General features: G+C 48.4%; 4 protein-coding genes and 1 pseudogene across 13 annotated transcripts in view; 1 reads left to right on the forward strand and 4 right to left on the reverse strand.

Moving 5' to 3' along the window:
• Positions 1-4,799: 4,799 nt before the first annotated feature.
• On the reverse strand, positions 4,800-15,662 carry TUG1 (taurine up-regulated 1). The gene is made up of 6 exons (XM_060310132.1): positions 15,641-15,662; positions 15,141-15,411; positions 14,913-15,040; positions 12,317-14,704; positions 10,233-10,946; positions 4,800-8,547 (listed from the first exon to the last, which is right to left on the reverse strand). Exons 1-4 carry the CDS (start codon positions 15,660-15,662, stop codon positions 14,244-14,246), a joined length of 882 nt encoding a protein of 293 aa, XP_060166115.1. The 3' UTR covers positions 4,800-8,547; positions 10,233-10,946; positions 12,317-14,243.
• Positions 14,975-56,569, forward strand: MORC2 (MORC family CW-type zinc finger 2). 6 transcript variants are annotated; one of them, XM_060311145.2, is made up of 28 exons: positions 14,975-16,252; positions 20,218-20,257; positions 24,880-24,933; positions 27,123-27,157; positions 32,844-32,912; positions 33,424-33,514; positions 36,681-36,789; positions 40,373-40,532; positions 40,637-40,748; positions 41,207-41,332; positions 41,872-41,951; positions 42,558-42,640; positions 43,187-43,272; positions 44,411-44,551; positions 44,646-44,800; positions 44,894-45,022; positions 45,525-45,630; positions 45,925-46,057; positions 47,190-47,264; positions 47,350-47,730; positions 48,282-48,413; positions 48,840-48,894; positions 49,299-49,440; positions 49,543-49,770; positions 49,862-49,955; positions 53,357-53,545; positions 53,637-53,729; positions 54,303-54,785. In XM_060311145.2, the coding sequence occupies exons 2-28, from the start codon at positions 20,241-20,243 to the stop codon at positions 54,402-54,404; spliced, it is 3,177 nt and encodes a 1,058-aa protein (XP_060167128.1). In that variant the 5' UTR covers positions 14,975-16,252; positions 20,218-20,240; the 3' UTR covers positions 54,405-54,785. The 6 variants fall into 6 exon arrangements, with proteins under 6 accessions (XP_060167128.1, XP_060167127.1, XP_030716679.1 ...); XM_060311144.2 differs by lacking the exon at positions 20,218-20,257; XM_030860819.3 differs by lacking the exons at positions 20,218-20,257; positions 54,303-54,785 and adding an exon at positions 54,823-56,569 and having other exon boundaries at positions 14,976-16,252.
• On the reverse strand, positions 17,260-17,506 carry LOC115855484 (small ribosomal subunit protein eS27-like; annotated as a pseudogene).
• A 13,180-nt stretch (positions 56,570-69,749) lies between the features above and the next one.
• The window catches only part of OSBP2 (oxysterol binding protein 2), a 147,212-nt gene continuing 75,105 nt past the window's right edge, over positions 69,750-141,856 (reverse strand). For 4 of the 5 annotated variants that reach the window (XM_060311008.1, XM_060311011.1, XM_060311010.1 and 1 more), the window contains 12 exons: positions 102,718-102,974; positions 88,832-89,024; positions 88,162-88,279; positions 84,849-84,897; positions 84,457-84,603; positions 83,326-83,571; positions 80,861-80,981; positions 80,506-80,609; positions 80,338-80,433; positions 80,068-80,252; positions 71,436-71,662; positions 69,750-71,173 (listed from right to left, as the gene is read on the reverse strand). In XM_060311008.1, the coding sequence (XP_060166991.1) occupies positions 71,028-71,173; positions 71,436-71,662; positions 80,068-80,252; positions 80,338-80,433; positions 80,506-80,609; positions 80,861-80,981; positions 83,326-83,571; positions 84,457-84,603; positions 84,849-84,897; positions 88,162-88,279; positions 88,832-89,024; positions 102,718-102,974 (1,889 nt within the window). In that variant the 3' untranslated portion in view covers positions 69,750-71,027. The remainder of the gene's footprint in view (positions 71,174-71,435; positions 71,663-80,067; positions 80,253-80,337; positions 80,434-80,505; positions 80,610-80,860; positions 80,982-83,325; positions 83,572-84,456; positions 84,604-84,848; positions 84,898-88,161; positions 88,280-88,831; positions 89,025-102,717; positions 102,975-141,856) is intronic. The other variant, XM_030860826.2, reaches the window with a different exon arrangement.
• SLC35E4 (solute carrier family 35 member E4) overlaps positions 102,844-141,856 on the reverse strand; it is a 151,630-nt gene continuing 112,617 nt past the window's right edge. Inside the window, exon 5 of the transcript XR_009566504.1 lies at positions 102,844-102,974. The gene's annotated coding sequence lies outside the window, so the exon portion shown is untranslated. The remainder of the gene's footprint in view (positions 102,975-141,856) is intronic.

Raw genomic sequence — 141,856 nt, forward strand, 5'->3', positions numbered from 1 at the left:
CCCACCCACAATGTATGAAAGTTTTCATTTACCCTAATTCTTGCCAGTACCAAAGGTCATTACTCTTCTGATACGTCATTGCTGTCTGATTGATAGTTGACCAATGGTATCTTGTTGCTTTGATTTACATCTTACTGACCACATGTACACATGATCTTCTTTCATATGCTTATTGAAAAGCAGAAAAGCATAATGGTTTAAAGACTCTGGAGTCATTCCATCTGAGTTTGTGTCCTGGCTCAAGATGTGTGACCACCTATTGTATGACTTGGGCAAGTTACTTCATTCCTCTGAGCCCGTTTCCTTAGCTGAAAAACAGGGATATTATCTATTTCATAGGGTAAGTTGTGAGGATTAAAAGACATAATACTTGTAAAGTACCCGAAACTCTATCCAGCACATATCAAGTACTAAATAAATGGTTAGTGACTATTACTGTTGATCTTTTAGATTTCTTACCTATTGGGTGTTCTCTACTGGTGTGATTGTTTTGTAGTGATCAGTTTGTGGGAACTCTTTGTATATTAGCCATATTAATCTCAATCTGTCACTTATGTTGGAAATATTTCCTCCATCTATCATGCGTCTTTTATAGATACAAGATTTGTTTTCCCAAAATTTCTGTTTATGTAGTCAAATATGTCTGTAATTTCCTTTAGAGTTTATAGGTTTCCTGTTTTGCTTATGATCTCCCATCACAATATTATAAAAATAGTCTCCTAAAAATTCTTCAAGTATTTCATTTTAACATTTAAATTTGTAGTTCTTCTGGTATTTTGTGTGTGTGTGTGTGTGTGTGTGTGTGTGTGTGTGTATGATGTGAGGTAGGGATTTGATTGTTCTCCATGCACCTTACTGGAGCTCTATTTATGTAGTAGTTACACGTCAGATTTAATTTAGAAACTTCATGAAAAGAGAAATTTGGAAGAAAATATAGTATTTATAGCAGTAAGTAATTGGGTAGTTCTAAATATTAATGGATTTTTTTTTTCTCTTAATGGACTCTTCCCCTTCTTTTTTCACATGAAATATTACAGGAAACTCCAACATACAAAATTGGCTATTACTGTTTGACATGGTGAAAGATAACAAAGTAACAAAGTTGAGTAAGATAATGAAGAGCCTTGTAAACAAGGATAAAGTTTTATAATAAAAGTTTAGATTTTATTCTGAAATAATGGGGGGAACAATTAAAAGATTTTAGACAGAGGAGTGACACAATCAGCTCTGCAAAGAATGGACTGAAGTATGACGGGCATCACACAAGTCCTAGCAACAGATACTGTTCCCTTGGACAAGGGTGACAGAAATGGAGATGGTTTTGGGGTATATTTACATGACACACCAAGAGAATTTAATGACTAATAGAGATGTCTGGGGTGAGAAAGAAGAGAGGGAAATGTCAAGAATAACGCCCATGTTCTGGTTTGAGAAACAGGGTGGAGGATAGTGCCATTTATCAAGAAAAGGAAACAGTGGAAGAAGAGCAGATTTTGAGGGGAAAATGGTGGGGTTAGTGTAAGTTATCTGTGTTAATTAAGTGGGGGAATATCCAGATAACAGGTGGTCATTCAGATCTGGAGCTCAGGATATATGCCTGGGCTTAAGATAGGAATCTGGAAGTTATCAACATACAGTTGGAAACCACAAAGCCATGGAACTGGATGAGATTTTTCAGAGCATCTATAGGGCAAGAAGGCCTAAGACATAGGAGGGATACTGATTCAGTTGGGGTGCTCTGACTGTAAGCAAAAAAAAATCAACTCTGGCTACTGGGCCTCTGCATATGGTTGTACAGGGGATACCTTGTGCAGCCGTAAGTAATTTATTGGAAGGATATGAGGAAGTTCACAAAAATTAGAGAAGCTTAACATTCAAGAAAATCAGGAACCTGGGCAACTGAGGAAATCTCAGTAACAGGAACTTACACGCCTCTTATGTATTACCTTCTGGCAGCATGAGAGAGGGCTAGCTTTCTGAAGGAAAGGTGAGGTGCTACTCTCAAAAAAGGGGGAAAAATAGAGTAGGTAAATGCAGCTGTCTGCTGTTCTATCCCTTGGCTGCCCAGTACATGCATTCTTTAAGAACAATTTTATAAATGACTCCATTCAACATACTGTAGAAAATGAATTCATCTTCTCCCCAGGGGAGATAACCTAAAATAATTTCCAGTGTCAAGTCTAGATTTCTGGGTGATAGTCATTCTTCTCTAGATCTTAACCCCCTGTCTTGACAATCTACAACTTATGGATTTACTGTTGGATTTACCAACACACCCATATATATTAGTCTGGGGACACTGCCAGCAGAATAGCTCAGTTCCAATGGAGGGGAAGTCTGACTGGGCTAACTTGGATCATGCTCAAACTTCAGCCAGGAAATATGAGCGGTAAAGTACTGAAATGGAGAGAAAGGAGAGGGATAAAAAGGTAAGCTAGGAAATATGGGTAGAGGCTATATAGATCTTATTTCCACAAGTCACAGGGCTGGAGCTGGTAGTTGTCCCTTGGTATGCATGGGGGACTGGTTTTAGGACCCCAGTGGACACCGAAATCTGAGGATGCTTAAGTCCCTTATATAAAATGGCATACCACAGTTGGCCCCCTCTATCTGTGGGTTCCACATCCCCAGATTCAGCTATGGATTTTGATCCACGTTGGTTGAATCCAGGTGCAGAACCTGTGGTTATGGAGAGCCGACTGTGCTTATCTCTTTCTCCTTCACTATACACTATATGTCTTCTTTAGCCAAAGGTATTTGACTAATGGGAACACCCAAACTTTTATTCCTAAAGTATTTGGGGGTTGAAATTTTCCAAGTCTTTTGAATCTTCCCAGATATCAGTGCTCCATAAGTCAGTCTCTTTTCTGATTGCCTTAATTTTCACAAAAGATCTTACCAATGCAGCAAATTCAATCAGCATCATAATTCTGCAACTTGTGGAATCAATCTCCAAGTTCTATTGCAATAATTTACAATTATACATTCCTAACTCAATGGTCTTGGCCTTCCTTATCCACTTCAAATTGTCCTATTGTCAACAGCTAACTGGTTATCCAAATGTTGCCTCAATAGGTACATGATTCCAAATGACAAGGGGGAGCATCTTTACTAGCTGTTTTGCCATTGCAAATTGCTCATTGTCCTCCTACCCCCACACAGAGGAAGTGTTCCTGCTGCCTTTCAGTCTCAGTGCAGTAATCAATTCCAGATCCCCCATGTTCCTGAGGGTTTGACGCCTACTATTTAACTGTTAAAGCAACAGAAACCAGTCATTTGGTTGCAAGCAAGAGAAACCCACTTTGGCTGACAAATAAAAAGGGAACACAACGAAGATATATGGTGGTCTGAGAAACAAAGGAAAATCTGGATAACTAGGCCTTGACAACAGAAACTAGGGCACCTTTGGGGATGTCATTGCATGAACTCTTATATGGTTTCCTTGGGACACTACCATCAGAAGGACTCAGCTCCTATAATTTTGTGTCACCTCTCTCAAGACTCAAAGTCCTGGTGGGAGGGGAATTTAGACTGTACAAGCTTGGATCATACAATCCAACCTGTCAGCCAGGGAGCATGATGCAAGAATACTGTCATTTATGGTATTCCCACAGAATGGGAAGGAGTAGCATTCCAAAGGAAAAGTGGAGATCTATCACTAAAAAAATGGGGAAATGATTTTGGGGGGGAGACAAAAATCAATGGATGTCTGCTATGCCAATATTTAAATGAGAAGAACTAAACCTACAATGGAGCAACAGCCAGGAAGGTAGGAAGAAAATTACACTTGAAGAGTATGCCAAGATGCTGGTGGCAGTTGTTTGTGCTGCTGAAAGTTCAGATATGATGTTTATGTAATGGACTTAACAATAAAAGGCCACTATTGACCTTGACTGCAGCGAGATCAGAATACTCAAAGATTTCAAAGAAAATGAGACTTTTTCCTTCTCTCTGCCTAGTGTGAACCTGCAGTAGAGGTCTTAAAGAGATTAATGTTGGTTGAGAACTGGAAAAATCTTTCATGAACACTGAAACTATAAAGTTCATAAGCCAAATATGCTCAGACATTAAAAATTAAGGAAAAATTACTGAGCTCTGAAAGATGCAACAGTCTATCAGTTTGAGTACTGGATGAATATATTTATCTAAATATTCACAAATATAAAGGCAGGTCTTTAAAATTATTTAACAAAACAGGCTCAGTGTTGAGTAACTTGCCAAGGTCAAACAGTAAGCACTAAATTTAATTTTTAAAACTCTTTATTTTAAAATAAAGTTTAAAATAAAGTTTAATGTGAGTAGTGTAAAATATTCAAATACAGAAATGTATAAAGTCTCATGTAATCTACACTGTTTAAAGAAAGCCATTAATAGATTTTTCTATGCATTATGAACATAAACACATAAATTTTAAAATGAGTTCATAGTACACATTTTTCTAGCAATGGTTTGTTTCACTTAGTGAATCATGGCCATTTTTCCATGCCCATACACAATAAATGTATTTTATTTATTTTAACAGACATGTAGATTTTCTTATATGGCTGAACCATGTATTATGTAATCAATTCTTTGCTGATAGTTTTTCTTTGTATATTTTTCTACCATGTAATTAATTTTTATGCTTCTGTAATAACCTAAACATTGTCAGTTCCTGTTCCATTTTATATTCTGGATTGGAAAATAATTTCAGTGTGGCCTTGACCTGTAGTTTAGCATTTGGATCTGTCAAGTTTTGCTATTGGTAGATAGTAGTAATATTAGGACTCAATTTCAAGTAATAGAAACCCAACTCAAAGTAACTTAAGCAAAGAAGGGCATTTATTGGTTCACATAACTGAAAAGTCCAGGGGATATACTTGCTTCAGGCACGGTTGGATCCAGGGGCACAAACATTGTCATCAGGACTCAAGTCTCTCCAACATTTGGCTCTGCTTTCCTCTGTACTGGCTTCATTCTTTGACTGGCTCATTTGATATGGTGGGCCCTGTTGGTCTGAGCTTTTCATCCTACAGAGCTAAGCAACCTCAGTAGAGCTTCTGAGCTTCTCCTCCACAGTTCACTAAACTCTTAGGGTTGGGTATCACTGGACCAGCTTGAATCAAACGACCATTCCTGAACCAATCACTATGGCCAAGGAGATGGACTGTGCTGATTGATCAGGTCTGAATTACATGTCCACCCATGAAACCTAAGATTAGGTCAGATTGAACCACATGGACTGAAAAGAAGGAGAGGAGGTTCCAAGAAACATCAGGGAGTTGTTGCAAAGGGATGGAATTGATGCTGGTCAATCAAAAACAACTGATGTCAATAGTAAGACCAGATACTGAAAAAGTTTAATCTCTGCTCATAAAATTGTATGGTAACAGCTGGCATTGTTCCTTCCTTGACAATAAATGTATTCTGGAAAAAATCATGAGGAGTAAGTTTGTCTTCTAAAAATCATGAGGAGTAAGTTTGTCTTCTACTCAGGAGGCTTGTAATCCATTTGAATGGAATAATCATGTCCAATAGCACACTCTGGATGATACAATAGAGTTTCAATGTAAGTAAACTCAGTGGTCGTGAGTTTGAGAGCCCAACTGTCTTGCTGACATGAAGCAGGACAACCAGCCTCCCACTGGCAAATAGTTCTGTGACGCTCATCAAGTCAGTGGTAAATTTTAAGCTCAGTGGAAAAGTGTTCTTACGTTCCTTTAAGTCTTTTGCCAGGTTGAACTGGTACATTTCTGTGAGTACCGGCAAATCAGATTCATCTCTGTATTACCGTAGAACAGAGCAATGGACAGTGACTTCAATCTGCTCTGCTCTTTCAGATCTGGTAGAAAGGGTCCCAAGTGCTGAAAATGAGCTAATATATATAGGCATAGAGGCTGACTCTGCAGTTACAAAAAAAAAAAAAAAGCTGCTGGTCAAAGAGTATACAGCATGGTCCTTCCTGTTGTGAACATTAAGTCCTGGTGGGTGAGGTGCAGGCTGCTTCTGTTCAAAACCTCTTGGTGGAACTGGGTATAAGGTAGACCGAGATCAGCTATAGTCTTCTCAAGGACAGCCAGTCTGATTGCAGCAATATGTCAAAAAAGCAGGCAAGGGCTGTGTCAGGTAAATAGGCAAGTAAGGTACTTTCAGCAGGGCCAGCCATATCAATAGCCAGGCTATGATCTAGAAGAACAGGCAGTTTAATATCAAAACTCTGTACATTAGTTTTAACCCTGAGTATTCCAGGGTTAATCCACAGCATTTATTCTGGATACAATTTTCTGATCTTAAAGGGCCAGTCAGGTACAGCAACTTTCATTTTCCTGCTCATCTGCCCAAGAACTTTCAGCTCAGAAGGCTATCTCCTTAATCCAGACTTGAGGTTCTGTTTAGGAGTCTATGCTACATCTGGGAGTGATAGGGTTGGGAGAGCCAGGTTCATCAAGGTTGGCCCTACTTTCTTTGGTAATCAAGTCTCCATCTTCTGTAACTCAGCCCATCTCTGAGAATCATCTTATCAACAAGTCAAGGCCTCAGACTGGTTGAATGGTACTGCTGAAAGATGAGATCTGAGGCATGGAGATAGTAAGATACTAGGTTTGAGTTTTACGCTTTTTCCACCATCAATTCTTATACACAGTGTACATCAGACTCTTGAACAGATGATCATCTTTACCTTTAGTCCCTCATTTTGACAGGATTAAAGGGAATGACTGCCAGTGTAGATCAATGTCTTTTTCGGTCAAGTACAGGAGAAAAAGAAAATCGAGCTGACATTTTGAAGGCAATAGAAAATCTAAGCTTGTAGATAATTTCTTCTTTACAGATAACAGTTGTATATACAAGCAGGCCAGTCATCAGATTTTATTTGTTGAGGGTGAGCAGTATAGAGTAACCAGACTTAGGCCTTGTTTGATGATTTGTAGACTGACTCATAATCACAATTAGTCTAGAGGATAAGAGACAAAAGATATAAAGAAACATTTCCAACATTTAACCAGTGCATTCGTTAAAGTAGCTGAGGACAGCGGGCCCTTAAGTTGACTCTGAAGAAATGAGACTTTTCTCATGGCACAAATCAAAGTCTACTTGTTCTACATGATCTGGTCTGGGAGGAGTTCATGAATCAAATCCCTCCTGAACAGGTAAGTTGTCTTAATACCTGAGAGTATTTCATGACAAGGAATGAAGTCAGCCACTCTGATTCAGTGTAAAACAATAGTACTGAGACAGATGAAATTCCATGAAAACATCCACAAGGACAGGGGACTGTGGTCTTGTGACATTAGGAAGAAGCAGCAGGAAGCTCTTGAGTCTATTGATAAAATCTTTAGCTGCAGGCTTTGGAGATTTCAAGTCAGTCTACATTTCCAGCAAAAGGTAGATGATATGCAATTTGAGATGCCCACCAAGTAAGCTATCATGGCCTGGTCAAAAGGCCTACCTCCGCACATCATTAACATCAACAGCTGATGGTACCAGACATCAAAACACCCATCTTAAAATCTCTCTTGGCTGGAAGAAAATTTTCGAAATGGTCACATTTTAAATCACACAGATGAGAAAGGATGTTCAGAGATTGTCCCTTGTGGATCAGATATTACATGTAGTTAGAGCTGAGCATTCTTAATTTTGGAGGCTAGGCAGATGTGCCAGTGACTGAGGAATTGTTTTAGCGATTTTTCAAAGGTTATTAGCTCATTTATCCTGGAAAGAGCAGTTAAACTGAATAAAAACCAAGAAGTAGTGTAACTGCCACTGGCTGAGTGATAGTGACATAGTCTGAGAAGATGAATAATAACCAGGTACCCTTTTAGGTAATGTTGCCAGTCTTTGAATTCTGCTTTCAGTTTATCGTTATCCCTTGCACATGAAGTAGAGTACCATGGCTGAGGATGGGCGGTCCAATGTACAGTTGCTCTAATATGGCCTCAATGAGACATCAACTTCAGCATCAGCTTCAATACCTGGCACATGACTTCAAGGTCATGTATTTCAAGTACCACTAGAGCATCTGGTGTTTGTGAAAGAAGCTGGGTAAGGGGGTTTGTCAGTGTAGAGTATGTATGAATTGCTCTCTGGCTATATCAAATCCAGGAATCACTGGAAGTCCATCTGTAGGTAGAGGGCTATTACTCTAGGTCCATTTGATACCACTTTCGGCCCATATGACTACTCTGGGGGGCAAAGATATGCCCATCTTCTTGTACTTTTCTGAGTTTGCCCACGGTAGTATTCCTAAGAGTGTTCAGCATCAACTGAACATGGATGGTGTTGGGTAGAGGTACAGAACAGAATGCCATTCAGGTTGAACATACTGTTGTCTAGGGCAGTGGTTTTCAAACTGTGTTCTGAAGAATTCTAGTTGTTGTAAAGAAGTCTCCTTAGGTGTCACCATGGTGGTAAAGTAAGATGCTTGTGGCAGGTTTCAGGGCCCCCACTTCTGCTTCCTCCAGAGCAGCTTCACTTTTACTCTGGGCTTCCATAAAGTTTTCATTCAAAGGGCTTCATGGCCACAAAGCCTTTGGAAAACCAATGATCTAAGAATAAGTTGTTCACAAAATGCTGAAATACAAAAAATAGGTCACAGAAACCAGAAACTGTGTGAGCAAAGCCTGTGGTAAGCCAAGGTGTTTTCCTATTTATTCTTTCCCTAATGTGGGCCACATTACAAAATGAAGTTAACATTCAAGTCTGCTACAAATTCAGATTGTCTGAAATTGGGCTTGTAAGTGACTATCAGAGAACAAGGCTATTGGTTTTAAGTGACAATAGTGCTGGGGGTTTTGCAGTCAGCATACAGCTGCAAAATGCATTCATTTCTTTGTTAATATTATTTCAAAAATTCCCTGGCTGGATGACTTCTCTTCAAGTATTATTAAGATCTCAGTGGGCCACACTCAAATCCTAAGAAAATATCTCCTTCTCACCCCTCCTCCCCCTTTTCTCTATTCTCCTCCTCCCTTCCCTTCCCAGTCTCCTCACCCACCTGAGATGCAATTCCCTTAAACTAGATTTACAGCACAATTCTAAGGACAGAAAAGTATATTGCTGAATGTCATGGAATTCATCTAATTTTGTGGCAGAATTAACTCCCTCATCCCCATCCCATGTATCCCCACAAATCTTCTAGAGGTTCCTTTGACAGAAAATAAAGGTAACTGTCAAGATGTGGGGCTCTCAGATGAGGAAGACATACTAATTCAAGTAGTTATTGACAAGGCATAAAAAGGGGGGGGTTTCAAAGATGCTGTTTATTCCTGGGTCTCCAGGGTAATCTGTTGGCAGTCAGGAAGCACTGGCTATACTGCTTTAGAGCAGTTTTCCCATTCCACTAAAAGGAATGCTGCAAAAATAACTTTCTGTGCTTGATTAAACTTAGGACACACTGGACCAAACAGCTAAATGAGGCTCTTTACAGCAAGCCTTCTGAGATCCTTTAATACACTACACTGCATTATGAATCAGGGAAGGGGACACATTTACAGTATTTTACCACCTTACTGGACTACAGAAGCTCTATGATATATATTATATGTGTATATCAAATATATACATACACACACACATATATATGAACAGTACTGTTCTAAAAAAATTGATGGCTCATTCTATGTAAATATTAGTTTGGGGATAGAGGACCACAGGTAGATCTTGGTGTCCAGGAATATTAGTAAGAATTAAAAAAAAAAAAAAAAAAGACATGATATAAACAGGGATCTCCAATCAACTAGGCCATCTTTGGGAAGACCATGAAGATGGATGAAAGATCCAAAAGCACCTCTGTGTTTCATAATGGGTAATCTTGCTGTCAAATAAACATTTTCTTTGTTGACTGGACAGTCTACCACCATGGAAACAGTCTACTCCTAAACGTCAGAGATGCTGTATTGGAATTCTGGTCTAGGTACAGCTATCACAAGATTACATATATGACATCCTGACTGATTGAGGGCACCAGATCAGGAAGTTGGAAACTTTTCTGGGGTTCCCACTCTCCAGTTATTTTAACACTGGGTAAAACAGAGGCTAAGTTAATTCCAAGGAGAGAACTGGACTAGGAGTCAGAAGGCCTGGCCTCTACCACTTTGTAGCTGTGTCACCTTGGATAACCTTTTAAATTTCCATTTCCTCATTTGCAAAAAGGGATTATAATTTGTGTTATTTGATAATTGAGATTAATGCATGTAAAAGTGCTTTGAAACTGTAAAGTGCTATATAAACATAAGGGATTACCATATAGGTTCTACCTGGATGTATCAAGAGGCCTTTTCTGGAATCTGATTGGAGCTTTGTGAGATGCTGTTAGGTAAAGGGATTCCTTGGTAGAATTTCTTACATTTGTGTGAAAAGTTCTGGTTCCTGAGTAATCCCAAAGAAGATGCTGTGAGTTCACTGTGCCTTTGTTTTAATCCCAATGGGTCAGAATATCTGCTTGCTCATTCAGTAGGTTACTACACATTTGACATGGAAAAAGAATGGGGTCCAGATTAGATACTTCCTGAATTTCAATCATTTAAGATAGTGGGGCATGGTCCAATGTGGTTCTCAAAAAGATGTTGCCATTCTTCAGACAGTGCTGATAACTAAAAATCCCCTGGTCCAAATTTATTATGTGTCTCTGAAGGCTTTAACTGAAGAAACGAAATGCACACTCATGGAACAAACAGCCTTTGTTGTGATAAAATAGCTTCAGCTATTTGGCTTGAGGAGTTTGACTTCACTACAAAGGGCTGTGTTGAATCTCGGTAGAACAGGACAGGAGTGGAGGTGAAGGCCACATCATGATGATTTGCTGGATGCCTCCTGGGTCACAGTGGTCCACTGGAATGATGTCTTCTTCAGTAGTAAGGTGGTAGAATCACCATGGGCAAAAATCCAGGTACCAGATCTGTAGGCTGATGGAATAGCACAAAGGTGGTCAGACGGTCCAGGTGAACACTCGGCAACCAGGAGGCACAGGACTGGAGGGGAGAGGGACAAAACATATAAGATAACAAATGCTTGGAATTACAAAGAAAGGACTCTAACACTGGGATGGGGCTGCTGTCAGCACATCAGCTGCTTGACGGATACTAATTCTTGACAAGCATGGCTTAGAAGCTGACAGATGATAAATGGGGGAAAAAAGCCTTATGATTAACGATCAGTGATGATAAGAACAGAAAGAGTTCTCTGGTAAAGACTGTTTCCTGACTCTTGAGGACAAACTGTCTTGGGAAGCAGCAAATAGGAACTGCCCCAAGTCTCATACTTTGGGGTAGTAATTTGATTGTATTCAGGTTGCTGGGCAGTGGTTGGTGGAGAAAGAAGTGGCTCCAAAGGTGGTATGAGAACTGGATTTAATTTTATATACCAACACCAAAGCAAAGCAAAGGAGATACTGTTGTTCTTCCTTTCCAATGCCTTTCACAAATTGTCTTATGGTCTTGTATTTGTAAAAGCTATCCTTAATTACATTTTCATAAGATTCCATCCTGAGTGCAAGAGAATAAGGTACGCAGGGAATAAGGCCCTGGCCCTTGCACCCCTCTGTAATACCCTATGCAGCAGAGCAGTTTCTCTTTATATTTGAGGGCTCCCTAAGTCTTTTTTTTTTTTTTTGCGGTACGCGGGCCTCTCACTGTTGTGGCCTCTCCCATTGCGAAGCACAGGCTCTGGACATGCAGGCTCAGCGGCCATGGCTCACAGGCCCAGCTGCTCCGTGGCATGTGGGATCTTCCTGGACTGGGGCACGAACCCGTGTCCCCTGCATTGGCAGGCGGACTCCCAACCACCGCGCCACCAGGGAAGCCCCTCCCTAAGTCTTTTTAAAGTTAGAATTAAAAAATAATAAAGTATGAAATAAAGGAAGAGACATGGCCCAAAACTAGTGACTTTTTCCCTAATCAGGAGTAATTAGGTTATCACACAGCAACTAAGCAAACATTTATTGAGTGCTTATTCTGAGATCGCCTGTTCTCTAAATTCCTTCTTTTTACTAATGCTTCATCATATGTGGTAATGTCTGGGCAAAGATTCCCAAGACAAAGCCCTTGCTTTCACGGGGCTTGCTATCTGGAGAGAGCTAATGCATGCAAGAAAGGACTTTATAAGCTACTTGTATACAAATATAGATAAAAGATATATAACAGCACATTATAAAACTTAAAAAAGATCATTTCTGCCTAAAGTTAGGAAATTCATGAAGGAAAGAGCATCTGAGTTGGATACTGAATAAATGGCAGTTTTGATAGGTGAAGAAGCGGAGGAAGGCATTCCAGGGTAGAGAAGAGAGCACAAACAAAAGTGCAGAGATGGTAAAGAATAAGGCATTTTGGAAAATGGCAAGTACCGTAGTTCACTGTGGGTGGAGCATCGCCAGAGTTTGCACTGAGAGTGTGGCGAAAATTCAGGTCTCCGAATTCCCAGTAATAGCGCTGGTGGCAGTGTTTGCTCAGTCATTGTCTCTTTTCTCTAAGCGAGGAAAACAGTCCCCAAATTCAAAAATAAAAAAATCCAGCTCCCAAGTTCCTGTCACATCTTGATAATCTCTTCCAGGTCCCAGATCCAGTTCTTGAAAATCTGGAAATCTGGAGTCCACGCCGTGACTACACCGAAGGACATCTGTTCCAGCGAGAGCAGAACGCTGTAGTGAAACACTTTCAACCTCCTATCCTGGACAGCTCATGTTTTGTCACAGAATTTCAAGCTTTGAGTTCCAGTTGTTTTTTTCCTCCTTTCTCCTGAGGAAAGCATCTTATCACCACAGTCTTAAGATTCTTTTGAGGTACATCCAGATTTAATTACAAAAGAGCTAAAAGACCAACACATCTTTCTCCAAAACAGTCACTCCTCTGGAATTGAGATCCTTTGTCTTTGCCCTCTAGGTAAAGGTAATAGTCAATTGATTTTTTTCCCAGATGTTTGTATTAAATAGCAGAACCGGCTAACACCTAACAAACAAAACACTTAAGTGGGTTTGTGTTTGCTTGCTTAGAACTGTACCACTGGTAAGCACCACTCCACAAATTGAAAATGTTTGAAATCCAAGTGTTCAAACATTTCTATAGTGTTTGCTGGATAATGGCCTGGAATTTGATAAAAGCAGCTGACAATTAACAAAGAAGCAAAAACTGGCATTTTGGCCATCTTAGTAACACACTTGCAAGCAAAGAGAATACAAAGCAGGCCGGAAGCAGGGGGGAAAGGTAGGTTTGAAACACTTGCAATCTACTGATTTTGAGGTTCAGCAGACGTTCTAACAAAACTTTTCAGAGAATGTTAACCTTCAATTAATAAAGACAAACCCCCAAACATCTTCAGGAATTCCATGCCTGGTTCCGTTTGTTCCAGTCAGCCAGCTTGCTAAAAATCCACCTGCACCATTAATTAGCTGGACTTGGCAGCACCATTTAAAAATAAGCCTGCTCACTACCAACCACACAAACTAAGAATATAAAATAGGAGCAAGTAACGGATGGCAGCCATGGTCATGGAAAATGGTCAATGAAACAGAAAGGTAGTCAGGCACCAGAAAATAAAAAGTTGTTGGGCCAAAGATTAAACAGGCTTCTTGATACTAGAGAACACATCCACTCCTACTTTTAGCTGCTTTATATTGGGTGCCACTGTACCATATGCGTCAGCCACCTTTCAGGCAACCCATGGTGAAAAGACTCAGAATAGAAGCCAAGCAGTGGAGTGGTCTAACCCCGAATACCCACTATGCATAGAACAGCTCACATATCCCAGGGATTCAACAGGGGCTTCAAATTGGTTGTGATGGGTCCCGAATGACATCTAGGCCTCAGTTTCCTCCTTGTGGCAAGTGAATTGTGGTTCTTAACTATTCTGGGTCACAGCCCCCTCTGAAAACTTGCTGCCGATGGATCCTCATTCCCCTAAAATACATATTCCCACTAATTTTTGCACACGATTTCAGGGAATTTGGGAATATCCAACTCCAATCCAAGGTTCCCAGGTTCAAAATCCAAGGATTGGACAATTGCTAAGTTTTCTTACAACTCAAAACAAACAAAAAAGCCAACCATTACGAACAATAATCATCCCTTACATTCACCGACGCTTTATAGTTTACAAAGCGCTTTCAACCCCACAAACGTTGATAGAGGAGGAAACTGAGGCGCAGACAAATTACCAAGTGACTTGCCTAAGGTCACTCGGCCAGCTGGTGGCTAGGCCCGGAAGCAAACCCAGCTCTTCCGACTCCGGAGCTTGTCTCTCCACCCCGGAGCTGCCGCCAGAGCTCCCGCCCCTCACTAAGGCGGCATAAGGAGAAAAAGGCAAAGTAGGAAGCCCACCACCAACCATCCCCCGGCCCCCTCCTGCCCGCCCAACTGGGTCCTTGCAGGCCCCGAAGGGTGGCGCCAGGCCTCCAGGCCGGCCCCGGCCACCCCAGCTTCCCCGGCCGCGCCAAATCCCGCCGCCTCCCCGGGAGCGGGGCGGAGCAGCTGCCCGCCACCGCCGACCACCCGGACGACTCCTCGTCGAATCGCAAACGCATAGGCCGCCGCCCGAGTTCTGCGTACAAGAAGAAAGACGCGGCGCGAGCGCCAACGGCCACCGGGCGCGCGCCGCGGCGGCCGGGCCTGCGCCCCAAGAGCTGGATGCCAGAGCAGGAGAAAGAGCCGCCAACCGATCGCTCGATCGACCGCGCGCCCGCTCCTTCGCCCTACCAGACCGGGAAGGGGGGGAGGGCGCGCCAGGGCTTCTTCGAGTTAGGGGCCTGACTCCCCGGCGACGAGACAAGATGGCTCCTCCGGTCCGCGCCGCAGCTGCCGTCCCGGCTGCGTCGCTCGGCCCGCCCCCGGTACTGTTTCTTTAAATGGCGGAGAGGGTCAAGAAAGCAGGAAGAGAGGCGCGCGCACTCACGTGACAGGGGAGTGCCCGGCTAACAAAATCCGGTCACGTGGAGACACGCTACCCACCAATCAGGAGGCTTCGCATCAGGGCGGGGGCGGGAGGAGGGGCGGCTCTGTGATTGGCCGAGTGCGCCGCGGAGGCCTCGGGGGCTTGGGGCGTCGGGGAGTGCGCGAGGCGGCCCGGGTTGTGTGCACTGGCGGAGACAAAGCGGTGGCTGAGGTGGCAGAGGCGGCAGCGGCAGCGGCGGCGGAGCAGCCCTAAACGCCGAAGTTTGTGGTGCTGAGTCCAATCACCATCTCATCCAAAGCGGCGCGCGGGCGGCTGGTTTCGCGGCGGCGGCGGCAGCGGCGGAGGCGGAGGCGGCGGCAGCACATGGTTCCAAGAGCGCGCTGCGGTTGTTGGGTTCCAATTCCGTGGGGAGGGACAAAGGCAGCTGTGAGCGCCGGGCAACGCCCGGTCGGGTGGTGCGCTCGCCACTGTCCTCGATCCGGGCCTTGAAAGCTGGGACTAACTCCTCCGTGAGGAGGAGACCACGGGACCGAGGCCCAGTCAGGGCCTTAGAGGCTGAGGCCGGTGTCTGAGGGAAGTGGGGGAGGGGCGCGGCCCGCCTGAGTTAATTTGGGCGGGTCAATTCTGTGGCTACTTAGTGGGTCATTGTGAGGTAATTTGACCCACTACCCTGACGAAATTGGGGCACACAGCAAGCTAGGTTTGGTCCGGGCTTTGAAAACAGAAATCGGTCTTCAGCGCTTAGGAGATCTTTCAGTTAGGAGGTGGTGAAGCCGGAACTAACGCCATATGCACTTCATCAACATCGTGGTCACCAGTCTGGGGCTAATTTAAGGATCCTGGGATCATTGATGGCGAAGACATGGGTGGTTGTCCAGTTTTATGACTGAAGTTGCTAAATTTCCGGATTGGTAAATTTCCTCACAGGAAATTTAGAGGAACAACAACAAAAAAAGGCTCGAAGAACATGAAGATGGAGCAGTAATTGAAACACCAACTCCAGTATCATCTACTCAAGGACCAACCACATTCCACTCCGTGAACTGTCGCAAATTAACGCTGAAGCTCCTTAAGACTACACGTTTATGACGTAGTTCCAAGATATTACATCATAGTCATTGAGAAGATTAAAAAAAATGTAAAGGAGAAATCGATTTTTGTTTTAGACATCTTTTTGAATATATCTTGGTTAAATACTAGGTAACCTTGTTTAACTAAGGAGCACAGATTTACCAAACCTTTACTGGAAGGAATCCTGAAAAATCTGTTCCATTGTAAGCTTATAGTTCCCAGTTAGTGGGTAAAGAACTGGAGACCTCATTGCACTCATGGCTTTCACAAATTACAGCAGTCTGAATCGAGCTCAGCTAACGTTTGACTATCTACACACAAATTCGTAAGTATCCTATAGGTGCCACTGAGATCACTGATAACTCGTTGCTTGATATTAATATGGAAATCCTTTTCCCAGAAAATTTTGCATTTTTACTTTTTGGGATGTGTCACTGGATGAGTCTTGAACTCTTTATGGAAGAACTGAGATCAGTGAAATGTTTGTTGCTAATCCAGAAGAATATGATCTTCCTTTATTGGATCAAAATTTATTTGATCAAATGCAAGCTAGCTCCTTGAAGTCAGTATATTGAGTTGTTTCATTCAAGTGTTTGATAGGAATCCAACAAGTACTGTTCTTTGGATCGCCAAAAGTTGGACTATTCTAGTATCAACTCCTTCTTCTCTTTGGTGACAACAGCCAAAACAGTTGGCTTCTAACAAGTCTTTTCTTTCTAAGAAGGAAAAAAGAAAAAAAAAAGGAATGAAGACGTTTAAATGGCAACTTGTGAGAAGAAATTTTTTCCCCAGAAAACAGTTGGTTTTATTTTTCTGGGAAATTCATCCTCATCCACTGTAGTTTTTTATGCTAAGCAGGAAGTGATCACTTGGTTAAACCCGTGATTTAAATAGCCTTTCCCCAAAATGTATGCAAATCATTGGACACATACTGTGTTCATAGTTCTTGAGTTTGTGAGGAGATTACCATCACTCCACATTGGTCTGGAATGTTTTAGGGTTAATCCTTATGCCCACTCTTTTGGAAGTGATGCAGTGGGGGGTATAACTATTTAGTCCTTTAGTACATTCATTTGGCACTTTTGAGATGAAGGTAAGTATTTTCTCATTTTGGTACCTGGAGAGGTGGCGAGCAGCTAAATCAATGGCCCAGAGTTCAGAAGAACCACCTTCAGGGTTGAGAACATAGACTTCAGTTATCTAGTAATAGTACAATAACTTAGCCTTTTACGGGAAAGAACCACATATTTGTGATAACGTCTGTAATTTTTTTTTTTAATCCAAAATATGTTTATTGGGATGGTTTCCCATTCATCTTGATTCTGGGGGCTTTTAGTGCCGCTTCCGTCTGAAGGAGCATTCTTCCGTAAGCCTTGCTTTTCCTCCTGTAGGCTGACAGAGGACAGTAGAGTAGCCGACACACAAAACTACTGTTTGTGCATGGCTAAAGATGGTGATTTTTATAGCATCCTGGGCATTTCACGTCCATGAAATAGGAATTGAGGCTCTGCACCAGGTGCTTCGTCTTGTGTTTCCTCTTTTCTGGAGAGGGATGAAGGAGATCCTTTGTGAGAGGCATGATCTTGTGGGGAGGCCATCACTGTTGGAAAGGACGTCTGTAATTTTTTTGTTTGCTGTTTTTCCTATAGAGGAAATCAAAATTTTCTGAGTAGTGAAGCGAGTTGCCAAATGAGAACCTGGTTTTGTTTTGTTTAGGAAGATTCTTACTGAACTAGAGTGTTTAAGTAGGTATTGCAGAGTCACCTAGGTGAATTCTCAAGCTGTGGATAATGAATCTGAAATCCAGCTAGATAAGGTCTCTGATCAAAGGTTATACCCATCTAGCTCATAGTATAGCCAAGGGCAGTATCCTTTAGTATCCTTTTGTGTATTTGAACTGCCACGTTAAGAACAAGTAGTGGAAGGCCACTTAGATGTTCACAGATGCTTGTGTTTGTTAAATTCAGTTGTGAATTTTGGAATGAGGGGCCAAAACACTGATATTCTTGGAAGACCATAACGAGAGTTCAGAAACTAGGTTGTTCCAGCTTCCCCAAAGACTTTATTTGATGATAAAATGATAGTAACAACAGTTAATTGCTTCATGCCAGTCACTTTTAAACATGGTCTAAAGTAATCTTTATAGCAGCCCTACTGGAATAAGGGTTATTCCTATTTTGCATTTGAGGAGACTGAGGCTCAAAGAGATTAAGTTACATGCGAAAGGTTACACAGCTGCTAAGTGGCAGATGTAAGGCACCAAGATTGAAGGCAGTAAGATTTATCTGGCCACATGGTTAGTGCTTTTAACCATTAGGCAAGACCTCCTACTGTAGTCAGTTTTACTTTGTTTCCTTGTCTATACAGCAGAGGGTTTACTTACCACTTTAAAAGTCTTCAATTTTAGTTTATCTCGAACCTTTTATTTGAGGATTCTGGGATATTTCTCTGTATTTCTTTTGCTATTTTATAGTTTGTTAATAGAACAGAGCAAAGGCAAAGAATTGAACCTCAGTTGAGTCACTTGTTTGAAATTGGAGAATTTTCTGGGAATTTGACTTATCGTGTTGAATTGGAACCACTTGCTTGCATAAGCATTTTGAGGGTTGGATGTATCATTTTGGAAGCTCTGGAATTTATTACCTGGATCACACCTTAGAAGTTGTTTACTTCTGAATGTGTCCAGTCCTGCCAGAAGAAAATATGAACCCCCGAACACCTAGATAAGTTTTTGGTTTGTAGCCAATTTCAGGACCTTTCTTTATTGTGACTTGACTGGAAGTTCATTTCTAGAGGAAACAGATTTTTAATTTTCATAAAATGTGACTTGTTAATTGTAATGAAGGTAGATATATCTCCTCTGGGTTAAATGATGCAGTGTTACCTTTGGAGAAGGGAGGACTTGCCTTCTGCTTTATTCTAATTAAAAAAAAAAAAAACGACCATTTTAGGGTGTCTGACATCTACAATATTGCCATATTGAATTGTGAAAAAAGTGACCCTTTATCTCCCATTTAGCAGAGTCCAGGATAGAAATCAGTGTGGTGCAGTAAAAAGAGCATGGGCTTGGGAGCCAGCCGAACTTATGTTTGACTGCTTCCTGGCTGTGCCCTTGGGTAGGTCAACTTATCTGAGCCTCAGTTTCTTCATGTACAAAATGGGGCTAATCTGACAATGTTTATGAGAATTATGTAAAATAATGTTTATAAGGTAATTAGTTCCCATATGGTTCACAGTAAATATTGAATAAATGGTGACAGTTATTTGTTTTATTTATAATATTACCTCATATAAACCAAAAGTTGGTCAGTGTGGTAGCTACTTGCTGTTTGGTGGTAGTCATTAGGCAGATTAATTTTTAGTAAATTCTGGAGCATCTGTTGGAGATGATAAACCCCTGCCTTAAATTAAAAAATTTTTTTTGTGTTAGGTCTACAGTAACTGTTGATGGTTATTCTCTTGATTATATCAGCATTAAGGTTTGAAGCAGGCCTGGGAAATTCTAACATGAAGGTCTTAGGCTAATTTGCTTTAATATTGCATGTTGCTCATATGAAATGATTGAAGTTAGAATTAACTTCAGTCAATGAACTACTAAATGTAGTTTTATGCTGTTACTGCTCTTTGGTGATGGATTTTGTGACTGCTACTAAAATGTTCATGAGTAGTCAAGGGCCAGATACCAGATGTAGCGATGGTAGTGATGTTCCTTTGGCATAAGGGGCGTATCTTAAATCACTCTGTATGCAGTATTGCTAAGTGCTCTGATAGAGCAGGGTGCTTAAGTATAAGATGCCTGTTTTCTATGTCTCTTCGTGTCTGCACATTTAATAACTTATTATCTTGGCCATATATTTTTGGGTTGCTTTCTTGGTATGTGAAGTGAATGTAAAGGAACCTTTCATCTCTAGAGACCATATATCTTATAATTTATAATCCTGTTGAAATGTGGGTTCACACTCTGACTATGTTAAAGCCATTAGAATGTAAAATGGTTGCTCTAGAATTTTTATCTTTATTTTCTAGCAGTTAAGGCAATTAACTCTTAACAGCATATCCAAGAATTCAGCAGAAGCTATCACTGTGTGATGGGGTTATGGATAATCTATGGCTTTAAATTCAGGCTGAATATAAATAGACCATTTTCCTTACATAATGAGTAGATTTACACTTGAATTTGTCACTGGAAATGCTGAGCTGCAAAGTTATTTTGATCGTAGCACAAATGGTATAAAAGCCACAATCAGTTGAAAGTGAAAGAGGTTGTTAAAAATCTTTGTCTTTTTCCAGATGGTTGATCTTTCTTGGATCACATGCAAAGAATCTTTAGGTCTGTGAAGAAAATAATTTCCTTTGATACTTATACAGATATCTCTATCTCAACTGCCAGCTAGCAATGAGTACACCTCTTTGAATGTTATTTGAAAAAAAGGGGAGAGCTTACACAGTTGGTACGTTTTTGGTTCTTATGAATTTAAGAGATACTTAGAACTTTGGCTTTAGCATGTTAGTAGGATCAGTTATTCACTTGGAGGTTTGGAGAAGAATCCGAGTGTTGTCTCTGACCTTACCAACAGTTGTCACAAAAGGCTCCTTTTATGATGTGTCAGCACACATCACAAAAGCACCCCTTAGCTACATTTTAAAGTATCTGTTAACTTATCTGAAATATGTATTGTGGAACAGCATTGATACTGTGCGGAACAACGAAGACATTTGGAATGTTTTCTTTAGATTCTAAATGTACAAGACACTTTTCTAAGCATTGTGTAGAAAGCACTAAAAACTTAGCCAGAAGTGCTCTTTGTGCTTGCCCTTTTGAGATATTACTGAATTCTAAATGTCTTTAATTTTCATGTGAAACAATCAGAAATATGTATTGGTGAGAAGCAATTGCTGTTTCTGTTTTTGATTTCTTTGCCCTGATGGCAAAGGTATCAGAATTAGTTTTCCAGATTATTGATATTCACCATTGTCACTACCAAAGGCCAGATAATCCCAAAGATTTCTACATACAAATTGTAGTCTCATTCTTACTAAGATTGTACTCTTGTTTTTTTTCCAGGAGCTATATTTCTGATATTCCTTGACTTCAAGTACAAATTCTTTTTGAAATGAGAAATATTGCAGTAGAATTTGTTACTTTACATTTTAGCCTTCAAAATTAAAAAGAAAATTTAGGGGGCTTCCCTGGTGGCGCAGTGGTTGAGTCCACCTGCCAATGCAGGGGACACGGGTTCGTGCCCTGGTCCGGGAAGATCCCACATGCGGCAGAGAGGCTGGGCCCGTGAGCCATGGCCGCTGAGCCTGCGCGTCTGGAGCCTGTGCTCCGCAGCGGGAGAGGCCACAACAGTGAGAGGCCCCCTCTCACTGTTTTTTGCGTACCGCAAAAAAAAAAAAATAAAATAAAAAGAAAATTTAGAGTATAGAAAACTAATTCACTTTATAAGTTTCTTAGTCATTGCTTAGTCAGACAGGAAAATGATTGGTTGAAAGCTTGAAAACAAAGATTTACTTTTAACTTATATTACCATCATCAAATCACTTTAATTTTCCAGCTTATTTTCCCTATTTAATTAGTTGAAGTAATCAGAATATTTTTTTGTTTCTTCCATTGATAATTTGAAGAATTTAAGGTGATGATTTTAGAGACAAATTTTTTTTTAATGAGTTTGTCTTTTATTTATTTATTTAAATTAATTAATTTATTTTTGGCTGTGTTGGGTCTTCATTGCTGCCTACAGGCTTTCTCTAGTTGTGGCGAGCTGTGGTTACTCCTGGTTGTGGTGCGCGGGTTTCTCATTGCAGTGGCTTCTCTTGTTGTGGAGCAAGGATTCTAGGCACGTGGGTTTCAGTAGTTGTGGCTTGTGGGCTCTAGAGTGCAGGCTCAGTAGTTGTGGCGCATGGGCTTATTTGCTCCGTGACATGTGGCATCTTCCTGGACCAGGGCTTGAACCCGTGTCCCCTGCATTGGCAGGTGGATTCTGTTTTTTTTTTAATATTTTAAAAATTATTTTAAAATTTATTTATTTTTTAGCATCTTTATTGGAGTATAATTGCTTTACAGTGGTGTTAGTTTCTGCTGTATAACAGAGTGAATCAGCTATACATATACATATATCCCCATATCTCTTCCCTCTTGCGTCTCCCTCCCTCCCACCCTCCCTATCCCACCCCTCTAGGTGGTCACAAAGCACCGAGCTGATCTCCCTGTGCTATGCAGCTGCTTCCCACCAGCTATTGGTTTTACATTTGGTAGTGCATATATGTCTATGCCACTCCCTCAGTTTGTCCCAGCTTACCCTTCCCCCTCCCCGTGTTCTCAAGTCCATTCTCTAGTAGGTCTGTGTCTTTATTCCTGTCCTGCCCCTAGGTTCTTCATGACCTTTTTTTTTTTTTTTTTAGATTCCATATATATGTGTTAGCATACGGTATTTGTTTTTCTCTTTCTAACTGACTTCACTCTGTATGACAGACTTCAGGTGCATCCACCTCACTACAAATAACTCAGTTTCATTTCTTTTAAGGGCTGAGTAATATTCCACCATATATATGTGCCACATCTTCTTTATCCATTCATCTGTCGATGGACACTTAGGTTGCTTCCATGTCCTGGCTGTTGTAAATAGAGCTGCAGTGAACATTGTGGTACATGACTCCTTTTGAATTATGGTTTTCTCAGGGTATATGCCCAGTAGTCGGATTGCTGGGTTGTATGGTAGTGCTATTTTTAGTTTTTAAGGAACCTCCATACTGTTCTCCATAGTGGCTGTATCAATTTACATTCCCACCAACAGTGCAAGAGGGTTCCCTTTTCTCCACACCCTCTCCAGCATTTATTGTTTGTAGATTTTTGGTTGATGGCCATTCTCACTGGTGTGAGGTGATACCTCATTGTAATTTTGATTTGCATTTCTCTAATGATTAATGATGTTGAGCATCCTTTCATGTGTTTGTTGGCAATCTGTATATCTTCTTTGGAGAAATGTCTATGTAGGTCTTCTGCCCAGTTTTGGATTGGGTTGTTTGTTTTTTTGATACTGAGCTGCATGAGCTGCTTGTAAATTTTGGAGATTAATCCTTTGTCAGTGGCTCCATTTGCAAATATTTTCTCCCATTCTGAGGGTTGTCTTTTTGTCTTGTTTATGGTTTCCTTTGCTGTGCAAAAGCTTTTGAGTTTCATTAGGTCCCATTTGTTTATTTTTGTTTTTATTTCCATTTCTGTAGGAAGTGGGTCAAAAAGGATCTTGCTGTGATTTATGTCATAGAGTGTTCTGACAGGTGGATTCTTAACCACTGTGCCACCAGAGAAGCCCTTGGAGACACATTTTTAAAATAAAGATATGGATGTTTCTTGCAGGTGTTTTTCCTTGCAAAATTGTGGGGGGGGGTTTTCATGTAAAATAATTAAGAATTGGATTTTAGTCAGAAGAATTTGAGCTCTGTTAGGGGACTTGGAGATAAATTTTCTACATTTTGTTAATACATCATGGTACTGCCTTTGGATCAGCAGCAGATATATTCACTGATCTCATGGGGAAAAGTTCTTCCTAAAATTCCAAGAACTGGTAGTTTTAATTAAAAATTTGCATTTGTAAAAATTTGAAGATTTATTTGAGGAAAAACCAGTGTTCCTGGACACTTGAAATTTGGGTATTTATTTTATAAACAAGCGTTTTACAATTTGTTTTGAACAATATAGTAAGTGCTCATAGATCCTAGACACTGCTTATTTAGTATTGATATATTTCATTCTCAATTTTTAGAAATTTTCACTTTATCTATTGGCTGAAACTTTACATACAAAAAAATCAACTGGAATAACATGGTTATTTTTGAAAAATTGATGATGGTAATATGTGGGTTAATGCTTTTATATTTTCTTTAATCAAAAGTCAGAGTTTCAGGACTCCCCTGGAGGTCCAGTTGTTAAGTCTCCGTACTTCCACTGCAGGGGGCACAGGTTCCATCCCTGGTCAAGGAACTAGGGTCCCACATGCCACAAGGTGTGGCCAAAGAAGAAATATGTCAGAGTTTCTAGGTGGTTCTAGGTAGACACATCTACTTTTATATCTAACGAGGACTATTATGGGAAACAGCACAAATTAAAGAAGGTATAAATGGAGGAAGAAATGTAAGGAGACATCTTACATATAAACATCATCTTTATTGAGTTCTGAATAACATGGTAATTGTGAACTTATCCCACTCACATTTTGAGCAGCCTCCTAGAGGAGGAGATGACCATTGGCTACCCTCCTTGAAAGGGCTAACTTGAACAAGGGCCCTAGGAGGCCACACCAAGCCCTTATCCTCTTAGGATAAGGAGGAATTGTTTAAGAGTGTCTTGGATTCCTTTCTTTAATGTGGAGAAAGTTTTGTTTTTGGCCAAAATCAGGGAATGTCAAGAAATGGATTATTTTCTTTCTCCCCACTTTCAAATGGAGTATTTTTGCTTATAAATTGCACAAAACTGAATGGGTTTTCACCAGTAAATCACACAAAGGTATTGGTAAAGCTGAATGCTAGCAATTTGTCCTTTGAGAATTCTTAAGAGATATGCAGAAACTGACAGCTGGTTAAGGCAATGAAAAATGAAATATAGGCATTTTTCAGGGTAGAATACGAATAGTGAAAAACACTGTTTTAGAAGTAGTACACATAGGAATCTTTGAATGTTTTAGAGTGGGTTCCTCTACTCAAAATAGTAAGAATAAACATTTTTGAGTAGATAGCAGAACTTGACAGGTTAACACTAGAGGACTACTAGTGAGCTCTGGAAAGACTTGAATTGTGGGGAAATTTAAACTTCAGTAATGTAAATTGATGATGCAAATGACAATTTTAGGTTTTTTTTTCCCAAAAACTTTATTTTATAACCTTGACTTTTTATTAGGAATCATAATTTAATTCCATAATTCTTTTCCTGACTCTCAATATTTATCATTTCAGAACCACTCATGAATTCTTGTTTGGTGCTCTTGCTGAACTAGTTGATAATGCAAGGTATGTAGTCTTCAAGCATACAGTCTCTGCGTGAAAACTTTTTGGGTCGTGTGACCTTTGCTCTCTGAAGACTTGGGAGAAGGGCAATTCTGTTGCAAATGCGACTCATTCCTAAGAAGCCTCTTACCCAAAAAGTATCTTTAATAGCACATTAGTTGATACCTTAATTCATTCATTGCTGTGCTCCAGCCTAAAAATAGTGAATTTATGACCTCCAAAGCTACCTTCCCTTGTGTATTAGAGCAAGATAATTGTAGTGAAAAACAGGGAATTAAGATAAAAATTTAGTTAGCTAATTACTAGGACAGACAAGCTCTGTTTTAATTTGTGCTACCAGGACAGTACACTACCTAATGTCTTTAAAATTATGTCAGAGTTCTGTGTCTTCCCAAAATGTATAATCAGCCCTCTGTATCTGCAAGTTCTGCATCTGTGATTCAATGAACCATGATCGAAAGTATTTGAAAGTTCCAGAAAGTTCCAAAAAAGTAAAACTTGAATTTGTTGCATGCTGGCAACTATTTACATAGCATTTACATTGTATTAGTTATCATAAGTAGCTAGAGATGATTTTAAGTAGACGTGAGGATGTGCATAGGTTATATGCAAGTACTATACTATTTTATATAAGGGAGTTGAGCATCTGCAGATTTTGGTATTCCTGGGTGGTCCTGGAACCAATCCCCTGCAGATACGGAGGAGTGACTGTATTTTATTGTCAGATGACTCAGGTTGATCAAAGCATCTTCCATTGTTAGCAATTGTGCTTAGAAGCGCTAAGCACTTTTATTTAAGAAGCCTATAAATGTTACTGAGCAAGACTGAAAAGTTTGGGTTGGTTCAGAGATAAATAGCAAAGTCCAAATCAGAAGTCTTTTTATAATTATATCACTAAAATATTATCTCAGTCTTGTTTCTGAATGCAAACATAAAATTCAGACACGGCGTTTATTGACCAAGTGTTGATGACTAATGAAGGAAGAAGAGGATAAGAGTTGACAGGAGTACTTTCTAAACAGATCTCCAGTTAATGACATAATAATAATTATGTCTACCTATGTCCATGCTATAAACCTATACTATTATTACTTTTATTGTTATTATTCACTGGACTGCTTATGGAAGTGTGCTGGTTAACAAGTTGTTTAACTAGAAAGCTCCCATTTTCAATGTTTTCAATTGTTTCAATCCTGGTTGACTTATAATTTTTATATTCAATTTAAAAATGTTGTAGCTTAATGGAACTGTGTTTGAATTTCCCACTTGTTAGTTTAGTGAGACTGTAATGTGTTTTGTCAGACTGCTGTTTTGTATATCATACGGTGAACTGGAGATTGTCTGGGAATGTATGTTCCTGCTCATGCACACATTTTGCCAATCTTTTTTATTTTTGAAAATGTTTTTATGTCTTTGAGAATAGGCACATGTAGAGTTGTATGGATTTGAGTGGATTTTTCACATTTAAAACCAATGAAACTCTGTGTCTCATTTTCCTTGTCTACAGTTGGCAGAACTGGACTAGATTACTTTCAAGCCTTTATGGAAGACTTCATTGATAACTGAACTTTTATTTCAGCTGATGGCTGGAGTCTAATGGACTGTCCCAACTTCCTTTCAAGTTTAGGGAGGATCAGATTATGGGCTTATGAATCAGTCTGCTGACTATAGTGTGTATACCATGAGACCTGATTTTTCTTAGGCTTTGTGGCCAGTTGTTGTTTTCTTTTTTCTCAAATCTTGGTGAGAAGAAAAAATGGACAAGTTATTGGAACATTGTTTATGATTGCAATCAAATGAGTGATTGGAGTCATTTCCTAGTGTGTAAAAGAAATGTTCTTTTTTATCCTCTAAAAAAGGATAAAACATTTTTTAGATGTTTTTAAACATCTAAAAAATGTTCTTTTTAGATGTTTCACTGTGAAATTTTTATTAAAAAAGTGTATCTAGGTCCTGTGTATCCTGTGATTATTTTAAATAATTTGGAGCTCCAGAAGTGTTTCATAGACATGTAAGGAAAATTGTGTTACCAAATGTAAAAGTATATCTTTAATGTATATAGAATTTCTTTATGACTTCCTGAAGATAGATTCAAAATAGTACATATCCCCCTCAAAATATTGTGCATCTTGATGGTTGATATTTTCATATTCTCATTTGAATCTTGATTTTTTTTTCTTTTAACTTTGCAGAGATGCTGATGCCACCAGAATCGATATTTATGCAGGTAAGACAGACATCAGTCCTTTCTTCTAATGCCCAGTTCCCGAAAGCATTTATTGCTGTGCCTAAGAAGAAATGAGTGGGAAAAAACTGGTTTTTGGAGCGTGGGTAGACAGCCTGATTACTACAGGTCTTAAGGAGAAACAGGGCAGCCCTCGTCAGGCATGTAATAGAAATCAAGAATATTGGTGTAAAGGAACTAACACAGGGTGCCCAGATCTATAGATCTATTTAAATAAATCCGCTAGGAGATTTATGGGGGTGATGGGGAGTGAAATGACCAAGTACCACTGATTGTCCTGATTGGAGTTAGCAGGTGACCAGGTTTGTGGTTCCTGCAGCCAAAGAGAGATCTTGTTGAAGGCCATCTTCTCCCTCTGCAGCCTTGGTGAGGACAAGTCCCAACTTGGAGAGTTGCTGGTGTCAGTTGTATAAAACAGTTGTGTAACCAGGTTGACACTGAGGTCTGCAGAGATGTTCTCAGGCAGAGAAGTTATGTAGGAAGAAGGGCTGCTTTGCTTCGAATTTAAAGATATTGACAGCATCTACTATTTTGCCTAATTGGCTCTGCTCTTTGGCAGCAAGATCCTTTTTTTTTTTTTTATGGAGTGGGTACAACAGTGGAAGAAATCTTAGTCATTATTATTTATTTATTTATTTATTATTTGATAAATAGCTTGCTTTTTGCCTGTTCAGTGTTTGCACCAGCACATTTTTTGGTCGTTTGAATGCTAAAAATCTGGAAGTGGAACAGAGGAAGATGGCTTTTAAATCCAATTTGGGTAGCATTGTCTAGCTTTTGAGAAAACTTGAGTGTTTTTATGGGAATATATGGTTATCAAATAATCCCTCTTTTTCTTCACAGACCTGTTTGATAAATGGGGATAATCACACAATAGGAAGTAATTCTTAGAATTTCCAATGCCATATAATTATAAAGAATCTCCCTAGATACGAATTTCTTATTCCTTTCTTTGGAGCAAAGAAAATATTCAGAACAGCTAAAAGTCAGCTATACTGCTTAAATTCTAAAGCCTTCTGTTCAGAAGGCTCTGCCAAAGTGGTGAAAATAAGACTACTTTTATTTTTAGAAGAAAATAACAAGAAAAGGGGGCATAGCAGCAGAATGTTAGAAGATGGTTACTAAACCCTCAGGCCAGATGGAGGCATCATTCCCAAGCCACAGTATGTCTTACATCTTAGTGTGCTTTAGTGAGGAGTAGTAACCGCTACCTCTGAAAGAAATGGTGGCTGTTTTAATCATTGCACAGATGGCAAAGCACAGAATGGGTCTCCACTCCAAGTGATGTTGAAGGGACAAATCATCATAGCCAAATCTATTTGGAAGAAGCTTTTTTTTTATTTTGGCTGCGCCACGCAGCCTATGGGAGTTTAGTCCCCAGATCAGGGATTGAATCCGAGGCCCCAGCAGTGAGAGCGCCTAACCACTGGACCTCCAGGGAATTACTGGAAGAAGTTTTTTAAAAGAGATCATCCCTGCTCCTTCTTACTACCTTTGGTGGGTGAATTTCAGCAAGGAAATTTAGTGCTTTACCCTTAGAATGCAGCAGAACAAACAGTTGGATTTCACTTTAAATGAAAAGGGCCCAGTGTGCATTCATTCTGTGCTCAGTGTTACTGCTGTTGTGTTTTGGGAGGAGTCGAGAGAGCATGAGATGGGGCCTTTGCTAAATTCTCATTAGACAGCTTAGTCACTAATTGGAGAGACAGCACTCTACAGAGGATTAGAGAACAATAACTTGATCTTGAGGGAACTGTCAAGGTAGTTAAAGATTAAATGGTGTGATAGAAGCGCTAAGCACTATAGCATTTTGGAGAAAGACTTGATTTACTCTCAAGTACCTTGAGATTGGGAATCTTGACTGAGGTGCCCCTAACTTCACACTTTTCTACTTCAGTGCCGTATTAACACATTCAACAGGAGGAATAAAAGCAACCTCATTTTACAAGTAGAATAATAGAATTAGTAATATAAAGTTTTTGTTCTTACTATATTGGGGAAAGTATCTTCCTGTCTCCCATTCTGAAACTAGATTGATAACTGAACTCGGAAATCTCCCCCAACATCAGATGTGGTTTGAATTCGCCACACATTCACATTGTAATTTAAAGAAGGGTGAGAAAGGAATCAGACTCCCGTACCCAAAGCATTCCTGTTAGGTGGGGCCAGACCATAACGTGCCTGTCAGAAGTAGAGTGTATTTTTATTGATCTTCTGGACTTCCTTGGATAGGGACTGCCATGCCTCAAAGAAAGATCCCTTTTGTGATGCCAGGTCAATGGTTAGTAAATGGAAAATTAGAGCAAATGTAGCTGAAACAAATACTGCTCAAACACATTGCAAAGTACGAGGAACTTGAGTGTTGTTCTGTTACAGCCTCCGCTGAGGACAACATCATTTTGTCGCCTCTGACTTTTGACTTATAGCTCCATTTCACATCTCCTTTCCAGCTTCTTTCTTTTTCCTGTTCTCCCCAATGGGAGTTGGATGGAGGAACGTTGGGCTAACTTGGAGAGGCCAGACTTGGTCATGTTGGGGGAAACTTAGATGTGCAGCCTTCCACACTGGGTCTGTGATTGTACATAGCTGCACCCAGGGCCTGAAGCACAACTGCAAAGAAGGTAGTTTGGCTTTGCCCTCCTTGTCTTGCTTCTGAGATGTATGTTGGAACGGGGAGCAGACAACCTCCAGCTGCCTAGACTCCCTTCTGTCCAGAACTCCCCCATCTTCATAAAAATCCTTTGCTTAGAGGCTTTAGATAGCACTCAATTGACTGACTAAAGTGAATAGAATGTGCTAGGAATGTATCTCTAACTGCTGGAATGTCTGGGGAGATAGGTTCAAGCAGAGAGGCCTTCTAGTTCTTGCTAGCTCTAGCTCTCTGCTTCTCAAAGAGTGGACCAGTGGTGGACAGTATTGGCATCACCTGGGAGCTTGTTAGAAATGCAAATTCTCAGGTACCACCTCCGACCCACACTACTAGACTCTGCAGGGTGGAGCCCCGAATCTGTATTTTAACAGGCTCTTCAGGTGATCCTCATGCACACTGCCTTTGCTCTAGCTGACACTCTTCTCAGTCTCCTTCTGCTTAAACCCTCCTGCTTACTGATCTGCTACAGGAGTAGCTATCCTATGAATTGTAAGCTCCCTGAAGGCAGTGATCACATCCGCATTATTCTCGGCTATTATCTTCATCACAGAGCCAGGCACATTGAATAACTGAGTGATAGGGATAAGCATTTTAGCCAAGTGAAGATGCCATACTGCCTCCTTACAAAGTTGAAGGAGTTACTGCTGTGTCACCTAGTCTCTTTTGGCCCTGAGGCAGTGCCACACGTGACTGTGGACCTGAGCACTGCTAGCTGCTTACTTACTGTTGGTCACTGTGTGGCCAGGAGGACCCTCCATAGGTGGGTCTCTTACTCTCATAAACATATGAAAAAGCTTTAAAGTGAAGTCCTTGGGCAAGAAAGGGATCTCAGACCCACTGTTAAGTGATGATTGTGTGTTAAAACAGCCTGTGTGGACTTCCCTGGTGGCGCAGTGGTTAAGAATCCGCCTGCAAGTGCAGGGCACACGGGTTCAAACTCTGGTCCGGGAAGATCCCACATGCTGTGTGTGGAGCAACTAAGCCCGTGCGCCACAACTACTGAGCCTGTGCTCTAGAGCCCGCGAGCCACAACTACCGAGCCTGTGTGCCACAACTACTGAAGCCCGTGCGCCTTGAGCTCATGCTCCACAATAAGAGAAGCCACTGCAATGAGAAGCCTGCGCACGGCAGCGAAGAGTAACCCCCGCTTGCTGCAACTAGAGAAAGCCCGCGCGCAGCAACGAAGACCCAACGCAGCCAGACATGAATAAATTTTTTTTAAAAAGCATCAAAATTAAAAAAAAAAGAAAACGGCCCGTGAGTCCTGTTCTACCAAACATAAGGACCTAGAAGTAATTCCTAGGTAGTGTTCAAGAAATGCCAGTAATCAATCCTTGGAGGTTTTTCAGATACACTTGGCTTGAACCAATTTCTAGATCCCAAAGCAGAGTCTTCGTGTACATTTTATGGCTAAAGCATACAGCAAATGGCTCTTGGCTAGATTTAGAACACTTTCTTTACCACGCTCTGTTCCTGACCCAGTTTGAGTCTCCATATGACACTTTGCTTCCTCCAGAAGGAAACTTTGAGAAATTTTTGCACCTTTTTTGCCCTTGCTTCTGCTTACTAGATCTCATTTGGGTTCTCCAGACTGATAAAAGGCACTGCCACAGGAAAAATTTTCTTATCTACCAGTAGTACTTCCAAGAAGGTCCTTATTCTCGAACTTTCAGGAAGCACCTGTGATTAATGTTTCAGCAAAGTTCAGCTTCCTGAACATCGAATGATACTTGAAAATCTCTGTGGCTTATAGTACTTCTGAAATAGCATTTTAAATTACATTAACTAGTCCATTTAACAGAGGTGGTTATGACTTACTTGAGTATTTAACTTGAGGGGAGGACAAAGAGCATTTTAAACTGAGGTTCCACTGCTTAGATAGTTGGGTGAAGTTGGTGAACTGCAGCTTGGGGGAGACAAAAATGTCCTCAATTAGGGAATAGACTCCAAGGCAGCCTTGGGCTTATCCCTGTAGTACCTTAAACTGACCTTCTTCCTTTTTAGTACAAATGCTCTCCTGATTCCAAGGCCTGTGCCGTTCCTCCTTTGCCTGCCTAGTCCTCATCACTGGGGTCAAAAGGCACCTTGGAAACTCTAGTGTGGTTCCCTTCCCTGTTTGGGAATCTCTTCTCCAGTGTCTCTGATGTGCTTGGACCCAGACTGCTCTGAGTGACCACTTGCTGCTGTAGAGACAGCTGCTGAAGGAAGGGGTTCTTCTGGCCACTGGAATGGCAGCCTTAGTCTCATACATTTCCTTCCTGTCGGTCAGGATGCCCTGCCACAGCTGCTCTGTCTCTTATTGTCGAAGGACTGTTCCTCTCTCCAGTCGAGCAGGTCCAGTTGGAAACCAGGCAGCTCTCACTATACTCTGTGCCATCTCACTTCTGGGATGGGGAGCTATTTGAAGGACCCATAGCAAGGAGGGGATGTGATGATGAATACTGATGGCCCAGAAACTATGGTTGGCCTGGGGCTAGTCACATACTGACTTAGTAATTCACCTTCTAGATAGCAGCTGCTACCACTGTGTCCATAGCACGTCTGGCTCCATCACTTTATCTGAAGGCTACCCCGAACTTAACCCACAAACGAGGTGCCCTGTTGAATTTGAGCACTGTTGATAAGGTACAGCATGTAGTAGTTGGAGTACTTTAGTGTCCACAGCAGAAGGCAGAGGTGGAAAAAATCCAGGTGCAGAGAGGCAGAAGGATGGTTGAGGTGTGTATGAAATCCGTGCATGTTCAGTGGCCCTGGCTGTGGCTAGATGCTGGACTAGGTATTCTCTGTCCCTTCCTTATACATTCTCTTATGCTTTGTCGTGGACTAGAATGCATTGGAGAGCCTTTGATGGAAATTCCTACCATCAAGGGCCCTGACATTTAACTCACACTAGCTAGGACTGTTAGAAGGAGAAGGCCTTTTTGGACTAAGCTTCACATTGATCCACCTTCCGATCACAAACAGGTTGCCGCCCTCTGGTGGGTAACTGCCCAGTAATGGCAGCTCCTTCTTTTACAGAAAGGCGAGAGGACCTTCGCGGAGGATTTATGCTTTGTTTTTTGGATGATGGAGCAGGAATGGATCCAAGTGAGTGTTGGGCTGATTGCTTCTTTTGGGGAGGAAGTAACCATTTTTACAAAATGCTTATTGTGTTAACTTGTTTTTCTGCCTCACTCTTGTGACTAGAAGGGAGAGGGAGGTCTCTTGCAACATCTCAGGCTTAATTCCACTCACAGATTTGCTGGGTTTTATTCTAGCATGGGAGATAGGATCTGAATGGCAGCCTGAAGTCCGTCAGATTACCTGTCTCTTGACATTGTATTTATCAGCTTGTGTAACATCCTGGAGCTGGAACTGTGGTGGCCTCTCCCAGCCTTATTACCACGTTCTGGTAACAGAACAAGGGCCCAGTGATGGCAGTACTGACAGGCCAGTCAGAGGTTTCCTCCATTTGCCTCATGGTTGTGAATTTCCTTGGACAGAGGTTTTCAGTAGACAGACAGCCCTGCTTGGATTTAACAAGGCTCAGACCTTTGATTTTTGAGAGTCTGGGAAAGAAAAGCAAACTTTTCACTTTGTCTTGTGTCCGCCACTTCAGGTGATGCTGCTAGCGTGATCCAGTTTGGGAAGTCAGCCAAGCGAACGCCTGAGTCCACCCAGATTGGGCAGTACGGGAATGGGTTAAAATCGTAAGTATACTAGAAGCCTGTCCCAGGACTCAAAACAAAATCGAGCAATGCCCTCCTGCTTCTGTCCAATGAAAATGTTCCTCGTCCTTGTCCGTCCATCACTGTAATTCTGGAACAGGAGGAGAGTCCGGAAGGAGTTGTGGTTTGGGGACTTAGCAGCTGATGTCCAGCCTACGTCACAGATCAAAGAGTATGAACATCCAAAATCATTGAGGTGGGAGAAGCTGTAGGTTTCTCTTGGCACTGTGCTCTGGAACAGCACCTCTCCTCCTACTGAAAATTCTTATTTTTACCTTGTGGTTGAAGATGCAAGTGGCTGTTTTGTGGGCTTGGGTTGCTTATGAGATGGTGAGGGGGTCACTCCGTGGTGCCGTGTGTCCCCTGAGCACCTGTCACACTTTGTGCCAGGCACTGGGGATCCAGGGTGAGTTAGTGAGAGACCCAAAACACCCCCCCACAACACCACCAAAGGACCTGGTTGCTACTCACATGTCCTGCCAGGCCCTGTAGCAGGGACCTACCTAATGTCTCCCCATCCCTTGAGACTTCTTTCTCAGCCCTTGGTTCCCACTTGTTTGGCATTTGGAATGTGGTGTTCTGGTTTTGAGTGAAGCCCCAAGAGAAAGATTTCTATTTCTGAAATGCTCACTTCCAGTTGTACATACCTTTGGATGGAATAAGATTTAGTGGGATTGGAGTTTCTACAAATGGAATTCTGAGTCATGTTTCTAGTCTTGCTATGGAAATGTGTTGTTTTATTTGAGGGTGGTGTTTGGTTGGGCAGCAGCATCAGTTGTCCCTCCATGCAACCAGCTTGGATGTATGGGGAAGAGAGAGAGTGCTTCCCATGATGGCAAGGACCTGGTACCTGGATCTCCCACTTGTCTCTCAATAACAAGCACTTACCATGTGCTGGGCACTGTGCTAAAAACTTTACTTGGATGATTTCGTTTAATCCTCACCATAGCCCTGTGAGGTATATGTACTATGATTCTCATCTTCAGATGAGAAAATTGAGGTTTATAGGGGTGATGTGACTTGCCCAAAGGTGTGAAAATGCCCAAGTGTAGAGCTGAGATATGCACCACGTCTTTCTGACTGCAAGGCCGGAGCTGCTGTCCATCTCACTTCAGTCAAACCAAAGTTCAAATCTGACATCAGCCGCTTAATTGCTTCTGTGAGCCTCAGCCTCCTCCTTTGTAAATTGAGATTATAACACATATGAGTAGGTTAAGAATCTATCATTACTGTGAGAGCCCTAGCCTAGTTTCTCCCTTCTTCATCTCTCCTTTGATCTTTCCATGGTAGATTTTGGGCCTGATTTGGTGGGCCTGGGGTAGGGCCCAGGTGATTCTGGTGTGGTGATCTAAGTTTCCAACAACTGAGTTCTCCTAGAGTCAGATGTAAGAAACCCTGACTTCCCTTCTGGATTATAGATAAAACCCCTTCCTGGTTTTATCAGCTCTGTGACTTCAGACAAGCCATTTCACCTTCTCTGAGTATCTGTTTCCTACTGTAGAAAATGGGCTTCTAAATGCTGACATTCTTCCTTACTGAGGAAGCTTCAGGAGCAAATGAAATAAGATTCTGGAAGTGCTTAGAAGACCAGGAAGGAAAGCATACCGAAGTTGAGAGTGTTGCCATCAGCATATTCTGGTAGAACGACTTTTGAGAAGGCGCCATTGAGAAGGAGCCCTCTAGTGTTCAGAGTGAATTCATTTTGAAACCAGTGTAGAAGTTGAAAGAGTTTCAGGAGGAAGTGATTTGTGGTGAGAATAGGGCTGTGAAGCAGAGAAGCCAGCAGAGAAGTGGCGTTTCTGGGTTGTTGCTATTTACCCTCCAAGGTCAGGATCAAAGACAGGGAAGAGGCACAAAGTGAGAGGTTTTGCAAAATTAGGGTAAGAGCAAGCTTTGGCAGAAGGTAAGCTAATTTGCCTCGTTTTGCCACCGGTAAGTTTCAGGGAGGCAGGAGGAGGACTGTGAGATTGTCTGGGGAGGGAGCATTGCCAGCACCTCGGGAACTGGAGGAGGAGAAAAACAACTTGGCAGCCACCGGAGCATCTCTGGATAGTGTCCTGGAGTTTTCCTGAACATTCGGGGAAATGGGGCATGGCGTTCATTTGCATACTTGGCACACTGGCCCAGTTTGTATTTGTATTTACATAGAAGGGAGTAATAAGGCTTCCCGCCGCTGTCACCTCCCTGGGGTATTAGGAGGACTAATGAGGTAATAGCCATAAAGCCAGAAGCTGCTCAGAAGACAGATCAGTGGGTCCTGTTCCCACTGGTGCTTCACACTTTTGCCCTGTTCAGTGTTTCCCGGAAAGGCCTGTCCTTGCCTGCTCCTCAGAAGGATTAACTCAGCCAAATAGAGGAAGGAGCAGTTGATTCTGTTCAGACTTTTGCCTTGTGGAAGTCAGCCTGGAGGCACATTTTTCAGAAACCAGTTGCTTCCTAAAGCAGGGACCTGTGGCTTAATGAGGTGACAAAACAATTCAAGACACAAGATGGTTGTGGTTACAGGACATGAGCCAATTGTAGGCCTCCTTGGAACTGTGTTCAGCAGTGATACTTTGGTTAGCTCTGTGTTTGGCTGAGCCTTGGGGCCATCCTGGTTTTTTGAGGACTTGTGAGCATAGGCAGTGGGCTCTTCCCTTGATGGTGCTGCCGTTTGATGAGTGGATGGGAGGGGAGTTGGTGTCAGTGAAGGAAGGACAGGGTGAGACCTGGATGTGCTCAGTGTGGAAGATGATGTGTGTGTTGGAGGTGTTACTGGAGTGAAACCTGGTGGCTCACAGTTAGGCCACAGCAGCCCTGTGTGGCTGGGAAGAAACCAGAGCACAGGCAGCGACAAGCTGGGGTGAGACTCCCCTGGGGCTGATGCTTGGTGGTGAGAGAACCCTGCATGCTGGGAAAATGTGGTTGAGAAGGTGATGAGGAGAAACTGAGGCCCACGGAAGAGCAGGAGGAGGAGTGTCGGGAGGTGGGGGTCGGGGAGGAGAGGGAGCGAGTGCTGTGGAGCTCAGCTCAGGGTCCTGGGTCCCAGGGAGGCCTTTAGGGGAGCCCTCCAAAGGCAGTCTCATCACGTCCAGAGGGGGGATTTGCTCCTTCTTCAGATGAGCTTTTGAATCCCTAGGAGAATAACCCATTTCTGCTTCCCTTTCAGGGGCTCAATGCGCATTGGGAAGGATTTTATCCTCTTCACCAAGAAGGAAGAGACCATGACCTGTCTCTTCCTGTCGCGTACCTTTCACGAGGAGGAAGGCATTGATGAAGTAGGTCCCATCCTCGTTCTCCCAGTCACCATTCTACTTCCTAGTTCTGCCCAGGCTCTTTTCATAGGTCATTTGCATGCTGGGCTTATTGGCGTTGCAGGATTGCAGCCACATCCCCTGTTAGGGGATTAGCTGGTTGGTTGGATGAACTGGTTGAGGGGTTAAGGCAGGTGTCTTTTTTTTTTTTTTTTTCTGTACGCGGGCTTCTCACTGACGTGGCCTCTCCCACCGTAGAGCACAGGCTCCGGACGCGCAGGCCCAGCGGCCATGGCCCATGGGTCCAGGCGCTCCGCAGCACGCGGGATCCTCCCAGACCGGGGCACGAACCCACGTCCCCTGCATCGGCAGGCGGACTCCCAACCACCACGCCACCAGGGAAGCCCAAGGCAGGTGTCTTAATGGGAGAGGAAGTAAAATCTCACAGCTTCAGAGAAGAGATGTCCCGGTTCTGAGAATGAGGCCTTCAAGTGTCAGGAACCAAGAGTTGGATTTGTAGGTCTCGTAGATCTGCAGCTTGAATTCAGTCCTGGGGTAGGGGTTGTCACTGGGGAGAGCTGTTTTATCAGGGGGAGTATTTGGGGCTTCCCTGACTATGGGTGGAGACCACAGCTGGTGATAATAATAGGAACAGCACTGTCTTTCCCATATGATGGTGATTTTGTGGAATGTGCTGTGAGTGCATTTTCCTTTTGAGGAAATGTGTTACTCTAACCATTTATATCAGAAGCTACAAACAAGTCTGATACCTGCAGGGCCTGGACAGGTAGTGAAGCAGGTGAACACATGGAAAGTCATTTAAGTTTTTCAGTAAGTGGCAGCTGACACACAGCCTCAGCTGATTATTGTTATGCTGGAAGGAAGGCCTAATGACTCTAGAATATTCTGATTTTGAAACCTTTTGGTAATTAACTGTGTAAGTTAAACACATGCACAGCTGATTCTCTTTGGGCCTGGTGGCTCATATCTGCAGAGCTGGTTTGGTGAGGTCTGCGCCCGCTCATGGGAGGATCAGGGAAGGCCTTGGCCTGCCTAGCCTCAGACTGGACTCTTAACTCCTTTCCTGTGTGAGAAATGGAGGCCAGAGCTTGAGAGGGGGCCAAGAGGGTCTGCAGAGAGAAATCCACTCCTGTCACTTAAACAGGTGAAATGCGGTCAGTGTCAGTCTAACTCATCTGTGTTGGTTGGCTGTGAGTAAATTGGTACTGGCCTTGTTTAGATGTGAGCCTAAATCATAGCAAATCAGTTCATGCTGGGAACGAAAGGCTCTTTTTCTGCCGTCTTTACTTCGTGAGCCACTGGGTTTGTTTGCCTTTTTGGTGAGTGAGAGAAGTGCTGCAGCTGGCAAGCACTCCCGGGAAAGGTGGGGCAGGAGGATTTGGCCCCAGCTGGGCTTTTCAGGACTGCTTCCTGGTGGACTGAGGGTGGTGCGAGCAGGGGCTGCGCGTCAATAGAAACGGTCTGTTCCTGGCCTGAGAGCTGGTGGGGGCTGTGGGAAGGGCAGAGGGGCCACCTGACGAGAGGTGGTGGCCTCTGGAGAGCAGAGAGGGTAGGTCGGGCCTGACCTCTGGGCCTTGGGGAGTGTGTGGGACTTTATTAAAAGCATCCAGGAAAGGGAATCTAAGCAATGTATTAGATCCTCTTTGAAATGATCAGTTTGGTTATTGTGTGGTGCCTGGATTGGAAAGATTGGGGTGTTGGTGTCAGAGGCCCTGGCTGTCTACAGGACTCCAGCAGGGAGGTGAGAGAAATAGGAGTGGCCGCAGATTTGGTGTTTAATCAGTTGGAAAGGGGAAATGGGAAGGGGGGGTTGTAGATGGCTGAGGTCCTGGTGTGGTACTTGGGGGTGGGCTGTCTGGAGCTGGGGAAGGATGGAAGAGGGGCAGTTTGGAGGGGAAGCGTGTACGTTTTGTCCTGGACACGCGAAGTTAAGTCTGGGTCTGGAGCTCGGGGGAGGCTTAGACTCCAAGGAATCTTCGTAGTGAATGGGCTCACCTAAAAGAGCGTGTTGGAGAAGAGGGCCTGGGGTCTTAGGCATGCCCACCCACATGTAAAGGCCAAGGAGAAGGGGAAAGCAGCAAAGGAGGCAGGAGCGGCCAGAGGGGTAGGAGGAAAGCCAGGTGAGTGGTGACCCTGAAAGTAAAGGAGGAATATTCCAATGGTGGGTGGGTGTCAAATGAGGTGAGTGCCCAGAGGTTAAAGTAATGCCGTTGTCACCTGGGACTGCTGTGAAGATTGGGAGGTGTAAAGGAGGTACCAATTCTCAGAACACACATGGAATTCAATTCCCCCGGTGAAAAAGCTAGGTTGAAATTTTTTCCTTACTTGGAGCTAGAAGGTCACTGTTTTGGATTGTACTCTAGTGTGAACTCAGCCAAGATTTCAAAATAAGATCACTTTTAGCTGGGTGGGAATGTGTCCAGACCAGCCCCAGGGCTGAATACTGTAGCTTCTTAGAAACCAGTAAAGTGCCTCAGAACTCTTAACAGTTTATCACCACAGAGCTTGTTAAAATACAGAATCCCCTTTTCTGCAGGGTGGGCCAGCCAGCCATTTTGAACCTCTGAGGTGCCTGGAGTGGTTTGCTCTGCAGAGGGAATCCCAGGCTACAGGGCTCCCCGGCACCTGGGAGAGGGGTGGGGGCGTGGGGGAGAGATGCATGTTGATGTCTCCGGGGAAGTGGCGTTTTAGTAGGGTTTTTGAAGAATGAGTAGGATTTTTCTCCCAGCTTTATTGAGGTATAATTGACAAGGGTAGGATTTTCTAGAAGATTACGTAGATGTAAGATTAAATTTTACACATATGGAAGAGTGTATTAAAATCTATGTATATATATATGTATAACTGAATCACTTTGCTGTACAGCAGAAATTAACACAACATTGTAAATCAACTAGACTTCAATAAAATTAAAAAAAATAACCTACGTACAGTTGAGAGTAATTATAAAGCAAATACCCACGTAGCCACCACCGTAGACTGATGCTAGAAGTCCCCATGTGTCCCTCACCAATCATATTCCTTATCGCACCTCTTAAGGAACTGCCTTGGTGATGATCAGTCATTTCCTTGTTTTTCTTTATAATTTTGTCACCTGTGTATGCATTCTTGAATAATAGTTTATTTTTTGCTTATTTATGAATTTTATATAAATGGACTCATACTATAGCGTTTTGTTTTTAGATTTTATTTCTCCTAGGATATATACCTGGGAGTAGAATTGCTGAGTTATAAGTTATGTTTGTGTGTGTCTTTAGATTCACTAGGTCATCACAAATATGTTTTGCTTAGTGGAAATAATAACTTATTACCAGATAGGGAAAATGACCAGGGATATCCCAAGCAGGGAACTGCTCATGCAAAGACCCCCAGGCCATAAGGCAGCATACCCCAGAGGACCTAGCAGTGTGAGGCAGAGTCTTGGGAAGGGGCAGAAGCTAGAGCCACTGGTGCCAGGCTGGGGGGCTTGGGCCTCCCCTTGGGGCAGTGTGGAGCTGCTGTGGGGAGGGAAAAGATGGATGCACATTTGCGGGGGGAAGGCTGTTCTGGGGCTTCCTTCAAGCATCTGCTTGTGCTTCCTCCAAAGGTGATAGTCCCATTGCCCACCTGGAATGCTCGGACCCGGGAACCTGTTACAGACAACGTGGAGAAGTTTGCCATCGAGACGGAACTCATCTATAAGTATTCTCCCTTCCGCAATGAAGAGGAAGTGATGACTCAGTTCATGAAGATTCCTGGGGACAGTGGTAAGTAGGCCTGCGGCCTCTAGCATCAGGGAGCTCCAGAGCCAGGAGCAGTATGGGGATTGGCTGGGGGTGCCTGGTAGAACAACAGGATTTCTATTCCCTAGGAACGCTGGTGATCATCTTCAATCTCAAACTCATGGATAACGGAGAGCCAGAGCTGGACATAATCTCAAATCCAAGAGATATCCAGATGGCAGAGACTTCTCCGGAGGGCACGTGAGTGTGGCTGGGTAGGGAGGAAAAGGGAGGTGACTTGAGGTTGAGAGGGGTGAGCTTGTTCCCTGAATTCCCCAGTTTTAGAGTTGGTAAAGCTGAGAACTCAATGTCTTCCTGCCACAAGGCAGAAGGGATGAATAGAAGGACAGCAGGTCCTCAGCTAATCCAGATCCTTGCCCCAGCTCCTTAACTTGAATGAGAAAGAGACCAAGGCCTAGAGAGGGGAGAGGAATTGCCAGGTCCGTGCTGGGATGGTGGGGCCAGTTTAGGTGTCTGTGCCAGGGACGTGAGAGGAGGTGGGATGTGGTGCCCACACAGAGGAAGCACCCCTCAGGGCAGCAAGAGAAGCCGAGATGGGAGGTGGAAAGGTGGAGAGCCTGCAGAGAGGCTGTCCACCCAGGCCTTCAGTTGGGCTGGTGGTGGGAGGGTGACAGCACCCTCCGTTCTGCTGCCTCCAGGAAGCCAGAGCGCCGCTCCTTCCGCGCCTATGCTGCTGTGCTCTACATTGATCCCCGGATGCGGATCTTCATCCACGGGCACAAGGTGCAGACCAAGAGGCTTTCCTGCTGCCTCTACAAGCCCAGGTAGGGGCCTGCCCACCCTGGCCTGCTGTTTCCTTTGGGCCAAGAATGGGGCCTGGCCATGTGTCTCTGGGGCATCTTTGAAGTGATGGTGGATCAGCGGCTCTGACAGTGTTGACTGCGTTTGGGTCTTTAAGCTGCTTGATTAACTGCAGACAAACTACTGGGTCCTGAGGGAGCGGCAGAGGTGGCTGGTGAGGTTTGTTGAGTGTGCCTTCTGTGAGGTGGAGGGTGCTCAGCCTGACACGGTGAGCTGTCTGAGCCTCTGGTTGCAGGGCCAATGGCCCTTTAGACAGTACACAGGGAAGCAGAGGCCCTGCTCGTTGCTGAGGTTGGTTTCTACTGTGGGATTAATGACACACTCGGAGAGTAGTGAGGTTGCTTTTCAAAGATGGAGCAGGATGGCAGGGGGCAAGTGGAGTAGGGAATTGAGTCTTTTTGCTAAAATAAGCTTGGCTTTGACTCATCGGAGGGCCAAGATAGTTGCTGCCCTGCACCTCTGATGCTCAGGCCCTCTGGTTACTCGCCCCCCGCCCCCCCAGGATGTACAAGTACACATCAAGCCGGTTCAAGACTCGCGCGGAGCAGGAGGTGAAGAAAGCTGAGCACGTGGCACGGATTGGTAATGACCCCCTGGGCAGGAGGGTCGTCTGGGGGATGTTGCTTGCGGCAAAAGCAGGATCCAGGCAAAAGCTCCATGCAACACCCAGGGGTGGGCTTTCCTGAACCACTGGTCCAGTTTCTCTCCCACCTCTCCCTCAGCAATTTTTCTTTCCAGGCTACTCCTTCAGCCATTTACAGGCTGTTATCTAAAGCTTGCCTGCCCAGAGTGAAGAGTCCCACACTGTCCTCTGGCACAAATACTTGTGAAATTGGTTTTCTTGACTCCAGGGCAAAAATCTCAAGGTCTCTCTTGCTGACAAAGCTTCTTGGCTGCTCAAGGAGAGTGGTTGGCTGAGGACTGTTGGTAACTTCCAGCTCCTGCTGAGGGTTTAACTCTGGTTGCCTTGGGCAGTGCTTGACCTGTTCTGATTCATTTGTAAAGTTGGTGTCTGTTTTCCTTGGGGCCTCCTTGACTTTCCAAGCAAGGAGGCTGCTCTCCCAGCTCACCTGTTCCCTGACAGTGTACGAATGTCTCATACGGCAGGGACTGCACTATGGGGTCCAGGAGGGATAGCTAAGAGTTTTGACCTTTTGAATTCTTATCATGGTTTCTTCTGGGTTTCAGCTGAAGAGAAGGCAAGGGAGGCGGAGAGCAAAGCTCGGACATTAGAAGTGCGCCTGGGTGGAGACCTGACACGGGACTCCAGGGTGAGGCCCCAGACCCAGCAGCTCTTCTCCAGCGTTGCTGCCCTTAGGATCCCAGAGCTCGCCTGGCTCTGTCTACCGCCAGTCATGAACCCCTTGCCCTAGAGCTGCAAAATGGGATGTGATGATGTTTCCATAGTCACTATTGAACACACTGTATGGCAGGATCTTGGCAACCATGTGAGGTGGACACTGTTAGTATCCTCAGTTTATAGAAAGAAATGGAAGAGGGTCACTTCCCTCAGGTCACACACAGCAGTAAGGGTCAGCAGTTCTCCACCCCTCCCCTGCGACACACACACCTCTTCAGACTGTTGTTTCAGTTGGGGGTGTTTCCTCCTCTATGTCAGCAAGTCTGGTCAAGTGAAGCACAGCTTTTGTGTTTGTCCCTAGCTAGGGCCCTTTTCTGTGGAAAGGAAGTAAATTTCTAGGTCTGTTTTTGCGTCCATGTGATTTAAAGTGAGAAGTTTCAGATGTGTTGTTAATGATATTACCAGCTGTGGCCCATAGCACTTCCTCTCCTTACTTGGTGCTGGCGTGTGTTTCTAGGTGATGTTGCGACAGGTCCAGAACACGGCCATTACCCTTCGCAGAGAAGCTGATGTCAAGAAGCGGATCAAGGAGGCCAAGCAGCGGTGAGTGCCCAGCTGGCCTTGGGTCTTTTAAAATTATGTAGCTTTTGTATGGATTATTGACAAAGAAAGAGCTTGAGGAATCCCTCTCCACCCCACAAGGTTGCTATTCTGTCACATGCAGATTGCTTTGAGAAAGCCATTAATGTTGTGATTCCCAGACGTTTGTCACATGCCCACCACAGGAGAGGTTACCCAGCTCAGTTCTCCCCTGAGCCAGGACAAGGTGGGCAGAGCCAGCACCTTGAGTTGAACACCAACCTGTCCTCACTGGCAGCGCTCTCACCTTCCCTCCCCGCTCCCTCCCTTCCTTTCTCCCCTTTTCTCTCTCCTCCATTCTCTCCCCACCTTGCCCATCCTTTCCCTCTTCCTTTCCTTTTTCTTTTTTTTTCTTTTCATTTAAAGGATGTATAAAATGCTTGTAGTATACAACTTGTAAAATACAGACTATTTAAGAAATACAGCTGTAAACTCCCTTATACTTCTCCCACCTGGTGATATGTACTCTTAATAATGCTATAGATTGAGTTTGTTCCTTTTAACCTAGACTGGGCATTTGTCCTGGCTCATTACATGATCTCCATGTCCCCCACCATGTCTGGAGCCTCTGCAGGCTCTGGGCCTGAGTCCTTGCTTACTTCTTGGCCTCCTCACCACAGGCCTAGGTTTCGGGTATCTGCCCCGTGAGTCTGTCCACTGATCATCTATCTGCTTTTCAGTTTCCACGATTTTGTTGACATTTATCCCATGATCATTTCTTCTCTCACATGTTTATTGTTCTTGTGAATTTTTGTCTTTTTAAAATTAATTACTGTCACATCAGTGGAATGGTTATGCAGATGACCTTGTGTTTATTCTACTAAATAAGCATCTTAGCAGAGATTTGCAACAGGTTCACAGAATCCCATTCATACTAAATACATCCCCGTTTGATACCAAAAGCTAAAGTCATATGCTTTTAATTAGGGAGCTTAGAGTGACTGCACAGTGAGTATCCTTGTCAAGTCTACAGGTTGCATATTGAATGCAAAGGCAAAACTTAAGTGTCTCAAGTTTCAGCTTAAGCTTAATACATCTTAAACACCATGGTATTTGTGTGTTAATGGGTTGATCTGTTTGAATTTATCTTTTGTCTTCTCAGAGCGCTTAAAGAACCCAAGGAACTGAACTTTGTTTTTGGGGTCAACATCGAACACCGGGACCTGGACGGCATGTTCATCTACAACTGTAGCCGCCTGATCAAGATGTATGAGAAAGTGGGCCCACAGCTGGAAGGGGGCATGTGAGTGCTGCCTGAGGAGAGCTTCAGCCCAGGATGGTTGGCGGGAGAGGTTTGGTCAGTGGGGTGACAGAGCCGTGTCTACCTCCTCCTGCAGGGCATGTGGCGGGGTCGTTGGGGTTGTAGATGTGCCCTACCTGGTCCTGGAGCCTACACACAACAAGCAGGACTTTGCTGATGCCAAGGAGTACCGGCACCTGCTGCGGGCGATGGGGGAGCACCTGGCGCAGTACTGGAAGGACATCGCCATTGGTAATGCCCTTTCGCTTCACCTCCAGCCTTGAGATCCTCTCGCTGCCTCAGGGGGCTGACTCCTCACGCGATGTGTGGGTGCTTGTCTTCCAGCCCAGCGGGGAATCATCAAGTTCTGGGATGAGTTCGGCTACCTCTCTGCCAACTGGAACCAGCCTCCATCCAGTGAGCTGCGTTACAAACGGCGGAGAGCTATGGAAATCCCAACCACCATCCAGTGTGGTGAGTTGGGGGTCGGCACCTCCTCCTGACTCCTTTCCATCATAGTCACCGTGCTGGCCTCCTGAATGCACTGACATTCAGGGACGTATGTCCCACTAGGGATATGAGTCTGTTTGGTGATGGCCCTGTGAGCTCAGTCTTGGGGCTGTGCTGTGCCCACCTGTTCCTTCTAAATGAGGAAGGAGGTCATCTACCCTGCCGGGTCTCACAAGGTTTGGTACCACATCGGTAGAAGTGTGAGTGATGACTGAGTCAGGATTTTGCTGGAGGAGGGAGAGGGGTTGGGGCCGCTGAGGGTCCGTGGTATAAAGTTTCCATCGTTGCTGGAATCACTGTCCCTGAGAAGAGTGACTGTTCTGTAAGGAAGGCAGAGTTGGAGCCAGACTGAGGATCTTTGCATAGAAAGTCGGGGGCATCTCTGCCTTGGGCCTGGCTGGGAGGAGCCTGGTTATTGTTGGTGGGCATGGCTGATGTTTTGTTGGGGGTATGTTCTGTGTCACAGATTTGTGTCTGAAGTGGCGGACCCTCCCCTTCCAGCTGAGTTCTGTGGAAAAAGATTACCCTGACACTTGGGTTTGCTCCATGAACCCTGATCCTGAGCAGGACCGGTGAGCACTTTTTCTAACAAGGAGTTTGTGGGCGTCCCCACCTCCCCCCGTGCTTTTTCCACTCTTCCACTATGCTTCTTGAGGTCAGTGCTCATATCCTTACATCTCTGTCTTGCTGTGTATAATAAATGCCTGGAAATAATAGAAGTGTATCCTGCAATGAGTATTAATTCTGTGCATTTGGGAAGTCTGAGGTTGCTCTGGTGAGAGGGAGCATGGGTTGGCTGAGGAGGAAGGACCCTGCCCTACCTGGAGCTATCTTGCCACACCCTTCCTAGCACTTTCTCTCTACAGGTGTGAGGCTTCTGAACAGAAGCAGAAGGTTCCCCTGGGGACGTTCAGAAAGGATCTGAAGACACAGGAAGAGAAGCAGAAGCAACTGACAGAGAAAATTCGCCAGCAGCAAGAGAAGCTGGAGGCCCTGCAGGTGTGTGGGTCATGGGCAGTGGGCACATGGGCAGGACCCCTCAGTGTCTCCTCTGTTCCCTCAGGCTCAGTTTCATCCTTCTGTCACCCATGAGTGCTGCCCAAGCTTCCCAACCCCAACCTCCAGGCACACTGGTTCTCCAGTATGCCTTGATCATTCTTTAAAAAAAAAAATTTTGTTTATATATTACAAAGAGGTCCGATTCATTTAGAATGTTTTGAAACTCCAGAAAGTACATATCCTGTCTTAGAGGTAACCACCATTAACTGCACATCCTTCCAACTTTTTATGACCTCTACATACACATAAATACATATATTTTTTATTAGAAATAGAGATCATGACTTACTTGTGTCATATCACACACACATACTTTTTTTTATTAGTGCATAACTATTTTCTTGGGCTAGTTTTCCAGAAGTGAATTTGAAAGAGTAAAAGGATTTTTAAAATTCTATGTTTTCTTTAAATAACTATTTCCAAATTATTCTCCAGAAGATGTATTATGTTTTGTTTTTTACTAGCAGTACATTTATTTTTAAATGTTTTTGCAAATTTGATAAGCAAAGATACACATCTTAAATTTGAATTTCATATTTCTAAAATTGAACAACTTTTTCGTGTGTTTCTTTTAGAACTGCTTATTGTTCTCTTATATTACTGTTGTTTTAAATTTTTTTCTTAATTGACTAGTCAGGTTTTTTTAGATATATGTGTGGTATCAACCGTTTATCGTATTTATTACAAAAGCCTTTCCCTTTCTGACTTCTGCACAGGCAGATGCTCTCATTGTATGCATGCCTCCCTGTCTGCCAATTCCCACCTGTCCTTTCCAGCTTTGGCCTTTAGGGATCTCCAACCTTTTTGGCTTGTTTTATAGGAATTTAGTCTACTGACACTTTTCCCCAGTCTCTCAATTGCTGGATTAATCATATAGAATCCTGTAATTTGCTGGTAGTTTAGTGTTTTGAATTTTTGTCTTCTCAGTGAGAATGGGAGGCTTGTAATAGTAGGACTGTGGCCCAGGGGTTCTTTTTTATTTGCCCACTGTCCCAGACTGTGGGGCTCCAAAAAGAGTTTGCTTGAATGTACCAGATACGCAAACGACCTCCTCATCATGTTTACCCTGCAGAAAACCACACCCATCCGCTCCCAAGCTGACCTGAAGAAATTGCCCTTGGAAGTGACCACCAGACCTTCCACTGAGGTAAAGCCCAGGGATAGGGGCAGGGCTTTTCCTCAGGTGTCTCATGCTGGGATCCATGTTGTCACTCTCTCTGGGCCTCTTTCAGGAACCTGCACGTAGACCTCAGCGTCCTCGGTCACCTCCTTTACCTGCTGTGATCAGGAATGCCCCGAGCAGACCCCCTTCCCTGCAGGCTCCCAGACCAGCCAGCCAGCCCCGAAAGGCTCCTATTATTAGCAGTGTCCCAAAGCCTCCTGCCTCGACAGCACGGGAGGAGGCCAGTACTTCCAGGCTGCTCCAGCCTCCTGAGGTGCCCCGAAAGCCTGCCAACACTCCAGTCAAGACTGCATCCCGGCCCGCCCCTCCCGTGCAGCCACCATCACCATCTCTGCTGCCCAACTCCAAGAGCCCTCGGGAGGTCCCTGCCCCCCGAGCCATCAAGACTCCAGTGGTCAAGAAGCCGGAGCCGCCCAGTAAACTCTCCCTGGTGAGATGCTCCTTCTTCTCCAGCCCTGCCTACAGTGGTATAGGAATGGAGGGGGCAGCGTTGACTGCATGGGGGGCAGGGGGGGGTGGAGAAGCCTCAGTGGAGATCAGCCTTCCGTGCTGCCCCTGCAGAGGAGGAGTCTGATAGCTGAAGGCACTCATGGGGGGCACAGAGCTTGCTGGTCCCCTGTCCAGGGAGCTCTTTGGTGCCCCCACCAAGGTTTGGTCCTCCACAGACTTGAGTCGCCTTCACTGGCTTCTCACGCGGTGGGCAGAGGTTGCAATCTGGTGACAGCCTTGGTGGGCTGCAGCAGTGGTTGGCGTGGTTCAGTGGGGAATGAACTGAGAGGCTCCCCTGTGACAGCTCTGAGCAAAGGTCCTCGTGGGCGTAGAGGCCGGGGTTGCTGTGTCCCTAGTACCGTTGGGAGCCCAGCCCTGGCGGGGACTGAGACCCACAGACCCCTTTCTGAATGGCTCCTTTAGGCCAGATGGGATCTTCCAGCACCTGAGGGTCTGCCAGGGTCCCTCATGTTCCCGCTCCTCTTGCTGTAGGCCACTCCTGGTCGGAAGCGGAGTCTTGGGGTCTCTGATGAGGAAGAAGCCGAGGAAGAGGCTGAGAGGAGGAAAGAGAGGTCCAAGCGGGGCAAGTTTGCCGTGAAGGAGGAAAAAAAGGACTTGAATGAGGTAGGTTCTCAGCATTCTCCCTCCCCAGGGTCTCCACCCGCCACCTGCAGTCTGTGACACGAGCCTTTCAGAAGCCTAGTCCATCTCTGAAGGACACTCAGTCACACAGACGACTAGAAACACGGTACCTGGTAGGATCTTGAGTGAGACTGGCTTGTGGCTCTACTCACAGGCTTGAGGTGACACCGACACAGATGTACTTCCGTGTCTGTGACATTCTGCCCCTATGCCTGCTCTCTTGTTTTCTGACGTTTTTGGAGGCAGGTGTGTACGTACTGAGATAATGGTTGAGAGAGTGGCTCTCAGTGAGGCCTGGGGGTTTAAACAGCCGCACAAGACGACATGAGGCGATGGCTTATGACCCTGGGTGGACAGTCTGTTCTTTAGGGGCACTGGCGGTGCCTCTCACAGACTCTGTTCTTGCAGCTCTCAGACAGTGCTGGGGAAGAGGACCCAGCTGACCTCAAGAGCGCTCAGAAAGGTGAGTTTAGGGAGGTGCCCAGAGCCTGTGGGGAAGTGGGAAGGGGGCCCCTTGCCAGCAGCACCGTATTCCGAAGGCCCATGGAGGCTTTCCTGGCTCCTGGCTCTCAAGCAACAGTGGTTTCAAGTCTAATTCTGAGAAGAATGCTGAGGCTAGCACGCCCTCGTGTTTATTTTTAGTATCAGTTCCTTGGTGTTCACCGCTGGCAGTTACCATGCTGCTCTGCGGCACTCTCATGACAGTTGGGGAAGGAGACCAGAGTGGCTGGGCTCCATGTCCCTGGCATAGTGGCGTCAAGCTCCTAGGGGTTCTTGTCCCTGTGAACCTGGGATGACCTTTCTCAAGGTGGCCCTGGCTGGGTCGGGGGCTCTAGTCTAGTTTTCTAACTCCATCTGCACTCTCAGCTAAAGGGCTGCACGTGGAGGTGCGTGTGAACAGGGAGTGGTACACAGGCCGTGTCACAGCCGTGGAGTTGGGCAAGAACGTGGTGCGGTGGAAGGTGAAGTTTGACTATGTGCCCACGGACACGACACCAAGAGACCGCTGGTAATGCCCCTTCTAGGAGGCTGGGTTGACAGAGTTGGGCAGGGGCAGGCAGCCCATCCTGGGAGCCTGGGACACGTGACACAAACACTGGGTCCTCCCTAGGGTGGAGAAAGGCAGTGAGGATGTGCGGTTGATGAAGCCCCCTTCCCCGGAGTATCAGAGCCCGGACACGCAGCAGGAGGGCGGGGAGGAGGAGGAGGAGGCGGCAGTGGCTCAGCAGGCTGTAGCCATGGCAGAACCCTCCACCTCAGACTGCATTCGCATTGAGCCCGACACCACCGCCCCGAGCACCAACCACGAGACCATTGACCTCCTCGTCCAGATCCTTCGGTGCGTTGTCGTCCTGCTCCGGGGTCAGCGCTGGTTCTCCACTAGCTCTGTGCCATTCTGATTTCCAGTCTCCACCTTCTTTCTTGTTTAGGAATTGTTTACGGTACTTCCTGCCTCCGAGTTTCCCCATCTCTAAGAAGGAGCTGAGTGCTATGAATTCAGATGAGCTAATATCGTTTCCTCTGGTGAGTCTGCCCAGCCTTTGGTTTTTGACTCTGCACGCCCCCCTTGGTGCTTGTTGTGATTGTCAGCTCTCAGCTGTGTGCGCCCTTCCCCGCTTGGCCAGCTTCCCTTTCATCTGCTGAGGGAAGGGAAGAGGGGACTTTACATTGTGGAAAAAGAAGCTGCTCAGCCGGAAGACTGGTGTGCAGCTGGTGAGATGCTGGGGTGGAGTGGAATCCTCGCTTAGGGACAGGCCCGGTGTGACTTGTGTGGAGTATGTCCCTTTTCCTCTGTCAAGGCAGGAAACAGTAAAGAGCTTAGGTTCAAAGTGCCGGAAACGTGACTCTCGGAGGTATAGGGAAGCTCCGAGGTATAGGGAAGCTCGTGGTGTGTGGAGATAAGCGTGGGATCTTATTTAGCAAATGCAGATGCAGTGCCTCAGTGCTGGAGCCTCCAAGTGGCTTAAGAGTCAGTAGAGACTGAATTTTTAGCAGGTACCTAGACATGAGGCTGAGAGCAGTAAGTGCTCTGCAAGGTGGGTGGGAGGGCTGGGGCAGCCTCTGGGAGGGGGAGAGAGTGACCAGGGCTAAAGAAAATGTGGGTTTGGGCGAGTGTTTGTAGAAGTGACGGGAAGTGTTTGAGGCAGAGGGACTGTTGTGAACAAAGGCTCAGGGATGCAAGGGCAGGTGGGGGCCAGGGCAGTGGTCTCTGTGGTGAGCACTCAGGGAGAAGGGCCCTCAGAGCCAGGATAGGAGGCATCAGGGGCACCCCCCTGAGGTGCAGTGGCTTAAACTTTGTATGAAATGGAGGCCCAGCTAAAGGTTTGAGCGGATGGAATTGTCGACTTGAACCATGTCTGGGGCAGGGGTCAAGAGGCTTATTCTGTAGAGGCCAGTTAGCAAGTATTTTCAGCTTTATGGGCTGTAAGGTCTCTGTGGCAACTATTCAGCTCTGCCGTTACAGTGTGGAAGCTGCCATAAGACCATATGCAAAGGAATGGACGTGGCTGAGGTCTAGTAATGCTTTGTTTACAAGAACAGGTGGCAGGCTGATTTGGTCACAGGCAGTGAGTAGTCTGTTGACCCTGCCCCTAAGAGGGTAACTCTGGTTCTGGGAAGGAGGGTGGATGGGAGACACAGGGACAGGGAAGCTGGTCTAATGGTAATAGGTCAGGGAGGGGGGATGGGAGCTCTGACAGGTGAAGGGGCCGTGTCAGGGGTCCTTCTTTGACTGAAGGCAGGTGATGGTGAGGAGGCAGAGGTCACGTGCTTCCCTGTCTCTCAGGCCTGTGGGAATTGGAGGTTGATGACAAAGCTGTTAACTGGGAGAGAAGCAGGGTGAGGGTGAGGAAGACGAGTTGTGATTTGACTTGGGCTGGAAGTACCAGCACTTCATTTCTGGTGATGTCCAGTGGATAGGACACTGGAGATTGGGGCTGGCACTTGGGAGGGGCGGGAAGGGCAGGGCTGGAGATGGGGATTGGGAGTCATCCACATCAAGAGGATGTTTCTGCTGTAGGAATAGCTTAAGTTTTCTAGGGAGGAGTTTCTGGAGAGGACAACTGGAATTGAAACTGCAGGATTAATATGTTTAAGATGGCAGGCCCTCGTGGGCAGTTGTATGCTTGATAAAGTTTGCCAGAGAGGAAAACATGGAGTTTTGTCTCCATTCTACTTTAAAAAAGGGAAATGAGGCTAGGAGCTGAAGAAACCCAGGGGCAGAGAGGTGAACAGTCTGTCTTAATAGAGCCCAGATTTGAACCCAGAACAACTTGTTAGGCCAAGGGTCTTGCTCCCCTGCGAGATGAGGGGGCACTGCACCCTGGGGAAGCTAGAAGGTGCAGAACTCATGGCTTCACAGAAAGCTGCTACACCTCAGCGCTTACCCTTGTTCAGGCTGCAGGCATCCTCTGCAGATCCCAGGAACAAACAGCTGATCGGCCTGGTATGTTTGTTGCTTTTGGCTTAAAGTTGTTGCCAAAGTCAGAGTAAAGCCTGGGTGCAGTGGGATCTTTGCAGTGGCCCTGACCGCTCAGACCAAAGCACAGTCAGTAGGAGCATCTGAGCCTAAAATAGTCTGTTGGCTTATGCCTGTAAAGGGAGGTGTACCACTAATGCATCATTTTAATAGCCACCTAAGTGAAATGCCTAAAATAACTCAAACTTTAATTTTTTTTAATGTTCGGGACACAACAAGAGTCTAATGTTCATTGTATCCTTGTCAGTTTGTAAATGACCGTCCTTTTGCTCATCATGCTGGACTAGGAGTTCCAGACCGTCAGGGGTCCTGCAAATACTAGATTAAAAAAAAAAAACATATATATATATATATATATATATATATATATATATACTTTAAAAGTAACGTAACTGCCTGTGAATCTTTAATGGCCTAAAAGTGGAAAAAAAATTAAAATGAATACAAATCATAGTTAGGCTTAAGACATTGTGTATTACATTTTAATACTTTTGGCACCTGCTTGAACATTTATTTTTGCGGTGCCAAGTGATAATTATTTTTTGTGCAGAATTTGAAGTTTCTGTTGCCATCTTGATTTACTGGGATAGTATTCTAGATTGTAAACAATTAAATAGTTCTAACACGTTTTAAAAACAGCAGTTTTTAGCCGTTCAGTGCTAGGTAGTTCATACATCTTCACAGAAGTAAATAAATGCTAGAGTTGGCGAGACTGCAGTTGTTAGCCAGGACCTGCTGGTCATGGGTTTGTGTTCATCAGCATGGCCTCATCATTCACGTTGGTGATTTATGAGTAAATCATAATGTTATAACTTTGAAATTAAACATAAAGAGTTATTACCCAGATTGTTTTTTATACTGAGATTCCATGTAACTTTCATTTGAAACAAGTGTTCTGCTACTTTCTAAAAGTTTGATAAAGCCCCATGTCTAGAGAAAGTGCTAGTTAACATTACTGCCCCACCCCTGGGAAGTTTCAGGTACTCAGGGAAGATGGTGAAAAGCTCTGATGCTGTATAAACATACTACACAAACCTGGAGGAATCTGTTGTTGATAGGTGCTTGATAAAATACTTGTGGAAGAGAACTTTTGATCTTGACATTGTTGGTTGTGACTTGGAAGTGGTTTGCTCAAAGTGCTGTTGTGCACTTAGAAAGGTGAATGGTGAGAATCATCCCTCACATTTACTCACGGCTGGCAGTCTGCCAGAGCACTTTGGTACGTGCTTCATGTGTGATCCTGTCTTCGTCCTCGTGGCAGCCCTGTGAGGTGGACGTCGAGGTCTTTCTTCTCTGGAGCTAGAGAGATCACTTGCTTCTGGGTCCGGCATCCCTTCAGACTGAGCTTCCTTGTGCTGAGCCAGTTGGGGACACCAGTGCCCATCTAGAAGGGCACTGGGGACCCTCGTGAGCTCATGCACTCACCCACCAGCTCCTCTCCCAACAGAAAGAGTACTTCAAGCAGTATGAAGTGGGGCTCCAGAACCTGTGCCATTCCTACCAGAGCCGCGCCGACTCGCGGGCCAAGGCCTCCGAGGAGAGCCTGCGTACCTCCGAGAGAAAGCTCCGCGAGACAGAGGAGAAGCTGCAGAAGCTGAGGACCAACATCGTGGCGCTCCTGCAAAAGGTGCAGGAGGTGAGCCAGGCAGCCCTCTCATTGTAGCGGACCACCTGGTGTCTCGGGGTGGGGGCTTGGGCACCTCCTGCTCCCTTCTCCCCACTCACAGGAATCTGTGGTTCCAACCCTGGCTGCACAGCATCCTGACCAGGAGGGCTGGAGGTGGTGCGGCTGCCTGGGCCTCATCCCAGCCAGACCCACGGTATCAGACTTTTGCCCTTGTTTAGACATTCTGATATACAACCTGGTTTGAGAACCCTCCAAGTCATAAAACAGAAAAACATTCTCAATTTTCCAGATGACGCCCAGATGGGATTAGGTAGCCCAGAAGCAGGGAGCGCCCTGTAGGGTCTCAGCCCTTTATCCAGGCAGTAAACATTGAGGACAACTGCTCTGTGCCTGTCCTGGGGACCTTTGGTGAAGCAGACAGGCAAGATAGGGGTCCTGCTCTCATAGCCCAACAAGTGGAGGAGACAGAACTACTGTTGGCGGGAAGTGCTGTGAAGTAAATATGAGAGAGACAGAAAACAGGGATGCCGCTTTACTAGGGTGTGCAGGGGAAGCCTCTCTGAGGAGGTACTTGAGCTGAGGGCAGAACCAGTCACACAGGAGTGGGATGTGAGAGCTCTGGGGAGAGGGAAGAGCAGGGCCTGAGGCCCAAGGCAGGGAGATGTGGGCGATAGAAGAAGCAGGGCCCTGTACCAGGTGGGAAGTCTCTGGAGGGTGTGGCACTAAGACGTTTGCAATCTAAGACATTTACTCTGGTTGGTTGTAGGAGGGCCTGGAGGGGGCGGAGGTTAGAATCCGGGACTCCAGTGAGGAGGTTCCCACAGTTGTCTGGGTGAGAGATTCTGGCAGCCTGAACCTTGGATGGTGACAGTGAGGAGGGAGAGAAGTGGGCAGATTTGTTGTAACGTCTTGAGGGAAGGGGAGGAAACAAGGGTGATGGTTGTGGTTTGTCTGAGCCCCTGGGTGGAGGGGAGGCGGTGGTGGCCTGTACCAAGATGGAGCAACTCGGGGTGGGTGGTGCCGTTGAGCTGTTGGATGTTTTGAGTCTGAGAAGCCTGCAGCATGGCTAAGGCAAGCCGGGAACTTGGGGTAGAGGCAGGGTAGGAGCAAGAAATCTGGGCGTCATCTGTGCACAGAGGAGGGAGTGGGCGGATGATAAGAAGGGACAAGGCCTGACAGCCAGGGTGGAGGGGCGAGAGGAAGGGGCACGGGCTGCAAAAAGGATGGGGAGGCGGGCCCCCCACCACCTTGTGGCCCCCGGCTGACCCTGCACTGCTCTGTTCCAGGATATAGACATAAACACAGATGACGAGCTGGATGCCTACATCGAGGACCTGATCACCAAGGGGGACTAAGAGGCCTGGAGCCAGAGATCAGCTCCCCTGCCCCTCAAGGCAGAGCTCCTGGGGGTGGAGTTTCATTTATGGGTTGATGGACTTACCTTGGTTTGACTCACATGGGATATTTGTGCTTTTGGAGGGAAAGAGACTCTGATTCTTTGAATCTTCCTCCCTACGTTTATAAATATTTATTTTTTAAAAGAAACAAGATGCTGTGCCTGCTGTGAGACCATACATTTTTTTTGGTGACTCTTGGGCAGAGAACAGAAGCAGGATGCCAAGTCTGAGCTGCTTCTCTTGGCTCCTGGCTCCTCAAGATGTGGTGAATCCAGTGCTGTTTGGAAGTTGGGGAGGCTCCAGGGGCAAGACTGGGGGAGGGGCAGGGCCCCCCAGGCTGGTGCTCCCCCAGGATCTCCAATCCAGGGGATCCCCACAGGGCCATGGTCAGGAGGAGGCTCAGCGCTGAGCAGCTCCCTGTCTCGTGGCTGCTCCTTCAGGTTGGGGATGTGAGTGGTGGCCCAAGTGGTCCGTCTTGGCTGTGGCACCGTCCAGACAGCTTGGGGAAGAAAGATCCTCCTGTTCAACTTCCCCATCCACCACCTAAGTTCTCCCTGCTGGAGAACTAACAGTGGACAATGAGGTTTCCTGCCTCAAAAACTTGAGTGGACAGATCCGACTCTGGTCAGACTGCTGACCCGGGTAACACACTGAATGTTTGAATTCCAAAGGATTCCTTTTACGAAAGGACCATGTGTGTGAAGGAGCCCCTGTGCTGGTTGGTGGCGGCCTCGTCTGTGGGTGTGGCAGGGTCCTAGGGAGCACACCTTCCTCAATGGTCCCGGCCATCTGGAGAGCCTGGCGCTGCTTTTTCTCTTACTGCGTCCCCCCTGTCTGGCCCCACCAGGCCCAGTCAAGGTCCCTGCTTTGGGGCAGATGGGAGGAGGGGGTCACTGAGCCACAGGGACTCCAGAGGTGGCTCTGCAGGAAGCACACCATGTCTTCCTTCCCGCCTGGTCACAGCCTCATACAGCTGTGTCCCTCAACTTCTCAGGGTCAAAGACAAAGGCAAGAGTTGCTGAATTTTCTCTTTAATGGCCATTGGAAAAATTCTGGTTTGATTTCTCCCAACTCTCTTCATCCCCCTTTATTTGGGGACTGGGTTTTCTGAAGGCACAAGAACTATGGTCTTGTGCCACTGGTCTGCAATTCAGACCTCTCGGTGTGTTTCCAGCATCTACCCACCTCTGGTCAGCAGTGGCCACATGCTGCCCTGTGAAGACTCCAGTAGCCTGGGAAGTGCTGGCGAGGGAGGCAGGCCCCATGGGAATCGGAGGTCTTTACCCACTTGTGCACGTGGCCAGAAGCACCTGTGACTTGTGGGTTTGGGACTTCTCCAAACCACATCCCTGGGCAAGGGCTCTTTGGGGGAAATACCACTCAGAGAGGCCCTGACCTCTTCCTCTGAAGATTCGCGAAGAGTCTTAGGGCTTCTTGAGCTGGTGGTTCCTCTCCTGTCCAGCTCGCTCTTTTCATCACAGGCAGCATATGGTCCATTTTTGTCCCCAAACCTGCTGTTTTAATCTAAGTGCAAGCTGGTTCTGCATTTTTACTAGAGGGTAATACTCAAGTTTTTTATTTACATACCTGTAATCGAAATGCAATACTATAAACTTTCACTGGTGAGACTCCTGAACTGTCTGTTTTCTTCTCTTAGTAAAATCCAGCACCTTCCTCCTCTTCATTCTTTCCACCACTGTGGCTTTAAACTGTCTTCAGATTCTTCCTCATCTCCACCACCTTGTCTTATGTCTTCACTCTCCTGGACACCCATAGAAACTGAAATACTGAATTTCTTAAACATTTTAGCTTCAACTTCTGGGCGTTCCCACTTTGCTGTTTAAATCCAACCACAGCTGCGCTGAACGCAGCCTGCTTCCAGGCAGAGCTCCTTCCATTCTGGGTGGGAAGATAAGATGCAGGGGTTCCTCCCCCTTCCTTGTCCTGGATAACTAACCTGCTTGAAATTGTCTAAAACTTGGGAGAAGAAGATGGTCTGGTGGGGCTGTGGCAGGAAGGTCCTGAGTTCAAGGCGGCAAGAAGGTGAATGAGTGCAGCGACCCTTGTTTTTAAGGAGTGGGAGGGATGGGGACTTTCGTGTTTTGTTTTTTTTCTCCAAGTGATACATGCATATGGTAAAAATTCAAACAGTACGAAAGGCTGGACCATGAAAAGCAAGGCTCCCTCCTCCCCACCCCCCCACCCCCCAATGCTCACTTTCCGTGGAAGGAGTATCCGTCCTGAGCACACTACACATCTACTGTCTGTTTCTGCCTGTTTCTCACTTAGTAAATCTTGGGACTTGTTTCTGAAGCGCTCACATGGATCTACTTTATTCTCCTGAACAACCACATAGCATTTCATCGTCTTGGATGTACTGTCATTTAGTGGTCCCATTTATAGAGATTTTGGTTTTTAATGTTTATGAAAAGTGCTGTGATGAGTGTGTGTGGGTATACATGTGTACTTAATCGTTAACTCAGATCTGGGTTTATACAGGGTTAAGATCCAAAGAGAGAAACGGCTGTTAGATGGTGGATGCATTAAAAATTCTAAGATACATTCCAGAAAAGACTTCCCAATTTCAACTCCCACCAACAGTATATTCCTTGCCCCCCACCCCCACTTGCCTGGCTGTAGTCTCTTCCATCTGAACTGTTTACTAATCTGAAAGGTGAAAAGTGATGGATTTTTGAGTTGGTTTGAATTAATTTACGTGAGATTGAACATCTTTGTTGGCCGGTTGTGTTTCTCTCTGGGACACAGCTGTAGTTCTGAGTCTTGGGGTAGGGACTTTGTAAATCAGATGAAAAACAAGGGGCAAGTCCTCAGGGAAATGTTCACCTTATATCACCCCTCAGCCCCTAAGTGTCCCATGGATTTAGCATTACAAACCCCACATCAATACTGTATTACTAGGTCAGGACAAGGGTTTGACATTGTTTACCAAAGGAAGGCATAGGTTAATAGGCTGAGAGAAACTTCTCTGCTTCCTCCTGTGAGTGGCACTGCTTTTTGGCTCCTCTTGTTGGGTCTAGTTCCCCTTGAAAGACATGACTGTCTTTTAGACCCGTGGTTCAAGCAGCACTGGGCAAGCACTCACAGCTCTACAGACCAAACTGTGTTAAGACTGATAGAGCTCAAACTTCTTTCCCTTTTACACAGAACACAAGATTTGGTCTGAGCGGGCCGTGCCTCCACTGGCTGCTCGTCCCCGATGTAAGGCTGTCCTGCATCTGGGCCAGGCTGTAAGGGACCCGCTGGCAGTTGCCTAGATGCCTGAAACATCCTCAAAATTCCACTGGAGGATTCTGCCCTTTGCTGGAGATGGAACCTCTGAGGCTTCCTTTGGAATGGCCACATTGCTCTTGGTTCCTGAGAAGGTGGACAGCCAGCTTGGCCACGGGAGGCAGAGCTACAAAAGAACATGCGTTCTCTGCTGCCATGTTTGAGGCCTCCAACTGTCCTCAGCACTGCTGGGGGCACCCTCTCCATAGTGAGCAAGACACAGACTGGACAGAGGAAGGGCCTGGCGAGGGACAATCCCACTCAGGAATGAGCCCAAATGTTGCCAAGCCTGTTTTTCAGTCTGGCAGTTTTCATGGCAGTAACTTGGAATGTGCCAGGCCCAACTAGGACCCCTGGTGGATCCTGCATAAATTTCCTTTTTTCAGCTCACAAGGCTTCAGACAAATCACTGCCCATCCTGGGTCCCCTTTTCTTCCTCTAAAATAAAGGCGCTGGATGACAGTAGAGGTTTTCTGGCTTACTAAGTTGTAGTTCTCCACCAGAAATTTATCCAGAGGCCCATATAGACGGTTGGAATGGGGCCCCAAAGCCCTTGCTGCCCTGACCCCTTATCTTTGCTTACAAGATTCACTGGCCCCACCTGCTGCCTGTAGGCCTTCCACGACCTACTCATTGGCCCTTGTGGGGTGTTACCCTATGGCCTTTTGGCCTCCGAGGTGAGGAGGGCGGGTCTTCCATCCAGCCATCTTCGGTCCGCAAAGCAGGTTGCCCCTGCTACTTCTTGGGGCTCGGGCTTTCTCAGCTTCCAGCCAGGGCCTGGAGATAGGGAAGCCCATGCCACTGAGGCCAACCTGGACCAGGGACAGGGGAAGGGTCTGACAGACACATCCCTCCTTTCTTGTCTCCTCTGGACTCTGCTGAGATACTTCCACGGGACTCTCTGGGGCCACTTCCTGCCCGAGCAACTGCAGTTCTCGGGAAGCTGTGGGCAGCTCTAACCCACAACTTTGAATTTACGGTCCTTTCTTCCCCACTTCTTACTCTGTTTAAGCTCTGGGTTCTCACTCCCCTACCCAGTTCCCCACCATTTAAGCCAGTCTGGCACTAGCCGGGTTTGGGGGCGCTGCGATGCGAGAACCCCTAATTGTCAGAAGGAAGAGTTTTGAGTTCCTTACGCTAAATCATCAGCTACCATAACACAGCACAAGCCCGGGGACTGGCTGCAAACTCTCACCTGGCCCAGAGGACACGTCCAGGACCCGGCCCTCGGCCCTCTCTCTCCGGAGGCTCTGGGGGTGTCCAACGCTCAGTCCCATCCGGGCGCCTGCCTTCTCCCAGGTCGCCAACGGTTGCGGGAGGCGGAGAGCACCCCTCCCACCCTCCTCCAGACCCTCAAGGCAGGCGCTCAATGGCGCCTGCGCGGTGCAGCGGCCTGGCACGTGTTCTGCGCCCAGCGCATGCGCCTGGGAACGTCACGAGCCTGCCTACGTGCCCGAGCCCGGGTGGGCGGGCGTCCGAGCCTCAGACGGCGTGAGGGTAGGGAGTTGTGAGCAAACCCGGCTGTACGAGGCCCGCCCGGGGCCCCGCTTGGGGACGGAGGCCTCGAGGGTCCCACATCCTAGGGCCAGCGGAGGGAAGGCCTAGGGGATCCAGTGTCCGGCTCAGACCCCAAGCAGAGAAGTGGGGAATTTTTTCCGCTGGAGTCTGCGTATTAAGCCCGGGCACAGGTGAAACCTTTTACCCGGTAGTTTTCCAACTTTTTGTGGTCACTACAGGAGACTTTTTGGTATAGATGTCCTTGATGGTGTGGTGCTTTTACGTCTGCAAGATAGAGGACCTGGGAAGGAAGCTGCATGTGTTTTTTTGTTTTTTGGTTTTTTTTGCGGTACGCGGGCCTCTCACAGCTGTGGCCTCTCGCGTTGCGGAGCACAGGCTCCAGAAGCGCAGGCTCAGCGGCCATGGCTCACGGGCCCAGCCGCTCCGCGGCATGTGGGATCCTCCTGGACCGGGGCACAAACCCGTATCCCCTGCATCGGCAGGCGGACTCTCAACCACTGCGCCACCAGGGAAGCCCGAAGCTGCATGATTTACATTTTGAAATACCCTTTCCAGGTAATTTCCCCTGAAGGTCCAGACCTCTGACTCTCGGGACCTGAGGCCTCTTGCGTTTCACGACCTCGGCTCACAACTTGCTTTTCTGCTGGTTTGTCTGTCCTTGGCCTGGTTTATGGTGTTTCTTGAAAGGTTTTGGGGTTTCCTATCATGTTTAAGAAAGTCCTTCCCCCTCTACTCACCTGCAAACATTCTCTTGCATTTTGTTGCACTGTATTAAAGTTTTTTGTGTCAACCTCCACTCCCTGTGGGAAATATTTTAGTATCTGCGGTTAGGCAGGAGTCAGACTTTGGTTTTGGTTTTTCCAGATGGAAATTCACTTATGCCACCTCCGTTTCTTAAACGAACCACCTAGGTCATTATTTATATTCATTCTATTTGGTTTTGGACCTGTTGGGCTTGAGATGACCCTTACATATGTCAAGGGAGACAGTCTGTTACCAGCTGGACAGGCGATTCCGACGCGAGGGGTGAGGTCCTAGCTGAAACTACTTTGGGGGCGTCATTAGCATCTAGATGGATCAATCTCCCTCGCTGTTTTTCTTATTAAAATAGTTTTCCAGGCTATTCTTAGAATTTCTTCTCTCATGAAATTTAAAATCACGTAATCCAATTCTCTCCCGTCCCTGCCCGCCTCCACAACAAGTTCCATTGGGATTTAAATTATAATTGCATTAAATTTAGATGTAAGTTATGGGAGAGTTGACATTTTTATGATTTTAAATCTCCCTAGACGATACAAAATGGTTTTCCATTTGTTTGACTCCTTTTAGATCTTCCAATAAGATTTTATTTCTTCATATGGGTTATGTAACTTTCTCATTTTATTCCTGTTTTATGTTATTTGTCACTATTGTGAATGGAATTTTCCCCCCATCTCTATTCCTGATTATTAATATATAGAAAAGCAAATTGTTTAATATAATTTATTTTCTATCTTATAAACTCTGGTAGTTTTCAAAATAAACTTGTATTTTTAGATAAAATGTGCAAATTTGCCAGTATGCTAGTTTTAATTGCCGAACCTCTGAAACAGTGTTGAGTAATTAATTATCCAGGTCTTTTTTCTGATGAGGATGGAAATCCACATGTTAGGGTTGAGCAGAATATTGTCTGTTGGTTTTGGTGACTGGTCTTTAAAGTGTGGAAAGAGTTTTTTCTGTTTTTGTTGATGCTGTTGTCTTGTTTTTTAAACTTGGGGCTTCTGGGATGAAGCCGTGGCTGCCAGTCTTGTCTGAGTTGAGCACCAGGGGGCACCAGTTACACAGAATGAAATGTGGGTTGTGAGGCCCCCATCCCCATCTCCCATCGTCAAATGCCTTTCAGCATCTATTGATAAAATCATATGGGGTTTTTCTCCTTTAAGCTACTGTTTTAGCGATTATTCTTATTAGGCATTGAGCAGCTACAAAAGAATACTGTATAAAATATTTATAAGGGGGCTCCCCTGGTGGCGCAGTGGTTGAGAGTCCACCTGCTGATGCAGGGGACACGGGTTCGTGCCCCGGTCCGGGAAGATCCCACATGACGCGGAGCTGGATCGGCTGGACCCGTGAGCCATGGCCGCTGAGCCTGCGCGTCCGGAGCCTGTGCTCCGCAACGGGAGAGGCCACAGCAGTGAGAGGCCTGCGTACCGCAAAAAAAAAAAAAAAAAAAAAAAAAATATATATATATATATATGGTAAGAAAAATATGCAGTGTACATCCATCACCTGGTTTAAGAAAACACATTATTATTAGTTTATAATCCCTGTGTGCCCCTCCTGGGTCCTTTCCCCTTTCTTCCTTGCTCAGCGGTAACCACAAACCTGAATTCTGTGTTTATCTTTTCTTTGCTCTTCTTATACTTCTACCATGTTGGTTTGTATTTCTAAATAATTGCTTTGTTTTGCCTGTTTTTTTTTTTTTTCCCCCAGCACGCGGGCCTCTCACTGCTGTGGCCTCTCCCGTCGCGGAGCACAGGCTCCGTACACGCAGGCTCAGTGGCCATGGCTCACGGGCCCAGCCGCTCCGCGGCATGTGGGATCTTTCCGGACTGGGGCACGAACCCGTGTCCCCTGCATCGGCAGGCGGACTCTCAACCACTGCGCCACCAGGGAAGCCCTGTTTTTGAACTTAAATGGACATAACTTTTTTTAAAAAATACATTATTTATTTAGTTTTGGCTGCGTTGCGTCTTTGTTGTTGCACGCGGGCTTTCTCTAGTTGCGGTGAGTGGGCTTCTCATGGCGATGGCTTGTCTTTGTTGTGGAGCACAGGCTCTAGGCACGCAGGCTTCAATAGTTGTGGCACGCAGGGGCTCAGTAGTTGTGGTTCGCGAGCTCTAGAGCACAGGTTCGGAAGTTGTGGCGCACGGGCTTAGTTGCTCTGTGGCATGTGGAATCTTCCCGGACCAGGGCTCCAACCCGTGTCGCCTGCATTGGCAGGCGGATTCGTTACCACTCTGCCACCAGGAAGTCCCGGACATAACATTTTATTTACTATTCTGCAATTTGTTTTCTTTTCAATATTATGTTCCAGAAATTTACTCATGTTGTTGAGTGTAGCTGTAATTTATTCATCTTCACTAGTGTATCGTAGTGCTGAATATTATACAGTAATAAAAACAAATTACACCTACAATGGAACATACCACAGTTTTAAAAATCCATGTCTCTATGACTGGCATTTGGGTTGTTTCTAGCTTTTTGCTATTACAGTACATCTGTGGACATTCATGTTTATGTCTCCTGTTACATGCATAATCCTTGGAGACTTGCTGCATCATAGGCCATGCCCATTTCAACTTTACTAGATAATGCCAAATTCTTTTCAGAAGCAGTTGTATCAATTTACATGCCCATTGGCACTAAGTGCTTCATTCCTCTACTTCCTCACCTACACTTGATATTGCTAGACTTGATTTGTTTTTTGCCAGTCTGAAGGGTGTGTAGTGTTATCTCATTATGGTTTAATTTGCATTAACCTGATGTCTAATGTGGTTGAGCATCTTTTCATGTCTATTGACTGTTTGAATTTCTTCTTTGATAAAGTGTTTGTTCAATACTTTTTCCCATTTTTCTACTCGTCTTTTTATTGATTTGTATTTTTGTATATTCTAGATACAAGATCCTTGTAAGTTATCTGTGTTGCAAAAATCTTCCACTCTTTGGCATACTTTTTTTTAACTCTCTTTTTATAGTCCTTTGATGAGACATTCTTAATTTTTTTTTAAAATTTTCTTGAATGAGGTCTCTTAGTTGTGGCAGGTGAGCTCCTTAGTTGTGGCAGGCGGGCTCCTTAGTTGTGGCACGTGGGTTCATTAGTTGCAGCTTGTAGGCTCCTTAGCTGTAGCATGTGGGCTCCTTAGTTGTGACACATGGGCTCCTTAGTTGAGGCTCACTGGCTCCTTAGTTGTGGCATGCAAACTCTTAGGTTCAGCATGCATGTGGGATCTAGTTCCCTGAGCAGGGATCGAACATGGGCCCCCGGAGCACAGAATCTTATCCACTGTGCCACCAGGGAAGTCCCTCTTAATTTTAATATAGACTAATTTATCAGTCTTTTACTGTTTGCATTTTTTGTAACTTATTTAAGAAATCCTTCCCTATCCTGAGGTCATGACGATACTGTTTTGTATTGTCTTCTAAAGTGTTTATAGTTTTGTCTTTCACATATAGACTTTTAATCCACCTGAAATTGCCTTTTGTGTATGGTATGAGGTAGAGCTCCAGTTCCTTCCTGATTGTCCTTACACCCCTTATTGAAAAGTCTTACCTTTCTCATTAATCTACAGTGCAACCTCTCTTGTATATCGAATGTTCATATATGTATGAATCTGTTTCTGAATTTTTATTCAGTTACATTTGTTGTTTCTCTATGCCAATACCACACTGATTTATTTATTATAGTTTTACAATAAGTTTTGATATCTAATAGAGCTGGTCTTGCCACTTTTTCTGCTTCAAGAGTGTCTTGACTATTCTTGGTCCTTTGCATTTCCGTATAAATTTTAGAATCATTTTATCAAGCTCCATGAGAAAAGCTATAGGGGTTTCATTGGAATTGATTGTATGTCATCAGTTTGAGAAGAATTGATATCTTTATAAGCCTTCCAAACCATGAAGATGGTATAACTCTCCATTAATTTAGATCTTTCTTTAGTGTCTTTCAAGAAAGTATTGTGATTTTCCCTTCAGAAGTCTTGTATGTCCTTTGTTACTATGTATGTACCTATGGTATATCCTAGGTATCTGATGATTTTTGATGCTACTGTAAATAATAGTTTTTAAAACTTTATTTCCTCACAGTTTGTTGCTAGTAAATAAAAATGTAATTGATTTTTATATATTGATGATTCTATTTTATCTTTAGATTCTTTTGGATTTTCTATGATACATCATCTGGGAGCAATGATAATTTTGCCAGTTCTCATACCTCATATATTTTTCTTGCCTTGTTGCATTGGCTAGGACTGCCAATACAGTGTTGAATGTAAAGGGTAAAAATGGGTATCTTTTGTTCTCTATCTCACAGAGAAAGCTTTTTTCCCCTTTGGTAGATATCATTCATCAGATTAAGGAAGTTTCTTTCTATTCCTATTTTTAAGCATTTTTTTCCTTTTAAATATCATTGATGCATGTTGAATTTTTTCTCAAGTGTTTTCTGCATCCATTGAGATGACCATTCAGTGTTCTCCTTTAATTTGTTAACATGGTGAATTACATTGGTTAGTTTTTCATAGGCTAAACCTTGCACTTCTGGAGTGATTATAATTTTTCTATATTGCTAATTCGTTAATATTTTGTTTTGAATTGTACCAGCATGTGAGTGACACTAGTTTGTGATTTTCCTTTCTTATACTGTCCTTGTTAGGTTTTGGTGACCAGGTTATACTAGCCTCAAGAAATGAGTTGGGGAGTATCCCTCTTGTGATAGTTTCTGTAAGGTTGGTTAGTCCTTGGTCAGTTGTGTCTGGAGTTTTGTGTGTATATGTGTGGGGAGATTTTTTAACTGACTGAATTTTTAAAAGGTTATAATACTATTCAGGTTTTTCTAATTTTTGAGTCAGTTTTAAGTTTTATTTTTCTAGAATTTTATCTCAGTTTTCAAAGATGTTGTTACAGAGTTATTCACAATACCCTTAAAATATCTGTAGCATCTCTATGTCCTCTTTTCATTCCAAATATTGTTTTTTGGGTTCATCCATTTCCTCCTTCCATTTTCCTTATCATTAAAGTTTGTCAGTTTTAGTTTTTCCAAGAATCAACCTCAGCTTTCTTGGTCCTTTCTATTATGTTTGTTTTCTCTTTCATTAATTTCTGATCTTCATTTCCTTATGTGTCCTTTGGGTTTATCCTAATGTTCATTTTCCTACTCAAATTGGATGTTTAGCTCATTATTTAGCCTTTATTCTTTTACAACATGAGCTTTTAGGCTATAAATTTCCTTCTAAGTACAGCTTTATCTATGTCCTATAAGTTTAGGTATATAATATTTTAATTTTTAATTGTATTTTCTGATTTTTGATTTCTTCTTTGATCCATGAGTTATTTTAAAAGCATATATCTTTTTTTTTTTTTTGCGTTACGCGGGCCTCTCACCATTGTGGCCTCTCCTGCTGCAGAGCAGAGGCTCCGGACGTGCAGGCTCAGCAGCTATGGCTCACGGGCCCAGCTGCTCCGTGGCATGTGGGATCCTCCTGGACCAGGGCACGAACCCATGTCCCCTGCATTGGTAGGCGGACTCTCAACCACTGTGCCACCAGGGAAGCCCTAAAAGCATATTTCTTAATGTTCAAACGTGGTTGCTTTTTCTAATTATCTTTTCGTTATTGATTTTGAACTTTCATCGTGATCTGAGAATGTGGTCTGTATGCCAGTCCTTTGAAATTTGCTGAGGCTTGACAACTGGCCCAAGTATGTGGCTAATATTCATAAATGTTCTGTGTGCATTTCAAAAATATGTATTTTGCAGTTATGTGTAATTCCCTGTATGTGCCTGTTACCAGATGTTAATTGTGTTGTTTGAACCCTTGCTGATATTTTTGGTCTGTCTGAGCTCTCATTACTGGGAGAGAGATGTTAAAATCTTCCATTATGATTGTGGATTTATCTATTTCTCCTTCTGATTGTGTCCATTTTACTTTATTTTGAGATATTACTAGGTGCCTGTGAGTTTTAGAACTCTATGAATTTTACGTTTTATCATTATAAAGTGGCTTTTTAAATTTTCTACCCTTGATCATAGCCAAAAGGCCAAGAAGTGATTGCTTTTTTTATTTTCTGAAAGTTGACATCTGGTGATATTTTTTGTCTCAAAGTCTGTCTTGTCTGTGTACTTATGTTTTAGGTGTTTTCTTGTAACTAGCATATAGTGGGATTTTGTTTTTATTTGATATTTTTTGTTCTTACCCAAAGCATTTGTTTAAATTTTGTGTAATTATTGATATATTGGTTAACTTATTTCCATCTTCTTATTTTTAAATTTTTATTCCAGCTTATCTGCATTCCTTTTTCCTCTCCTTTCCTGCTTTCTTTTAGATTGACTGAAAATTTCTCTCCCACATACGGTGTTTTTCCTCAGTTTTTGAAATTTAGTATTCCTATTCCTCTATATGTTTTACATAATATTGGGTTGGCCAAAAAGTTCGTTTGGGTTTTTCAGTAAGATGTGGGAAAATCCGAATGACCAGTCCAATACTTATCAAAGTCTAACTCCATAAGCCATTTAATTTTTTTTAATATTTATTTGTTTGGCTGTGCCAGGTCTTAGTTGCGGCACGTGGGATCTTCGTTGCTGTGTGGAGGATCTTCGTTGCGGCGTGCAGGATCTTCGTTGCGGCATGTGGGATCTTTTGGTTGTGGCAGGCGGCCTCTTAGTTGCGGCATGTGGTCTCTTAGTTGCAGCCTGTGGACTCTTAGTTGTGGCATGCATGTGGGATCTACTTCCCTGCCCAGGGATCAAACCCAGGCCCACTGCATTGGGAGCATGGAGTCTTAGCCACTGGACCACCAGGGAAGTCCCAGTATTGTTTTAATAAGACATTTTGTTAATGTCGTATTTTCCTTTGGTTCCTGAAAGATATTTTCACTAGGAATACTAACATTTTCTCTTCTACTTTGGAGATATCACTTCATTGTCTTCTGACTTTCTTTGGTGGTCAGAAGACAGTGAACTCTCTAATCAATGCTCTTTCAAGGTATCCCCCACCCAAGTTTGGCTCCTTTTAAAATTTTGTTGTTTTAAATGTCTTGCAATTTCACTATATTGTATTTAGCTGTGGATGTCTTTTTATTTACCCTGACAAGGATTTGTTGGAATTGACTCTGTATATTGGTGTTTCTTGTCAAAAGTTAATTTTTTAGTCATTAACTCTTAAAAGATTGCTTCTGTTCCATTTTGATTGGACACATGTGGGATCTTCTCACTTTATCCTCCATGTCTCTTAATTTCATTTTTACACTTTTCACCTCTTTGTGTGTCTGTGTTGCTTTCTGGATAATTTCCACAGATCTCACTTCCATGTCACCAATACTCTCTTCATGTGTAATCTGCTATAAAATTATTCATTGTTTTTAGTGATTTTTTTCAATTTCTGCAAGTTCTTTAGTATTTTTGAATGCTTTTTACTCATTTTCAAGCCACCTTTCTGTTCCTAGAGATATATTAAACATGCTTATTTTATATGTGTCTGTTAATTTTACTATATTGAGTAGTTTTGTTATGTCTGATTCTGCTGTTATTTCTGTCGGCCATTGCTTATGCCAGTGTATGTTGTATTTCCTTGTGTGTTTGGAGATGTTATACTGTGAGCTGCTCGTTTTCCTTTCATCTTCACATCTGGGGTTCCATAAGGTCTGGAATGAAGGGGAGAACCTCTAGAGAGGATTTGTTTCTCTCATGTGACGGGGGACATTGCCAATTTGGGACCGTGCTGTATTCTCTACTAGAGGTTTTATTGGATCATCCTGATAGCATGTATTTGGGCTGTGAAGCCAAGTGAGGGTCTGCTCCTGATTACAAATTCTTAGGGGATTTTTTTTTTTTCTGTTCTGCTTATGACTAACCTTTAAGACAAGCAATTTTCCTTGTATTATTCTTGATTCACCATTATATTGAAGGTATATTGAAGGTATAGCCCTTTGGGGGCCCAGCTTGAGGGAGATTATCTCAAACTGGATGCCCTATATCAGGCAGGTCATTTGAGGCAGTGAAAACTTAGGCTCAGTGGGCTCAGTAAATGCCAGTGAGAAGCAGACTTCAGAGCTCTTATCTCCCCAGGTTTCCACATCCACTTAATTTTTGGCCTGAGGATTCCTTATATCCATTACAGCTCATGGATGCATTTAAGGTGTTTTAAAATTTTATCCAACATGTCTAGTTTTCCACAAAGAAGGATAATCCAGGCATTTAGTCTACCATCCAGAAGAAGTCCCTCTTGAACTAGTTGGTACAATGAATGATTTACAACTAAAAGCTTCCCGATTTTGACCCATTCTTGCATTACTGTGTAAAACCAGCTTGGGCATATGTTTACCAATTTGGGGTATCAGTTTTTTGTATGTGGCTGGATTCTATTTGCTGTTGTCATATTTGGATATATGAAAATTCTATTCTTATATTCCATTCCCTCCCCTGGCAGATCCTCCACTGCCTCCTGGGTCAGGGCTATCCTGGGGTTGCCTCACCCCACACCCTTCTCTCCAGTGAGGGCTGTCCCTCCAGCACCTCGGCAGGGACTCACCAGTGCCTGCCTCCCCACAGATGGGAAAGTTAAGGCCTTGGAAGGAGTTGTACGGTACCAGCCTTGGATCCCACAGCATTGGGGTGTTGGGACAGGTGGCTAGAGCCTGGCTCTGATGCCCCTGTGGTGCCCTGCCCCACTCCATCCTGTCACCTGGAAGTGCTGGCAGTGGGAGGAGGACCCACTGGGCCAGACCAGCCACCCTTGCTCGGGTCCCGGGAGCTAGTGATCCAAGTTGCTTGAGGTCAGGTCATGGTCACTGAGCAACCCTAGACCTCACCAGGGCCAGGGTTCCCTGTGGAGAGTGGTGAGGGCCTTGGCCTGGCCTCAGGCCAAACTGTGACCCTCCAGTAGGTGCCACCTCAGCCCTCTGCAGCTTTCCTGGCCCAGACCCTGTCCCACCAGGTCTTCCATCCCCGCCCCTCCCCATCCAGACCAACCTCCCACTGCCTGCTTCTGGCGCTGAGCAGAATAGCGCCCCACACCCCTCCCCCATGCCACCTGCGGGCTGTCGCCTGCTCTCCCGTGTCAGCCCTGCTCCACCCAGTCACAGACTCAGGAATGGGGCCGTGGAAAACTCCAAGATTTTTTATTACTGGTCAGAAGGTGCTCACTCACAGTTCTGAGAAAAGGAACATTGAACAGCTCTGCCGCAGGCCTCATGGGGCTGCCTGCGTGCCTGCCCACCCGCCCTCCAGTGGGCACCCTAAGGCATTTCACACGTTGGTGTTTTCACTTTTTTTTTTTTTTATATAAAAACAAAACCAGTCCTGGAGTAGAAAGTAAAACCCTGTGATGAACTTTCAGGACCAAATTGAAGTGTGAAAGGTTGAGTAGGAGTTCTGAGGGGCTGGGACAGTGGCCACAGTGGCCCAGGCCCCCCCCCCCCAGTTGGCAGAAGCCACTGGAAGGGAATCTGAGGAGAGGGCAGGGCACAGCTGACAGGAGGGCCAAACTCAGACAGGAGCACCCTGTCGTCATCATTTTTTCACTTCTACATATCATAAAAATTTAAGCAAAATAGCTATTTTATATATATTTATATATCATATATCATATATCATATATATATATATATATATATATGGCAAATAAAGAGTTCAGGGGTGCTGAGATGGGACACCCCAGAGACGGGACTCTGGGTTCTCTGGTGCCCAGGATACCAACCCAGGCTGAGCCGAGGGTTGGTTCTTATTGCTGATTTGGGGCTGGGTTCTGTGGCAGGAGCGCCTGCAGGCCCGGCCTCTGTGGGGCTGGGGAGCAGCCCCAGCATGGCCAGGGCTAGGCAGGGGCTGTTGCCCTCAAATCCACATGGCGGTCCCTCAGTGTCCCCTTCCCCACCATGCGTGGGGCTCTGGCTCCAGAGACAACTGACTTGTGCTCTCCTGGGCCCGGCGGCCCTTGGTTCCCTTCTCTGGGGGGTCCTGGGCTCCTGGGGGGTGGGCAGCTCACATACACATGGCCTTGCTGTTTGAGCTACAAAATGCTCCCGACTCAAAGGGGTCCATCTGGCTTCCCAATGTCTTAAAAAGAAGGGGCTCTTGCCAGGACACTTCTGTGGCAAGAAAGCACACTTAGAAAGTTGTCCACCAAGTGCTGTACTAAAAATATTTACTAAATACCTTGGCTGGAAAGAAATGGAGATCTTTTTTTTTCTAAAAAAGTCAAAAGTGGCTCCCTGGGAGGGGGCCAGTTCCTCCCTGGGGGGCTGGTGACTGGAGCAGCCAAGGGCCCGGGCCAGCCTGCCTGAGGTGTGGAAACTGGAGCTGGGGGGCCTGATGGGGCTCAAGTCCATGATGAAGGGTCACAGGAGACCCGGGGCACCTGGGGGCTGGAAAGAACCCGGGTCAGCACTTCCTCCTTCCAAGGTGGGAGCCCCAAAAAAGTGTTATTAAAAAACATAAGAAGGAAAAGGTGGGGAGGTCAGTTGAGTACTAAATTGAGTGCATTAAATAGAAGGTGGACCAGGCTGTGCAGCCGCCTGTATTTGCAGGAGGGGGGTGGTGCTCAGAAGATGTTGGGGCACATGTGCCAGTCCTGCTTCTCCTTGGCCTCCCAGTAGCCACCCTTGTACACGCAGGCCGTCTCCCCAGTCACCGGGTCCAGCCTCTTCTCAAACCACAGCGGCACGTACACTTCGGCCTCCTTCTCTGCTGGGCGGCACAGTGGGCAGGCGGGCGGGCAGCCTGCCTCCTCCCAGCGCCCCAGAAAACCACTCCCTGTCCCCTCTCCTGCTGGCCCTCCTCCTTGCTCCTGGGGTGCCCCCTTCTCCAGCACCCCTCCCTGCCCCCAGGGAATCCCCTCTCTCCCCCTCAGCTTCTTCCAGTCCCCTCATCTCCTCCCAGTTCCTGGGAGACCCCCATGCCCTCTCCCGCTGGCCTCACTCCCGGGGGCCCCCCTCCCCACTGGCCTCACCTTCCTCTGCACCGCAGCCCCGCGAGCAGGCCTCCAGCCTCCGGCGCCGATTCACGCGCTGCTTCTCCTCCAGCCGCTGCTTCTCCGTGTTGGCCTCATCCCAGTGTCCCTTCTCCATCAGCCGCTGGTCGGGCCGCAAGCGGCTGTCGGTGGGCGCCACGCCCTCCTCGTGCTCGTTGAGGGTCAGGGCCAGCTCCGAGAAGTAGTACATGTTCTCCGCGTTGTCCCTGCGGGGCCCCATGGGGTGAGCTGCCGGGATACACTCGGCCCCCTCTCTGCTTCCCCTCCTGCATGTCCACCCCCTGAACCCCCCAAACCTGGCCTTGTGTCCACCTCGCCCTTTCCTCCCTGCACCTTTCAGGCTCCACCGACCTGCATGTTTTGCCACATTATACCTCTCTGGGAACTTGCCCACCTTGTCCAATTTTTCATATATATCAGCCTGAAGTGTTTCATAATGTCCTCATTATTATTCGTTTAATGTGTGTGTGACAGCAGTGTCTTCTTTCACGTCTGTAATGTTGATGCTGTGCACCTTCTCTCTACCCAGTCATGTCAGAGGTTTGTCCGTTTTCTTCATTGGTGGAAGATGAAACTTTGTTGATCCTATTTTAGGTTTTTCTGCTTTACTGATTTTGCTTGTATAGTCTTCCTTCTACTTTGTTGGGATTTCTTTTGCTGCTCCTTTTCTAACTTCCTGGGATGGATGCTTAGCTCAATATTTTCCCATGTCTCTTCTTTTCTAATATGTGCATTTCAAGGCTACACATTTCACTCCAATTACTGCTTTAGCTGCATTCTACCATTTTTGTTATGTATTATTTTCATTATCATGCAGTTATACTTTCTAATTTTCATTATACTTTCTTTGTCCTATGGATTAGTTGGAAGTACATTTCTTAAGTTTATAAATATATGGTAATTTTTCTAGTCATCTTTGTTTCTAGCACACTCACTTTGGAGTCAGACAGTATACTTCGTATAATTTCATCTCTTTGAAATTTGTTTTATGACCCAGTATATGGTCAGTTTTTGCAAACGTTCCACATGTAATCAAAGAGATTGCATTTTCCACAGTTGTTGAGTGCAATGTTCTACAGCTGTCCTGAAGGTTCTATTGTTCAAACTTGTCCTCCAGACATTTTCTTCTGCTATCCATTACTAAAAGAAGTATGTTAAAATCTCCCACTTTGGTTGTAAACTAGTCCATTTTTCCTTATATTTCTATCAACTTTTGCTGTATACATTTTGGGGCTGTTATTAGGTACAGGGTATATTCAAATTTAAAATCTTCCTGGCAAATTGAACCTTTATCATTTTGTCCCTCTTTGACCTTTTGTTTTAATGTCTGTTTTGTGATATTACTATAGCTGAAGGCAGCTTTTGTTTGGTTAGTATTTCTATGTATACATATCTTTTTCCATCCTTTTATTCCAGTCTTTATTTTATTTAGATGTATTTTTTGTAAACCACATAAAGTTTGATTTTTAAAAATTTGTCTGAAAGCTTATGGGAAGTTAATGTAATTACTAATATGTTGGATTTAAATATCTTATTTCGTTTTTTTCTTTTTATACTGCTTTGATACTGTGAAAGTTTTGTATTAGTCATAATACTTGGTATGTTGGTCCTTACATGGCCTGCTTGTATTTTTTTTCAATCAATTAATTAATTAATTATTTTGGGCTGCATTGGGCCTTTGTTGCTACGCAAGGCTTTCTTTAGTTGCGGGGAGCGGGGGCTACTCTTCGTTGCCGTGCATGGGCTTCTCATTGTGGTGGCTTCTCTTGTTGTGGAGCACTGGCTCTAGGCATGTGGGCTTCACTAGTTGTGGCACACAGGCTTCAGTAGTTGTGGCTCGCAGGCTCTAGAGCACAGGCTCAGTAGTTGTGGCGCATGGGCTTAGTTGCTCAGCGGCATGTGGGATCTTCCTGGGCCAGGGCTCGAACCCATGTCCCCTGCATTGTCAGGTGGATTCTTAACCACTGCGACACGAGGGAAGCCCCGGCCTGCTTGTATTAATGCGACCTTGCCACCTAAACCAAAGGTAGAATCCTGACAAAACCTACATCTGACCATAAGGAAAACTCACCAATCCATCCTCCTCTCAGGTAGCCACTAGCAGGACTCCTGGGTTCATCAGTCCTTTGCTTTCCTTTTAATATAATTTTATTGCATCTTTAAGTAGTCTTAAGTGTGTGTGTATGTCTGTGTGTGTATTCATATACATATATTTTAGATACTTGTATTTAACTGTATAAAAAGAATATGTATGTAACCTTCTCGGACTTGCTTTTTTTAAACTTAATATTATATTACTAAGATTTATCTGTATTGTATGTTGCTGTGGTTCATTTGTTTCAACTACTGTAAATATTGCTCTGTGTGAATATACTAATTATTTCATCCAATAAGTTTGAGTTGTTTTCAAGTTTTGCTTTGAGTAATCTTATTCATGTTTCCTGTTGTACATTTATAGGAGTTTCTCTTGAGTATACACCTAGAAGTGGGATTACTGGGCTGCAGAGTCTGTGATGTTCTTCTTTAGAAGGTAAGGCCACACTGCTTTCCAGCATGGTCATACCAGCTCACGTTCCCACCAGTGATGTATAAGGGATACTGTGGATCCATATCTTCTTCAACACTTGATATTACCAGACTGTTCATTTTTTCAAATCAAATGAAGGTAAAACTGCATCTTATTGTGGTTCTGATTTGCATTTCCCTGATTACCAATGATGTTATCATTTTCGTATGGTGATTGGCCATGTTTCTTCTTGTGTGAAATTCTTGTTCATGACTTGCACTTTCCCATTGGATTGTTTTTGCTTTATTTATTCATTAGAAGGTCTGTTATTCTTTTTGTTCCTATTTATTTATCTGTTTTTGGCTGCGTTGGGTCTTCGTTGCTGTGCACGGGCTTTATCTAGTTGCAGCGAGCAGGGGCTACTGTTTGTTGCAGTGCGTGGGCTTCTCATTCTGCTCATTGCGGTGGCTTCTCTTGTTGCATAGCATGGGCTTTAGGCGCTCGGGCTTCAGTAGTGTGGCACGTGGGCTCAGTAGTTGTGGCGCACGGGCTTAGTTGCTCTGCAGCATGTGGGATCTTCCCGAACCAGGGATTGAAGCCATGTTCCCTGCATTGGCAGGTGGATTCTTAACCACTGAGCCACGAGGGAAGCCCCAGAAAAATTTCTTTTAATGAACAGAAGCATTTTAATATAATTGAATACATCAGTGTTTTTGTCTTATTTAAGATATATTTCCGTAAGTTATAGATGATACTCATCTATATTTTCTACTTAGAGGTTTTTTGTTTGTTTTTAATAGTATGTGGATACAGAAAGACTAGAATTTATTTTTTATTTATTTTTTAAAGGAACATTATTTATTTATTTATTGGCTGCATTGGGTCTTTGTTGCTGCGTGTGGGCTTTCTCTAGTAGCGGCAAGTGGGGGCTACTCTTCATTGCGGTGCACGGGCTTCTCATTGTGGTGGCTTCTCTCGTTGTGGAGCATGGGCTCTAGGCGCACAGGCTTCAGTAGTTGTGGCACATGGGCTCAGTAGTTGTGGCTCGTGGGCTCTAGAGCACAGGCTCAGTAGTTGTGTCTTAGTTGCTCTGCAGCATGTGGGATCTTCCCGGACCAAGGATTGAACCCCTGTCCCCTGTGCTGGCAAGCGGATTCTTAACCATTGCGCCACCAGGGAAGTCCCTCTACTTAGAGTTTAACTTACTGTTTCACAGTAAGTCAAACTTAATACTTACTGTAAGACCTTTATTTGGAGTTGATTTTTGTTATAATAATGTAAGGGAACGATTCACTTAATGTTTTTCTATATGGATAACCATTTTCCCGAGATCCTTTTAGTGGATGGTGCCATCTTTCCATGTGCTATGATACGGGACCTTTGTTATATACCAAAGATATATACACATCCAGGGCATAGTTTCCAGGCTTACTATTCTATTTCACTATAGCTTCAAAATAAGTATCTAATAGGGCAAGTCCTCTTTTTTTTAGAAATATCCTGGCCCTTTATTCTTCAATATAAATTAAGAAATCATAATATCAAGTTCCATGAAAATCACTATTGGGATTTTGTTTGGTTTACCGACTCTTTAGATCATGACATATTAATAGTACTTAGTCTTTCTACCCACGAACGTGGTATCTTTCTCCATTCATTTAGCTCTTCCTTGATATCTCAGCAAAGTTTTATAATTTTCTCTATAGAGGTCTTGTATATATTATAAGATTTGTTACAAGGTCCTTGATATTCTCTGATATGATAATTGGTGTCTTCTCTTAAACTGTATTTTCTAGTTGTTTTCTTTTAGTGTATAGAAATGCAACTGACTTTTGCATATTAATCTTATATTGAGGCACCTAAGATGCCTTTTGTTCAGATCTGTTAATGTAACAAATTTATGGATTTTCTAGTACAGACTCATCCTTGCGTACCCAGGATAAACTCAACATGACTGAAGAATGTTATCTTTTTCATATACTGTTGGATTTTCTGATGTCTTGTTTTGGAATTGTGCTTATCCATGAGTGAAAGAGGGTAGAACTTTTATTTTCCTACTACTCTTTTAGCCTGGTTTGGTATTAGGTATCTTATACTGGCCTCACAGTATAAGAAAGGAAAGTATTTCTTTGTCTATGGTCTGGTAGATTTTCTATAAAATTGAGGTATATGTTTCTTGACAACTTGGTAGAATTCACCTATAAAACTACCTGGGCTTTGTGTTTTCCCTGTGGAAATTTTTAAACTACTGCTTCAGTATCTTTAATTATAGGATTAGTCATGCTTTTTTTTTTTCTTCTAGACTCAGTTCTTGTAAGTTATATTTTTCTAAAAATTTGTCCTTCCAATGAGAATTTTAATAATCTTATACTTTAAATATAATAAACATAATGAAAACATTAATAATATTTATTTCTATATTCTCTCTTGATCAGTCTTGCCAGTAGTTTTCTGTTCGTTTTTTTCCCTCAAAGATCAACTTCTTTTTAAACTTGTTTTTTTTTTAAAATAAATTTATTTTATTTATTTTTGGCTGTGTTGGGTCTTCGTTGCTGTGCACGGGCTTTCTCTAGATGTGGCGAGCGGGGGCTACTCTTCGTTGCAGTGCATGGGCTTCTCATTGCAGTGGCTTCTCTTGCGGAGCACGGCCTCTAGGCGCATGGGCTTCAGTAGTTGTGGCTCACGGGCTCTAGAGCACAGGCTCAGTAGTTGTGGCGCATGGGCTTAGTTGCTCGGCGGCATGTGGGATCTTCCCGGACCAGGGCTCGAACCCGTGTCCCCTGCATTGGCAGGTGGATTCTTAACCACTGCGCCACTAGGAAAGTCCCTCTGCTTTTATTTTTAAGGTATATTTTCTTCTTTCTTTCAGTTTGTATGTTGCACTTTCTCTAATTTCTTAGAATGAAAAAGCTTTAATAAGCTTATATACCTATTTAAGGCAATACATTTCCTTTGAAGCTTTGCCTTTGGTATATCCAGCCAGTTTTGATCTTTTTCTTCTCATTCAGTTCTAGGCATTTTAAAATTTCCATTCTAACTTATTATTTTGTCCATGAATTATTTAGCAACTTAAATTTTTTCCCAAATATGTGGGGACTTTTTGACATCTTGTTCATAACTTCTAATTTGTCTTATCGTAGGCTGTGGTCTGTGTACTACCCTCTGTACATTTGTTGAGGCTTTCTTTAGGGTTTAGTACACGATTGATTTTTGCATAAATTCCACGTATACTTGAGAAAAAGCCTGTTCTCTGTTGCAACCATAAGTATATGTATATCCTGTGTTTTTTTGCTCTCCATCTTGCTGGGTTGCTTTTCCCCATTTGACTCTCAACAAGTGAGAAGGGTGTGTTGAAATCTCTGTCTTCCAGTGTGGTGATGGATTTATCCATTTCTCCCTTTACTCTCAATATGTGTGCTTTGTGTATTTTTGAGGCTCTTTCACTACATGCATAATGTCTGTGTCATGCATACGGTTCATATCTTCTCGAAGAACTCAACGTTTTATCATGTAGCAACTCTTCCATCCCTAATAATGCTTTTGTCCTAAAGTCTGTTTTTACTTTATATTAATATAGCTGTTATAGCTTTTTGGTTAGTATTTTCATGATATGTCTATCTTTTACTTTCAACCTTTGCCCATCATTACGCTTTGGATCTTTCTTAGAAGGTGCATGCATCTGGATTTTTAAAAATCCAGTCAGTTAGTATTGGGTTGGCCAAAAAGATCGTTCAGGTTTTTCCATAAATGGTAGGGAAAACCCGAACAAACTTTTGGGCCAACCCAATATTTTGCTTTTTTAACTAGTGAGTTTCATCTATTTATGTTATTATGCCTGGACTTATTTCTACTGTGTTAACTTGCTGTTTTTATTTGTCTTTTTAATATTTTTTACTGATTTAAAAATCTTCTGTTGGTCTCTACCTTCACATCCCTTGGTGTCCTCTGTCTCCCTAGACTCCATTGTGTTAACATCATCTACACCTTTAATTCTGGACTGTTGTGGGAACATTTTCTGCTTTTCTTTGGTCTTAGTAATTATTTTGAAAATCCCTCCCACACACAACCTTTTATTTCATATAACTACTGTAGCACCTTCTGGATTCTTTCCCTCCCCCTTTTAGACTACTGTTTTCATTGTGGGTTTTTGTGTGGCAAACCTTCTGAGGCTGTTCACCTGAGAACATTTTGTTTTTTTATCACAGCCTCATATTTGAACGATAGCTCAGCTGGACAGAAACTTTTTTTTTTTTAATTTATTTTTGGCTGTGTTGGGCCTTTGTTGCTGCACGCGGGCTTTCTCTAGTTGGGGCGAGCGGGGGCTACTCTTCGTTGCGGTGCATGGGCTTCTCATTGCGGTGGCTTCTCCTGTTGCAGAGCACAGGCTCTAGGCGCGCGGGCTTCAGTAGTTGTGGCACGTGTGCTCAGTAGTTGTGGCTCGCGGGCTCTAGAGCGCAGGCTCAGTAGTTGTGGCGCTCGGGCTTAGTTGCTCCGCGGCATGTGGGATCTTCCCGGACCAGGGTTAGAACCCATGTCCTCTGCTTTGGCAGGCGGATTCTTAACCACTGCGCCACCAGGGAAGCCCTGGACTGAAACTTTTACCTTCTAATTTCATTTTCTTCATTACTTTGAAAATATTATTCCAAAAATCTGATGTCCATCTGATTCTTCATTCTCTACTGAAATCTTTTCTCTCTGGAAGCTATTAGAATTTTCTCCTTGGTGTCCTTAATTTTCAGTATATTGTGGTCTAGGCAGAAGTTTTTCTTTGTTTCCTGTCTCTGGAACTCCAACGGGCCCTTTCAACCCAAGGTCTTTCATCTGTTTGTTTGAGGAAATTTATTTCCATCATTTCTTTAACTATTTCTCTCTCTTTTCTATTTTTCTTTCTTTCCTTTCCTTTCCTTCTGGGATTCCAATTAAACATATTAATTTAGTAGCTACTCTAGGAATTACAATATGCACAGTTCACATAGTCAGAAATTAGTGTGCATCTTGACCCTCCTCTTGGGTAGCACAAGGGCCTTTGAAAAGTTTCCAGTTTTCTGACTTACCTGATTGTGCAGTTGCACTTAATGTTTAGATTTTAAACCCCACAAGACATTATTGTTCTTATTTACTCACTGTTCACATAGGTTTTGTTCCTCATTTCACACATCTTGGTTCTTCTATCTGGGAGCTCTATCCTTAGTGCTGGTCTGCTGGTGGCAAAATGAGTGGCTTGAAAATGTCTATTTCAACTTTACTCTGTAAAGATGTTCTTGCTGGGTGTGTAATTAATTCTCACCTGTCAGTGAGTCTTTCTGCATGTGTAAGATTTCATCTGTCTTCAAGCTCCCGTTATTGCTGATGAGGAGAAGGTTGTCAGTCTGCCGTTCCTCAGAAAGTACATCTTTTTAAAAATCTGGCTGCTTAATATTTTCTCTGATCTAGTTTCAACAGTTTCACTGTATAGATTTAGATGTGGAAAATCTCTGCTGTTTTCTCCTCAGATAAGACTCCTGAGATGGTCTCTTGCTTCTGGACTCTGACCAGAAGCCTGCTGGACCCTGCTCTCAAACTCAACGTGCCCTACACGTCCTGACGCTGCACCCTCCCAGGCTCCGGGGATGCCTGTGGGGCTGCTCCAGGGACTCACTCTGGGTCACCAGGTGGCCAGCCTTCTCTCTCTAGGTGCTTGGCTTTTCCAGGTTTTGTCTGTTTATCTGAAGATTTTGATTATTTCTTCTGACCTATATTCAGTCAATGGGTTCTCTCTATTAAACCTTCCCATGGAGTTCTCAATTTCAGTTACTTTATGTTTCCTTTGTAGAATTTCTGTTTCATTCTCTTTGGAATCAGCTGTGCCACTTTTTATAGTTTCCTGCACTTATTTTCATGTTTGGTTTTCATTCCTTGGACTATGCGGACTTGTCCCATCAATCAGCCTGTGTAAAGTCTCTGCACAGGACGTGCTGCCACCTGATGGTGTCAACGCTTATTTACAGTCGGGTGTCTGGCTCCCCTCAGGCGTGGCCTGAACCCTCCCGTGCCCGCGGCTCGCTTCCTGTCTGGCTTGTCCCCTCCCCGCTCCCTGCCTGTTCTTCGCCCCGCAGCCCCACTCACGGCAGCGGGTACTTCTTCCACATCAGCTTGGCCGGTAGTGTCTGGTACACCGTTTTCTGCTTCCCGTCCAAGCTGGGGCTGCTGGGGCTGCTTTGCACGATCTTGGCGCACTCCATCTGTTCATCCCACGAGCCTGACAGCACGTAGTGGGCCTTGCCCTGGCTGTCACTCACCACTCCTGTCACCTGGGGACATTGGCAGGGCCAGCGTAGGCACACGCCCCTCTCCGGGGTTCCCCCCTGACAGGCTCCGAGAGGTGGCCTTGCTTACCTTCCGGGCCACCTCTTTGGAGAAATAGCTGTAGGGTAAAAACTTTAGCTGGCACCGGTCCTTTGTCTTGTGGTTCACAATCTCGACGTCCCCTGTCTGGTAAGGGAGGGGAGTGGTCAGCGGCCGATCCCTGGGCCACACGGCCCCTCCCCGAGAGCATTCCCTGACCTGGTCGATCCAGAGCTTGCCCACGATGATGTTATGCACAGTCGAGGTGCTTTTCCTCCACACGTAGTGATTCCCGCTGGCCTGGAATTCTAAGTGGATGGCACCTGGAGGCCAGATATAGGGTCAGAGGTCATGGCCTGCCATGCTGGGTCCCAGCCAGCCTGACCCACCATCCCGAGGTCCCAGGGTCCTGAGAACCAGAAGCAGTATTTGTGCAGACTGGGGATAGGGTACAGGTCAGGGGGGCATCCAGGAAGTCTGCAGGGGGACTGACGTCACCCCTGGAGGCACCAAGCTGGCTTCTGGGTTGGCAAACCCTCCCCCTCATCCAGAGTGTCCTTCTGCCCCCGCTCACCTAGCGGCATGATGGAGAGGTATTTCCCCCGGAACTTGCTGGAGATGGTGATCTCCTGCCAGAGGCTCCAGCCGTGTTTGGAGAACACATAGTGTGCGGCCGATGGCGGGTGGTGGCTCACCTGAGACCAGACCCACAGGCCGTGAGCGTCTGCTGGACGTGGCCTGGGCCTGCCCCCAACCGGCCGGGGGACAGCCTGCCCCGTGCCCAGTATGAATGGCTCTGTGGCCCTGGGAACCAGGACACACGGCAGGGCCTAGGCCCCCCAGAAAGGACAGTGCTCCAGTGGGAAAGCACGGGAATGCCCAGGGGAGCAGCCTGGGTGGCACTGGACGGGGGCAGGGCTGGGGCACCCCAACTACTGTGGGCCTGAGCCAGTGGCCGGGGCGTTTTCACGCCTGACTTGGGCTGTGGAATGAGGGTGATGACATTGTGACAAGCTGTGCTGAGGGTGAATAAAGTGAGGGCGTTAGGCTCTACCAGGGGCTTCGGGCCTACTTTCTAGTTAACCTGCCCATCGCCTGCAGGGGCTGCATCTGTTGTGCTGTATTGCACTGAGGAGGCCCAGGATGGGAAGCCTCCCGGCCAGCCCGGCTCCAGAGCTGGAGTCCAGCTGGTGTCCCGTCTCAGCCTGGATGGCGGTGCAGCCTGCTCTGCCCACCCGGTGCCTCCGCCCCATCCTCTCCAGCACTGGGCACCCTGACCACAGTCTCACCACCAGGACACTGCCATCAACTTTTCCTCATCTGTCCCTCCTCATTTCTGTGGCTCCTTTGGTCACAGGGTTAGGGCAAAGCCTCTCCCAGCCTCCCGTCTCGCAGCCTCGCCCCGGAACTGCAGCCGTGGGCTCCAGCCTCCCTGCACCCCTCCGTGCAGACGGCCCAGAGCTCCCGACAGTCCCCATAGGAGGCACCCTCATCCTTCCTACGTCTCAGAGGCACCGGCCAAACCTGCCAGCAACTGGGTGATGAGTGAGCCGTCCCCGAGCCTGCCCGATGCCTGTGGCCAGGGCCCCCACTGAAGCCCACCCATCAGCAAATTCAGGGACGTGACCCCAGAGACCTGGCCCTGGAGCTCAGTGTCAGCACCACCTTCTCGGGCAGACGATCCAGTCGGTCCAGCTGCTCACACCAAATGCTCTAGAGTCATGGCTGGCCTCACTTTCTCATGTTCCCCATCTAAATCCTTAGCAAATCCTGGCTGTTCTTTCTTCAAAACAGCATCCAGAATCTGCCCTTCCCCTACGCCGCCTCCAGCCTCCCCAGCCTCCCTGCTCCACCCTTATCCCTGCGCTGCACTCTCCCCACAGCAGCCAGTGACGGGGGCGGTTCCTCATAAAGCTGCCTCCTCTGCCCTCCCGTGACTCTTCCCACACAGAGAAGAGCCTTCTGCCGCCTGCCTCCTTCTCTCTGACCTCGGCTCCTTCTCTCTCCCTCACTCTGTTGCCAAACCGCTCCCGGGCCTTCCTAAAAGAGTCAGAACCATCCACATCCACAGTACCTGCTCCCCACCCCCCGGCCCACGAGAACAGGCCACTTCCCAGCTGGCTGCACCCTCAACTCCTGAGGGGGTTACTTGTTCAGCAATGTTCAACGAAGAAATGTACTCAGTAGTAGTTCAGGTCAGGAACCCTGGGTCATCCTTGCCGCCTTCCCCAGGCAAATCCCTAGCTCTGCTTTTTAAAGGTGCCTGTGCTCAACCTCCTACCTCCCCTGGTCTGGCCTCCTACAGGCCTGCACAGCAGGCAGAGCACACCTTTAAAACCAGCCACTGGATTGCAAACTGTCTGCTTTCTGAGCTCAACCCCTGGGCCCACAGCAGCGGCTGGCACATGGTAGATACTCAGCGGCAGCCCGACCCGAATCTATCCTGGGCGCCTTCATGTAGCCCCTGCCTGGGTCCTCCTGGCACTCAGTGAAGCACCAACAGAATCGACCCCCTTCAGACAAGGATACCAGAGCTGGGCTGAGGTGCCCGAGGGGCCCAGTTTTGGTTCCACGCCTTGGGGAGACCAGTACCTGCAGGGAAGGCCTGTAGAAGCGATGGAGAGGATGGAGGAGAGCTGAGCTCTGGCCCCTCACACTCACGGCCTCCACCATCACTGACTGCGGCCCCGTGGGGCGCGGGCTGCTCCCTTTCAGCTCAGTGGTGACCCCACGCTCTAGCCCACCCGAATCCCTGATGGTGTCCAGCAAACACCCCTCCCCCACTGCTCCATGCCTTCTGGCCGAGAGAGGCGTCCTCCCCTCCCCCACCAGACCTGACTGTCCTCACCCAGCTCTCCTCCCACGTGGCCCACACTGTCCCCAGGAGGCCTGCTCCGTGGGGCGCCCCTGACCTGTCCCCGCCGCATGAGGCCCAGCTACCTGACCGGACCTTGGCTTGATGGCCCCTTCGGTCAGAGGCCGTGTCCCGTTTGTCTGGCTCTGACCCCCAGGCCTGGCTGAAGCGTGCGCGGGCCTCACCTGCTCGCAGAGGGAGCGCAGGCCCATGTCATCGAGACGGTCCAGCTCGAAGGTCTCACCCAGCATGGGGTTGAAGGGCTTGGCGATGCGGTGCACGGTGGTGGAGTAGGAGGACACGGAGAAGGCCGCCACCAGGCACATCTGCTCCACGGAGCTGGTGCAGTGCACGGCCTTGTCCAGCAGGTGGTGGTACTCCAGGTCCTCCGTCAGCCGCTGGAGCATGGACAGGGGCTCGTTAAAGTTGACCTGCGGGCGGGGTGTCAGGTCGGGGGTCTGCACAGACCGTCCACTGCTCCCAGCACAGACCTGCGGTTGTCGGCACAGCAGCCTTGCTTTTCTCAGATGTTCAGGGACATCACTGCTCAGACCACCTTCACAGAGAGGCTCATCTGAGGACCTGTCTAAAGCCACAGCCCCACTCACTGGCCTGCCTCCCCGCCCTTCCTGCCTGTTTTCTCCATAGCCCTCACCACGTTCTGACCTGCTGCATCTGGCAGAATTCTGTTAAATTTACTGTCAGTCTCCCCTCCTAGGATGTAAATGCCAGGGCAGTGAATCATAGAAATCAGTGAATGAGTGAGTGAATGAATGAATAGGTGAATGAATGGATGAAGTGGGTCTACCTTGTATTCTGAGCTATTATGCAAGTCTTCTGTCCTGGGTCACAGAGGGAAACCAAGTCTGGCCTGGAGCAGCCCCAGCTCCCGCTCCATGGAGATGCCACTGTGATCTAGCAGCACGAGAGCGCCAGCCCTGCCCTTTGCCTGCTGGTGACCTCGCTGGGGTGGGGACCAGGGGCAGCCCAGCATGGAGGAGGAGGGTTCACCTGGCCCCATACACAGCCCAATGTTACCACTCCCCATCTGCCAGGGTGGGAGGCACTTTGAGGGCCCCCTGTCTGATCAATGCAGAGCCCCTTCCTGGCTCCTTACCTCCAAGCGTGAGACCTCTGCCCTGGGGGAATTTCAGCAGTGCGGATAGAACACGATTCAATAACACGTTATATGCTCCTCAAGTGTCATTAAGAAAATGACACCCAGGGCTGCGTATACTTCCAAAGGCCATTACTTCCCATCCATGCACAAGAAAACAGCCCCCAGGGCCCCCCTGGCCGCTCTGCCCGGCCCCTACCGGCATGGGGATCTTGGAGAGCTCCCGGCCGATGCAGTTCTTCATGATGCTCCAAAGATTAAGACTGTAGTTGGGCTTGTCAGGGATGCGGACACGCCTCTTGACTTTGGGGGGGCCCTGGCGCACAAGTGAGGTGCTGTCTAGCACCTACCAGAGAAGCAGAGTGCGCCCGTCAGCAGAGGCCTGGTCGCCTCGGCCCCCAGGCCTCGCCCTCGCTTCTGGCCCAGGGCGGTCTGAGGACCAGGCCCGCGCTGGGACGTTGCTGGCGGGAGGGGAAGGCTCTGCCTGAGCTCAGATGAAGGCACCAGGCACAGGGCCCGCCCCTGGGGGCCCCGAGTTCAAAGTGCTGGCCTCCTCACTTCACCCCCCCTTCGGGGTCCCACCTCACTCACATTGTCTGAGGTCCATTCCACGGAGCCTGTAGTCCCACCCTCGGCTTTTCTGCAGGAAACACAAAAGGGAAGGCAAGTTATTTACAAATTCTGAGGCCTCCTGGGGACCCAGCCCCCTTCTATCCAGTCCCCTCAGTGAGGTCCGAGGGGCAGCTTGCATCTCCAAGGGGAGCGTCTCCAGTTCAGGACTCAGGTGGGGCTGAGGGACCTGGGGCAGCAGTTTGGAGGGGTTCCCACCCACTGGTGCCCTGTGGCAGCAGCCGCCCAGCCAAGTTCTCACCAGGGGTCCCTGCACACAGGCCCCTCCTGGGGACTGGCTGACCAAGACCCAGAGAAGCCAAGGGATGGGCACCTCTGGGAGAGCCCCCGGGAGCCCCGTGGGTCCCCTCTGGCATGGACAAACCCCATTGTGTCCTCACTGTGCTGGTCTGATTACCACATTCGACTTGGGTTCAGGAAGGGAAGGAAGTGGGTCGGATGGATCTCTGTGCCTAGGAATACTTGTGGTGAGATGGTGGCCAGAGCAGCAGGGGGCATTCTGGCTGAGGGGCCCAGGCTCTGAGGGAGCTCCCAGGAGGGGTGACCTGGGCCAGCCTGGTCAGGGGACAGGCACTAGGCAGTTAGGGCCTTGGATGGGAAGAACCCACCCAGGTCCCTGGGGAGAGGGGGAAGGCACTGCAGACAAGGGGGCACCTGGCAGAGTATCTGCCCACTGCCCAGTGCAGCTGCAGCACGAGTTGGGGGGCTGCGTGAGCACTGGGGGCTGTGCCAGGAGCCAGGGGAGCCAATGAAGAGTACTGAGCACAGGGTCACCTGCTTGCTGGTTGGGTGGGAGCAGAGGGGCCTGGGCTGTTGCTGAGGTATGGAAGGAGGCCAGGGCGGGGCATGCGGGAGGCAAGCCCAGGCCCTGGGGGCTCCAGGTATAGGGGAGTGGACAGGGAGCCAGAGGGAACCTGAGCAGGACCCCCCTGGCCTCAGAGCCCAAAGGGTGCCACTACCAGGTGATAATGGAATTTCAGAACAGCTAAGCTGTGCTAATTTTGAGAGCAATATAAGCGATTTTTAAATATTATTGGGAAATGCAGCATTCACAGCAGCACTATTTACAATAGCCAAGACATGGAAGCAGCCTAAGTGTCCACTGACAGAGGAATGGATAAAGAAGATGTGGTACATATATACAATGGAATATTACTCAGCCATGAAAAAGAATGAAATATTGCCATTTGCAGCAACGTGGATGGACCTAGAGATTATCATACTAAGTGAAGTAAGTCAGAGAAAGACAAGTATCATATGATATCACTTATATGTGGAATCTAAAATATGACACAAATGAACTTGTTTATGAAACAGACTCACAGACACAAAAGACAAACTTATGGTTATGAAAGGGGGAAGAGGGATAAATTAGCAGTTTTGGATTAGCAGATATAAACTACTATATATAAAACAGATAACAAGGTCCTATTGTATCGCACAGGGAACTATATTCAATATCCTGTAGTAAACCATAATGGAAAAGAATATATGTATTGGGTTGGCCAAAAAGATGTTACAGAAAAACCTGAACGAACTTTTTGGCAGTGTGTGTGTGTGTGTGTGTATATATATATATATATATGTATGTAAAACTGAATCACTTTGCTGTACACCAGAAACTAACACAACATTGTAAGTCAACTATACTTCAATTAAAAAATTTTTAAAAATATTATTGGCACAGTGGCACAGTGCCAATAATAATAATAATAATAATAATAATAATTTCCTGGTGGCACAGTGGTTAAGAATCCGCCTGCGAGTGCGGGGGACACGGGTTCGATCCCTAGTCCAGGAAGATCCCACATGCCACGGAGCAGCTAAGCCCATGCACCACAACTACTGAAACCTGCATGCCTAGAGCCCGTGCTCCGCAACGAGAAGCCACCGCTATGAGAAGCCTGTGCTACGCAACAAAGAGTAGCCCCAGGCTTCCCTGGTGGCGCAGTGGTTGAGAGTCCGCCTGCCGATGCAGGGGACACGGGTTCGTGCCCTGGTCCGGGAAGATCCCACATGCCGCGGAGCGGCTAGGCCCGTGAGCCATGGCCACTGAGCCTGCACGTCTGGAGCCTGTGCACCGCAACAAGAGACGCCACAACAGTGAGAGGCCCGTGTACCAGGAAAAAAAAAAAAAGAGTAGCCCCCGCTTGACGCAATGCAACCAAAAATGATGATGATAATAAATAAATAAAATAAATAAATATATGTATAAAAAATATGATTGGGAAATGGAAATATACCACTGATAGGACCAGAAACTCCCTGAGGGGTAAGAGGAATCCAAACCATGCCTTTTCCCTGGAAGAAACCAGGACAGGGAAGTGGTGAAACACGCTGGTCCACAGAGGCAAAAAAGGAGCAGGCACAGGTTTTCACCGGCCTCCTCCCGGCCAGGCTGGGCTTCAGGGGGGGTCAGGGAAGGCAGCATGGGGTGGGCAGGCCACAGCATACATGTAGGAGTGAGGCCGCTGAGAAGTATGCAGTTCCTGAGGGCGAGCAGAGGAGCACATGGTCCTGACACACCTTGTTATGAGGGTGTCAGTGGGCAGCACAGGCTGCAGTCAGTTCTTTCCCCTGTGGGGCTCATCGGCCACTTTTATGTCCCCAAACACTGCCATATACACCAACCCTTCTAGGGTCAGGACCTAAGGCAACCCGACAAGAATGAGCAACCCTGGTGACGACTGAGCCCCGAACCATATTAAAATCTGTGCTCAAGCCCCGCATGCTCCCCTGACCACAGCCCTGCCGCCCACCCCATCTCATGTGCTTCCCCCCGCATGTGTCCTGCCAGCTCGGTCCACAAGCACAGGCGCTTCCCGAGGGTCCCAGGGAGTGTGGCAATGTGGCTTTCAGTGCTAGTAACTGTCTCATTTACTATTAATGTGTATTTAGAAAGATCCTGAAAGAGCAAGCTTTTATGAAAAATGAAACAAAGACTTTGAAATAGAAAATAGAAGAGGCTTTCTGTGTCTCCAGTCTGCTCTGGAATGCTGACACAGTGGTGGAGTGGCTGGGAACTTGTGCGGCTCTGGGGCAGGAACTGGATGCAGCCAATGACCTGTTGTCCATTTAAAATGAAATCCCAATACAAACTCTATTTGGGTATTTTTGATTTAAGGAAGAACAGAACCAATCTAAGCAAAAATACCGTCTGGAGCAAGACTTAAAGAAAACCCCAAGTGCGAAGAACAGGTGGAGCACGAGAACAGGCCGGCACGGCTGACCCGGGAGAGGTTCCTTCCAGGTGGCCGCCCAGCCCCGAGCCCACCTGTCCTCCTTGGGCTCAGTGATCACTGTGATGAAGGATGTGGAGTCTTCCATGGCGTCGAAGTACTCGGTATCTTCATCTTCCTCACTGTCCTCGCCTTTGGTGGTTAAGAGGCTTCCTAGAGACATACAGAGCCACTGCCTCAGTTTGTGACTTCAACAGTCGCGCCTGCCCAGGGAGGTCTAGAGCCCACGGCCCCTCCCCACCTCTGTCACCCCGCTGTGGTGCCCGCGCTCCCTTTCCTGGAACGCACTTTCACCCTCTTGCTCAGAGCCTCCCTCCTTCCGGAAGCTTTCCCTGATCTCTAAACATGCTGGTCAGTCTCTCTGTGGCCCAGCTTCCCTTTCTGATGGACCCCCTTCCCAGGGCACCCGTGACCCTGAGCCCCAGGTTAGGTGGGCAGCCACCTGGCACCCAGGCAGCCCTGCCACAGAGGGGACAGTTGGACTCACTGAGCTCTTCTCTGGAGATTGGGAGACTAGACACGGGGAGACTGTGCCCACTGTGAGGGCGTGGGGGATACAGAGGCACACAGGCACCAGAGCCGGCCAAGCGGGCCCAGACGTAGGTGCGTTGAGGGGTATGTAACCTGGGGGGGCTGTGTAAGCTGAGCCAGCTGGCAAAGGGGACACTGACGGTGGACTGGATGGATGGACTGACGCCCACTCACCCTCGCTGAAGCTCTTGGTGGGGTTGGTGGCCCGGCCGGGGGTACTGCGGAAAGCGCGCTCGAGGCTGTTGTGCTGCTTGGCCAGCTGCTCGATGGTCTCCTCCAGATGGACGCGCTGCTCCTGCTCATACTGCAGAGCCCGCTGCCATTTCCGGCTGTGCGTCTCCGCTAGTTCCAGGAAGTCCCTGCAGGCCTGCGAGGGGGCGTGGCCTGTGAGCCAGGCAGGGCAGAGAGGAATGCCCGGGGGTGCCGTGGCCCCTCCCCCTCCCATCGCAGGTGGGTCAGAAACATCTTTGCTGCCCCCTGTGGCTTCCGTGGGGTCATGGGGACCCTGGCTTTCTCTGAACCAGCCTGGCATCTGCCCTGGTCGGTGCCCCACAGTCAAGATGCCATTCGAGAGCACTAAACCCGGTGTTGCTGGTCATGCTGCCTCGCCAGTTATCAGCTGGGGTGCTGCGTGTTCCTGGTGTCAGGGGCCCCAGCTCTCAGCTGCTGCATCCTCACTGTGGTCTGGGCCTAGGTTTGTCATAACCCCTGTCCCCACTGGAACCAACACAGCAGCTCAGGCCAGACCCTGGCTTTGGCACAGAAGGAAGGAAAGCCACCTTTCTGCTACACCGCCTGGCTCAGAGCTAAAGGGTCTTGTCGAACTTTCTACCAAGTTACCTCAAAGTCTGTATCACATAAACTCTGCTTTTAAGGTTCCCCCTTCAAACTTGTGGCCTACTATGACATCCAGATTCTTTTCAGCTTCCCGGGTCCATAAGTGGTTCTAGCACACTCTTAGGAAACGGGATGGTTGTTTTGCCCCTGTCATCACAGTAGAGAAGAGGGTCTGGGCTTCAGCTGTCCCTGGAGGGCAGCAAGGTCCCAGCCAGGCACCACTGGACTTGCCCTTCCTGGACTCCTCTAACGTGGTCGGAAGGGACATGGTTCCCGGCCCAACCTGCATCAGTGATCTCAGGCTGCCACTCCCCACCACCCCCTTACCACCGGCCACTGGGCTCCACGCACATCACATGAGGTCTGATGCTGAGGGTTAGAGACTTGATTCCTGGAGGGAGAGAGGCACGGTGCCTCTTCTCTGTGACAGGGACCGCACAGCACTACCTGAAGGGCTGTCAGGAGGAGCCAGGGAGGTGACGCAGAGCTCAGGGCCAAGGGGCACTCAATGGACACCCCCTTCATCACGGCTGGTGCCCGAGCACATGCCTTCACCCTGCCTGGGCTCGGCTGGCTCTCCAGCCCCATAAGGAGCCAAGCCCCAGTGGCGGCCTGGCTGGTGGAAAGGGCCCCAGCGTGGGGCTCCAGAAGGCTGGCCACTCATCTGGCCCCGCACGTCACTCCTTAACAAGCCCTCCCCGGGCACCTTCCCTCTGTCATCCCATCTCATCTCACCCCCAGTACCATGCAGAGTGGGCAGGGCAGGGGCTCGCCACCCCACCTTTCTGAAGATGTGGAAACGGAGGCCCAAGGCAACCAGCAAAGTGTAGTGGAAAAGGTCGCATGATCAGGACTGGGAAGGCCCAGTTCCCACATGGGTCACTCAGCCCCACTGAGCCCATGTCCTGTCCATAAGCCACAATGGTAAAGCCCCACAGACCCTGCATTTGCAGCCCCCCCACCCCATCTCAGCTCACTCAGCAAAATCCTTGAGGTGGGAGGAGGGGGATTGTCCCTATTTGACAGATGAGGAAACTGAGGCTTAGTTCCCAGCAGCTCCCCAGCAAGGCTCTGGGGAGGGAGCACTTCAAGGGCCTCCCGCCCTCCCTTGCAGGTCTGGTCCCTGCCCAGCCACATGCCACTGTAACCCGCTTCTCCAGAAGGGGCAGGGATTTGTGCTGACAGGTGTCCTGGCACAGGTTAGGGGGAGGGAGAGACTTTAGTGGGGAAGGAAAGAAATCTCCTTATGCACTTAGCAGGCTCTGGAGGTTAGAGACGCTGCATCCAGGGCTGTTGCAGGTCTGGGGCTATTCTGGATCTATAATGCTTGCCCACTGGTGCAGAGCTGCAGTCAGTGACTACCATGCAATTTGGGGACCCCCAAGGTGGGCTCCTGAGTGACCTGTGTCCACTTCATCCTTGCTTCCCTTGACCCTAAGCTCGGCCCCAGTGCCTAGTCAGGTTAGTCTGGGCTCCAGCCACCCATTTGCTGACCAAGGAAGGAGTCCTAACTGCAGGGGCGCCGTCACTCTGCCGCTGCCCCAGCAGCTCTCAGACCACCGAGCCAGGTGCGCGGTGCTGTCAGAAACACATCCCAGAGGACTGGCTCTGGCGGGTGTGTGTGGGGGTGCCCTTGTCTACCTGGGCAGCGCCGGGTCCACCGCTTCAGGGAAGCCCCTTGCTGGATCCTCCTGTCCCCCTGAGACTGAGGCCCAGGGAGGAGGGGCTGCCCAGGTCAACAATGGGCGAACAGGACAGGACCCCAGGCCACATGAGGCACGGTCCCCTTGCCTGGCTGTCTTGGGGAGAAGGTGCAGGGGCCCAGGCTGTGTCATGCATGGAGCCTTGTTACAGGTGAGACACACGATGGGTGCTTCACGTTTTCTGGTTCTTAGGGTCTGTGGGTGCCCTGCCTGGTGGCAGGTTGCCTGCCCCATCAGACTAGCTTGGCAGCTGCACAAGAGCCTCTGGACTCTGCCCTCGCCTTTCCTTAGCGCTGCTCCGTCGTACCTGCCGCTGTCACTCCCCACCAACCCTCTACAGCTCCTGCAGTCATCTCGCTGAGTTTTAACACAGATGGACACTTTCCTTTCATATAATTCACAGCATTTAAAACAAGGCTTATTGGGTTTCCTTGTTGGCACAGTGGTTAAGAATCCGCCTGTCAGTGCAGGGGACACAGGTTCAATCCCTGGTCTGGGAAGATCTCACATTCTGTGGAAAAACTAAACCCGTACGCCACAACTACTGAGCCTGCGCTCTACAGCCCATGAGTCGCAACTACTGAAGCCCGCGTGCCTTAGAGCCCCATGCTCTGCAACAAGAAAAGCCACCGCAATGAGAAGCCCGCGCACTGCAATGAAGAGTAGCCCCCGCTCGCCGCAACTAGAGAAAGCCCACACTCAGCAACAAAGACCAATGCAGCCAAAAATAAATACATTAATTTATATAAAAAAAAAATAAAACAAGGCTTATAAAAGAGCCACAAATAACAGTATAAAATAGCCAAATGTCATGGTAAATAATTCTACAAACTCATGTCAGAGAGCTCTACATGGCCTCTGACCTTCCTAGCAGCAAAAGCAAAGAAGGAAAGATAACAAGTTTATAGTTCCCTGTATAGCACAGGGAACTATACTCAGTATCTTGTAATAACCTATAAGGAAAAAGAATCTGAAGAATAAATAACTGAATCACTTTGCTGTACACCTGAAACTAACACAACATTGTAAATCAACTTCAATAAAAAATAAAATTAAATTTTAAAAAGCAAAGAGGGAAAGATGATTGTGCTGCAAAGATGAATTAGGCTCCCTTCCTCCTGCCCTTGATGTTCGTGACGCTCTCAACACTATAGGAATGATATGGAAGGGAAAACAGTGTTGGTTTCATTTTCTGAGACAGCTGACAGCCTCTCACAGACCTGGTCCCAGACCCTCTCCACACTCAGCTCCTGGGGCCCCGTCCTGCCCCACGCTCTCCCTCCTGTGTGACCACGTGCCTTCCTCCCCTTCTCTGGCCCCACCTCCCTCAGACCCACCATCCCCTGTGGGTCAGGGCTGTCGGTGCCGGTGCCAGGAGGGGAGGCGCACTCTCACAAGCACTGAGGTGGCTGCTTTAACAGCGTGACCGAGGAAGACATGGAGGCTCAGGGAGACCAAGGGACTTGATCAAGGCCACAGGCCATGCGTGTAGGGCCAGGGTCCAAGTCTCCCAGGGCGTGGAACCAGCACTGTCACGGTTTATTTTGTCAAGCTGGATCCTTACCCCCATCCGGATGCCCCTTGAGGCGATGTGGAGTCCCAGGGCCTTCCCGGAGTGGGGCTGGGCTCCTGGAGATGCTCGCTAACAAGGATGTTGGGGAATAACCCTGTTCAAGCAACAGGATCCAGCCATGCCTGGTCCCTGCAGCAGAAGCTGTTGCCCACACAGCCAGGGCTGCCAGCTGATAACCTGGGTGCCCTCCACCTTGCTGTCCCTGCAGGACAGGCTGATATGGAGCAGCAGAGGGGCAGGAAGTCAAATCCCCAGGACAGCGGGGGCCTCATCGGGGCCACATGCAGCTGGGCTGGGCGATGAAGATTAGAGCGTGTCAGAGTTGCCTGAAGAGGGGGGCACGGCGGAGGCTGCTGTACCCCAATATCGAGGGGCTCATGTGGCTGGACCAGGGCCTTTTCCACTGACTCCGGGGTGCGGGGGTCATCTGCAGCTGATGAGCTGCTCTGGTCACCCTGCAGGCTGTGGAGAGCCCGCCTGCCCCCTCTGCCCTGCGGTGCCTACCTGGTGTCCATCCCCAACTGCGCCGGTTTCCTCTGATGCTGCCGACCTTCTCCAGGCCCCATCCCAGCCAGCCGCGAACAGAGGCAGGTGCCGGTCTGGCCCCGCCGCCCTGGAATGCTGAGCTGGGCTGTGCGCTGTGTGCTCGCTAAGCTGGATTAGGCCTGGGGCCTGGCGATGGGCGGGTGACTGGGGGTGGCTCCCAGGGGCCCAGGAAGGGCCTGGCTGACCCTGGCCCTGAACACAGTCACACTTCCCCTGAGGCCCCGCCACAACTCTCAGAGCTCACGTGCCGCCCTGACCAGGAGCAGAGCCACAGGCCACCCCAAAGCCCCCGACTCAGACACACTGGGCCAGCATCCAGGCCCCTCACGGCATCACCTCACTGCCTACTCTGGGGCAGGCCCATAACCTCCTGGACCTCAGTATTCTCGTGAACAGAGGGCTGAACCCCAGGACTCCTGCAGAGTCCCCGATTCTGTGACCCACTGGGTGATCGTCCTCTGGACGGCAACTGGGTTCCCGTCTCCCAGGCCTGCCCCTTCCTCCCACCCCCATGGCTGTCGAGAGTGTCCCTGAGATGAAGAGGTGCAGGGTCCTGTGGGCAATGCGATTCTACCTCTGTGGGGAAGGCAGGGGGCCTGTTGACACGCCCAAAGCAGAGTGAGAACCAAAAGCCCAGAAAGGAAATGGCGGCACCTCCCCCATGCCCCTGCACGGAGGCACCCACCGGGGACTCTCCCTTCCCAGAAGCCGGGCCCGTGAAGGGGGCTATGAGGGCTGTCTGCCCGGGGAAGCGTGTCGGGGCCCAATGGGAGTGGCTACCAGTCACCCCGACAGGTGTCGCACAGGACAGATGCAGAGTGTCTGAGCCGGAAACCTTGCCCAGCTGTGCCCGGGAGGAAGGAGGACGAACGCTAATCGCTTTTGCTGTTCCTAATCCTAATCCCGACCACAACCTCGCTGCTCCTCAAATGCGGGCGGGCGAGCAGGGCATGTGGGCAGTGGCCTGGGTCTCCTGCCCACCCTGTGTATGGCCTGAGGAGCCTCTCAAGCTCTAGGAGAGTCTGCAGAGCCGGGACCCCGCTCGGGCCCAGCCTTCAGTGGCCACGTGGAAACCATCAGTCTCCTGCAGGTCACTGCCGTCCTAGCCGGGCCATGAGGAGGGTGCCGGAGAGTCGCTGGATGTTGGGTGGGCAGCCCTCGGAGCCACAGAGGAGGTGGGGACAAGGGCCAAATGCCTGGTGGTTCCAGGCTGGGCGGGTGCCCTGGGCCGACAGGGCCAGCTCGGTGACTGTCCCCAGCTGTCTGCACACAGCAGGTTCTGATAACCCTGCTTGCAGGGAGGAAGGGAGAAAGGGCCACGTTTCCACCTGCAGCCAGCCAGGACCTGCCCTGGGGCTGACAGCCACATGACTGGCCTGCCATGGCTCTCAGGCGCAGGGCTGCCAGGTCAGTGGGTGGCCAGGGCCGAGGCTGCCCCACCATCTACCCCACCACATCGATCCTCACATGGCCAGGTCACTAGGACCCACCTCTCAATGGTCTGTAGTAATAATAAAGGTGGCGAACAGAAGAAAAACGTGCAGAATCACGGGTTCCCTGAGCCCCTCTGCATGGCCAGCAGCTCACACTAGGGACACATCAGGGTCAACACAGTCTCTCCTTCCCCTCCCACTGAGGAGCAACAGGCTGGCCTCAGCACATTACCTCCCGACGGTGGGAAAGGGCTGAGATTCAGGCTGGGACTGTCTGGCTTGGAGGCAGCCATGCTGGATGAAACACAGCCATCTCATGCTCCAAGACTAAGAGCGGGTCCCCCAGGAGCTGCGATGGGGGTGCCAGGCTCTCCCGGGGGTCCATCTGGCTCAGTCTCAGCCACGCCGCCATGCTCCGTATCCACCACCCTCCCGGCCCCTGGAGGCTGGGCAGCTCCCAGGGCTGGGCCCCCTTCTCACGTGGCCCTCGGCTCGGGTTGCCCCGCATACAGGGGCCGGCCCCTCTCGGACACGGAGGGGATGGTCACGGCTTCTTCTTAATGTGACTCACTCACAGCACTGGGGAGTCAGCTTCTCACTTCAGTTCAAACTTTAAAATAGCCCTTTCCACATTCAAAATAGTTTACCCCTCGTGCACAGGAACCAGCACCATCTGGCTGCCAGTTTGCCAACTGATTTTAGACCATCCTGGAATCTATTTTTACTCATCTCCCCAAGCCTGAAGTGAGCAAGCTGTCAGGGGCAGAACAGAGGTCAGCTGGACAGCAACCTGCCCACGGGCCCCGGAAGGACGAGGAGGGCGGCTCTGGGGCCTCTCACCACCACTCTGCTTGGGTGGGTGCGAGGAGCCCCTCATGATCTCCAAACAGGGCTCAGTGAAGCCTCAGAGCATTTCCAGCGGTAAACAGCCCCTTCTGATCTGGTCCGTTTCTATGATGCCACAAATCCAAGGTCCTGGCCAAGTGCCCTGAGTTGCTGCCTCTGCGTCTATGTACCCCCCGCCTCCCCCACATATCCTCACCTGCGCCCCTGTTCCCACTCCCACCGGCCGCCTCCCCCAGCCCCCAGTGCCTCTGCTCCCCCCTCATCATGCTCTCACAGCTCCTCCAACTGGAGCTGAAGCCCCCTCCCACCAGGCCCAGCTGTCCTGGGCATGCGTCCTCCGCCACTTCCCCATGCCCCTGCCCTCAGGATCTGCGCCCCATCCCACCCGGCCAGCTCTATTGCGGGCACCAGGGTGTGTCCCTCGTGGGCCACTACCTTCCTTGGTAAAAGCATGCCGGGTCCATCCCACTGGGCCCTTGGAGGGGGGCCTGGTGGGCACCACCCTCTGTTGGCCAGCACACACCCCCTGGCTTTCTGCACCTCGACTGTCTTTGGTCTTTTGTGGGGCTCGCCTACCATCCAGCTCTGCTTGCCCACTGGCTGCCCAAAACCTATTCCTGAGGTCAAGGGCCCCCCAACTCTGAGGGGCCTCTCACAACTCAGGTGTAGGGGCCATGTCAGGAGGGGGCCTGCAGAAGCAGAAGTGGGGAGCAAGCCCCGAGGCTGCCAGCTGACGGAGGGGCTCAGCGCCTTCACGCTGGTACTGTGGCTGCCTCCGGGCCTGCCTGAGAGTCACAGAAGCGGCTCTCTCCCTGCCAGGCTCTACCGCCTGGCAGGTGGACAGACCCTATTTCCCCCACAGGGAGGGGAGCGTGCACCCTACCAGCCCAGGGCAGTCTCGCCCCAGAATGACCGTGGCACCACTGTGGGGCTCTTCTGCCCAGGGCAGGGGCCCAAGGCCAACCCACAGGGGAGCCCAGGTGTGCTGGGCCTAGTGACAGGTAACACAGCCCTGGCCTTCTGCACAGAGCCCCGCAGCCAGCAATGGGGATGGCCCAGGACCAATGGCTGTGACCCTCTGTGCTCATGTAGCCGCCGGGCCTGCCACCCTTGGGCAAAATGACCGCTCTGGGCCTCGGGGGTGGCACGTGAATAATACAAACGACAGCGATGACAAGGAAGCTGTAATGACACCAACCTCACGTGGCCGTTGTGAGAAGCAAAGTAACGGGAGGAAACTGGGGCGGGCGCCTGCTATCACACTGCCACCATCCCAGAGGCCTGCCTCCAAGCGCTCTGCTTTCCCACAAAGACAAACTTGCGGGAAAAAAGAAGAAAATGGGAGTTTGTTCTTTTCACTTTATGGAAACAAATACCCAAAGCCTGAGCTGGTAACATGTATTAATTCTGCCATTCTCTACCTCAAACCTCGTGATGGAGCCAATGCTGTAACACCGCATGCGTCCTGGTTCTTGGGGAGGGAGGTGCCGCTTGCGGTCCCCACACCAGGGCCGGGGGAGCCCTGCACACGTGCAGTGCTTCGAGGCTCAGTCTCTGAACCACGGCTGATCACTGCGCTGTGAAGTTCCTTCTAAATGGCATCAAACGCAGTTACCCAGACGGTGATCCAAGCATGGACCCGCCGCACTGCCGTTGATCAGACTCACAAAATCACCCACTAGGGAATTTTGCCAGACACTAAGCAATTCACTCAGTCGCTCCCACGTTCTTTCACAACCAACTCCTCTCTCTTATTCACTGAGGCTCCCATATGCTGGACACTGTGCCAGGCATGGAAGCTCCAGGGCTCCCAGCATCACCAGGGAGACCGTGTCCTGTCTGCACACTGCTGCGGTAGAAAAGCCCATGAAACAACAAGGTCCTACTGTATAGCACAGGGAACTATACTCAACATCCTGGGATAAACCATAATGGAAAAGAATATAAAAAGGAATGTATACATGTGTATAACTGAGTTACTCTGCTGTACAGCAGAAATTAACACCACGTTGTAAGTCAACTATACTTCAATTAAATAAGTTATTTAAAAAAGAAAGAAAGAAAAGCCCACGAGACTCGTGGACCTGCAGACAGGGCGACAGTCAGCAGAGTGGGGCGGGGATGCGGAGCTGGGAGTGGGTTAAAGGTGGGCAGAGGAGGGGTTCCTGACCCTCCTTCCCCCGCTCAAGGGAGGGATGGGTTTATTTCCCTCCTATGAGGCGCAAGGCTCTGGAGCCTGAAGACCTGGGCTCCTATCCTTAGCAGCTGCCTCAGTTTCCCCACTATAAGCGGCTGAGTGGGTCGGGGGGAGATGGTGCATGCAGAACGCCTTGCAGGCGACGTGACCATGGGTAGTTGATTCTCTCTCCTGTCCTGGCTCCCTGCTGGCCAGGGCCCCACCAGCCCCTGGCACCCAGGGCCGACCCAGCCAGGTGGACTGTGAGATGGGCCCTGGGAGTAGCCGTGGGCTTGCGGGTGGGCTTCCCAGGAGAGGTAATGTACATCTGAGGGGCAATAGGTGGGGAGGGTCTGAGAGGCTGTGGCCTCCTCAGGTTAGGTGAGTGGCCAACTCTGGCAGGGGACGGGAGGCAGACGGGGAACAGGTGGGAGAGGAGGCTGGGAGGGGCTGCTGGGCCCCCGGGGACAGTCAGGGGTCATGTGAACCCCACACCTGTTCCTCCCAGGTGGGAAGGAGATGTGTCTGCTCTCATTTCCAGGGCAGCGGGTGGTAAGGCCGTCATCCACACAGCCAGCGAGCTTCGCCCAAAGACCAGGTCCTGCCCAAGGGGCCACCACAACTGGGGAACTGTCCGCAGAGGCCCAGGAAGGGTAAAAGGGTGGGGGAGCTTTAGAGCCTGATGGCGTGGGTGCCGTCCCAGCACAACGCTTACAGGGAACCATGTGTAAAAAGCTCGGCACCCCCTGCGCACAGCAAGTGTCCACAGCTAGTGTTTTCCTTCCCTGCCTGGGAGAAATCCTCCTGACCCTTTCTGGCCCCACTCTGTGGCCACTACCTCTCCCTCTGCAGGCCCCGCCCTGCCACTGAGGGTCACTCCCCAGCCCTTCCATGGCCCTCTACACACTTGGCCTTCACCAGTGGGTGTGTGAGCTGCTGCCCTGCTTAGCTACTCCTCCCAAAGGCTGTACTGCTGAGCCCACGTGAGACTCAGCATCACAAGGAAGATCCCTGGACCATCCCTGGGACCCCTGGATCCTCAGGGGCCGGACGGGTCTGCCTGGTCCTCGCTGAGTCCCTACCTGGCAAAGGCCCAGGGCAGGATCAGTGGGAAGCCACTCAGGTCTGGGTTCAAATCCCATCAGGCAGGACTTTCCTAACTGCTTGAGCCCCAAGTTCACTATGGGGCCGCTGACCTGCTCAGCTGCTGCCCCCCGAGGCCTCCTGAAGGCCCACCAGGCACCACCCTCGCAGGCCTGCTAGAAAGAACCCTGCCAACCGAAACCACAATAGGAGGGAAGGAGGCCGGGGCTCAGTACCACGTTCCCGTGGAAAAAAAAAAAAACACGTTTATGACTTGATTTCATAAAGCTCTGTTCCTGTGTCTTAGCAACCAAGCTGGGTCATTTCTCTGCAAGGCCAGGTGACCAGGGTGGCGAGGGGTAGTGACCAGCAGCTCTGCACCCTGCTCAGAGCCTGCACTTTCTCACTGACCTCGTCCAGGTGAGGAAACGGGGCTAGAATGGCTTTGTAAATGGTCACTTAGCAGGTAAGTGAGATGTGGGCCACTTAGAACTTTTACCCCTGAGATACAAGACCCACTTTGATTGAGACAGAGTGTATCGGGCACTCCCACTGGGCTACTATTGGGGCCACAGGTGAGTAAGACCTGAGCTTGACCTCAAGGGGCACAAAGCCTGGTGGGGGATCAGACGTTGAAATAATGGGCTAAACACTGCTCAGTGGGCTGGGACCACTGGGGGATCTAACCAGGAGGAACGGCTTCCTGATGGGGAACTCGGAGAGCCTCCCGGCCGTGGTGACGTCCATGTGGGGTTCTGAAGGATAAAAAGGGATCTGCCAGGCATCTGAAGGGTGGGGAAGGGGTATTCTAGAGGGTACAGTGCAGGCAACGGCAATACAGTTCAGTATTCCTGATCCAGAACCTCCCCCAGACATCCTGTTCCCTGAAACACGTATAAAAGGGGCCAGCCTCAAGGTGAGGGCCAGATGCCCCCTTGGGGAGCAGGGCCACAGGGACAGGCCTGCCTCAGTAGCCACGGTTCCTGGGATCTTGGAAACTGTCCAGAGAGCCTCCCTCCCTGCCCTGCTGGGAGCTCAGGATCTAAAGGCTAATGATAGTGATGCCTTCTCCTGAATCTGAAGGTTTAGAAATCTCCCTCTACTTCTCTCCTGAAGGCTGAACAACCCCAGACTCTTGGCCGTCTTGGGGGAAGGTGAAGAAGCAGCAGTGCATCTCCCTGTGTGGGGAAAGTGCAGCCTGCCCAGGGCCCTCCACAGGATGTGTTTGCCTGCGGGCTTTGTGTGGCCTGCCGTCCCCCATTTTCTGCTCCATTTCCATGACCCAGGCTTAATCGGAGCCCACGAGGTGGAAAACCCAGAGCCATTCACCATCCACAGGAGGGGGCTGCCCTGGCTGTGCGGCTGGTGGGAGGAGAGATTCCCTGAGTTCCCCAGTAGGGGCTCCCGTCAGTCAGGGCAGGGGGCAGGGAGGGGATGGTGGAGAGGCAGTAGGAAGCCAGTGTGGGGGAAGCAGCTTCCTCTTCTTACACTGAGATCTGGGCGGATCTGAGGGATGAGGATTTGTGCCTTCTGGGGACAGCTGGGGGTGGCTTCCACCCATCCTGGGTCCCCACCTTCCCAGGAAAGACCCTGGTAGGGCTGCAGCCTAAAGGTAAAAGGCACACCAGGGACTCAGGTCCCTGAGAATGGGGGTTTGCCCCAGGTGGATGCGAGGCCACCCTCCATGTGCTGACCTCAGAGTGGAAGGGGGCCTCTGCAGCCCTTGAGGGTCTCACCCTCACAGTCATGAGGGCCGTGACTCCCGCAGCGCGCTACACAGACTTGGGTTTGCGTCCAGTTTGGCCACTTAGCAGCTGGTGACCCTGGGCAGCTCAGGGAGTTCTCTGTGCCTCTGTCTCCACGTGGATATTAGCGGTACTAACGAAGCTGTGGGGAGGGGTAAGGGGTCCTGGATGGGAGTGGGCTCCCCTCGGGGCTCGGGGGTGGGAGCCACATGGATGCCTTAGTTACAGGTCCCTGGTCCAAACCCCTCCTAGTAACAGGGGTGGAGGCCAAAGCCTGGCCAGGAGTGGGGACGCTTTGCCTAGGTGGCCCCTCTGCACACAGCGGGGGTTTGGGCGTTCAGGGTCTGACAGCCTCCCAGAACTGAGCCGGCTCTTGCCAGGTGAGAAGCAGCTGTCAGGAAGGGTCCCTGGAATAAATGCAGGACTCTGCACTAGGCTGGGCTCCCAGCACCTCACTTCTGTGCCCCCACAGTGGAGGTGGATGGGAGAGGCCCTCACGTCAGGTTCATGTTTGCAGGGGGCGCAGATCCCAGCCCAGGGTGCAGGCTCGTCACTTGGGTCCAGCACTCCAGGTGCCAGAACTGCTAACAGGCTTGCTAATCATCCCCAGGGGCCTGAGCTTCCCATCAAACAATTCATTACGCACTTAGGTAGCGAGCTGTTTTTATGGCTTCGTAAACACAGATGAGCCTCTGATGCCTGATAAAATACTTTCGCTAGAGACGCCAGCTGAGCAGCGCATTATCTGGGAAAAACCAAAACCACTTACTCAAGACGATGCGGCTTTAGTCTCCGCATGTGGGGAGGCCATGCCAGGGAAACCGCGGGGAAGCACAAATGCATCATTATGCCTTAAATGCTCGATATCGGTGCCTGTCACCGGAAGAAGGACAGTGACAGAGGCCCCTAGAGTCTGGGGGCTGTAAGGAGGCCAGAGGGTGGACACGGGAAAAGGAGAGAGAAGACCAGTGACAGGGCCAAACAACAGGGCGGCCACAGAGCTGCAGTCCAGCAGCCTCTCTGCACGTGGGCGCCACTGCACCCCTGAACGCCATGGACAAAGTCCACACCTGCGGGCACCTGTGCGTGTTTCCCTGGAGTCTGGGAAGAGGGTACAGGCTCTTGGCCTGCAGTGGGCTCCAGCCTCCACCTTCCCACCCTGCCCTCAGGTTTCCTGGTGTTGGACAGAGAGCCTAGTCTCTGCTCTGACCCCCTGCTTTGGAGGCTGAATCCCCCAGCTGGGGCTCACCTGGGCACTGGTACTGCCCACTGTCTCTGCGGCCAGCCTGCCTGAACCGCGTTCTCTGGACCCACCTCCTCTGAGGCGGCCTCCATCTCCCCACACCTCTGTGCTCTGGCCCCCAGCTCCCACGGTGCCATCCTAGCTGGGATGTGCTCATCCTGGGGGCTGTCCTTGGGAGGAGGCTGTGGCCTCCTCTGACACATCAGACCTGTGTCCAGAGGGAGCACATGCACCTCTGGGGAACACTCATCAGGCAGAAAGAGGAAGGACCCAGAAGCTCGGTTCAGCCTTGAACTCTCTGCCACCACGGAGAGACCCTCCCGGTTCGCGGTCACAGCTGTGTGGCTCCCAGAACCCGTGGAAAGGGGGAACTCCTGGGGCTGAACCCCTCAGTCCACAGACGTGGGTCCTCGTTCAGCTACTTACTATCAGGTTGGCACGGCTGTGGTGGCCTCAACTCGAAAGCTCTTCTGACTGAGGGACCCCCACCACACATGCAAGCCCCCCATGGTTACAGGTCCCAATCCTGCTGCATCTGGGCCACGTACTGGGGGAAAGAGCAGCAGCAGCTGTTGCTGAAAAATGCGGCAGCCGCGTCCCTACTGTGCGTGCTGAGCCGGCTGCTTAGGTTGGGCGCTCCCTTCCTCACCCAGGCCTGAAGCACCTGCAGGCTTAGCCAGATCTCACACCCAACTCCAAGCTCCACCCAACAATGAAAAGCAGTGTCCTCACCCCGTGACGATGCGTGGATGAGATGACACGGAGGATGACGAGAGCAAGAGGGAGCCCTGGCCTGTCCCTCACCCTGGCCACCCACTGGGGGACTGGGGAGCCACCTCCCCCTTGGGGCCCTGGGCCGGGCCGGCGGCACTCACATTGATCATAGCATTTGAAGTGATGCGGAAAAGGGTGGCCCGCTCGCTGACCGCCTTCAGCTTCTCGCCACTCTCACAGGGGATCCTGAGGCCGTCCAGCTCGCTCAGGGAGCGCTGCAGTGCCACGCCGTGCTTGGCCACGAGCTCATTGCATGTGCTGAGGTCGTCCAGCTTCAGGGAGAGCTTCTTGATGGTGTCGTGTAGCTCGCTCTTATCAGCTGGGGAGGCAGTCTCGTCCTCGTCGTCCCCAGAGTCATCTGTGGAGACACGCGGGGTCGCCATGGTTCTTACGGAGCAACACACACCCAGAGGCCCGGGAGGTGCCGGCTCCTGGCCAGGGCGAGGTGTCTGCACAGCCCCTCTGGAGTCAGTGCGGGGGATGGAAGAGGGGACCAGCTTGAATGACAGGGCCTGGGCTGTGCTTTGCAGGGGGCACCAGCACCCCCCAAGCTGATGTGCAGGCAGGGGTGGGCTGTCCGAGTGAAGAGGTGGAGATGGCTGTGTGGAAGCGGCTCCCATCCGAGACCCCGCAGACCCTGAATGAAGCCCGGGCACTGTTTCCACGTCACAGGCCCAGCCCGGGCTGACCCATGCCTCCCCCGCCAACCTGACCTTGCTCTCCGCTGTCCGCCCACCCCCGGTCCCTGCAAACAATGAGTGCTCGTGCTTTGGGCCTTTCCCTCTGTGTCCCCACTGTATCCCCACTGTGTTCCCACTGCCTGGAACCTCCTCACCACCCCCAGCTCCTCAGAGGTCTCACCCCTGCCCAGCCCAATGCTGCCCCATCTTCAGAGCCGGCCTGAAGACCCCCCAGGCCACAGTCACAGCTCCCTCCCCGCTGCGACCGGTGACCCCCTCCCGCAGGTCTCTCCTGAGGAGCAAGGCCATGCTCACCTATGGGCGTCTCTTGTGTGGAGACACTGGCTGTGGCCTCTCAATGGCATTGTCAGGGTAGGGACTGTACCACTCCCAGGGGACAGACAGGTGATGAAGCTCAGGTAGGTGAAGCCCTGGCCCAGGCCCCCTGGCTAGTGTGTCTGCCTCCAGAGCCACCCTCTTCACACCTGGGGGCCTCCATGAGGAGCCAGGCAGGTGCTCACGCCCCACCCCCTCCCTGCTTACTCGACCCCAGGTGCCCTCGGCACCCCTTCCTGGGAGTCTGAGGTACCTTGGAGCCTGGCCCACTGCCAGCCCAGCTTGTGTCCAAAGGGGCGCGGGGCTATGGGAGCCTCCGGGGTGCTCTGCGGCGAGTGGGGTGGTGTGGGGAGCTGGCCTGGGCCCTGCTGCTACTTCGACACTGGCCTGTGAGTACCAGAGGCTGTAATTGCTGAGCGGTGTCTGAGATGCCTTGATTTAGAAATAATTAACAACTTTTTTTTTTTTGGTGAAGGAAATCTGTAACCCAAGATAGAAATTTTTGAAAAAAGGACGCATTGTGAGAGAACAGATTTCCTCCCATGGCAGACAGGGTGCATGGGGGTGGCCACAGCTGAGACACTGCTCCGCACATGCCCTGAGCTGGAGGCAGGGCCTGGCCAGCCTCGGAGGGGTGCCTGGAGCGAGGAGGTGGCAGTGGGCAGCATCCAGGCTGGGGGCAGGGCTCGCCCACCCCATCCAGCCCAACTGCAGCCCCGAAATGACCCAGTGTCTGGAGACCACACGTGCCGGGCCAGGCCCTGGGCCACTCGCTTGACCAGTGTGAACGCCGAACCTCAGTGACCAGCAGTGCAGGCGTGAAAACGCAGCTTCTGAGACACCAAGCCACCGGTTTAGGGCCTGTTATCAAGGGGGCAGTGCTGGATCTGAACCCAGGGGGATCTGCACGGAATTGTTTCCTCTCTCTGGATCACCTTAGAAAGGCTCCAATGGCTGACGCGTATCTTGCCTTCCTGGGTGCCAGGCACTGGGCAGGGCGCTGCCTTGGTTAATGCACGTTGATGACCCAGTGAGGTAGGTTTGAGGGGGCAGACAGGTGCTTTGAAATTGCCCAGGGCCACAGGCGGGGAAATTCTGGAGCCTCCAGGCCTGTCCGGCTTCAGAGCCTAGGCTCTTAGTTACAACGCAACCTCCTCTCACTTTCCAGGTTCAACGTGTCAAACAACCAGAATGGCCACCAACCAGTCAGCACAGCTGCTGCTGGGCACTGGGAGGGGCACACGGGGGCATGCTGACTGTGGGTCAGCCTGAAAGTGACCCCCTGTGCTCTGAGAAAGAACTGACCAACCTAACTCGGAGCATCTTCCTGCGGGACGGGCAAGAGGGTGGGTAATCGCACCTTAGCAAGCAGCTCTTAGGGTCCAAGTTCAGGTCCAGCTGCCAGGGACACAGGAAAGTGCTTGTTCTGCTCCCAAGTTGCTGGCTGTGTTGCTAGGGGAGGGATGGGAAGACACCTGACCAGCAAAGTCTGTTCTATGGGGATGCGCAGGCAAAGTACCTCTCAGAGGGACAGTGAGATCAGAATGGGGGGGGAGGGGCGAGAGGAGGAGTGACTGGATGAATGATCTTGGGTGCATCCCAGGAGGCCTGCATGGAAGCGGCAGGTCACACACAGAAGGGCAGGGTCTGGAGAAGGATGTGAGTAGTAGCACAGAGGAGCTAGCTGGAGAGGGCACAGCTAAGGAGCCTGGGCCTTCATCCCTTGGCAAAACGGAGTATGTGGGCATTTGAGCAGAGGTCCATGGATGAGAGGAGGCTGGTGACAGACTGAAGGGCAAAGCTGAACAATGAAGGGGACCCTGGCCCCCAAATGGTGAACTGTGGCCAGGCTGAGTTCCAGGTCTCAGTTCAGGGTCAGGGGTCTTTGCAAGGAGTAAATCCATGTGGGACACACAGATGAAGCTCAACATCAGAGATGCAAATGAAACCACTCAATGTGACGTTCCTCAAAGTAGCAAAAAGAATAGATGGCATTAACTCATCTTGTGCTTTCTGAAGGATGAACTGGCAGTTACCCATCTAGAGCCATGAAAAGGGCTCCTCGGCTTCCACTGCCCCCCCACACCCCCACCTGCCCCCCGGACGGGAGCTCTGCTGGTGGTGCATGTCGTCCAAGGAAGGAAAACACTCATACGTGCAAAGTCGCTTAGGCTGTGGTTCTCAAGCTTGTGGCCTTGGGGGTTCTCAGGCTTTTCTGACCCCACACATCTTCACTGTCCCCACTCCCACTGGGAATAAAACTCAGGCACAGTGAGCATCTGAGAGGAACAAAGTAACAATCCACATCTCAATAACACAGCAGACACTGAACTATCCATGGACTTAAAAATCCTACAGGAATTCTGCAACTATATAAATACAAGAATAGCAGCAACTGGAATCTAGGACCACATCGAAGCCACACATCCACCCACGGTGGAGCCCTGGCCTGCCTCAAAGCTCATGTGAAGGCCAGAACTCAGCACAGAGCAGCTATGCGGAGGAGCTTCCAGGCTGCCCCTGGTGTAGGAAAAATCAGGTGGTCGGAGAGCAGAGGCTTGAGCTCCGGGGCACCTCCCCAGGCGGGGGCGCTCACACGTCTGCCCCAGCCGCTGACATGAGGAGCCTGCGGTCCCTGCGCAGTGGGGAGGTGCCAGCACAGGGCCGAGGGTGGAGGAGGCAGGACTGGACAGGAGATCCCCTTCACCGGGCAGTAGGTGTGAGCAAGGGGCCGGTTAGGGGAGCCCAAAGTGCACATGGCACCTGCCCTCTGCCTGGTGAAGATCGTTTGCCATCCTCCACGCCGAATCTCAACCCCTGAGCACAAGGCCCGTCTCTCCCGCTCTCCCCGGGACACGCTGGCCTGCAGGGCCCCTCACCCACCCCCACCGAGCTCCCTGCGGTCAGTTGCCTTGCTCCACTCATGCTGGCCTCTGGCTGGCTCTGCACCAGCTGGTGAGCCCCGGGAAATGCTGCGTGAGTTGCACTCAGACCCAGCCCAGTCTCAGCAGCTCGGGAAGCAAGCTCTGGAAGAGGCAGCTTCCTACTGCTCAGCCGTGAAGGGCTGGGTGGGAAGGCGGCATCCGGCAGCAAACAGCCACAGCAATGGACGGTGGCAGCAATGGACAGTGGCAGTAGTGGCCAGGGCATACACAAGGTGCCGGCACTTCTTAAAGCACTGGACAAATAACTCACTTAATCTTTGCACCCTTAGCACCCTCATTTTACAGGTGAGAAAGCAGAGGATCAGAGCAGGACGGGTCCTACAGAGAGTAAGTGGTGGGGCTGGGGTCCCTCCCCTGGTCTCTCAGCACAGGCCACACTGAGGGGGTCACTAACAGGGGCATCTCACCCTGCCCTCTCCCTGCTAGCCTACATCATCTCACCCTCCTCCCCCACCCCTCCCGAGACTGTTAGCCTCACCAGGAAGAGGACAGAGCCAGAATGTCTGTACTGGGGGTGGCGGCGGGACTGCAGACCCTGCCACCCACACCCTCATCTCAGCGGGAGGGCTGAGGTTCAGGGCAGGAAGCATCTGGCCAAGACCACCAGCAGCCAGAGAACAGAAGCCCACATCCCTGCATGGCCAGCCTCCAAGGACAGTGACCCCAGGGAGCCAAACTGGAAGAAGGACTGGAGAGCTGGAGGGGGCAAAGGGGAGGCCCAGGCAGGGGGCAGGCGGCAGGGGCTTCTGCCCTCCCATCCTCCCGGCCCCAGCTGCCAGGGCCATCGTGCTGAACCCCTGCTTCCCCAGGCCTTGCTCTGCCTGCCTGTCTTGCGCTGCTGCTCTGGGTGTGCTTCTAACGTTCAGATCAAACCTTCACAGAAAAGCGACTCAGCAGGAGCCCAGTGAGTTGCTCCACCAGCTGCAAAGACTGTGGCTTCTGAGACCAGGAAGCGGGCCTGGCAGATGGGGAAGGTGACTCTGCTCTTCTTCCCCAGGCAACTCTGCACCAACGAGCCTGCACCTTCTAATGAGAAAGACTTCCTGGGGAACTCAGGCCTGACATTCCTCAGCCAGTGGCACCCCGAGCCTCCCTGGCTAAAGTGACAAAAGCAAACAGCAGCTCCAGACTGTGGAACATGTAAAGAACAATCAACCCAGTCTCCAAGCCAGGGGCGGGGTTCAAGGTAAGGTGCAGGCAGCTCTGGGGATGGCGGGATCACATGCAGCAAATGACCGTGGAATAAAGGGCTCAAGCCTGTTCTCAGACACGACCATTTCTAGAAAAGCACCGACTCCTGAAATACCCACTGATTTTCACCAGCTAAATGCAAGAATGAATTCTCCTTTTTGTTAGATGAGAATAAATCCATAAAACTCGGGTTACCAACGTGTTTACAAGGCAGCAGTAACAACTTCTCTGTCCATCCCGGCCAGGCCAGCAGAGTACGGCAGTGGCCTCCCATCCATGGCAAGCTTCCCAAGTGCATGAGTTTCCAACCCTTATCCTGGTTGGCTAGTGTCCCCCCAAAATCATGCCCTTCCTGGAACTTCAGAATGTGACCTTATTTGGGCTGATGCAGGTATAATTAGTTAAGATGAGTCATATTGGAATAGGGCGGGTCCTTAATCTAATATGACTGACCTCCTTACAGGAAGAGAAGCAAAGACACAGAAACACTCGTGATGACACAGAGACTGGAGTGAAGCATCTGCAAGCCAAGGACTGCCAGCAACACCAGAAGCTGATCAGTACTCTGACTTACTGCCCTGAGGGGTGGTCCCTGGATGCTCCCTAGATAAGCACTGAGACTCCCACCTGGGCACAGAGACCTCACAGGTCTCTCTGTTCTCCCCTCAAGCCTGGCACACATGCCTCCCTGACTGCTCAGGGAGGTGGCCTGGGACAGTGGAGGAGCCCGGTTCTGGGCCAGGCAGTCCTGCTTCAACCCCACGTGGCCTTGGCTAAGGGTGCTTGTCCATACTCTGGGGATATTCATACCTCCTCTGGAAAAGGATTTAAGTCCCCAGCGTGCAGCCAGGGCAGAGCTGGGACTTCCTGGCCCCCCACCCACCAATATCCCTGTCACCCTCATCAGCACAGCTCACTTTTTGCACATAACCAGTCTTGAGTTTACTTCAAATCATAGAGGCTTGGAGCCAGAGGGAGCCCCGGTGTTTCTGCTGTGCCCCCACCCCCGCTTGGGGGTCTCCTTGAACCCTTCAGTAGCCGGCTACAGCTGAGGAGCCACTGGGCACCCGCACCAGGGCTGGGACCCTCTTTCACCTGGAACTCCTGGGAAGGAGTGGGTTGCCATGGAAACAGCCAGCAGAGCAGAGCCAGGTGGGCTATTTTTAGAAGTGGAGCTTTTTTCCCCCCATCTTTGAGGAAAATGGATCAAGTTTCTGGGTGGGGAGGCAGCTTTTTGAAACCAAGTAACCAAAAGGCTGCACAGATTGGTCTGGAAGGTGGGGGAGGTGACATGGTGGGGACATGGGAGCCAGGGGCCCTGTGGCTGCCCCATTTTGCATTGTCTCTTGCTTGTTTCTCTGGGGAATCTGGCTTTGCCCTCGCCTGCCCACAAGCTCCTCGGGGTCAAGGCACAGGATGATCAGGGCCCCCCTCCCCTCACACACTGTGGCTGGAGATGAGTGACAGCAGCACTGGCTGAGGAGGGGCCTCAGGACAGGTGAGGTGAAGGCTGGGGAAGCCCAGCACTCACGCCTCCCTCTGCACCTCCACCCAGCGCTGGGCAGGACAAGGTTTGGGGGGAGGTGGTGCTTAGATGGGTCCTGGCAGAGGGACAGGACTGCAGCGGAAGGGGACAGGCCTATGGAGGTGAGGAGACAAGTTCAGGGACACCAGCAGGGTTCTGAACAGGGAGGGACATTCAGATGGCTCATCCACCTCTAGGTGCCAGGAAGCCAGGGACCCCCGCCCTCGCCCAGCCAAGCCATGCTCTGCCTGTGCTCCATGCCCTTGCTTCCTCTTGGCTCTTCAGCCCATCTAGTGCCAGGGAGACCCCGTGGCTTTCCCACCTCCTTGCCACTCTCCAAATTTCTTTCCTCCTCTCCTCCGTCTGCAGATGGCTGCTCCCGGGGCTTCCCTGGTGGCCCAGTGGTTAAGAATCCGCCTGCCAATGCAGGGGACACGGGTTCGAGCCCTGATCCAGGAAGATCCCACATGCCACAGAGTAACTAAGTCCACACGCCACAACTACTGAAGCCCGCGCACCTAGAGCCTGTGCTCCGCAACAAGAGAAACCACTGCAATGAGAAGCCCGCGCACCGCAATGAGTAGTAGCCCCCACTCACACGCAGCAACGAAGACCCAACACCACCAAAAATAATAAATAAATAAAATAAATTTATTTTTTAAAAAAAGATGGCTGCTCCCCAAGGCCCAGTACCCATCATCGTTTCACCTGAGCACTGCCCTGAGCCCTCGGGCTCCCCAGCACTTGCCCCTGGACCTGCCTCTGGCTGATGGGAGTAACATTCAAAAATGTAAAAAGAAGGTGATGGCTTCTTGGATGACAAGGTACAAAACTTGCTAGCCAGGCACTAGGCCACTGACCGGGCAGGGCCCAGAGGGGGTCAGGGGAATAAGAGAGAAGCCTTGTCCCATTGGCCAGGAGTCACGGGAGGAGGCAGCCACAAAAGGGGACCCACAGCCATCCATGGGTGGGTGGCGCAAGGCAGGTGGAGGCCAGCAGACAGCCAAGGAGTGCCACCAGCTGGTGTGGGGAAGGGGCGGGGGGACAGGACACATGCTGTCTGAGTGCCTGCTCACCCCAGGCTGGCCCCGTCCCAGCCCCCTGCCACTCCACAGAAGAGAGGGCACAGGGAGGGTGGGGAAGGATCCCTGCTCCCTGCTCCACCATAGCAGGGAGCCTGCATCAGTGCAGCGTGGGCCCCGCTGTGCCCGTAGCCTGAGACCCAACTTAGAACGGCAGCTGACGATGCTGACATCATGCCCTGACCCAGCAGTGCTCCTTGACCCAGCAGCATGGTAAATGGATTAATGGGGACAGGCGCTGCTCCCCTCCCTCTCCGCAGGACAGGGAGGGGACAAGGCCTAACCCCCGAGCCCTGCAGCCTTCCAGCCATGGTCTGGGACCCTGAGTGGCCACACCTCCCTGGGGCCCCCAGGACCCCATGGGGGGCTTTCATCTCACCTGAACACTAAGAACTTTGAGCAGGGAGTGCCTCCCGCTTTCCTGCAGTCTGGCTGTGCAGAGACCCCCACCGCAGGGCCTCTGAGAAGACAAGCACAGCCAGCGGGCGTTGGTTTCAAGTGAGAACCGTGGGGCCCTGCACTCTCGGCAGAAAACAGCCACTTCCAATTTGCAGTGTTAGCATCTCAAAAATTCAATTACAGCAGGTTTGCTGACTGTTATTTAGATTTCGGGAGGTTTGTTAAGCTGCCCAAATTCAATTGCAGAATCCAATCAGCTGGATGCTGACAACAGAAACAGGCCTTGAGGCAGGTCCACGAGGTCAAGTGACTTTGGTGGCTCTGAGACCCTACAGCCCTGTTGCTCAGTGACAGCCTATCCTGTGCTTCCTTGGGTCATGACTTCGCCATGTTATGACACAGTTTGCTGCATGAACCACACCCAGGAGAGGAATGGGTGGCGTGGAGAGTTATGGACTGTGCCCAAGACCCAAGGCTCCTGAGTGGTGGAGCTGGGATTGGCAGAGTGGTCTTTACAAAGAGTCTGATGGCCCCTGCCACTCCCATGGCCCTGAGGCTGAGAGACTGCAGCAGCTCACTCCACCCAGCCCGAGATGAAGCCTGTACTGGCCAGTGACCACCTGGCCTGGACTGGGCAAGTGGGGAGGTGAGCCCTGCCTGGGGTGACGCTGCTCCTGTGGTCCTTTGCCCTGGAGGAGGGCCCCACTCAGGCAATGGGGAGAGGGAGGCTGAGAGGTCTCCTAGTCTTGACAGAGAAGGGCTCAGACAGGAGCCCCGGGGTGGGGTCCCAAGAGGCCTCGGGAGGAGGTGACTGCCTTACAGGCACACCCTGCAAGGGGTGACACAGGAGGAGGTGCTGCTCCAGGGGGATGAGGTCCAGGAGCACGGGGCCAGAGCCCTGAGGAGGAGCACCCCTGAAGTGCAGTCCCTGAGGCAGGTCGGAGGCCTCAGCGCTGGAGAGTGAAGCACGGGAACCAGGTCAGACGAGACAGGGAGCCACTGGGGGCCCCTGGGAACGGGAGTGCCCCCCCACCAAGGTACTGCCAGTCCTTCCTGACTGGGAAATCCAGAAGGAAAGCAGATCTGTCTTTCCCAAAGTACATTCTGTGGGACACTAGTCCTGCAGGGGGTTCTGCAGAAAAAGGAACCAGTGATTTAAAAAAAAAAACTTCCAAAAATAGGATGAATGACGTCCTTCCCAGCCAAGGAGGCAGGTGACTGAAAGCTCTGAGAAGCTTGGCCTTGAGGATACCGGAAGGCATGGAGGAATCTAATCTGATGGAAAAATCAGATAATAATAAATAATAAATCGTGAACCCCTGGTAGGCAGATGGAAAACACAAGCCAGAGCACCGGCATCATATGACCTTTGTGGGCCCTCTGTGGCCCATCGCCCCTCCTCTCTCTCTGGCGATCAGCATGGGGTGTGTTGAGGGCACCAGGAACCGGGTGAGACCACATTCAGGCTCTCCAGCAGCTTCCACTGGAGAGGGGTGCAGGGGTGGCACCCCAACCTGGACAGCTATCAACAAGGCTGAGGTGGGGCCCCAGGGATGGGTGCCCTGGGCTGACACAAAAGTCGGGCTTTGCTTCCAGTCCACAGGGGATGCAGAGGCAGGAACCTCATCCCACAAACACGAATCTGTAGGCCAGTATCTGTGGTGACTGAATCTCTGATCTTCTCAGGGAAAAACACCCCCAGGGACCCCTGGGCTGGCTGTAGAGGCCAGAAAGCAGCGGAAGGCTGGGCGAAAACCTCAGAGAGCAAAGAAACAAACCCCCTTTCCTCTCACTGGAAGGGGCTAGGGCGCAGGGTCAGAGCCACGAGCCACATGATGGGTGAAAAATAAGTGTATGCAAACGATGGCTAGGACGCCCGCAGAACCAGGTGCCTTCCTCCTCAGCAGAGGGCTGTGACCTGGGGCCACACAGCATCCTCAGGATGATGGACGGCTCTGGGAGCAGGGCCCAACTCCAGGGAAATAAACACTGGTGCAGAGATGGAGCCTAAAAATAGAGGCGCAGGCTCCAATTATGGCATCTTCTGAGATGCTGAAGCCAACCTGCCACCCACAGCCCCCTCCAGCCCGCAGAGCGCCCAGCCCACCCAGAGCTTCCACCCTAACCAGGGTTTCCACGGGGTCTCCTAAAGGAATGGGGTGCCGTCCCAGATCCAGCACTGCAGGGAGCTGGCGTCCTACGCATCCCCCCGCCTCCAGACTCACTCATCTGCCCCGTCCTGGTTTGAGTCTTGCCCCAAGGTCCCAAGGTGCAGAGGTGGGCTGCCCCTCAGCCAACCTGAGGCAGGTGCGTGAGGGCTGGACCCCACGCCAGCTGGGTTTGGGCGGAGACGCTGCAGCCCACCCCCTGCCGGTACCAGCTGACTGGGGGCGAGGCGCCGCTGCTCTCACCTGAGCCCTTGTTTAAGGGGCACGAGAGAGGCAGCTGGAGCACGGACGCTCCTCTTCCTCCGACCTGCTGATGTCGAGACAGGAACCCACCTGCGTCTCAGCACGGTGGATCCTCCCCGAGGCACCCGCCTCACCTAGACAACAGTGAGCCTCCTCAGGGGGCTGCCATGCTCCCCCAGCCTCCACTGCAAGCCTCTAAACTCCATCCCACCTGTCTGCTCACTCCTGGCTCACAGAAAGCCCCCTGCAGGCCCAGCCTCCAGGTCAGGGGGACCGCCTGGTGCCTTGGTGGCGGGAAGGGCATCAGTATTTTTTAAAAGTTTCTCCAGGAGATTTCACACCGCAGCCGGGTGAGAACTGCTGGGTTAGATGCTGGCGAGGCCTCACCAAGCTTTAACACCTCATAATCCGAGGCTTCAGCCACATGTTTCCTCAGCGCTCCATATCTGTCCCCCACACCCTGCACCCCACCTCCAGGTGCTGCCTCCCAGCTCTGCAGACTGAGGAACCAAGGCCGAGGGGCTCACGTGGCCTCCAGGCATCTGGCTCCTGGGGCTCCCTCTCTCCGGGGCCCTACACTGCCTTCTGGGTAACCAAAGAAAAGGAAAAAAGTTCTCTTGGCTTGCCAGCTTAGGAAATTAAACAACGCCCTTGTTTCCATGTTGAAATCCAGCCTTTGTCCACAGAACACAATTTCAGTTTGGGTGTTGCTGTCTCACCTCTGGTCCTGTTTCTTCACGACGGCGTTACTTGTTAGCAGCTGCCCCAGATCCCATCAGGTTACGAGCCGTGGCCTCCCCATGGCACTGGCTGCTGGGGCCGTGGCGGGAACACCATGGAACGGCTTCTTTCTGCCCTCGTAGGCAAGGGGGAAGCACTGCCCTTGGCCCAACCGTGAGCACAGCTCCCCGGAGGCCACTGAGCCCACCTCACACTTCTCCCCACCAGAGAAGGGCGCCCACCCCACGGTCCCACCCCCTCCGCTTCCCGTTGTGGGTCCAGAGATCCCTGACCAATGAGAAGGATCATTTAATGAACAACAAGGAGCCCCACCTGTGGGAGTGTTTAATCTTGCTCAGCACAAACACCTGTCTCACAGCCAAAGCAAGTGGGACTGAACTGAAGCGAGGTCTGCCGACCCACACAAGAACCCACTGATCCACCCCCAGCGGCGCCAGCATAGTTGAGCCACTCGCTGGAAACTGCCAGATTACATTTTCCTGGCTCGAAGACAGCCACAGCTGCTTATCCTTGGAAATCATCGGACGCCCACGTAATCACGCTAACAAGCTTTCCATGTGTGGCCACCTCTAGGCGTCAATGACAGAGAGTGACTGGGTCGGGGAGGAGGCGGGGTGGGGTGGGGCAGGGCTGGGAGAGGGGTCCCGCCACCTAGGAGCCCGACGGGCCCTGGAGGGGCAGGGGCTGCATCTGCCTGGCTGATCTCCACCTCCTGGGCCTGCATGCAGGAGGTGCCAAACAGAAACCTGTTGAATGAACGGATGCCACAAGGGACGATGGTGGGAAGCGTTTTGTGAACCCCAGGGCAGTGTGCAGGTGAGCGGTGATGGGTTCAGGGTTTTCCCCTGGCTCTTGAGAGAAGGCAGCAATCACAACCCACTCACCGTATGACCCACCCCCTTTGGCTGCCCAGTCCCTGCAAAGTTCCTCTTTCTCGCCCTGCAGACCTCAGAGTGCCCTCCCGCTGCTTCTTGCTGTGGGTGGTGAGTGGGGGCCTGGCCCTGGGCCAAGCTCTGTGGGGAGGGTGAGGAGGAGACCCACAGGCCCTGCCTGGGTGGTAGAATCTCATAGTCTGCTCCATGCAGGGTGGACAGGCCAAGTTGTGTCTTAAACAGAAAGGGAACAGAGCCACCCCTTTCATTTAAATGCCCATGTAAGACGCTCTCCCCTTTAGGAGTCAAGCAGACCTGCAAGTCCCAGTTTGCTATTTATCACCCCTGAGACCTTGCAGCTACTTAACTTCTTTACCTTCAGTTCCTCATCTGTAAAATGGGTCAATGCCTGTAATGTGCTTAACACAGTGTCTGCCACAGTGAGGCCACGAACATCAGCCATTATTACCTGGCTATAAAAAAGAGCCACACTGAAGGTAGAAAAGTCAAAAAGCCCTGTAGAGAAAAGCATAAAGTAGCAAAGAAACAATCACCAGCAATCCTCCTCAAGATAACCTCATCAACCTGTCTGATGCCAGTGGCATCTCTTCCCGCCCGCTCCCACATGCTACCCATAATGGGGACTGTCCCTTGTTCCAATTCTATGACTGCCGGCGACCAAGAACACCCAAGCAAGGGAACTCTCAGGGGCCAGGAGGGTGGATGGGAACTCTCGTCACTTGAAAGGCGTGTGCCCTGTGATCCAGGCACACCTGGAGCCAGGTTACCATGACTGCCTGCTCCCTGCCAGTCTGAGGTCCAGGTGGGCAGAGGCAGCCACCTGAAGGGTCACCTGAAGGGAAGGCCGCCAGTCTCTGATGGCAACACCAGAAGAGTACACTTGGCAGAATGTGTTTAAAGTGACCCGGCTCAGAGTGAGGCCAAGAGAAAGGGGCAGGAGGTAGGGACATTTTTGGAGGCCGTCTGGCTCCTCCAAAGGCCCTTTTGTTCCTCTCCTCATTCTGGGTCACTGTCCATGCAGCTAGGAGCCTGGCACAGGCCCTGTGTTCGCAGGCATCTGAACATTCCTCCTGGAGGACACGGAGGGCAGTGGACAGTCCTCTTCATGACCCACATCCTTGGGAGCCCCGACCCAGAACTGACAGGGGAAGGCTGGGGATGAGGGTCAGTGCGGCCGAAGAAGGCATTCCTGTACCCGGAAGACATCAACGCTTTCCAATTCCCAGTCTAGCCTTCTGTTTTGTGTTTCCTATGTTCCCAGGTCGCTAGGGAGGCTGGTGGGTGGGCAGGTCCTCAGCTTAAGTGTTGGTTCGGCCACCAACAGACTGTGTGATTTTGAGCAGGTCTCTCCCTTCTCTGGGCCCCAGTGTTTGCTCCTGAAAGGAAGGGCCTCTACCGGGCAGACCCACACTGCTCTGCGGAGAAGGTCCACCAGCTATGGTTAATGCAGAATTTAATGCGTACGTGCATTTGACCCTGGGCCTGGGGGCTTCTCTGCTAGTTGTGCTCTGGGATGGGGAGGAGAAAGAAACAACCCTGTGACGAAGCAAGCTACCCCAACCCCACCCCGGATGTGATGATTCAGCAGAACTGGTCATTTATGAAGAAGCCCTGGGAGCCAGGCCAGAGGCCAGGATCCATGGAGGCCCTGCCACCGTGAGATGGAGCAGAATGCTAATTGTGAGAGTAACTGCATCCCAGCCAGGCAGGCAGAGCCCAGATCTGGGAGTCAGAAGCGGGGCTCAGACCCAGAGGCGGGGGAAGGAAACAGGGCTGAGGAAAGGCCTGAAGTGGAAAAGGTTCGAGAGCGTCGGTCATCAGTGCCCCTGCCCTCTGCACGGCTTGTTCCTCCATTAGTCAGCTGTGCCCCTGCCCAGGTCCACCGTCGCCTCCCCAGCCCTGTTCCCGCACCTGCTGGACAAGGAGGGCAGCCACCCCTCACAGCTCCGAGGGGCCCTACCAGCAGGACCGTGCAGACACCACTGTGGGCAGGTGGCTTCCAAGGCTTGGCTCAGGGGGAAAAGCTACTTGAGCAGTGATTGCTAAGGAGGAAAATCAATCTGAAAATAGTGAGGCCCCAGAAAAATTCACATTCGGGAGGAACCTGCTTGCGAGGAGCTTGGCCAAAGACAGACGAGGTGGGATTTGCTGGCCGTTTGCTCCCGAGGGCAGGAATGAAGCCATGGCCCCCGCCTCCCCAACGGCCCCTGGCTCTGACCATCTGCTTGCCCAGCCTCTGTCAGGGGAGAACTATTTTCTTCCGGGCCAGCAAGCATCATTCTCAGGCTCTTGGCTGATACACTGCTTACTGTAAATCAAGAAATTGGTTTTCTGTTTTCTAAAAGAAATGGAAATTAGAAATTCCAACGTGTGATGGTGTTTGCAAAGAAACTGCAAGTGATTGTCCCTAAAAATAGAAGGGACTGTTTCCAACTGCCAAGTCTTTGTGACTAGGAGCAGGGAATACTGCCACAGGGAACTGTGGGGAGGGTGAGATGGTGGAAGTGACAGCCACTGTGAGGCCAGGCGAGGGAAAATCCAGCAGAGACAAGGGAAGAGGGTGAGGGAGCGGGGAAGGAAGAACCTTGTCTCAGAGCAAAGCCCTAGAGGAGGGCCACCTGCCCACCTGGGGCTGTGCCGGCGGGCTCTCTACCTGAGTCCTAGGGACCCCTGCTCAGCAGCTGCTCCCTGAGCCTGCAGGGAGGCTCCTCACAGCCCGGGCAACGCAAGGTCCCCAGAGCCTGGCTGAGACCTTCCCCTCAACTGCAGAGCCCAGGGGCTTCTCACTTAGGCCACGGGGCTGAGGAAGAAACCTGGACCCACCCAAAGGTACCACGCAGTCTGCAAGGGCATCAGAACACAGTCCTGCACAGTCTGAAACCCCACAGCCAGGCGGGCTTGAATTACAACCAGACGGTCTGCAGAGATCCAACATCTTTGGGCCAAGTTTCCACCCGAGACCCATTTCCGATTGGCTCCACGTTGGCCTGGCGGGGCTCCCCTTAAATAGGTCACTGTGGCTGACAACTTTCTGGTGTCCTTGTCCTAGGCCCACCCTGGCTGGAAGGGGGAGGGACTGATGAACAGGTAGTGGGGGGCCGTGAGGCCTTTGGGCTGTGCTGAGCTGAGGAATATTCAGGCCGTTTAGGGCCGGAGGACTTGGGGCCATGGAATGGCTGTGTCCTACAAAAGACCCCTTTTCTGGAGCAGCTGAGCCTGAGGCAGAGACTCAGGCAACAACAGAGGGTCACTGCTTGCTGGCCACACAAAGTCACTCCGCAGTTCACGAAGTACTCTGCCGGGCAGCCCCAACTCGGGTCACCACACCCCTGTGCTGTGGGCTCCACTTCTGGCCTCCTTAAGTGCCAGGGGTGCTGGGGATCTGTGAGGCGAGGTGCTGCCCCCGGTCATCTGATGGGCAGCTTGATTCTGGGATTTGGATGCTGGGGCCATGAACGGGGATGTGCCAGGGCAGTGGGCACATGAGCCAGAAGACAAAGAAGGAACAGCTTCCTTACAGAGCTGAGAGAGAAATAAAAAAACCTAGAATTTTATAGTTCATAAAAATGTCCTCCAAAAATAAAGATGAAGTAAAGATATGTTCAGACAAATAAAACCTGAGAGAATTTGTGGCTCCCTGACCTACAATAAATGTTAAAGGAAGTTCTTCAAGCTGAGAGGAAATGATACCAAATGGAAACTCAGATCCAGACAAAGGAGTGAAGAGGGCTAGAAATGACACCAGGCAGGACCCTGCGGGGACTTCCAGGTACAAAAGCCCCTCCAAGTCTTGTTTGTAGGAAAAAGGCTTTCGTTCCCCAGAACTTCCTTAAGTTCCAAAGAGCAGGCACAAGCGTTTACTAGTTAGGGAGGTGGGGGAATGTAAAAACAAAGGAAAAGCAGTTAAGCAAGAAAAGTAATGACAATATTCAGCATAAACAGAGCCCTGGGACTTCCCTGGTGGTGCAGTGGTTAAGAATCTGCCTGCCAATGCAGGGGACATGGGTTCGAGCCCTGGTCCGGGAAGATCCCACACGCCGTGGAGCAACTAAGCCCATGCACCACAACTACTGAGCCTGCGCTTTAGAGCCCGTGAGCCACAACTACTGAGCCCACGTGCAACAACTACTGAAGTCTGTGCGCCTAGAGCCCATGCTCCGCAATAAGAGAAGCCACCGCAATGAGAAACCCGAGCACCACAGTGAGGAGTGGCCCCCACTCACTGCAACTAGAGAAAGCCTGCATGCAGCAACAAAGACCCAAATGCAGCCAAATATAAAAATAAATTTAAGGAAAAAGAAAAAAAAAAACAGAGTCCTAGTTCCTCCTCAAGGGATATACATAACAATCTGACACATATCTTTGAGTTCTGCAGGATGGTGACCCTCACCCAGGTGGAGGATGGTAGCTATATGCTGAACACAAGGATGCAGACCCCAGAATGGTTGGAACCAGGAGGTTGATGATTAAGATTCTGGAAACATCACCTTGTTACTTCACCACCAACCAATCTGAAGAAGGTCATGCACCCTGCAGCCCTCACCCCAAACGTTGCCTTTAAATTAAAACCATTCCCTGAAAGCCATCTGTCTCTTGTTTGGGTCTTTGAGCATAAGCCACTGTTCTCCTTGCTTGGTGCCCTGCAAATAAGCACCAAACTTTCCTTCACCACAAACCAGTGTCAGTAGATTGGCTTTGCTGTGTGGTGGGTGAGTGGACCCAAGTTCGGTTTGGTAACAGAAAAAATAAGTATGTGAGTGAACATAAAAGATGCTGGTTTTCTCATTTTAAAATTTCATTTAAAGGTAACTGTATAGAGCAAGTAAAAAAAGTGTATCTTCAAAAGTAAAATGGGACACAGCAGAAAGGGTGGGGGCCATAGAAGTAAATATATTGTTGCAAGGTTCTTACTTATAGCTGAAATGGTATATGATTTGAAGGAAGACTGTGATAAGTTAAATGTGCATAATGTAAACCCTAGAGTGGCCACTGAGAAGATAGATGTACAGTTGTGAGCTAATAAAAGGAAAAAAATGAATACTAAAAATAATACCACAGGGGCTTCCCTGGTGGCGTAGTCGTTGAGAGTCCGCCTGCCGATGCATGGGACGCAGGTTCGTGCCCCAGTCCGGGAAGATCCCACATGCCGCAGAGCGGCTGGGCCCGTGAGCCATGGCTGCTGAGCCTGCGTGTTCAGAGCCTGTGCCCCGCAACGGGAGAGGCCACAACAGTGAGAGGCCCATGTACCGCAAAAAAAAAAAAAAAAAAAAAATACCACAGATGGCAGGGAAAGAGAAAAAAAGAACAAAATAGATGAGACCAAACAAACAGCAAAATAGTAGATTTAAGCCCAACCATACCAATAACTACATTAAATTAAAACGGTCTTAACACTCTAAAAGTCAGAGGCTTTATCAGACTGGATAAAAAAGCAAGACTCATTATATGCTATCTATATAAAACCCCTTTCAATATAAAACCATAGATAAAATAAACAACCATATGCTTTCTATAAGAAACGCACTTTAAATGTAAAGACATTGATGGGCTAAAAGTAAGATACTAGAAAAAGAAACACCAGGCAAACAGCAATTACAAGAAAACTGTATGGCCTTAATAACATCTGAAAAGAGGCTTGAGGACAGAGATAAAGAGGGAAATTTCATAACAACAAAAGAAGTCAATTCATTAAGAAGATACAAACCCTGATTGTGCATGTACCTCATGAGAGAGCTTGAAAGTATATGAAGCAAAGCCAGAAATGGAATCTACAATTATAGTTAGAGATTCAATACTACTCTCTTAGCAATTGCTAGAAGGTAGAGACAAAACAAAGATTTAGAACATGTGAATCTTCAAGTACCCTTTATCAATCAACTTGACCTAAATGACATTTACAGAACACCACATCCTACAATGGTAGAATACGCATTCTTTAAAACAGTACATGAAGTATTCACCAAGACACGGCAATGCTATGCCATAAAACAAGTCTCAAATTTAAAATGATAAAGCATATGTTCTCTGGCTACTACAGAATTAAATTAGAAAGCAATAACAAAAAGGTACCTGGAAAACACCCAAATACATGAAAATTTAACACACTTTAAAATAACTAATGGGTCAAATAAAAATCACAAGGAAAATTAGAAAATACTTTAAAATGAATGATACAACATATCAAAAATTTATATGATGCAGCTAAAGCAGTGCTTGGAGGGAAATGCATAGCTTTAAAGCTTATTATGAAAAAGAAGAGAGGTTTAAAATGAGTGATCTAAGCTTCCACATTAAGAAAATAGAAAAAGAAGAGCAAATTATAATCAAAGTGAGTAGAAGGAATAAAATGGTTTAAAAAAAGAGCAAAAACCAATGAAATAGAGAAGAGTAACAATGGGAAAATTAAACTAAAAGCTTTGAAAAGATTTTCTTTGAAAAGATCAATGAAATTGATAAGCCTCTAGCTAGAATAATCAAGAAATAAAGAAAATACAAATTACCAATAATAGGAATGAAAGGAACATCATACAGCTCTATTGACATTAAAGGGATATTTATTTATTTATTTATTTATTTATTTTGTGGTACGTGGGCCTCTCACTGTCGTGGCCTCTCCCGTTGCGGAACACAGGCTCCGGACGCGCAGGCTCAGTGGCCATGGCTCACAGGCCCAGCCGCTCCGCGGCATGTGGGATCTTCCAGGACTGGGGCACGAACCCGTGTCGCCTGCATTGGCAGGAGGACTCTCAACCACTGCGCCACCAGGGAAGCCCCAGACATTAAAGGGATATTTAAAAAATATTATGTACAATGTTATGCCAATAAGTTTGACACCTTTGATGAACTGGAACACTCCTTGAAAGAACAAATTACCAAAAATTACACAAGAAAAAAAAAAGTGCTTTATAATGAAAGTGAATTTAAAATTAAAGACCTTTTCCTCAAAGAAGATGGTCAGGTAAAAATGTCTGCACTGATGAATTCTACCAAATATTTAGGGAAGAAATAACACAATTGTTATACAAACTTTGTCAAAAAATAGAAGAAGGGGAAACAATTCACAATCATCTTATGAGGCAGTATTATCTCATCATAAGACGTACCAGTATTACACTGATAACAAAAGCAGGCAAAGACATTACAAGAAAACAAAACTATAGTCCAAGATCACTCATAAATATAGATGCAAAATGCCTTGAAAAACTATTAGCCAATAAAATTCAGCTAAAAAGGATAATACATCATGAACAAATGGGGTTTATCTCAGGAATACAAGGTTTAACATTTGAAATTAATACAATTCATATTAACAGTATAAAGAAAAAACATAATCAACTCAATAAGTACTGAAAAAGCATTTGACAAAACTCAAAACCCATTCAAGATAAAAACTCAGAAAACGTGGAAGAAAAGGACCTTTCTCGTTATTATAAAACGCATCTATAAAAATCCTAGAGACTTCCCTGATGGCTCAGTGGCTAAGAATCTGCCTGCCAATGCAGGGGACACAGGTTCGATCCCTGGTCCGGGAAGATCCCACATTCTGCAGAGCAACTAAGCCTATGCACCACAACTACTGAGCCTGCACTCTAGAGTCTGCATGCCACAACTATTGAAGCCCACGCACTCTAGGGCCCACATACTGCAACTACTGACCCTGCGTGCTGCAACTACTGCAGCCCGCGCACCTAGAGCCCATGCTCCACAACAAGAGAAGCCACCGCAATGAGAAGCCCACACACCGCAACAAAGAGTAGCCCCTGCTCGCTGCAACTAGAGAAAGCCTGTGCACAGCAACAAAGACCCAACGCAGCCAAAAAAAAAATCCTACAGCTATCTTCATACTTAACAATGAAAAGTTGAACTTTTTGCCCTAATATCAGGAAGAAGGCATGTCTGCTCTCACCACTTCTATTCATTATTATACTGGAGGTCCTAGCCAGTGCAACAAGCCAAGAAAAAGAAATCAAAAGCACACAAGTTAAAAGGAAGAAGGAAAAAGCCTTTATTTATAGACAACATGATAGCAAATACAGAAAATCCTAAGGAATCTAAAGAAAAGCCACTAGAACTAGCAAGTGAATATATCAAGATAAAAGGTTGTATACAACAATCAACTGTATTTCTGTAATATTAGCAATGAACAACTAGAAAATAAAAATTTTTTAAAGTAATACCATTTAAAATAGCATCAAAACCAGTAAATACTGTCAGGTAAATTTAGTAAAATATGTGCATGAAAACACATAGCTAAGAGAAATTAAACAAAAATAAATAACCATATTCATGGATTGGAAACTTCAGTACTGTTAAGCTATCAATTCTCCACAAATTGATCTATAGATTCAATGCAATCCTGCCAATATCCCAGCAGACATTTTTGTAGGAACTGACAAACCAGTTCTAAATTTTATATGGAAAAGCAAGCCCAACAGTTCTGGAAAAGAATAATAAAGCTGGAGGACTTATACAACCTGTTATCATGATCTACCATACAGCTATAATAATCAAGACAGTATAGTGTTGGCATAAGTATAGATTTATAATGAAACATAATAGAGAATTCAGAAACAGACCTGACATGTATGATCAACTGATTTTCAACAAAGGTGTCAAGGTAAGTCAATAAGGGAAAGACTTTATTTTTTTAAGAAAATGGTGCTTAAACAACTGAATATCCACATGGAGAAAAAAAAAACCTTGACAACTACCTCACATCATACACAAAATTAACTGAAAATGGATCTTAAATCTAAATGTAAAAGCTAAAACTATAAAACATCTAGAAGAAATCAGCACTATCCTAAGGTGGCCAAAAATGTCTTAGAACATAGAAAACACTAATCATAGAAGAACTTAATAAGAGATCTAATCGAAATTAAAATTATATGCTCTTAAAAAGATGCCATTAAAAATGAAAAGGTAGGGCTTCCCTGGTGGCGCAGTGGTTGAGAATCTGCCTGCCAATGCAGGGGACACGGGTTCGAGCCCTGGTCTGGGAAGATCCCACATGCCACGGAGCTACTAGGCCCGTGAGCCACAACTACTGAGCCTGCACATCTGGAGCCTGTGCTCCGCAACAAAAGGCCGCGATAGTGAGAGGCCCGTGCACCGTGATGAAGAGCGACCCCCGCTTGCCACAACTAGAGAAAGCCCTCACACAGAAACAAAGACCCAACACAGCCAAAAAAATAAAATAAAATAAAATAAATTAATTGAAAAAAATGAAAAGGTAAACCACAGATTAGGAGAATTTTTTCTCAATACATATTCTTGAAAAAGAACTTGTATTCAGAATATATAAAGAACACTTGAAACTCATTAATAAGGTAAACAATACACCTCCTACCCCTACACCAAATAGGAAAAGGATTTGAAAAGGCACTTTACAAAAGAATATATACAAATGGCTAATAAGTACATGAAAAGATGCTCAACATCATTAGTAATTAGAAAAGTATAAATTAAAACTACAATGAGATACTATTACATGCCCAGAAGAATAGGGGAATTTTAAAAGGCTAACAATAGCAAGGGTTGACAGGATGTGGGGCAACAAACTCTCAGACATTGCTGGTGGGATGTAGTATGGTAAAGCCACTCTGGAAAACCGTTTGGCAGTTTCTTATAAAGATAAACATACACTTACAACACGACACGACCTACAATTCCACTTCTAGGTATACCTAAGAGAAATAAAAACTTATGGCCACAAAAATACATTAATTTTAAATGTTCACAGCAGCTTCACAGCTCATAGTAGCCCCAAATTGGAAACAGCCCAAATGTCCATTAACAAGTGAATGAATACTTGTGGCATATTCACACTATGGAAAAAAGTCAGCAATAAAAAGGAAAAATTATGTATTCACACAACAAGAAGGAAACTTGGAAACATTATACTGAATGAAAAAGCCACACATACTACTGTTTGATTCCATTATATGAAATTCTAGAACAATTAAAACTATAGTGCCAAAAGGAGATCAGTGGTTGTCTGGGGCTAGGTATGGGGGGCACTGACTGAAAAGGGGCATGATGAAACTTTTGGGGATGATAAAAATGTTCTATATCTTATTTGGATTGGTGGATATACAGGTCTATACATTTGTAAAAACTCACAGAACAGTTAAAATCAGTTCATTTTATCAAATTAAAATTATACATAAAGTTGATTTTAAAAGAAAAAAGAATAACCATCTACTGATTCAGTTCTAGTAATGTATCCTACTGACACGCAGATATGTGACTTCTGTGTGATATGAAAAAAAATTTAAGACATAGTCAATGAAAAAGTCAATGAAAAAGTTCGACAGTATGTACAGTATGATTCAATTTGCCTTTTGAAGGATATCTATATTACATATGTTTTTAAAGAGCAGATAAGAAAAACAGTAGATAAAACCAATAAAACCAAAATCTGATTCTTTGAAAATATCAATATGATCAATAGCCAATAACATCAGTGAAAGAGGGGACATCACTACAGATCTTACAGACATTAAAGGATAATAAGAAAATATCACTAAAAACTTTGTGCTCACAAATTTGATAACTTAGATGAAATAAATTCTTGAAATACAAAACTACCCCAACTCATTCAGTGAACAAAAATAACCTGAGGGCTTCCCTGGTGGCGCAGTGGTTGCGAGTCTGCCTGCCGATGCAGAGGACACGGGTTCGTGACCCGGTCCGGGAGGATCCCACATGCTGCGGAGCGGCTGGGCCCGTGAGCCATGGCCGCTGAGCCTGCGCGTCCGGAGCCTGTGCTCCGCAACGGGAGAGGCCGCAACTGTGAGAGGCTCGTGTACCGCAAAAAAAAAAATAATAAAAAAAAAATAACCTGAGTGGTCTATTAAAAAATTCACTTTTTTAGTTAAAAATCTCACAAAGAAGAAAACTTAGGGCTCAGAAGCTCTGCTGACAACCATTTACAACAGCCAAGACATGGAAGCAACCTAAACGTCCATTGACAGATAAATCGATAAAGATGTGGTATATGTATACAATGGAATATTACCATAAAAATACAGCCATAAGGGGCTTCCCTGGTGGCACAGTGGTTGAGAGTCCGCCTGCCGATGCAGGGGACGCGGGTTTGTGCCCTGGTCCGGGAAAATCCCACATGCCGCGGAGCGGCTAGGCCCGTGAGCCATGGCCACTGAGCCTGTGCGTCCGGAGCCTGTGCTCCGCAACGGGAGAGGCCACAACAGTGAGAGGCCCGCGTACTGAAAAATAAATAAATAAATAAAATACAGCCATAAAAATGAATGAAATAATGCCATTTGCAGCAATATGGATTGATTTAGAGATTATCATATTAAGTGAAATAAGTCAGACAGAGAAAGACAATTATCATATGATATCACTTATATGTGGAATCTAAAATATGATACAAATGAACTTATTCACAAAACAGAAACAGACTCACAGATGTAGAAAACAAACTTATGGTTACCAAAGGGGGAAGTGGGGGGGGGCGTGGAGGATAAATTAGCAGTTTGGGATTAGCAGATACAAACTACTATATATAAAATAAACAACAAGGTCCTACTGCATAGCGCAGGGAACTGTATTCAGTATCTTGTAATAACCTATAACGGAAAAGAAAAATGAAGAAGAATATACGTGTGTGTGTGTATAACTGAATCACTTTGATGTACACCAGAAACTAATACAACATTGTAAATCAGCTATACTTCAATTAAAAAAAAAAAGCAGGGCTTCCCTGGTGGCGCAGTGGTTGAGAGTCTGCCTGCCGATGCTGGGGACACGGGTTCGAGCCCTGGTCTGGGAGGATCCCACATGCCGCGGAGCAACTGGGCCCGTGAGCCACAACTACTGAGCCTGCGCGTCTGGAGCCATGCTCTGCAACCAAGAAGCTGCGACAGTGAGAGGCCCGCGCACCATGATGAAAAGTGGCCCCCGCTCGCCGCAAGTGGAGAAAGCCCTCGCACAGAAACGAAGACCCAACACAGCCAAAAATAATAAATAAATAAATTTTTTTTAAAAAAGCAGCTCTGCTGACAAATTCTACCAAACATTTAAAGAAGAAGCAATACCGATCCTACATAGACTCTGTCAGAAAATTAAAGAGGAGGGAATACTTTCCAATTCATTTTATGAGGCCAGTATTATTTGATAACAGAACCAGACTAGGACATTACAAAAAAACAAAACAACAACAAAAACTATAGACCAATATCTTTCATGAACAGAGACATAAAAATCCTCAGAAAGGTATTAATATAATCCAGCAGTACATAAAAAGGGTAATACATCTTGTAAGTGAAGTTTATCCCAGAAATGCAAGGCTGGCTCAACATTTAAATATCAATGAATGAAAGACAACCCAATTAAAAAATGGGATTTGAATAGACATTCCTCCAAAGAAGATATACAGATGGCCAATAAGCACATGAAAAAATGCTTAGTATAATTAGTCCTTAAAAAAAAAAAAAAAAAAGCAGAAAATAGGGACTTCCCCGGTGATCCAGTGATAAAGAATCCACCTTCCAACGCAGAGGACGCAGGTTTGATCCCTGGTTGAGGAACCAAGATTCCACATGCCGCAGGGCAACTAGGCCCACACACCACAACTACTGAGCCCGCACGCCACAACTATTAAGACTGTGCCTCAACTAGAGAGCCCACGTGCCACAAACTACAGAGCCCAGACGCTCTGGAGCCTGCACGCCGCAACTAGAGAGAGAAAAACCCTCATGCCACAACTAGAGAGAAGCCCGCGCACTGCAACAAAGATCCTGTGTGCCACAACTAAGACCCAATGCAGCCAAAAAAAAAAAAAAGCAGAAAATAATATGTTGGTAAGGATGAAGAAAAACTGGAACCTTCCTACTGATGGGAATAAAAAATGATACAGCTGCTTTAGAAAACAGTCTGGCAGTTATTATATAACCCAGCAATCCCATCCTGGGTATACACCCAAGAAAAATGAAAACATATGTCCATACAAAAACTTGCACATGAATGTTCATAGCACAGCAGCATTATTCCTAGTGGCCCCAAAGTGAAAATAACCCAAATGTCCATATATGCATGCAATGGAATTATTATTTGGCAACAAAAAGGAATAAAGTACTGATACATGCTACAACATCTGAGAACTTGTTAGAAATGCAAATCTTCAAGCCCTACCCCGGACCTACTGAATCAGAAGAATTTGGGGGGAGGGCCAAAATATAAAAAACCAATATAATTCATCACATTAACAGACTGAAAAAAAATCCATGTGATAATAATTTCAACAGATGCAGGAAAAGTATTTGACAGAATTCAACATCCATTCATCATAAAATTTCTCAGCAAACTAGGAATAAAAGGGAATTTCCCCAACATGATAAGAGATCTGCAAAAAACTTACACTTAATGTACATCAAAATGTATATTTGTGGGTTTATGCCTTTTTATTTCCTCATGTTTTGCTATATTTTTCAATTATTCTGTAGATGTGAGTCAGACCTAATTCTTATTCTCAGGGAATTCAGTGTTTTATGATCACACCCCCAGGGACCCCTAACACTGGAATACAAGTTAGAAGAGAGGCACTTTAACCTTTCAGTCCCCTTGTGCCACAACTGAGGACCACACTGAGTGCTCTGGCTCTGCATGAGGCTGTTCCTGGGACTGTCTAAACTGGACAGCTTGGTGTCACATGAGGGATGGTGACAAGTTCTAGTGTTAAGAGATGTTTGTAACAGCTCACAAACTGGAAAGAGCTCAAGTGGCCATCAATGGGAGTATGGATCAACTATGGTATATTCATACAGTAAAATAAATATACTAAGCAATGAAAAAGAGCAAACTTATGATGCACATGACAACATGGATGAACCTCACAAACATTAAGCTGAGTGAAAGAAGCCTTGCATAGAAGAGTACATATTGCATAATTCAATTTATGTGAAGTTCTAAGACAGGCCAAATGAATCCGTGGTAAAATCAATCAGAACAGCAGTACTTCTGGCAGTGGGGTGTGGACTGCCTGGGAAGGGGCCTGAGGAAACCCTGGGGTGACGGACATGTCCTGTATCTTGACAGCTTCTGGGTTGCAAAGGTGCGTGCACACACTTATCAGAACTCAAACGATGATTAGTGCAATCCACGATATGAAATATTGAACTCTGATTAATGATATACATGCTGAAGTGTTTGGGAGGGGAAAGAGTACTGATGTCTGCAATTTACTTTGAAAAGCATTTAAAAAATTAAGATGGGCTGATGGATAGAGGGATGGACAGAAGGATACATAGGTGATAAAGTAAATATAATAGAATGTTAATGGTAGAATCTAGGTAGTGGGAGTATAGGTATTGACTACACAATTCTTTCAACCTTCCTCTATGTTTGCAATTTTTCATAATAAAGTGTTGGTGGGGGGAAACACTGATAAGGGAAGACTGACCTACCACAGGAAACATACTTTCCAACTACAATAATCATATCAATGTGGTTCAGATGCAACACTAGACAAAACTAGTGCATGACAAAGAAATCATTGACTTGCAAGAGGCTAATAAATTGATGAAAAAGATTCAACCCCCTTAGAAATCAAAGATATGCCCATTAAAGAATGAGATGCCATTTCCAATTCTCAGCAGGTTTCAAAATGCTATTAAATGCTGATGCGGGTGTGTGGTGAGACTAGCACTGGGTTTGAGTATTTACTAAGGCTGTGTGACCAGGCAAATTCTGTCTGTCTCTGGGTCTCAGCTCTCACACTTGCAAAACTGGGGTGCGGGGGGATCTCAAGCCACCTGGGGCTCTGGGTGAAAGAGACCAAAGAGACTGACAGAGAAGATCACCCAGACACGTGGGCATATGGCACAGGTTCTCAATGCGCCGTGGTTGTCATTTGAGGTTATTTTTATGCAATGGAATTACAGGCAGTTTTAATTTTATTCTAAATGCTTTTTCTTTACTAAATTTTCTGCAATGAGGATGAATTATCTTTGTAATCTGGGAAAAAGGTCAAAAATTATTTTAACCACCAAATGGCAATAATCTCATCCAACTGTGACAGTCAGGGATTCTATGGCTACATGATTTTCCTTTGTGTGGGTAACTGAATGTTTCTCAGCTCAATGTGAGAACTCTCACATCGACACCTTCCTGATTCAATCATTGAAAAATGTGGAAAAAACCCACAAGTATAAGGCCACATTTCCCACGAGAGTAAGAGCTAAATCAAGCCAAGGGTCATTTAAGAAAGCTCCAAACTCTATGCAATTCATGGGGGAGTAACTCCTGGAGTGATACTTCTGCTGCTGCAGCCGGCTGGGCAGCCAGCCCCAGGTGCCCGTCGCCCAAGGAATGCCACTTCCCAGATGACCCACAGGATCATTTCCCCTCCTATGGAGACCCAGCGTCCCCTGCAGAGTTAACACCCACCGAGGAACTGCTGCTCTTTGGGAGGGAGCATGAGGACTGTGATCTGGGGGACAGCCTGGCATTTCCAATTAACAACAAGTGCAACCAGCCTCACTGATTATCAGCAGTTATCTGCAGCCACAGGGATTACCAGTTTCTCACTATATAAGCAGCAGCTCCTCCTAGCCCCAGGATGGCAAGGAGAAGGCTTCGGAGGTAAGGTAAGAGAGAAGTGGGTAAGGCAGAAGTGAAAGCTCTAGCTGGAAAAACAGCAGGAACTGTTAAATATTCAGGGCAGTGAGATGACCAAAGCAGGCAAAGGAGAGCAGAAGGGCCAGCTCTCCACCAGAAAGAGCCGCCAGGGGTCAGGGTGAGGTGAAAGTCGGCACAAAAATGACCACAGAGGCCTTTCCTGGTGGCACAGTGGTTGGGAACCTGCCTGCCAATGTGGGGGACCCAGGTTCAAGCCCTGGCACGGGAAGATCCCACACGCCGTGGAGCAACTAAGCCCATGCACCACAACTACCAAGCCTGCGCTCTAGAGCCCGTGAACCACAACTACTGAAGCCTGTGCGCCCTAGAGCCCATTCGAACCCACAACAAGAGAAGCCGCCGCAATGAGAAGCCCACGCGCTGCAACAAAGAGTAGCTCCCGCTTGCCACAACTAGAGAAAGCCCGCACGCAGCAATGAAGACCCAACACAGCCTAATTAATTAATTAAAAAGAAAAGAAAATAAATGACCACAGAGAAAAGGACAACTAACTCCAGGGCTAACTAGACCAGAATGGGGCCAGGGGGTGGAGGGGTGCATGGCCAGTGTCGGTCAGGAGCAGGGGCTGCAGGTGGCCACAAGTGGCCCCATGTCAGGAGCCCACCCATACCTGGATCTGCGTCTGGAGTGGCCCTTGGGAAACCTAACAGGTGGATTCAGCTCAGTCAAGCAAGCCACTTCCAAACTCTGTCCACTTCCAACTAGATGACTCCAGAGCATGGGGCAGGGTAGCCGTCACAGGCATATGACCTGTGCAGTCACAATAAGGCCCCAAGTCAGAAGGGCCCCTCCCTTGGTTTAATGCTCAGCTGTCTCCGTCTTGAAACTTAATTTTTGAACAGGGGCCCCATTGGTTACACAGCAGAGCCTGCTAGAGGATGACAGCTCCAGGGACCATTTTTCTGAATCCCACCCACCAAAGAAAGCAGAGCAGTGCAAGGGTCCCAAGAAGTCCTGTCTGGCTTGGGTTCCAGCCAGACAGGTTTATATCCGACATAAACCAACAAGATTTACGATGCTTCCCTTTGGGTTTCCACACAAGGGCAGGAGAAGATGCAGGTGGCAAGTCGCAGGGGGGTAGAAACAAATAATAACCAAACTTGTGGGGAAAATTCATCCTTTTTCGGTTAGTCCATTGCAAATTAAAAGACTAACAAGGCACAATTTTATGCCTGGTCAAAAAATACTCTCAGAAAAATACGAATGCAGGGGAGGTGGAGAGAAGCAGATCTCTACACCCAGCCCTGAGAACATCATGGACCAGAACATTTTGGCTGAGGGTGATGGGGTGCCAGAGGGAAGCAGTCACACCCCTTGCCTCAGCGATTGCACTCCTGGGTGTGTGTACGGAGAAACAGCAGAGAAAATGTTCACATGCCACAAGACTCTCAGGCGGCAGCTTGGCTCTGGTTACAATCTGGGAAGAACCAAAACGTCTAACAGAAGGAAAAGCCTTTCCACAGCCATTCAGCGGACACACATTAAGTCTGTGATAACATGGGAAAGAGCTTATGATGTACAGCCATGTGACAACAGTGATGTTTTTGTATCTCAATGATGTAAAAAGGATGTTCACATAAAGGAAAAACACTGACTAAAAATAGAGACCTAAAAACAGTGACATGAGGGGTAATGAAGTTATGGAAACACCATGATCTTGAACATCTGGAATTGCTGCCTTAACGGTAAATAACCCTTAAAAACACTGAATGTACAGGATGCAGAGGACAGGCCCAGATGAAACTCAGAGTTTGGCAAAGAACAAAGTGTGTGTGTGTTGGGGGCGGGGGGAGGTGAGGTTGGGGAGGCGAGTTCATGAAGCAGCAAAGCAGCTGCCAGATGGTTAACAAGCTAAGAGTCAAGCTCCAGGGACCCCACCCCATGGGAACTGTGCTGCTTCTAATGTAAAAATATCCCAGGCGGAGGAATGTACCCGGGGGCTTGGCCGGCTGTTAGTTCTGCCCTCTGAGGAAAAACATTTGTCCTCTAACCAGCTCCCACCTATGGCCACAAGGATGCAGGGCACGCCAGGCCAGGACGCAGAGGGCTGCCCAGGTGGGGTTCCATCCTCCGGCCTTGCCACATCGCCTAGCCTAAGCAACTACTATTCCTGAAGATGTGCGTCAGGCATAAATCAACACACACGTCAGAGGGAAACAGGACAAAAAAGGAAATTTATCTTTGGCAGCCCGAGGCCCACAACTTCATCTTTATTCATACTGCTCATCTATTTGATCAGATGCAGCTGCCGGTCTAAGCTGACTGGCACTTTACAGGAAAACCAGGTGTCGGGGGACTGACTCGTGTCCACAGAGGGCAGTGCTGCAAGATTTAGGACGCTCCTGGATGAGGTCAGAGGACGATGTACCCACAGCAGACCTCTCAGTCTTGGGCAGGAGGGGCCTTGGGGCTCAAGCCTGACCCCGTGCGGCCAGTCTCAGGCTGCCCCTCTCTCCACAGTGGCTTGGAGGCCCCTCTCGCCATTTTGCTCCCCACTCAGCTTCCGAGGGCCACTCTGAGTCTGGCTCTTACTTTGGCCTCCTCCAGGCCTCATGCAGGGTCACCTGGCTTGGCCTGGCACCCGGGCAGCCCATTCATTCTCTCTTCGCCTGGCGACAAAGGTCACTGTGTTATCCTCAGAACCAGCCAAACATTGCTCCTAATACATGTTTATATAAACAGAGCTGTTGCATATGGTTGAGCAGGTTGTGCACTGCACAACTCTAGGAGGCACCATTCACCACAGACACTGGGAATTTGTTTTTATTATAACACACATCCAGCAAATTAAAGAAAAGAGTATTGCTCTGATAAATCAGAATATGACAACATATTCTGATTCTTCCACATATCTCAGGATACATAGAAGCAAAAGGTCTTGAGGAAAAAAGGGTGCCTTTTTCTAAAGATGGGCACCAAGTGGGCCATCACAGCCCTGCACACCCACCCATGAACGACAAACAAACCAGCTCCCCGGAGAGAAAACGTCATCCCCCAGATTCCATGGGGCCACCGATGGCAACAGAACGCTGGCCGAGGCAGCTTGGGGCCTGTCACAGCCTTGTCATCCCCACGCTGCCAATGTCCTCCTCGCTGGCAGCCTGCTACCCAAGGGAACGGCCGCAAGCGGACGACCAGCTCCTACTCTCTGCCTCCCCAAGGCAGAGGCACTCCAGATCGTGGCCCTCTTTCCTCTAGAGCCCTCACAGCCTGGCATAGCCTTCCCTACCCTTCCCTCCTCTCCTCCCCTCCCCCTGCCAGTAGCTCTCCACCCTCTGTACCTGTCGGCCTGCGCCCGCAACACAGTGACACCCACATGCACAAGTGTTTGATTCTCCCCCAAACAGGAGAGAATCAAACACTTATGCTCCCTCCACCCGGGGCCAGCCTGCATGCAGCCCACCCCTTAGCTACCTGCCCACAGAGGGCCTTCTGTGCTGGGTGCCCTGCCCACCTCTCTGCCCCCAACAGCACCTTCCCTCAGAGCCCAAGGACTCCTGTGTGCCTCAGCCTGTGTGAATATGCTCAGATCTCCTCTACACGGCATTCCGGCTCCTCCTGTGCTGAGTTTGGCCAGCCAGGGCTGTCCCCCACCGTCTGTCCCTTCCTGGGGGGGGCACGGGTGTGAGGGATCAGAAGGACGCTGGCTGGGTTCCAGCATGCCCGGCCCCTCCGGGCTCAACTCCTGTCGCCTGGCTGTGGACACTGTGGGTCCTGCACAGCTGCTGGGCCATTTCTTCGCACAGAGTGAAAGACTGGCCAGATTTTCTGCTAAATAGAAAAGACAAATGCTTCTGTTTTCTCTTACCGTTTACTGCTCTTCACTCTGACTCAAAAGCAACCACACATTTGGAACTTCCCCCTGGCATTTAGCCTCTTTCAAGAAGGAATCCCCCCAAATCACCACATTCTACAATCACCGGGTTCTGCCCCAGAACTTGAGCCCCCAGCCCCACCTGCTGCAGCCTCCACTCAAGCCAGGTTCTTGGGGAGTCCAGATTCTCTGTCTATAGTATCTGGCACTCATCCGTGATCCCTTCCTGTTTCCCTGACACATCAGCCAGTCTTTGCCAAGCTCAGTTCAGCTTTCTGCAAAAAGTGTGGCCGATCAGAAGATGGAGGCTGGCTGGTGGGCACCCAGGGGCTCCCTGAGGTCCCAATTGAGAAAGTGGGGCCCCCTCAGCAGTGTCATGAGCAGGGCCGCACAAGGCCACCTGGCCCTGACCTCTGCTAAGTCTACCTTGCCAGGGCGAGGTGTCCCTGTTTTCTGCAATGTCAGAGCTTTGCGTTCCAACCAGAAGAGATGCAGAAATCCTACACACATCTGCACACACACACGTACACACGCAAAGGCAAAGAAGTAAGCCGCCAAGGGCTGAATTCAGATGTTACGAAAGATCCTGAAAGGGCATTTCCGCATTTGAGGCACCTGGCTCTGTTTGAAGCACAGAGAGAGGGACACAGATAAATAGACAGACTGACCGATTAGTAGGTATAGACACATATTACCTCATTTCAACCTCCCGGCCACCTTGCCAGGTAAGTCAGTTTAATGCCATCCTTTAGATGAAGAAATTGAGATCAAAACAGCTCAGAAGCTAGTTGAAGGTCAGGCAAGCGGTGGGGTTTGAACACGACACTGCCTGCTGACGAGCAGCCTCTTGTCAACGGACTCTCGGGCTCCTCCTCCCACGCCCAGGTCCTTGTCAACCCACTCCTGCTGTCATTGACAGGGGTGGGGACAACTGAGGCTCACAGAGGGGCAGGCACTTCCCTGTGGTCACAAAGCCCAGCAGCAGAGTCAGGACAATAACCCAGGTCCCCTGGCCCCCCGGCTACACTGTGGGACCCCTAGAACAACAACCCATGTGAAAAACCTCCATAAGCCCAGATGCTGTCCTGCCACTGAAGTGATCATTGCTTGGACCTCAGTCCCTAGTCCCCCGGGGCAGGCAGCAAGCCCAGTTCCCCTTCAACTTGCACAAAGATGGGCTCAGGGAAGGGACGCAATTTCACTGGAACCCTTTTGTAGCGGAAATTTGTCTGGAGTGACCTCTCATTTCAGTATCCTTCAATGTGTCTGAAAGGAGGCGCGAGACCAGTCTCACCCTGTCTGCAAGCTGGGGATGAGGGGCCTCTGCCTGTGTCTGCCATGCGCACGGTGTGAGGGGCCAGGAGGCTCCCACCTCCCAGGACTGACAGCTAACCAGGCCTCCCAATGCCCCCATCTCTGCCTCCTTGCTCCTCTCTCTTTAGCCAGCAAGGTTCACAGGCATTCTCCTGCCTACAGAAATACCGCTTGGCTTTGAAGAGTATGTAAAAAACGTTTTTTGGCCAATATTTTAAAACTGAGAGATATCCAGTTTCTCCTGAAAACTCCATTCTGGCCTTCCTAGACCCAACTTCATACAGGGTGCCCAAGGGAGACACTCTGCAGTCTGCCCATGGGGCCTCTGACGCTGAGCTGAGTCCTGGCTGCTCTTGCGTGCTCTGTGGGCTCCTGGGCCTCCTCTGGCCAGCACAGCGAGTCCTGCTCCAGGCTCTGTTCTAAGCACTGTACCAGACACACCACCTGCTGAGTTCCTCTTCCCCAGACCCACCGTGCAGAGTGAATCACTGACAGGAGGAGTAGGAAGGCCTGGCCTGCAGGGCTCTGGCAACCAAAGAGGCTACCTTGTCACCACTCTCGAAGTACAGCTGCTCTGGTCACCTGAGCTTCCAGACAAAGATGAACATCCCTCCTACAACCAAGCAAAAAGCAAGTGGATACCAGGCCCAGTGCTCCTGTTAGCAGCAAATCTTCTGGAGAACAGCAACCAAGAAGACCATCAGGCAGGCCGGTAGACGAAATACAATTTTAACACCTAACTTTTTCTGTTTTTTTCCTAACTCCAAAATTCACCCTCAGAATAAATCCATCCAAATTGATAACAGGAACATCATTTAAACTTTGCATAAAGAACATAATTGCATTACAAATGACACTATAGCCAAAATAAAAACTGGAAATTAAGACCAATCTTCTAAAACCAGAAGACATATTTTGGACAAAGTTCACTTGCAAGTTTCTTTAAAGGATCCTTAGGACAGAGCTGTAGTATCAGTTCCCGATGAAATAAATTTAAAACGTGTACAACGACTTTGATGCTGTTTTCAGGTGAGCCTGCAATGTTAAATGTGGCTCAGGCACTGAGGCTTGGAGTCGGTGCTGGGCCAGGGCCTTCGGAAGCCATTAGTGTGACCAGTCAGCAGGCAAAGTTAATGACAAGGTTTATTACAGATCAGAGGGTGTTAATTCCTAAAAGGAGCCAGTTTCTAATAAATTGGTGTTAAGTGAAATTAACTCCATCTGTGTCTTTCAGGTCTACAGGCACAAAAAATCCTAATTTTTCTCCAGTTTCAAATTATAACATAAACTTTCATTATGGAAAACGCAGCAAGTTTCACTCACACAAAATCTCCAATAATGATGTTCAAGCATCAGAAACTGCACAAAGGAGCTTAACGAGTTTGCAAGGCTTTAGCCTATAAGACAGCTAAGATTTTTTCCCCCACTGCTGACAAAGGGCTCTCAGGCGGTTGCGCCTGCACAGCCTGGAGCTGTCATTCAGGACCACCATCCCTGGGGGCAGCAGCTTCAGGGCTCGTGCTTGCTCAAACCTAGGCGGTCACTTACAGTGACTCGCCTCATCTGTTGCAGCTTGCTCAGAGGGCAAAGGGGAGGGGGTTGGGTCATGCACTGAGCATAGCCAACACCCAGGGTGGCCCCTGGAAGGGAAGAAGCCCTTGCGGGCAAAGCAGCAATTCTGCCTAGGCGCCAGGGCATGCGGACCCCAAGCCGACCCTGGAGAAGGAGAGGTAGGTGGGAGGATTAAACAAGCCGCCACTTCCCCCTTTTTTCCAGAAAGCTCTGGATTATATTTTGGTTCGTTTTTGCAGAGATTAATCAGACGGACAGGTCTCTAGCCGAAGCCCCGTCTCCAAAATACCCCGCGCGTAAAGCGAGTTCGGAGCTCACGCCGGCGGCGTACGGGGACTGGGGTTCCCCGCGCTCCCCACGCCGCGAGGGAGTGACTTCAGAGGCTCGCGTGGACTGATCATGCAGCAAGCCGGGCGCCTGGCGGGCGTGAGCGGGGAGCCGGGCCTCCGGGCGGAAGCCGGGCAGCACTAACCCTTCTTAAATTTATTCAGGCAGCCGGAGCTGCAGAAGGAGCGCACGGAGGCCGTCTCCCAGCAGCCGCGTCCCTTCATCCCCGCGGCAGGGCGGCCTCCGAGCAGCCGGGCGCTACATGGCGCCGCGCCCTGGGAGTTCGCAGGGACGCGCGCACAGCTCGGCGGGCCGCCCGGCGGAGGCGGCGGACGCTCACAGGTCCGAGCTCCGCGTTACCACAATGCACCACTGCCGCCCGACCGCCGCCCGGTGCACGAGCCCGCTGAGCCCGTTAACCCCATAGGCGCCGCGGGAGCCGGACACAGCGCGAGCAGTGCGAGGGCCGCCCCCTCTCCTTCCCCGGGAGCGCGGTCTCCGCCCGCACGCCGCCTGTTCGCCCGTGCGACCTTCCCAGGACACCTAGGACCTAGGCGCCGGGCAGGCCCCCCATTTAAACGTCATATTCTAATACAAACACCCGAGCGAAGGTGCCGCCCCCTGCAGCAGCGGGCTCGGCGTTGCTTTATTTCAAAGGTAAAGATGCCCTTGAGAGACAAGGGGCAAGTCGGAAATGGGGATGACCCGCCCAGGGCCTGATGGTGATTCCAGGAAATCGGGGTCACCTCTAAGACCTGCTGTGGAGGCTGGCGCACCTGTATCCCGCCACCTGCAGCCACCTGTCTAGTGTCAGGGAGGAACGCAACAGGCGGGGCCCCAGGGAGCCCGGCCCCCTTGGCGCTACTACCACAGGGCTGTGGGTATCTGGGGACAAATAAATGTCTCCACCCAGACCTGTCTGAACACAACTCGCCTGTCCAGCTGCCTGCAGGACCTCTCCATGCGATGTCTGATGGGCATCATAAACCTAATTGTCCAAATCTGAGCTCCCCATGGCACTCTTAGACCTGTGCCTCCACCCTTCCCCATCTCCCCACCTCAGCTAGTGGCAGCACCATCCTCCTAGTTGCTCTGGACAGACCCCCCTGGAGTCATCCTTGACTCTTCTGTACCTTAGACCCACCTCCACGTGGTCAGCACATCCCCACAACTCTGCCCTTAGATTACAGCCAGGATCCTGTCCCTTCTCACCACCACGCTGCTGCCACCTGGGCCTAACTTACCCTCATCCTGCCTGTGGACTCTTCCAGAGCCTCCCAGAGGGTCTCCCACTTCCACTCTGGCCTCCACCGTCTATGCTCAGCGTAACATCCCAAGAACACCTATTCCAATATATGTCAGACTCTGTCACTCTTCCCCTCAGAGGTCTCCAAGTCCCCAAGCAGGCCCATCCAGTTCCCCTCCCTCCCTCTGCTCCGGCAACACTGACATCTTGGCTTGAACACACAGTAAAGCAGTCCAAGCTGCGACCAGCCCCACTCGTTGGCCTCTGCCCCAACCTCACTGTGCCCTACCGTCTTGTTTCTCCCATTGGACTAAGCCCTAGGACTGCTTTCTAACCATTTTCCCCCACCCCCAACCAAGCCCTCCTCAACACTGTCACCTCTTGGGAGCTCAGTCCATGGAATTTATCAAGTGTAATTTACTGAAACCAAATCAATCAATTTTCACCAATTTAAAGGTTTTCAAATATACAACAAAGTTCCTGTTATAACATACAATAGACTCAGGGAAGGTGGTGCGGGGTCATTACACTTCCCTTCTGGACCTTTGAAGCAACTGGTACTTCTTCCACCTAAAGAATAAATCCTTAGCGATGGTGTCAGATTCACTGGCCTGGGGAGGATAAGACATTTAGCCACTCTGGGCCTTGGTTTTGGGGCTACAAAATGAAGAGCATAACAATGGTGCAAATGGCCACCTGTGACAGAGTGCTGACCAGTGCCAAGCGCTGGGCTGTCAGCTTTACCTGCATTCCTTGAGTTTCTGCATTTAAGCCCCAAGGATAGGTTCCTCAAACACCCTTTTTACAGATGCGGAAACTAAGGCTCTGACATACCATGACTTGTGCAGGATCAACATGCTTGGAGCCGACCTGTTCTGGCTGACCTTGGAGGCCACACCCTGAACTGTGCTCTGCGGGGTCCCTTAAGCAGAATGCTGCTCCTGGTCCCCAGGGGCCTCATGAGGAAAGATGAGGTGAGACAGGAGCATCATGAACATACAGGTGACTTTTATAGGATGGGCATGTGCAGTAAACCCAGGATATTGAACCAGACTCTGGAAGCTGGAAGAATCTTTCAAATGCAGAGCCATGCCCTCTGTCTCAGAGCTGAGAAAAGGGGAGGCAGAGGGGCTGAGGACCTCGCGTTGCCTTCACAGCGAGTGAGTACTGGGGTCAGTGACCCTGTTTGCTTTGTCCACCCACCCTCACCTAAAGCCATGTCTGGCCGACAGGAGAAGATAGGGAACAAAGCATACCCGGGGAGGAAACTAAAATAGTAAAGGAAAATACAGAAGAAAATCATGCACTCCTACCAAGGCAAACACATGCACTATTTCTTCTTTCTACATAGTTCTTTTACACTGTAAGTCACATCAAACAATGACCAGATTCTGCTCATGTGAAATACTTAAAAATCTACAGCCTAGCTTCACAAGTACTCAGAGGGTGCCAATTTGTCCTTAAAGAAGGAAATACATTAGCTGAAAAGTCTTAGTTGACCCAGCAGTGAGAAGGCCAAGACACCAAGCAAACGATGACCAGTGGGTAATTCCATCCATTCTGCTGGCCACCCTGGGCCCCAGACAAGTTTCCCTCCTGACCACGTGCAGGTGAGACTGAACCCCAGCTCTGCACTTCACCCATTGAGGGCATCTCCTGAACAGCTCCAGATGTATGGTCCCCAACACGCAAATGTGACCTTCTAAAACCAAGCCACTAACTCTGTGACCTTCCTGAGGTCCACTCACCCCAAATACCCTGTGCTGGCAACCCTTGGAGGCAGCTGCAACCTTCCCTCTAAGCTCTATCCGACCCCACATCAAGACCAGTTTATCTGGTCACTTTAAAGACTTTGATTTGGGACTTCCCTGGTGATCCAGTGGTTAAAACTCCACGCTCCCAATGCAGGGGGCCCAGGTTCTATCCCTGGTCAGGGAACTAGATCCCTCATGCTGCAACTAAAAGATCCCGCATACTGCAACAAAGATCCTGCGTGCTGCAACTAAGACCTGGTGCAGCCAAATAAATAAATATTAAGAAAATAAGTAAATAAATAAAGTGTTTGGTTTGCTCTCACATTGATGGTGACCACTTACCTCATCACATCCCACCCGGGTGGCAGCGGCAAGTCTTAGAAGCCAGCCTCCCCACTTCCTCTTGCTACTGGAACACTGTTCATCAGACTCAAGTTCCTACATGTTTCCTCCTTTGCTCAATAATATGGTGCACACACACTCAACTAAAATCCATACACATGTATCCGTGTGTGTTGGTGGGTGGGTGCAACTGTTGCTCATCCCAGTACTGAAGGCAATAGAGGAACAGGTGCCCAGAAACTGGCGTGAGGCACTGGAGGGGAGGGGCACGTGGCCGTGGTCTATAAGAACCACAAGCACGTCTACACCTCCCACCCAGTGTGAACAAGGGGAAAGGAGAACAAGGCTCTGCATCCAATGCCATTTGTTGCAAAACCCTAGAAGCAGCCGAGGAGCCTAACGGCAGGTGAATGCTTAACTCATCAACTTCACGGAATATCATGGAACCATTTGGAACCACACAGTATATATGTGATGACTTTGCAGAAATAAGAAACTGTGCTTAAACACAAAATGCTGAGAGGAAAAAGGCAAACCATGCAATATAGTTATAATTGTGTGAAAGCTAGGCATATATGGAAACGTTAAAATAATATGATCACAGGGAATTTTCTCAAGTCTGGGCTCCCAAAATGCCCAGGGCTGCTTCTTTCCTTCCCAGGACCTAGCATGCTCTGCTGTGGGTTCTTGTTTGTCTATTTCCCACACCAGACTGTGAACTCCTGAGGGCAGAGACTGTGGTCTTTTCTATTCTCAACCTCCAGCGGGGCTCAGCACATAGTAGATGTGCACTGAATGAGTGAGCCCAGGAATAAACAGATCAATCAACTGATCAATGAATCAATCGATGAAAGCAACTTTATCACTCATAGGAGCCCTATTTGGCTCAATCTACACACCCATACTGTCTTCTGCCTCCCAAGCCTTCCACTGCTGACCCCGCTCCCTGACCCCACACAGGGCATTTCTAATGCACAACACCATGCAGTCCCATCCCCTCTGCAC

The sequence above is a fragment of the Globicephala melas genome, chromosome 13 (genome assembly GCF_963455315.2).
Source record: "Globicephala melas chromosome 13, mGloMel1.2, whole genome shotgun sequence".
Classification (NCBI taxonomy): Eukaryota; Metazoa; Chordata; class Mammalia; order Artiodactyla; family Delphinidae; genus Globicephala; species Globicephala melas.

What these genes read in the sequence shown, in the direction of transcription:
- TUG1 (XM_060310132.1), bottom strand. Translation starts at nt 15,662, where the DNA reads ATGTTGATGAAGTGCATATGGC. An exon ending in GCGCCGCTTTGGATGAGATG is followed by an intron (nt 15,041 to 15,140) that starts GTGATTGGACTC and finishes TGTCTCCGCCAG; the next exon opens with TGCACACAACCCGGGCCGCC. An exon ending in GATGCGAAGCCTCCTGATTG is followed by an intron (nt 14,705 to 14,912) that starts GTGGGTAGCGTG and finishes AGTCAGGCCCCT; the next exon opens with AACTCGAAGAAGCCCTGGCG.
- MORC2 (XM_060311144.2), top strand. Translation starts at nt 16,185, where the DNA reads ATGGCTTTCACAAATTACAGCAGTCTGAATCGAGCTCAGCTAACGTTT. An exon ending in ATCAAGGAGGCCAAGCAGCG is followed by an intron (nt 43,273 to 44,410) that starts GTGAGTGCCCAG and finishes TTGTCTTCTCAG; the next exon opens with AGCGCTTAAAGAACCCAAGG. An exon ending in CCACAGCTGGAAGGGGGCAT is followed by an intron (nt 44,552 to 44,645) that starts GTGAGTGCTGCC and finishes CTCCTCCTGCAG; the next exon opens with GGCATGTGGCGGGGTCGTTG.